The sequence below is a fragment of the Pleurodeles waltl genome, chromosome 8, assembly GCF_031143425.1.
Source record: "Pleurodeles waltl isolate 20211129_DDA chromosome 8, aPleWal1.hap1.20221129, whole genome shotgun sequence".
Classification (NCBI taxonomy): Eukaryota; Metazoa; Chordata; class Amphibia; order Caudata; family Salamandridae; genus Pleurodeles; species Pleurodeles waltl.
In genome coordinates this window covers 1,446,182,962-1,446,327,140 of record NC_090447.1, presented here as the reverse complement: position 1 = coordinate 1,446,327,140, position 144,179 = coordinate 1,446,182,962, and positions in this window count along the sequence as shown.

Here is a 144,179-nt window from a genome sequence, read left to right as displayed (position 1 = left end):
TTGAGGAATCCAAATTGCTGTCATTACTCGCACCTTAGACAGGAAACTGTGACCCTAAGTGGTTTGAAGGGGACAATTCGTGGAGTCTTGGATAATTGAAAAAGACTATCAAACAAGTCCCCAGGGACAGGAGCCTTGTTTTAGCTTGTAGAAAGGCATACAAGCAGGCTATAGCCACCCCAAAACCTTTTCTCCGGGAGATTGCGTGGTAGGAATTAGTCCAGGCATGCAAGAGTGGGAACAGTTCCCTCTTTTGGAGGGTCATTAATGGGCCATGTTTCGCTGAAGGATCTGGCCCTGTACTTTGTCATCATATATCTGACAAAACGGGTCAAACACTTTGAAGGGGTTTATAGTCAGGGCATAGAAGTGGAGGGCAGGCAGAGGGCAGAAGTCATATCAAAGAATGACCACATGGTTTTTGACTTGGCTGAAGTCAAGCACGGTATTTGTGTACTATCCCGTAACAAGGCCCCGGGTCTGGGTGGAATTCCGCCTGATCTTGTCAAAGCTGATCTTGATTTTTGAGGGTCCCCTCTTGACCCAGGTCATGAACGCAGCTGTTCAGTCTGGGGTGTTGCCCTCATTGTCGTTGGCCATGTTCATGCCCATGTTTAAGAATGGGGACAAAGACAATCCCCAATGTTACCACCTAATTTATTTGATAGAAGTGGAAGTAAAGGTTCTAGGGAGGGTAATCCTCAATAGGTTGTTGGCATGGTCTGATGCCAATTACATCTTGAGTGATGTTCAATATGGTTCTAGATCAGGCAGGTCATGTGACCAATGTTTGAACCTCTATCTCATAATTAACAAATTCACAGTTGCCCTGCAACAATCTCTCCACTTAGCTTTTAAGGACTTTGGCCCTCATTACAACATTGATGGTAAATGCCGCCTACCACTGTGCTGACAGCCGCCAACATACAGTAACCGTGGCAGTATACCGCTACGGGTATTATGACCCACACAGAGAAATCCTCCACTAAACAGACAAACACACAAGTCCGCCAGACCAAAGGTAAGTGATAAAATGGCGGTACCAAAACCCACACCGTTACGCCAACAGGAATACGCCCACAGTATCAGGACCCACGAATAACCGCGGCGGTCTTTCAACCGTGGTAAACCATTGGTGGTACACACTGCCGCGCTCAAAATACACACTCACTTACAGAACTACACCACATTGGACAATTCAAAATAGACACACATGATACACATACACTCACCACACCCACACACCCACACCACTATAAAACACACACCCACATTACCCACAACCCTTTCAATGAAAAAAAAGATTGCAAACAGAGAGAGAGACAAGCCAGGAGCACCCACTCAATCTGAACCACAGAACACAATCACCCATACACCATCCACACACCTCACAGCACACACCACAACACATCACCCCACACATCACCCCACATATCCTCACACATACCACTCACACCACATCCATGGCACCCCAAAGACACCCCAGGTTTTCAGAGGAGGAGCTAAGGGTCATGGTGGAGGAAATCATCTGGGTAGAACAACAGCTATTCGGATCACAGGTGCAGCAGACGTCCATTGCAAGGAAGATGGAGCTATGGCGGAGAGTCGTGGACAGTGTCAACGCCGTGGGACAGCACCCAAGAACAAGGGATGACATTAAGAAGAGGTGGAACGGCCTACAGGGGAAGGTGCGTCCCATGGTAACAAGACACCAGGCAGCTGTACAGAGGACTGGCGGTGGACCCCCACCTCCTCCCCCACAACTAACAACATGGGAGGAGCTAGTGCTGGCAATAATGCATCCTGAGGGCCTCGCAGGAGTTGCAGGAGGACTGTACTCTGGTAAGTCAAATCTTTACTACTATGCCCCCACACTACCTGCATGCCATCACAAACCCCGAGCCCTACCCTCACCTCCATCACTCCACCAACTCACAAATACCCCACTATCACAACCCACCCATCCCAATACCAAGCCCTGCATGCAACACTAATGCATGGACACCCGTCACAGACCTGTATGGACACCCATCACTAAAGCATGCCCATTAGAGAGAATGACCTAGCCCACAAAATCACCACGCACACAAGGCAAAGCTGACAGGGCAATCACGACCATACAGGGAAACACACTCATGCACAAGATGGCACATGCAGATACAATAACACTGCATTTTCATCCCCACAGGACTCCCACTCAACATCACCGGAGAGGAGGTGCCACCAATATCCAGTCCCCCCACAGAAGAGGCACACAGTGATGACAGAAGCTCTGCACGCTTGGATCACAATGACCAACCTGGCCCATCAGGGACCTCTGGACAGTCGGTTGCCCTGCCACAGTCCCATACCACCACAGAGCCTCCCCCCTCACGAAACACCACCACAGCACCCACCCAGCAGGCCCATACCACTGTCCCCAGGACACGTCAATCAGCAGTGTGTCCACCACTACAGGGACCCCAGGCAACCCCACAAACCCAAGAAAATCAGGTACCTGGGGTCAGTGGCAGTGTACTCACGGTTCAGTGAGTAGTTTGTTTAGGTGCAAGGCTTGTCAGTTTACATGTTTCCACCTGTTTGGGTCCAGATGCCCTGGGGTGCGTTGTTTTGGAATTTTTGAGGGGATTTCTTTTGAGGAATCCAAATTGCTGTCATTACTCGCACCTTAGACAGGAAACTGTGACCCTAAGTGGTTTGAAGGGGACAATTCGTGGAGTCTTGGATAATTGAAAAAGACTATCAAACAAGTCCCCAGGGACAGGAGCCTTGTTTTAGCTTGTAGAAAGGCATACAAGCAGGCTATAGCCACCCCAAAACCTTTTCTCCGGGAGATTGCGTGGTAGGAATTAGTCCAGGCATGCAAGAGTGGGAACAGTTCCCTCTTTTGGAGGGTCATTAATGGGCCATGTTTCGCTGAAGGATCTGGCCCTGTACTTTGTCATCATATATCTGACAAAACGGGTCAAACACTTTGAAGGGGTTTATAGTCAGGGCATAGAAGTGGAGGGCAGGCAGAGGGCAGAAGTCATATCAAAGAATGACCACATGGTTTTTGACTTGGCTGAAGTCAAGCACGGTATTTGTGTACTATCCCGTAACAAGGCCCCGGGTCTGGGTGGAATTCCGCCTGATCTTGTCAAAGCTGATCTTGATTTTTGAGGGTCCCCTCTTGACCCAGGTCATGAACGCAGCTGTTCAGTCTGGGGTGTTGCCCTCATTGTCGTTGGCCATGTTCATGCCCATGTTTAAGAATGGGGACAAAGACAATCCCCAATGTTACCACCTAATTTATTTGATAGAAGTGGAAGTAAAGGTTCTAGGGAGGGTAATCCTCAATAGGTTGTTGGCATGGTCTGATGCCAATTACATCTTGAGTGATGTTCAATATGGTTCTAGATCAGGCAGGTCATGTGACCAATGTTTGAAACTCTATCTCATAATTAACAAATTCACAGTTGCCCTGCAACAATCTCTCCACTTAGCTTTTAAGGACTTTGGCCCTCATTACAACATTGATGGTAAATGCTGCCTACCACTGTGCTGACAGCCGCCAACATACAGTAACCGTGGCAGTATACCGCTACGGGTATTATGACCCACACAGAGAAATCCTCCACTAAACAGACAAACACACAAGTCCGCCAGACCAAAGGTAAGTGATAAAATGGCGGTACCAAAACCCACACCGTTACGCCAACAGGAATACGCCCACAGTATCAGGACCCACGAATAACCGCGGCGGTCTTTCAACCGTGGTAAACCATTGGTGGTACACACTGCCGCGCTCAAAATACACACTCACTTACAGAACTACACCACATTGGACAATTCAAAATAGACACACATGATACACATACACTCACCACACCCACACACCCACACCACTATAAAACACACACCCACATTACCCACAACCCTTTCAATGAAAAAAAAGATTGCAAACAGAGAGAGAGACAAGCCAGGAGCACCCACTCAATCTGAACCACAGAACACAATCACCCATACACCATCCACGCACCTCACAGCACACACCACAACACATCACCCCACACATCACCCCACATATCCTCACACATACCACTCACACCACATCCATGGCACCCCAAAGACACCCCAGGTTTTCAGAGGAGGAGCTAAGGGTCATGGTGGAGGAAATCATCTGGGTAGAACAACAGCTATTCGGATCACAGGTGCAGCAGACGTCCATTGCAAGGAAGATGGAGCTATGGCGGAGAGTCGTGGACAGTGTCAACGCCGTGGGACAGCACCCAAGAACAAGGGATGACATTAAGAAGAGGTGGAACGGCCTACAGGGGAAGGTGCGTCCCATGGTAACAAGACACCAGGCAGCTGTACAGAGGACTGGCGGTGGACCCCCACCTCCTCCCCCACAACTAACAACATGGGAGGAGCTAGTGCTGGCAATAATGCATCCTGAGGGCCTCGCAGGAGTTGCAGGAGGACTGTACTCTGGTAAGTCAAATCTTTACTACTATGCCCCCACACTACCTGCATGCCATCACAAACCCCGAGCCCTACCCTCACCTCCATCACTCCACCAACTCACAAATACCCCACTATCACAACCCACCCATCCCAATACCAAGCCCTGCATGCAACACTAATGCATGGACACCCGTCACAGACCTGTATGGACACCCATCACTAAAGCATGCCCATTAGAGAGAATGACCTAGCCCACAAAATCACCACGCACACAAGGCAAAGCTGACAGGGCAATCACGACCATACAGGGAAACACACTCATGCACAAGATGGCACATGCAGATACAATAACACTGCATTTTCATCCCCACAGGACTCCCACTCAACATCACCGGAGAGGAGGTGCCACCAATATCCAGTCCCCCCACAGAAGAGGCACACAGTGATGACAGAAGCTCTGCACGCTTGGATCACAATGACCAACCTGGCCCATCAGGGACCTCTGGACAGTCGGTTGCCCTGCCACAGTCCCATACCACCACAGAGCCTCCCCCCTCACGAAACACCACCACAGCACCCACCCAGCAGGCCCATACCACTGTCCCCAGGACACGTCAATCAGCAGTGTGTCCACCACTACAGGGACCCCAGGCAACCCCACAAACCCAAGAAAATCAGGTACCTGGGGTCAGTGGCAGTGTACTCACGGTTCAGGGGACAGAGGCACAGGACAACAGGGAAGCTGGGAGAGCTGCTGTGAGACAGGGAGGGGACAGGCCCAGGGAACCGACTCTCCAGGAGGCACTTACCAACATCCTGGGAGCATACCACCTTTCCCAGGAGACCATGGTCCAGACACTGGCCAAGTTGCAGGAGACCCAGCGGCTGCAGGAGGGACAGTACCTGGGGATCAGGGAGGACCTCAAAGACATCCAGCCCATCCTGGTTACCATTGCAGGGGTGCTAGCTGACATGGCCAACCCCATGAGGGAGGCAGTGGCACAACAACAGGCCCCTGACACTAGCCACACCGATGAACAGCCCTCCACCTCCACCGGTGCTACAGGACAGGAGGTCCCGCCACTGGAACAACAGGCCACCAGCACCCCACCCCCTGCAGAAGGAGAACCACCCCGCAAACGGTCCCTGCAATCCAGGCAGAAGCCAGAGAACATTGCCAAGACCCCCGCCAGGAAATAAGACTCTCCTGATTGTCACCCTTCTGTCCCACTCTGTCACCCTGTCCACCTTGAACTGCCATTGCTCCCCTTCCTATGCCCCATTGGACAATGCAGCTGGGATACCAAGAGACTGGAATCTACCCTCGACTTTTCTCCACCATCACCCCAGACCATTGCACATCACCCTCCACTTATTAGCACTTAAATAAACACCCTTGGAACAAATACAAATCTGGAGTCTGTCAATTGATTGAAATATGTATTAATACAACATTCTGAAAATATTGCAAATCTTATGTACTGTAATTTATACATTGGTATGACCTGAAGTGGGCATCAATAAACATACCAGGAGCCAGAATGGGGTACAGAGAGCTGAAAATAGAGATGCCAAAGGGTACAGTAAGTGGCCATAGACATAGGGAAATCATGCTGCCATGTACAAGGTCCAACAGAAAACTGTAAAGAAAAGTGAAGTTACAGTGTCTTACCTGTGTGTCACTGGACGTACTGCTGGACGTACTGCTGTATGATATTACTTCTGTTGTCCACATCTTCTTCCTCTTTCTCCTCTTTCTCACTGTCCACATGCTCCACCGCTGCCACAAGACCATCTCCAGGCTCATCCTCCTGCAGAAAAGGCACCTGGCGTCTCAAGGCCAGGTTGTGCATCATGCAACATGCAACGATGATTTGGCACACCTTCTTGGGTGAGTAGTACAGGGATCCACCTATCAGGTGGAGGCACCGGAACCTGGCCTTTAGGAGGCCGAAGGTTCTCTCAATAATCCTCCTTGTTCGCCCATGTGCCTCATTGTAATGTTCCTCTACCTTGTCCTGGGATTCCTCACTGGATCCAGTAGCCATGAGAGTTGGGATAACCAGAGTCACCTGCAAACATCGAGGGACAACTGTTAGACACACACTAACCCTTAGGGACAACCCCATACCCAGACACCAACATATACTGGGTGGGGACCTTGGGCTCACCTATTAACCACACCCAGTGCCTCTGGAATTGAGCCATCACATATTGGATGCTGCTATTCCTCAAGATAAAGGCGTCATGCACAAAGTCAGGATACTTGGCATTCACATGGGAGATGTACTGGTCAGCCAAACACACCATCTGCACATTCATAGAGTGATAGCTTTTTCTATTCCTGAATACCGGTTCATTTCTCCGGACGGGGGGAGGGGGCAAATGCTACATGTGCACCATCAGTGGAACCAATGATGATGGGGGTATGTCCCAGGTTATAAAAGTCAGCTTTCACTGTGGCCAAATCCTCCACCTGGGGGAATACGATGTAGCTGCGCATGTGTTTCAGCAGGGCAGACAACACTCTAGTCAACACGTTGGAGAACATTGGCTGAGACATCCCTGATTCCATGGCCACTGTTGTTTGGAAGGAACCACTTACCAGGAAATGGAGCACTGACAGGACCTGCACTAGAGGAGGGATACCTGTGGGCTGGCGCATAGCTGACATCAGGTCTGGCTCCAATTGGACACACAGTTCTTGGATTGTGGCCCGATCAAGTCTGTAAGTTAGGATAATGTGTCTGTCCTTCATTTTCGCAATTTCCACAAGGGGTCTGTACACTGGAGGATGTCTCCATCTCATATTCATCCTCAACGGTTGAAGCCTAGGGAGGAAGACGATGAGCAGAGGCTCATATTCACACATCAATTGCAATAATGAAGCATCTCTTCATTTACAGAACCAGTATGTGAATCCGAGAGTCAGTTGATGTGCCAATGTCTGCTGTGACGCAGTTAGGTGCCATGCCTGTGCCCCCCTGAAATGGCGGCTGCCTGACCTGTGAGGAGAGACAAGTGGAAATTAGGTAATTCCGCTGGCGTTGTGCAGTGTTGTGGTAGGCGGTCGACAACTGCGGTACAACTTCGCATTGGTCATCATTGGGCCCTTTGCACCGCCACGGATGTGACCGACATTTTCTTTCTGTTCACGCACTTGCTACCTGACCTTCAACAGGAGAGGACCTACACTGCAGGTGCTGCTGTGACCTGTGTCTGGAAGCAACAATGGCTCATGTGTCTGGGGAAAGGGCCCCTGCCTTCACTGCGGAGGAATTGGAGAAACTGGTGGATGGGGTCATACCCCAATACCGTTTACTTTATGGTCCTCCAAACCAACAGGTAAATACACTGTGAGCATGATGCATTGGGCATGAATACATGAAGTGCTTTGTGTTTAAGCCTAGTGTAAGGGGGGGTGGCTAAGGGGTCCTGGGCAGAGTGCTGCATGTATGGTGGTCAATGGGTGTGCGTTAGTGGATGGGAGGGACATGGTGGGCCATGAGTGTGACGGTCTGCTGTATTTTTCCTGCAGGTCAGCGCCCATCAGAAAAAGGGTATTTGGTGGGCCATCGCCAAGAAGGTGGGGACCCTAGGGAGCACTCACTGCCGCAAATGGTGGGAGGACCTGCGCCGCTGGGCAAGGAAGACGGTGGAGGCCCAGCTGAGGATGGCCTTCCAACAAGGAAGGGGTGCCCGTCGTACCCTGACCCCCTTGATGTTCCGCATCCTGGCAGTGGCCTATCTGAAGTTGGATGGGCGTTTGAGGGCATCACAGCAGCCACAAGGGGGTGAGTACAAATTCATATTCATGAGTTGGCTCACGTTAAGGGGGATGTGCACTGTGGGTGCCACTAGGCCAGGGCGAACATGGCAGGGTAGGTCCCTTTTCGGGCAGGCTCTGAAGCACTCCAAACCCACTGGTGTTAGTGGGCATCTACTACTGGGCAGGGTCCTGTGGGTTTCATGTGTGAGCTGATGGCCTTATGCCATGTCCCCCATGGGCTAGTGACTAGCATTGTAACTGGTAGTGCATGGCCTAGTACATAGGGCAGCTACCTGTGTGTTATGTACGCCAACTGTGGTGTTGCTGGCACGGACCAAGTGTATCCTCTGTCTCTCCCCCCTTTTTGTTTTGTCACCCTGTCCTTGTGTGCATTAGCATCATCTGGCGGAGGAGCAGAAGCACCGGCGACGGAGGGAGCTGCAGCCCACATGGGCCTGGAGGCCGTATCCACTGAGGGTGAGGGTACCAGTGGGACAGAGGGCGAGGGGAGCACCACGATGGGGACAGGAGGGGACACTACAGGTTGCGACTACTCCTCCGTTGGAAGCTCCCTGGCGCTGGTGGACATCTGTGTGCCAACTCCAACAACAGGTACAGCCGCCAACCCCCTATTAGCACCGTCCTCCCAGCAGCCCCTCAGCGTGTTTCCCGTGTCCGCTCACCCAGGAGGGTGGGCATCTCCTTTGCCCCAAGCACCTCAGGCCCTGTCCCAGTCAGCCCTGCTGCCCTCAGCGAGGAGGCTATTGACCTCCTGAGATACCTCACTGTTGGGCAGTCAACCATTCTGAATGCCATCCAGGGTGTCGAGAGGCATTTGCAACAAACAAATGCATACCTCGAGGGCATTCACTCTGGTGTGGTGGCCCAACAGAGAGCATTTCAAGCTCAGGCCTCCGAACTGATGGCAGCCATTGTCCCTCTCTCTAGCCACCCCCCACCAGCTTCCACTACCCAGTCCCAATCCCCTCAACCCCAGCCTATCCCAAGCACACCTTCAGACCAGCAGTCATCCAAATCAACAAACAAAAGTGGCTCAGGCAAACACAAGCACCACACTTTATCTCACAGGCACTCACACAAGCACCATTCCCATGCAGAAACACCAACAGCCACTGCCTCCACTGTGTTCCCCTCCTCCTCGTTGTCCACCTCCCTCCCAGTAGCGTCTCTACTCACACCTGCTTGCACTACATCCTCATCCACTACCTCCATCACCAGCACGCCCATCACTACACACCTCTCACTGGCAGTCACCACCCCCACATCCATGCACACGTCCCCTGTGTCCTTTCCCACTGTGTCTGTGACCCCACCTCCCAAAGTACACAAACGCAAGCACACACAAACCCAACAGCCATCCACCTCACAACAGCATCCAGCTCATGCACCTGCACCCAAACACAGCAGACTGACACCTCCTACATCCTCCACTCCCAAACCTTAACCTTCTTCCCACCTCAATGTCCCTAAGAAGCTTTTCCTAGCCAACATTGACCTGTTCCCTATCCCCCCCATCCTTCCTCTCTGGCCAGGGTGGCCAAGACCCAGCCCAGCACCTCAGCCACCAAGTCCACGTCCGCTGTGATTCCTGCAGCTGTCAGAGGCTCAAAGGGGGCACCTGTCAGGCCAGCCAGTGTGCCTCCAACCCCTGCCAAGGCAAAAAACATTCCGCCACCTGGCAAGGTGAAGAAGGGGACAACATCCAGTAAGGGGAAGGAGCCACAACCTCCCAGCAAGGCCACCTCAAAGACTCCAGCTGCCAGACCCAAGGTGACACCCCCAACTGCAAAGGGCAGGAATCGGCACAAAACACCAGCCAAGGCACTTCAGCCGTCCGAGACTGCAGGTGAAGGCCTGATGGCTACCAGCACAGCTGCCAGCACCGCCACCTGCACCGCGGCCAGCACCGCCACCTGCACCGCCGTAAGCACCACTACTGTCAGCAGCAGCAGCCCCAGTGGCTGCAGGAGAAGGGCTGGAGCCTCCCCCCACCACTGGCAGCACCGGCACCTCCACCGCAGCCAGCACCGCCACCTGCACCACCGCAAGCACCGGCACCTGCACCGCTGAAAGTGGCACCACTGCCAGCAGCAGCCACAATGGGCAGCCGTCCGAGGCTGCAGGGGAAGGGCTGGAGCCTCCCCCCACCACTGGCAGCACCCCCACCAGCACTGCCACTACCACCACTGTGCAGCTGTAGCCGCCGGCGGATGGACTGTAGCCCTGCCTCCATGGACTATCATGCATCCTGACCACTGCAAATCTCGTGGGTCTGACACCCAGGTGAGGGACTGTGACCTGGCAACCCCCACGTGCTACATCACTGGGCACAAAGCCCCCTCCAGAACCAGTGGAGACATGCATCCACTCACCACATCCTTCCCAGGATGAAGCACACTGGGCACAAAGCCCCCTCCTGAACCAGTGGAGAAAGGCATCCCCTCACCGCATCCTTCCCAGGATGAAGCACACTGGGCACAAAGTCCCCTACGGAACCAGTGGAGAAAGGTATCCACTCACCGCATCCTTCCCAGGATGAAGCACACTGGGCACAAAGTCCCCTACGGAACCAGTGGAGAAAGGCATTCACTCACCGCATCCTTCCGAGGATGATGCACACTGGGCACAATGCCCCCTCTAGAACCAGTGGAGAAAGGCATCCACTCACCGCATCCTTCCCAGGATGAAGCACACTGGGCACAATGCCCCCTCCAGAACCAGTGGAGAAGCCACCCACTTGAGAGACTGTGGCCTTGCACTCCCCAGGACCAAGCAGTGGGCAAACCACCCACTTGAGAGACTGTGGCCTTGCACTCCCCGGGACCAAGCAGTGGGCAAACCACCCACTTGAGAGATTGTGGCCTTGCACTCTCCAGGACCAGGCAGTGGTCAAACCACCCACTTGAGAGACTGTGGCCTTGCACTCCCCAGGACCAAGCAGTGGGCAAACCACCCACTTGAGGGATTGTGGCCTTGCACTCCCCAGGACCAAGCAGTGGGCAAACAACCCACTTGAGAGACTGTGGCCTTGCACTCCCCAGGACCAAGCAGTGGGCACGTAGCCCCCTCCAGGAGCAGTGGCGTTGTACCATCTTCCGGCTGAGGTGGCCCCCCTTTCCCGTCCCCCTGAGGTGCCTGTGTTTTCGACCTGATGCCCCTGCAGTGTTCTCTAGGTTTTGAGGCAGGAGTCAAGTGTAGGCTTGGCCTATGTGTTATGCCCCAGTGAGCCACAGACTATTTTTGTGTGGACATTGTCCCTCATTTTGTATATATTGTATATATTGTACATACTGTTTATTTATTTATGAACATATTTCTCTAGAATTCTAATATTACACTAATTTGACTCAATTCCTTTTGTCCTTGCGTTATTCCAGAGGGTTATGGGGTATTTATGTAATGTTGTTGCATGTGTTTGTGTGTATGGTGTTGGGGGTGAGGGTGGGGATGTTGCGTGTTGCATGTGTGTGTCACTCTCTTTTTCCTCCCCCCTCCTAGGTGCTGTACTCACTGTGGTCGTCGTCGCCGCTGTTGGTTCTCCTGATATATGAGAAGATACACCAGCATGCGGAGAACGTGCAGCTCGGCCTCAATGGCGTCCTGGTTCTTTGTTGAGTGTCAAAAGATGAGTGGTTTCCCTTCCAAGTACTGTTTCCGCTATTCTTTTGATGTCGTTGGTACCGCCCCAGAAAAGCTGGCGCATGGGCTAGTTGTAATGGGGTGGGCGGTACACTGTCTTCTGCCTGTCTGTTGGCGGTGACCGCTGTGGTGTTTGTTGCTACCGCCGTGGCGGTCGGAGTGTTAAAGTGGCTGTATGTGTTGGCGGTTTCCGCCGGTCATGATCCCATTTTTATTACTGCCGGCCTGTTGGCGGTATTACCGCCGCTTTAACACCGACTGCAAGGGTTGAAATAAGGGCCTTTATGTCTGTATTTGACAGGATACATTTTTCCAAACATTGGGCTCTGTTGCTCTAGGTAGGGGTAAAATCAAGCATTGTGACTGACCTGCACTTGGATACCACTGCTTCTGTGCATTTTACACAGGGAGGTTCCCGTACATTGTTGTTCCCCACAAGATGTTGTGTCCGCCAAAGGTGCATTCTTGCACTTTTTCTGTCCACGTTATATGTAAATGGGCTTGAGCTTGTCCTCCTTTCTGTTCAGACTGATTGCCCATGGGTTGGGGCTAGATCACTCCCGGCATTTTTGTGCGCCAACGATGCGGTCTTCATGGCCCACACAGCCAGGACACTGCAGCAACTGCTGGACAAATTTGTTTCCTTTATGGGGAGCCGGGACGTCGGCCTCCCTCCATTCCGCTCTGAAGCCACCAAGATCATCTGCGGCATACCCCAGGGATCGTCACTCAGCCCGACCCTCTTTAACATCTACATGGATCCGCTCACAAAAATTGTCCGATCTCATAACCTCAACATCGTCTCATATGCCGATGACACCCATCTGATCCTCTCCCTCACCAAGGACCCCGCCACCTCCAAAACCAACCTCCACGAAGGAATGAAGGCCATCGCTGAATGGATGAAGAACAGCTGCCTGAAACTGAATTTGGACACAACTGAGGTCCTCATCCTCGGATCCAACCCCTCCACCTTGGACGACTCCTGGTGGCCTGCCACACTGGGAATCACACTCGCACCCACCAACCACGCACGCAACTTGGGATTCATTCTAGAGTCATCGCTATCAATGATCCAGCAAGTCAACGCCATCTCTTCCTCCTGCTTCAACTGGAACCAGAAGGTTGGTCACCCAAGCCCTCGTAAATAGCAGACTGGACTACAGCAATGCCCTCTATGCAGGAACCACGGGCAAGCTCCAGAAATCACTGCAACGCATACAGAATGCCTCCGCTCGCCTCATCCTGGAAATCCCCCGCCACAGCCACATCACAGCCCACCTGAGAGACCTGCACTGGTCCCTATCAACAAGAGAATCACTTTCAAACTCCTCACCCATACTCATAAGGCACTGCACAACACTGGACCAGGATAACTCAAAAGACGTCTCTCCTACACCCCGAACCAACAGCTGACCTTGCCCTCACCACCGTCCCACGCATCCACATAACGACAACCGCGAAGATGTGGAACACGCTTCCCATCCACCTGCGACAGACACAGGACCTACTTACCTTCAGGAGACACCCCAAGACTTGGCTGTTTGAGCAGTAGCAGCCCCCCCGCGCCTTGAGACCCTCACGGGTGAGTAGTGCACTTTAAAAAACTTTGATTGATTGATTTGTCTATGAATTTTACAGAGTCTTCTGTCATGGTTGTTGTCCCATGAGCTACGGGTTCCAAGACTTTTAAGATGGCAATCCACATTCTGGGGAAAGTTTCCACTTTTCCCTACTTAGGGGGTTTGTTTGATGTTTTTTGATGTTGTTTGTTTGGAATTCCCTTATTGAGGGTAAGAAATCAGAACTAATCAAAGCCATTGGGGCAGTAAATAGCTTTGTATCTAGATTAGTTTCGGGACCCCGCAAATGTTAGTTAAGGTATATCAGGCGAAGTGTGAGTCTTTAATGTGTTATGGAAGTGAAATGTGGGGGTCTACAAATATCAAAGTATATTGAAAATCAATTTATCTGGTGATTAGTGGGGGTTCTGCAATGTACCCCAGCTTTTTCAGTGGCGTCAGAGCTTGGAGTATGCTACTTAACTGATTTAGTAATACTCAGCCCCCTGTTGTGTTCTATCAATATCTGGATCAAGTCTGATATAAAACTTAGGAGCTTGTTTACAAGCCTCCATGGCACAAGGCAGTGCCGTCCTGCACCACCAGGAAATGTTAGAAATTAGCCTTATCTACAAGATACAGCACATTTCTGTCCTCTCTCCCTGCTCTGGCACTAAAATTAGCTGCCTAGTTCCAATGCAGGCTACCTTACACCATAGTGCAAGGGTGCCTGCATTCCAGGGAATGATTGTTTATGTGCAGAGAGGTATGAGTTCCTGCATATAAGCAATCAGTAATGGTAATTTGTTACTTCAATGTGTGCTGCAGAATGCAGAGTGGCAAATTGTCATTATTTAATGATTGTTTATGTACAGAAAGGGACACCTTCCTGAACAATCATTAATGGCATTTTTCTTTTTCTGTGTGTGCGGCAGAATGCAGCACGCACAGCAAAAGCAAAAACGAGGAGACTACGGGGGTCATTCTGACTTTGGCGGGCGCCAAAGTCCCGCCGTCAGAATACCGCTGCGCGGTCAAAAGACCGTCGCGGTAATTCTGAGTTTCCCGCTGGGCTGGAGGGCGACCGCCAGAAGGCCGCCAGCCAGCCCAGCGGGAAACCTCCTTCCATGAGGATGCCAGCTCCGAATGGAGCCGGCGGAGTGGAAGGGGTGCGACGTGTGCAGTTGCACCCGTTGCGATTTTCAGTGTCTGCTTGGCAGACACTGAAAATCTTGGTGGGGCCCTGTTAGGGGGCCCCTGCAGTGCCCATGCCATTGGCCCCACGACACCCGTTGCCGCCAGCCAGGTTCTGGCAGTCAAAACCGCCAGAACCAGGCTGGCGGTAAGGGGGTCGGAATCCCCATGGCGGCGCTGCCTGCAGCGCCGCCATGGAGGATTCCCTAGGGCAGCGGGGAAAGCGGCGGGACACCGCCGGTTTCCTGTTTCTGACCGCGGCTGTACCGCCGCGGTCAGAATGCCCATGGATGCACCGCCAGCCTATTGGCGGTGCATCCGCGGTCCCCGGGCCCTGGCGGTAGTCAACCGCCAGGGTCGGAATGACCCCCTATTTCTGGTAAATCTGGGGCAGTGTCAAAAACAATGGGTGTTGTGCAAAAACATCCACAGCAACACACATTGCACGCCCCTCCGCTGTAGAAAACTGCAGCCGGAGCACCAGATTTACAAGGCGGTGTAAGCCACGTAAAGTGGCTTTGCGCCCCCTAATAAATGTGAAATTGAGCACAGCGCCACCGGAGCGTCGCTGAAAGAGAAGTTGGTGAAACTATAATTTACCTAACTTTTACCTCTGCCCAATATCATACTACTTTTAATGTTGCCACGTATATTTTTTATACTGTTGCCTTTTTTTCAACTCCTGTATCCAATTTTTGTTTAATTCCTATTATACCTGCATTTTTATTTTTTCTGTCTTTCATTGACCATTTTATTCCACCCCTTCATTACGCTTCAATGATTCAGAGTCATCATCATCATAGGCTATAGCTCTGCTCCTCTATTACAAAATCTTTTGGTTGCCTTGACTACCTGGCTTTTCTAACATTGCAAAACAGCAGTGACATTTTTGCAGTGCTAATCAAACTGCAGTGATATATTGCAGTTGTACTTTTTGATTTAACAAAATAAGGGGAGGAGTACCTGGCATTTAAAAACTGTGTAGTGTTTTTTTCTAGGCACACTGACCACCAGTGGTGCCGGCTCAAGTGCGCCTGCAGGAGGATATGGAGCAGGGGGAGAAGCAATGGCAGGGACGAGCGGTGGTAAGTCACATTGCTTGCTTATTAACAGGTACTATTATATTCAGTAGCTACAAGGGTGCAGTTGTGATCATGAACCCCTCACATTAACATCTAAAACAGTGGTTGGGTTATGGCCTCTTCTATCTGCAAATCAGCAAAATCACGCATAATGTATGCTAAAAATGATGGCTTCATGGAAATAGGAAGGAATGGAAGGTTAAAAGGATGTGTGAGATGAGCGAAAGGAAAGGGTGTGTGGGTGTAAGGAAAAGGATATGTGGGTGAATATTGGGTAATGGCTGGATGGGTGAAAGGATGATTGAAAGAAAGGGTGGATAGTGGATACTGAATGAATGGATAATGGATTGTGAATTTTGAGAGAAAGTAAAACTTAATTCATGGTGGCTGTGGGTGAATAGAGTAGGAAGAATGAAATAATATTTGAATAATTGCTTGGATGAATAAACAAGGGAGATCTGCTGGAGAGGGGCATGTTGCTCACCTACTTCACATACTTAGTCTTATGGTTATCAAACTATAATTCTAAGTGGGGGCATTTTAATTTGTGTTCTAATTCTTTGACTCACTGTATTTGTCAAACGAGGCAGATATATATCCTGCCCATCATCATTCATCATCCCCCTCCCTGCTCATGGCATTTCATCACCCATGACCGAAGAAGTGCAGTACGGTTCAATTTGTGAGGGCAGTGTTGGCTGTGCAATGTGCATCTGCTTCAGTTAATGGGCATTTACAAAGTTTTCAATGCACTGCAAACTGAACACAGAAGGTGTGTTTCCCTTTACCCACTCAGTCACCTCTTAGTACTTCACTCCTTTATTCTTTCCCCAAGTTCTTTCCTCCCAGGGCACCAAACAAATTGAAAAATCAATTCTTGGCATGTGGCATATTTTATGGCCATGTGAGGTTTTTCCAAAATATATTTCATTGTTTCCTATTGGATATTTATTTCACTCCTGTTCAGATTTTCCCCTTTAGACTTTCATCTATAGAGTGACTGAATAAGCCAAAGCTTAGCCACATGATGAATCGATGATCAGTGTCACCCCTCTATTCTATAGCAAAAGCTCTACCTACCCAATTAGTCCCTCTGCCTTACCCTGCAGTAGAGTAATTCAAGTTTACTTTTCTTACTGCCCAGTGAATGAATCTGTTGGAAAGAATTTGTAGGGGTGGGTGAGGCCACTGAGTAAACGGGGACTAGCAAGTGCCCGATTCAATTTCAAGTTTGGTGTAAGGGATACTCTGCGGGGAACGTGTCAAATACAATCAATATGGCCCAACCTTTTCCCTGTTATGTAGTGCATTATTTTCACCACTGTCTACTTACGTCAGACAGGATAATATATCTGCATTTTACACATGACATGTGTGATGTATCTTAGTTTGTTATTCATCTGCCTCTTTGGAGTAAGGGTAGAAACTAAGTGAAAGGCATTTGGAGAAGAGCGGGCCATTGGAATTAAAGCTAGATAATTGTCAACGACAGCTGCCCCAGTTGCAGAAGTAGCAAAGTGCTTGGAGTTCTGGCTAGCATGTCTCCATTAACTTGGCACAATAACTTGTACTCCATAGTGCATAGTGCCTTACTCATAAGTGAGAAGTAATTCATTTTGATTTTTCCACTAAAAGTGTCTGTTTAGTTACTAGAAAAGCCTTCAAAAGGAAAAAAATGAAATTACAGTTTTTTAAAATCAGGTGGTATTCTGCCTTAATTCTTTTCGATCAGACAGTAAGTGCTTTTTATGTGAGACATGTGTAGGTAAACAAATAGAAGTTGCCTGTGACTCTCCTAATTATAATCACATCAAATATCAATGTCCCTAGGGTACCAGCAATGTACTGCTACTGTGCCACCCACTACCTACTTTTGAAGAAGTGTTTGCTCAAAGCATTGTTTACAATTGTTTTTTATATATTTTTCTTTTTCTCAATATAACTGCTCCTGCTGGTCGACCAGCACCACTCACCAGGCAAGAGATAGCAGCCAGTCTGCGGCAGCAGAGGCTGCAGAGTATACAGGCTGAATGCCGGTTGCTGGTGGATCCTGGAGGAGGAAGAGGGGGAAATAGCTGCTTCTGACCTAAGACCCAGTTCAGCAGCATGCAAGCCTCAGCCTCCACCCTCCCAGTCACTACATTGCCATCACCACTGCCAGCTGTCAGGGTCCCTTCCTGCACCTTCTGCTTCCTCCTCCTGCTCTCGCAGGGCTCCACTCTACTGTATCCTGCAGCGGATGGACCGTATGGAGAGACAGTTTGCCAGGCTCAAGCGGTGCCTTGGACCAGACCCAAAAAGGGAAGGCCCTCTTCTGAGCCCTTTTTAAAAATGTTTTGTTGTGGTGGGAGGAACTTGTGGGTGGAGAGGGAGGGGAGGGAGATGGGACCAGGTTTCACTTTGGACTTTCGTTGGACTTTTTGAGGGCGGTGCTATTTTTTTGCGGTGAAGGGTTGGCCTGTTGTAGGTGTAAAGGGTGAGTTTTCTACTTGTTAAAAATAAAAGGGGATAATTTATTTTACTTGATTTATGCCTCCAATGTTTATTTTGGTGTCTTAGTTTGCACTGTTATATTTTAGTTTAGCCTGTGTTTGAAATCTCCTATTAAAAAGTGCATGTCATTTACTTATTCCCTTACTCTACTGCTCTCTGAAACTATATTGATCAATAGGGGATGATTGCCATGGCCTATATTGCCTACAAACACCTAGATACACACAAACAACATCTTCTTCAGTAGAAGTTAATAACTAAATAAACAAGTTCACTTCAATTCATAGTTCTTCTCTTACCTGAATAGGTGAAGCCAGGGAGTTTTCTTACTATAGGGCTTTTCCCAAGGTGGCATCATAAGGGGGTGGTAGTAGTAGTAGCAGGCTAGAGCGCTAACAGGGAAGACAGAAGGTGCCACCCCCACCTATGTGAACTTCAACTGCAGGATTAATCAAAGGGTTATCCATCGCTGTCAACTAGATTGAAAGGAAACAGGGAGTTAATGGGTCATATTATATCATACCTTAAGGAAAACTGAGACCACACTACCACAATTACAATATTTGACACACAACAAAGAGGACCTCCTGTGCTAATAAAAAACAGCATTATCAACTTCTTCTGAGCAATGGTGGGGAGCTAGTACTTAAAAACTGAACTTAGGAAATGAAATCATGGAGTCAGGAGAAGTGGGCACAAAGTCAGGAGTGCTTGGACAAGGTTAAGTGTTTACGCAACACAAAACAAAAGGCCTTAATGATGATGTTGATGGGGCCAGTGTGGAGTATTGATCAGGTAACAGAAGGTTATGCTGTGAGATGGTGTTGCTTTCCCCTCATCCGTCCCAGCAATCCATTTATAGTATAAAATTAAGTCAAACCTCAATAAATCACTGTGAGAAAGCAGGGCTGATTGCAGAGGCCCCCTAACTTCTTGCCCCCATTTTCTACTTTTTGTTGGTGTTTTCCTGTCTCTGATTGTGCCCTGGGTACTGCTAACCAGTCCCAGGGCCTGTGCTCTGTGTAAAATGGATATGCAAATTAGGCTAATTATAATTGGCTAAGTTAACCTACCTATAAGTCCCTAGTATATGGTAGGGTATGTAGGTTTAGGGACCACAGCATAGGTAGTGCACCCATTGATGCACTGTTGAGGTGCCCAGTGTCATTTTAAAGGCAGGCCTGCCTTGCTGGCTGCTTTTAAATTAAAGTTATGTGCAAATTCGACTTTGGAATTAAAAGTAGTTCCAAAGTCTTAAACTACCTTATTTTTATATATAAGTCACTCCTAAGGTGTGCCCTATGTGCCCCTAGGGCTGGGTGCCATGTAACTATAAGCAGGGACTTTATGCAAATAGTTTTATAAGCCCTGGTGAGGTAAAAACAGCCAAATTCGTTTTTTCCCTCATTGTAGTAAATGGCCTTCGTAAGCTAGAATGGGGAGACTTTATTTTAATTTTTAAAGCCTCCTTAAATGGTGCATACCAAGAATTTGGTATCAAATTAATTGTTGTAATAAATCCCACAACTTCCAGTTGTTGGATTTAATATAACTTGTTCAGATAAATAGATTTAAACTTTACCTGAAAAGTTACCAATTTCAGCCCTGCATTGTTTTTGCTGCTGTGCTCTGATTGGCCAGCCTGTAGCAGCTTGGCCAAGCTGCCTTGATGAGATGTGAAGTGGCCTGGCTTCACACAAAGGAATGTGCCTGTGGGAGGGAATCTCCCCTCAGGAGATGGTGAGGCAGGAAGGGGGAGGGCTGCCAAACTGGTCTTCAAAGGCAGAGAAGGACATTTGGAGCAACCAGCAACACCCCCACATCTTGCAACCCCAGACAACTAGGTGCCCCCTTGATTAGATTAGGAGAGGGCAGGAGAAGGGTGTGTTTATGATTTTCAGCCACACCAGTGGGTGGGCTCAGCCAGATGTAACCTCCAAAAATCTGATTCAGCCATGATGGTTTTTTAGAGAATGTTGCCTCCTGGGGTTGATTTTTGCCACACTTCCCAGGAAGTGGTCATCACGGGGGGAAGGACCGTGCACCTGATTGGAGAACCAGGACCCCCTGCTTTTCACCCAGGAGCAAGGATAAAACTGGCAGACCTGCACCCACATCTCAGTTCCCTACCACATCCAAAAAGGAAGAACAACAGAAGAAGAAGGACTGCCCTGCTGGACCCCTTGCCTGCACCTGGAACCTGCACTCAGAAGGACTGCACCAGCTGCACACTTGGGCTTCACCACAAGAAGGACTTTGCCTGGCTTCAACTGGTTCAAGGAGGGACTCCCTGTTTGCTACAGGTGAAAAATTGCTAACCAGAGTCCCCTGCACCAACTCCTGAAGAAAGCGACCAGCTGACCACTGTCCAGTGGCCAAAAAGGAGTTTGCGCCAGGTGCATTCTGGGAGTTGTAGTCTGCACCCCCCAAGGACCATCTCAGAACTTCTAGACCCTTGGGGTGAGCTGTGGACCCCAAAAGAACCTTAAAAGGACATCTGGGAGAAGCCCCAGAAGTTTGGAGAAGTTTGGTCAACTTTTGTAAAAAAGCTCAATAGAGGGACCGACCCGCCGCCGCAACTCTAGCTGGCTTGCCTCAACCGCGACCCGGCCTGATTTGCTGGTTCGTCCCGGTAAAGAAAATCTCAGAAAAAAAGACTAAGGCCCTCATTATGACCCTGGCGGTGTTGCACCGCCAGGGCCAACGGGGGCGGGAGCACCGCCGACAGGCCGGCGGTGCTCCCTTGGGCATTCTGACCGCGGCGCTTTGGCCGCGGTCAGAAATGGAAAACCGGCGGTCTCCCGCCGGTTTTCCGTTGCCCATTTGAATCCCCCATGGCGGCGCAGCTCGCTGCGCCGCCATCGGGGATTCTGACATCCCCTACCGCCATCCTGTTCCTGGCGGTTCGCCTGCAAGGAACCGGATGGCGGTAGGGGGTGTCGCGGGGCCCCTGGGGGCCCCTGCAGTGCCCATGCCAATGGCATGGGCACTGCAGGGGCCCCCGTAAGAGGGCCCGCTAGTATTTCACTGTCTGCATAGCAGACAGTGAAATACGCGACGGGTGCAGTAGCACCCGTCGCACCTTCCCACTCCGCCGGCTCGATTACGAGCCGGCTTCATGGTGGGAAGGTCGTTTTCCCCTGGGCTGGCGGGCGGCCTTTCGGCGGCCGCCCGCCAGCCCAGGGGAAAAGTCAAAATACCCGCCGCGGTCTTGCGACCGCGGTACGGTATTTTGACGGCGGGACTTTGGCGGTCGGCCTCCGCCGCCCGCCAAGGTCCGAATGAGGGCCTAAGTCCGAAGGTAAAAAGTTGACTGGGACCTCCCAGCCAGTGTATCCGAGAAGGGCTCCATGGACGTCGGATCAAGATCCAGGTTTACCCCGGTCGAAGGATTTTCACCTCGAAAAAACGACTAAGTCCGAAGGTAAAAATCTCCACCGAGGATTCCAGCATCGCGTATCCGGAGAAGGGCTCCAGGAGGTCGGATTGGACTGGCAGGTTCGTCCCGCTGAAGAAAATCTTCGAAAAAAAAACTAAGTGTGAAGGTAACATTTTAACCGAGGCCTCCCATGGCCTGTAGCCGAGCAGGGCTCCATCACGGTCGGCCTGAAACTTCGACTTTGCCCCGGTCGAGGTGCAACCAGATGACCCGATTGGCGCTTTTTGTTTCTAGGCGCTAAAAAACAAAAAAAATCTTTTAAAATTCATATCTCCGGTTCCCCTTATCTGATTTTATTCGTTTTGGTGTCATTTTAAAGATAAAAATATAATCTATTTTCATAAATTGGTTTTGGAGTTTTAAACTGTTTCCTGTGTTTTATTTAATTACTGTTTTGTTATATTTGAATGCTTTACACTCTGTCTCCTAAGTTAAGCCTTGACGCTCGTTGCCAAGCTACCAAGGGTTGAGCTGGGTTTAATTTACTGAGACCTAACTGGACCTTAGTGGAGGTTAGTGGCCTATTGCTAAGTGTAGGTACCTACTTGCCCTTACCAATAACCCATTTTCCAACAATCACACAGCCCAGGGGAGGAGGGCTAGGGGCTCGATGAATGGATGGAAGAGGGAGGTTTTTTTTGGGAAAGGTGTGTCAGAGACAAACACTACTCAAATGAAACCACAACATTATTCATTGGGGCACTGAGTAGCACACCATCATCAATCCATTGTAGAAGGAAATGATGAAGGAATAACTATGACACAGTTCAGTTAAATACATTGCAATGAAAACAGTCCTTCTCCCTAGAGAGACCCAAGAACGTAGGGGCCTGATTACAACTTTTGCGGAGGGGGTTAATCCTTCCAAAATGTGACGGATATCCCGCCCACCGCATTATGAGTCCATTATATCCTATGGAACTCGTAATACGGTGGGCGGGATATCTGTCCCATTTTTGACGGATTAACCCCCTCCACCAAAGTTGTAATCAGGCCCTATATCTCTAAATGTTATGTCTTCCAGATTTGAAAAATACTAATTATGGAGGATTGAAGTTAACCCACCCAGTTCTACAAATTATGATTGTTCAATGGAAACTGATACTGTATTGCCAAATTGAGCAGTGCATTTCCATTCTTCTTGGAATGTCCTTCTCTCTTGTGTACCTGGCTGAACCAGTCTGGTAGGTAAGCTGAAGTGTTGAGTTTTTGCCAAGTTTTGTTTATGCAACAAAGTACTAGGAGAAGGTCTGTTTATTGAAAAAACAGTAACTGAATTATAGAGTAAAGAACAGGGATAAAAGGAAGCAACATAAGCTTCATGAGGAGTCAGAGTGTACCAAGAAAACTCAGAGGCTGAGCAAGAACATAGAGGAGTTTCATGTTTGAGCCACCAATGCAACAATCAATCAATTAATCAATCAGGAATTTGTAAAGCACACTACTCCCCTGTGAGGGTCTCAAGGTGCTGAGGGGGGGAATGGGTAGAAGGGTGGGGAGGAGGTGCTGCTACTGCTCGAACAGCCAAGTCTTGAGAAGTTTCCTGAAGGTAAGGAGGTCTTTGGTCTGGCTCAGGTGGGTGGGAAGAGTGTTCCACGTTTTGGCGGCGAGATGCGAGAATGATGTACCGCCGGTTGTAGTTCTGTGGAAATGTGGGACGGTTGCGAGGGTGAGGTCGGCAGAGCGGAGATACCGGGTCGGGGTGTAGAAGGAGAGTCCTCTGTTGAGGTATTCTGGTCCGGTGTTGTGCAGTGCTTTGTGAGCATAGGTGAGGAGTCTGTGATGTAGTAGTGGCATGGGATATCCAGGATGAGGCGTGCGGAGGCATTCTGGATGTGTTGCAGCCTCTTCTGGAGTTTGCCCGTGGTTCCTGCATACAGGGCATTGCCGTAGTCCAGCTTGCTGCTTACGAGGGCTTGGGTGACTGTTCTTCTGGTTTCAGCAAACACATACTCAGCAGCATTTCCCAAATCAATGCACCTCTCTCCAGTCTACAGACCTGAGTGAGTACTAGGCCTCAGAGTCTTCGCCATCATCATTGTTTCTCTTTGAAGTTGATGACTTCTCCTTCTAGCTGTTGATGTAGTGATCTTCTATCATCCTCCTCCTGATTCTGAGTAACTCCATCCCAGTCCCAAACCAAGTGAAGTAGACCTGTGTCCAATGCTGTTGAAGAACAAATAAAGAAACAGAACTGGAGTATTTCATGTAGATTTGTGTTTTGTAAGTACCTAAAGAGACTAGATTGGTCTGAGGAACCACAAAAAAGAGTGGAACCTGCAGGTAAATTTCACTTCACTAAGTATGAAAGGCCAATCACATTCAGAAAAAAAAAATTATCATCCATCACCCCCAAACATTACAAATCATCGGAAACAAGTTTACAAATGTGTTGAACTCCCCCTTCACTGTCAGCCACAACATGCATCGATAATCATCACTCACAAAACACTCAATATATCATCACTCATTGGTGCAATAGTTAGTAGTTACCTCTTCCAACAGTGGTTGAACAAAATATTATCTCCTTTTGGATGGTAGCAACACATTGGAATTTAGCATTGGTGCTGGCAGTCTTTTAATCAATGATCTTCTGGGGAAGCCGTGCTAGATTATGCAAAAAAAAAGATAGACAATGGAATGTGAGGGAGGCAGACATAGGGCTACATTATGACTCACAGCACCACCATGGAGACAGCAGACCACCATGTCTGTGACTGCTTTTTTAATAAAGCAGTTTTTTTTTTCTTTTTGCAGCCCGTTTTCCTTAAAGGAAAACGAGCTGAAAAAAGAAAAACTTCCGAAACCATTTGGTTTCGTTTTTTTCAGAGTAGGCATTGGTCCATAGGACCACTGCCTGCTCTGAAAAAATACTTTTTTGGGCATTCACAAAGGGGAAGGGGTCCCATGGGGACCCCTTCCCTTTTGCGAATGTGTTACCATCCACTTCAAGTGGATGGTAACTGCGAGTTGGTTTGCGACCGCATTTGCAGTCACAAACCAACTCAGCATGGTGATGCGGTCGCAAATAGGAAGGGAACACACCTTCCTATTTGCGAATTGCAGCCTCAAATTGCGAGTTGGTACCGACTCGCAATTTGAGGTTGTGCATCGCGTTAAGCCTTTTGCACGTCGCAAACTGCATTTTTTTTCGCAGTTTACGAAGCGCAAAAGGCTTCCTACATCTGGCCCTAAGTTCTCAACTAAGACATTTGCTTCTGTTTTTTTTTGTTCACATCTCGAATTGCGAACCTACAGACACCTTCTTTAGCTGCTCATGTAGCAGATGCAACAATGTGATAGCTGGGCCCATTGCACTATCCTGCTTGCTAACTTCCCGTGTGAAAACCTCAAAAGGGAAGAGCATCTGTGTCAGGCATTTGACTAGGGCACATTTGTCCTTATCTATTGTCAAAACGTTCCCAATTGCATCCCCTCTTGGAATGACATAGGCCCTCATTACAACTGTGGCGGGACATGCTGCCTACCGCCGTGCTGACGGCCGCCAACATACTGTGCCCGCGGCGGTATTCTGCTACGGGTATTATGACCTACACTGAGAATTCCGCCACAATACAGACGCCCACACAAGTCCGCAAGCCCAAAGGTCAGTGATAAACTGGTGATAGCCAAACCCACACTGTTACGCCAACAGGAATACACCCACAGTATCACAACCCACAAATCACCGCTGTGGTCTTTCAATCTCGGTAAACCATTGGCGGTACATACCTCTGCGCTCTGAATACACACACATTTACAAAACACCACCAGATTGGACAATTCAACCTACACACACCTGACACACATACACACACCACACCCACACACTCACACCACTATGAAACACATACCCATATTACCCACAACCCTTTCAATGAAAAAAAGATTGCCAACACAGAGAGACACAAGCCAGTAGCACTCACTCAATCAGAGCCACAGAACACCATCACCCATACACCATCCATGCACATCACAGCATACAACCCAGCACATCACCCCACACATCCTCACACATCACACACACCACATCAATGGCACCCCAAAGACACCTCAGGTTTTCTGAGGAGGAGCTAAGGGTCATGGTGGAGGAAATCATCCGGGTAGAGCCACAGCTATTCGGATCACAGGTGCAGCAGATGTCCATTGCAAGGAAGATGGAGCTCTGGTGGAGAATCGTGGACAGGGTCAACGCTGTGGGAACCAAGAACCAGGGATGACATCAGGAAGAGGTGGAACAACCTACGGGGGAAGGTGCATTCCGTGGTTGAAAGACACCAGGTGGCAGTACAGAGGACTGGCGGTGGACTCCCGCCTTCTCCCCCACAACTAACAACATGGGAGGAGCAAGTCTTGGCAATTATGCATCCTGAGGGCCTCGCAGGAGTAGCAGGAGGACTGGACTCTGGTAATTCAAATCTTTACTACTTCACCCCCCCACCCTACCTGCATGCCATCACAAACTCCTACCCCTCTCCTCACACCCATCGCTCCAACACCTCACATATACCCCACTATCACAACCCACCCATCCCAATACCAAGCCCTGCATGCAAGACCAAAGCATGGACCCCCAACACAGACCTGCATGGACACCCATCACCACAACATGCCCAGTAGAGAGACTCGCCCAGCCCACAAAATCACCACTCACACAAGGCCAAGCTGACAGGGAAATAACAACCATACAGTGAAACACACCCATGCGCAAGATGGCACACGCAGATACATGAACACTGCATTTGCATCTCCACAGTACCCATACTCAACGTCACCGGAGAGGAGGTGCCAGCTACATCCAGTCCCCCCCCTGAAGAGGCCCACAGTGATGACAGCAGCTCTACACGCCTGGATCAGGATGACCAACCTGGCCTATCAGGGACCTCTTGACAGTCGGGTACCCTGCCACAATTCCAACCCACCACACAGCCTCCCTCATCAGTAAACACCAGCACAGCACCCAGCCAGCGGGCCCATGCCACTGTCCCCAGGACACATCAATCAGCAGTGTGTCCACCACTACGGGGACCCCAGGCAACCCCACAAACACAGGACGATCAGGGACCTGGGGTCAGTGGCAGTGGGCACACGGTTCAGGGGACAGAGGCACAGGACAACAGGGAAGCTGGGAGGACTGCTCTGCAACAGGGGGAGGACAGGCCCAGGGAACCCACTGTCCAGGATACACTCGCCAACATCCTGGGAGCATACCACCATTGCCAGGAGACGATGGGCCAGATACTGGCCAAGTTGCAGGAGACCCAGCGACTGCAGGAGGGACAGTACCTGGGGACCAGGGATGACCTAAAAAACATCTACACCATCCTGGTCACCACTGCAGGGGTGCTGGCTGACACGGCCAAGACCATGAGGGGGGCTGTGGCACAACAACGGGAGCCTGACACTAGCCAAACCACTGATCTCCCTTCGACCTCCGCCTGCGCTAGTGGACAGGAGGCCCTGCCACAGGACCAACAGGCCACCAGCACCCCACCCCCTGCAGAAGGAGAACTACCCCGCAAACGGTCCCTGCGATCCAGGCAGAAGCCAGAGAACATTGTCAAGACCCCCGCCAGGAAATAAGACTCTCCTGATTGTCACCCTTGTGTCCCACTCTGTCATCCTGTCCACCTTGAACTGCCATTGCTCACCTTCCTATGCCCCCTTCGACAATGCACCTGTGACACCAATAGACTGGACTCTATCCTGGACTTTCCTCCACCATCAACCCAGCCCATTCCTTTACCCCCTCTACTTCTTAGCACTTAAATAAACACCATTTAAAAAATACAATATGGTGTCTGTCAAATGATTGAACAAAGTATTTGTTTAACAAGCTTTAAACACTGCAATACAACTCTACAGGAATAAATATAGGAATGACCTGTAGTTGGCTGCAGTCAACACACCAGGTGCCAGAGTGGGGCACAGATATCTGAAAATAGATATGCCAAAGGGTACAGTAAGTGGCCATAGAACTGGGAGAATCTGCCTGCCATGTACAATGTCAAATACAAAACTGTCAATGCAAAGTGAAGTTACAGTGTCTTACCTGTGTGTCACTGGAAGTACTGTCGTATAAAAGCTTTTCTGTTGTCCTCATCCTCATCCTGTGCCTCCTCATCTTCAATGTCCACATGGTCCACTACTGCCACACACCCATCTCCAGCCTCATCCTCCTGCAGAAAAGGCACCTGGCGTCTCAAGGTTATACAACATGCAGCATTCCACGATGATCTGGCACACCTTCTTGGGTGAGTAGTACAGGGATCCACCTGTTAGATGAAGGCAACGAAACTTGGCCTTCAGGAGGCTGAATGTCCTCTCTATTATTCTTCTTGTTCACCCATGTGCCTCATTGTAACGTTCCTCTGACCTTGTCCTGGGATTTCTCACAGGGGTCAGCAGCCACAAGAGTGGTTGGAGTAACCAGAGTCACCTGCAAATATCGAGGTATACCTGTTAGCCAAACACTAACCCTTATGGCTGACACCATACCCATATACCAACATATACTGGGTGGGTACCATGGGCTCACCTATTAGCCACACCGGGTGCCTCTGGAGTTGAGCCATCACATATGGAATGCTGCTATTCCTCAGGATATAGGCATCATGCACAGACCCAGGATACTTTGCATTGACATGGGAGATGTACTGGTCCACCAGGCACACTATCTGCACATTCATCAAGTGAAAGCTCTTTCGATTTCTGAATACCTTTTCATTTCTCCGGGGGGGACACATGCAATATGTGTACCATAAATAGCCCCAATAATGTTGGGGTTATGTGTCATTGCATAAAAGTCAGCTTACTTCACCTGGAGAAACCAATGTAGCTGCACATGTGTTTAATCAGGGCAGACAACACTCTGGTCAGTACTATTGAAAACATTGGCTGACACATTCCTGCTGTCAAGACCACTGTCACTTGGAAGGAGCCACTTGCCAAGAAATGGAGCACTGAGAGGACTTGCACCAGATGGGGGATCCCAGTGGGGTGACAGATAGCAGATATCAGGCCAGGCTTCAATTGGGCACACAGCTCTGTGATTTTAGCCCTGTCCTGTCTATAGGTGAGGATAATGTGCCTGTCCTCCATTGTTGCCAAGTCCACCAGAGGTCTGTACACGGGGATGTCTCCATCTCCTATTCATCCTCAGCGGTTGTAATCTAGGGGGGAAAACGGTGAGCAGCTGGTCGGTATTCCACATTTCCAAACACTACACTGCATTGCATGTTGTGACTGTAACAGTATGTTGTTGGATAGACCCAAATGGAACATATGTGTACTGTGACGCAGTTAGGTGCCAGGGTCTGCCCTCCCCCCCCCCCAAAATGGCATCCACCTGTCCTGTGTGGATGGACATGTGGAAATGAGGTAATGCCACTGACGTTGTGACCCGTTGCGGGAGGCTGTCAAGTACCGCCGTGCAACTCCTCATTGGTTGTCACTGGGTCCTATAGGTTACAGTGGCCAATGGTGATGTACGCCGGTAGTGACGGTACGCACTGCAGCAGATGTGACCGCCATTTTCTATCTGTTCACTCACTTGTGACCTGACCGTCAACAGGAGAAGACCGACACTGCAAGTGCGGCTGTGACCTGTGTCAGAACCGACCATGGGTTATGTCATTGGGGAAAGGGCCCCTGCCTTCACCGCTGCGGAGTTGGAGAGACTGGTGGATGGGGTCCTTCCCCAGTACCGAATGCTGTATGGGCCTCCAGACTAACAGGTGAGTACACTGTGAGCACGATGCATGGGGCATGAATGCATGGAGTGCTGTGTGTGAGGGCCTCGTGTAGGGGGGGTTGGTGCAAGAGTTCTGGGCAGCATGATACATGTATGGAGGGCAATGTCTGTGCGTAAAGGGATGTGAGGGCTATGGTGGGCCATGAGTGTAACAGGCCGGACGGAATGACTGATACCTTTTTCTGTGTTTCTTTTTCTGCAGGTCTTCGCCCATCGGAAAAAGGGTATATGGCGTGTCATCGCCAAGGACGTACGGACCCTGGGGGTCTACGGCAGGTGGAGCACCCACTTTCGCAAACGGTGGGAGGACCTGAGACGCTGGGCAAGGAAGATGGCGGAGGCCCAGCTGGGGATGGCCTCCCAACGAGGAAGGGGTGCCTGTCGAACCCTGACCCCACTGATGGCCTGCATACTGGCAGTGGCCTATCCGGAGCTAGATGGGCGCTTGAGGGCCTCACAGCAGCTACAAGGCAGTGAGTACAATTTCTCAATATACTACATGTGCGTGGTGGGGTGGTGAGCGGATGGGGTATGTGGGCCTGTGGGTGCCCCTAGGCCAGGCCAGACATTGCAGGGTAGGTCCCCTGTTGGGCAGGGTTCTGATGTAAAATACCTCCGGTCAAGCTAGGAGGCATCCACTACTGGGCAGGGGTCTGTGGGTCTCAGGTATGCTGCTATTGGCGTTAGGTATTCCTGTCCATGGGCTGGTGACTAGCATTGTGACTGTTAGTGCATTGCCTAGTGCGTAGGGCTGTTCCCTGTGTGTGTGTGTCGTGAATGCCAATGGTGGTATTGTTGCTGCCATTGACCAAGAGTATCCTTTGTCTCTTCTCCCCCTTTTTGTTTTGTCGCCTTGTCCTTATGTCCATTAGCATCAACTGGCGGAAGAGCAGAGGCACCGGCGACGGAGGGAGCTGCATCCCACAGGGCCCAGGAGGCCAAATCCACTGACGGTGGGGGCCCCAGTGGGACGGAGGGTGAAGGGAGCACCACGGCAGAGACAGGTGGGGACAGTTCTGACAGTGATACCTCATCCGATGGAATCTCCCTGGTGGTGGCGGACACCTCTGTGCCCACCCCAACTACAGGTACAGCCGCCACCCCTGTACCAGCTCTGCCCTCCCAGCAGCCCCTCAGCAAGTTTCTCGTGCCCACTCACCCAGGAGGGTGGGAATCTCCTTCACCCCAGGCAACTCAGGCCCTGCCCCAGTTGGCCCTGCTGCCCTGAGTGAGGAGGCTATTGACCTCCTGCGATCCATCTCTGTTGGGCAGTCAACCATAGTGAATGCCATCCAGGGGCTGGCAGGCCATTTGCAACAAACAATTAACTAACATGACAACAGAAAACCTTGCTATATGGCCTCACATTCCCATTAGTGTAGAGTGTAGTATTGGTGCTCAATACATTCTGAACATGCCTGTTGTCAAACATGTATTCTGGGACAAGAGAACTTGTACCAACAACTTATAGCTCAAATTAGGAATGGAGCACACCTAAACAAGTGAAAGGGATTACACTTTCTAGTTCAATACATGGAATCCATAATACTGTTGAGAAATTTGATAAATAGTCGTACTGTAATTTAAGAGAAAAAAATAGACCTACGCTGTAAGACAATGGTGTATGATGTATCCGAGACTGTACTGTTACAATACTTTTAATACCAAGCATATCTATAAAATGTGCATGTGTACAACAAAAGATTTGTGAAAGACCAACAAGAAATATATAATAAAGCCAAGTCAAATATAAGCAAGAACACCACACATTTGTCCCAAGACCTATGACTTAGTCACAGCCTCGTATTTTGTGTTTTGGCAATGTCCAAGCCTCATGCTGCAATAAGTTCATCAGTGGCCGAGTAATGTCCAATTCATTGGTTTGTTGCACTGAAAGTTCTTGTCATCCAATGTGGAAGATCAACATGTAATTTAATAATCCATTTCAGACCGATGTAGAAAATAAATTTGTAGATCAACAATCCAATTCAGCCATAATCCAATTCAGCCGACACGTGTTTCGTCCCAAGCGGGACTTTATCAAGGCTTATTTTTCTGTATTCTTTGTAAATAGAATGTCCTGTTTCAGATTGGGTGAATCAATTTAGATGCAGCAGCACTGGAGAGCTGTAGTTGTTTATACAATAAAATCCGAATGTGCAGTTCACAGGTATGGGTGATTTATACACTGCGTAACCTAGTTTGTAGTCCGTTCGGACTGTGTCGAAAGTCCTTCCGTGTATGTAACGCAGGAGACGGCCTGGAGCCTCCCCCCACCACTGGCATCCCCGACACCAGCACCACCACCAGCACTGCCACCAGCACCACTGCCAGTAGCAGCAGTCCCAGTGGGCAGTTGAACGAGGCTGCAGGGTAAGGGCTGGAGCATCCCCCCACCGCCACCAGACCCGCCACCAGCACCACTGCCAGCAGCAGCAGCCCCAGTGGGCAGCAGTCCAAGGCTGCAGGGGAAGGGCTGGAGCATTCCCCCACCACTGCCTGCACAACCACCAGCACCGCCACCAGCACCACTGCCAGCAGCAGCAGTCCCAGTGGGCAGAAGTCCGAGGCAGCAGGGCAAGGGCTGGAGCATCCCCCCACCGCCACCAGCACCACTGCCAGCAGCAGCAGCCCCAGTGGGCAGCCGTCTGAGGCTGCTGGGGAAGGGCTGGAGCCTCCCCCCACTGCCACCAGTACCGCCACCAGCACCACTGCCAGCAGCAGCAGCCCCAGTGGGCAGCCATCCGAAGCTGCAGGGGAAGGGCTGGAGCATCCCCCCACCACTGCCTGCACCACCAGCAGCACTGCTGCCAGCAGCAGCAGCCCCAGTGGGGAGCCGTCCAAGGCTGCTGGGGAAGGGCTGGAGCCTTCCCCCACCACTGGCATCCCCAACACCAGCACCACCACTGCCACTATTGAGCAGCCGTCACCGCCGGCGTGCAGTGTGTAGTCCTGCCTCCATGGGCTGTAGTGCATCCTGGACCATGCAAATCCTGTAGGTGTGACATCCAGGTGAGAGACTGTGACCTTGCACTCCCCAAGGGCTGCATCACAGGGCACAAGGCCCCCCCCAGAACCAGTGGAAGAAGCCATCCACTCACCGCATCCTTGCCAGGATGAATCACACTGGGCACAAGGCCCCCTCCAGAACCAGTGGAAGAAGCCATCCACTCACCGCATCGTTGCCAGGATGAGGCATACTGGGCAAAAGGCCCCCTCCAGAACCAGTGGAAGAGGCTGTCCACTTACCCTCCTCCTTGCCAGGATGAAGCACACTGGGCACAAGGCCCCCTCCAGAACCAGTGGAAGAAGCCATCCACTCACCCCGTCCTTGCCAGGATGAAGCACACTGGGCACAAGGCCCCCTCCAGAACCAGTGGATGAAGCCATCCATTCACCCCCTCCTTGCCAGGATAAATCACATTGGGCACAAGGCCCCTTCCAGAACCAGTGGAAGAAGCCATCCACTCACCGCATCCTTGCCGGGATGAAGCACACTGGGCACAAGGCCCCCTCCAGAACCAGTGGAAGAAGCCATCCACTCACTGTATCCTTCCCGGGATGAGGCACACTGGGCACAAGGCCCCCTCCAGAACCAGTGAAGAAGCCATCCACTCACCCCCTCCTTGCCGGAATGAAGCATGCTGGGCACAAGGCCCCCTCCAGAACCAGTGGAAGAAGCCATCCACTCACCTCCTCCTTGCTGGGATGAATCAGACTGGGCAAAAGGCTCCCTCCAGAACCAGTGGAAGGAGCCATCCATTCACCCCCTCCTTGCCGGGATAAATCACACTGGGCACAAGGCCCCCTCCAGAACCAGTGGAAGAAGCCATCCACTCACCGCATCCTTGCCAGGATGAGGCATACTGGGCAAAAGGCCCCCTCCAGAACCAGTAGAAGAGGCTGTCCACTTACCCCCCTCCTTGCCAGGATGAAGCACACTGGGCACAAGGCCCCCTCCAGAACCAGTGGAAGAAGCCATCCACTCACCCCGTCCTTGCCAGGATGAAGCACACTGGGCACAAGGCCCCCTCCAGAACCAGTGGATGAAGCCATCCATTCACCCCCTCCTTGCCAGGATAAATCATATTGGGCACAAGGCCCCTTCCAGAACCAGTGGAAGAAGCCATCCACTCACCGCATCCTTGCCGGGATGAAGCACACTGGGCACAAGGCCCCCTCCAGGACCAGTGGAAGAAGCCATCCACTCACCGCATCCTTCCCGGGATGAGGCACACTGGGCACAAGGCCCCCTCCAGAACCAGTGAAGAAGCCATCCACTCACCCCCTCCTTGCCGGAATGAAGCATGCTGGGCACAAGGCCCCCTCCAGAACCAGTGGAAGAAGCCATCCACTCACTGCATCCTTGCCGGGATGAAGCACACTGGGCACAAGGCCCCCTCCAGAACCAGTGGAAAAGCCATCCACTCACCGCATCCTTCCCGGGATGAGGTACACTGGGCACAAGGCCCCCTCCAGAACCAGTGAAGAAGCCATCCACTCACCGCATCGTTGCCAGGATGAGGCATACTGGGCAAAAGGCCCCCTCCAGAACCAGTGGAAGAGGCTGTCCACTTACCCTCCTCCTTGCCAGGATGAAGCACACTGGGCACAAGGCCCCCTCCAGAACCAGTGAAAGAAGCCATCCACTCACCCCCTCCTTGCTGGGATGAATCAGACTGGGCAAAAGGCTCCCTCCAGAACCAGTGGAAGGAGCCATCCACTCACTGCATCCTTGTCGGGATGAGGCAAACTGGGCACAAGGCCCCCTCCAGAACCAGTGGAAGAAGCCATCCAATCACCCCCTTCTTGCCGGGATGAAGCACACTGGGCACAAGGCCCCCTCCAGAACCAGTGGGCAAACCACCCACTTGAGAGACTGTGGCTTTGCATTCCCCAGGACCAAGCAGAGGACAAACCACCCACTTGAGAGACTGCAGCTTTGCACTCCCCAGGACCAAGCAGAGGGCAAACCACCCATTTGAGAGACTGTGGATTTGCACTCCCCAGGTCCAAGCAGTAGGCAACCCACCCACTTGAGAGACTGTGGCCTTGCACTCCCCAGGACATTGCACAGGGGATGTTGCCACCTCCAGGACCAGTAGTGTTGTACCATCTTCTGGCTGAGGTGCCCCTGTTTCCCGTCCCCCAGAGGTGCCTGTGTATTTTCGACCTGATGCTCCTGCATTGTTTTCTCCATGTTGTTGCAGGATTCAAGTGGGGCCTTGGCCTATGTGATGTGGGCCCCTGTGGCCCACGGGCATTGAAGACTGGGCAGTCTCCCTCCATTTGTATATATGTATATACTGTTTTGATTTTGAAGCATGGATTTCTACTATTTTATCTTATTACACTCACTTTCATCTATTCCTTTTGTCCTTGCATTATTCCTGATGGGTACGGGGTAGATATGTGATGCTATTGCATCTGTTTGTGTGTACGGTGTTGGGGGTGAGGGTGGGGGTATTGCGTGTGTGTGTCACTCTCTTTTTCCTCTCCCTTCCTTGTGTGCTAGGCGGCAGTACTCACCGTAGTTGTCTTCGCCGGCGTTGCTGTTCGTAATGCATGAAAAGGTATACAGTCATGGGGAAGATGTGAAACTCGGGCTCCATGGTGTTGTGGTTGTTCCCTGAGTCTCCAGAGGTGAGTCCTTTGCCTTCTGTGTACTGTTTCTGCCGTGCTTTTAATGTAATTGGTACCGCCCCGGAAAAGGTGGCAGATAGGCCTGTTGTAATAGTGTGGGCGGTACATTGTCTTCCGCCTAGCTGTTGGCGGTTATCGTTGCGGTGCTTGTTGCTACCGCCATGGCGGTCAGTGTGTTAAAGTGGCTGTCTCTGTGGGTGGTCTCCGCTGTGGTCATAATTCCATTTTTTTTACAGCCGGCCTGTTGGCGGTATTACTGCCGCTTTATCACTGACCGCCAGGGTTGTAATGAGGGACTATGGCCCTCATTACAACCCTGGCGGTTTGCGGAGAAGCAGCGGTCTTACCGGCAACAGGCTGGCGGTAAAAAAAATGTAATCATGACCATGGCTGTTACCGTCATGGTCATCCGCCACTTCTCCGAACCGACCGCCAGGGCGGAGACCACCGCTGGGCTGGAGACTTGGGTCTCCAGCCCGGCGACCGTCACAAGACCGCCGGAGGTATCATGACCCGGCTGACCGCCATGGATTTCATGGGGTTGGGAACCGCCATGAAATCCATGGCGGTAAGCACTATCAGTGCCAGGGAATTCCTCCCCTGGCACTGATAGGGGTCTCCACCACCCCCCACCCTTACCCCCGAGTCCTTCCTCGACACCCCCCATCCCCCTGCCACCCCCCAAAGGTGGCAGGACCCCCTCCTCACCCCCCAACATCACTATACAGACAGCACCCTGTCAACAGAACACCGCCACGACGAATCACATAACGTGATTCAGTGGGCAGTGTTCTGTTGGCGGGGCGGTGGAGGTGGAGCAACCTCCACTTCCCCACTGACCGCCAGTATGGCTGCTGGTGGCTCTCAGTCCAGAAGAGGACGGAGCGCTGCCAGCAGTCATAATTCGCCGAACAGAAAACCGCCAGCACTGGCGGTCTTCAGCATGGCGGTCCCTTGGCAGTCTTGTGAAAACACCGCCGAGGTTGAAATGACCACCTATGGTTTTTTTTCAGAAAGCCTTGCACAGCGAGATTGATTCAGCGCACCAAACCCAGGACCCTGAAATAACCAATGTCTGCCATGGCCCTGAATATGTTACTGCCATTGTCCATGGCAAAAAATCAAATTTGGAGACCTCTGGGTCGCAGCCAATCAGACACCTTGCCATTGAATTGCTCCAAGATGTTTGCAGTTGTATGCAATTTCTCCTGTCGACATGGCTACTGTTGCATGCCTCTGAATGCTCTTAAAAATTTCTTCAGGGACAAGACCTGTAGAGAGCTTTTGCTTTATCCCCACAAAGGAGATCCAGTGTGCAATGATGCACATGTAAACCGTAGCCTGACAACTGGTCCACATGTCTGTCGTCAGGTGAATAGTGTGGACAAAATTTTGCTGCAAATCTTGTCCAGCCAATTGCATACATCATAGTGCAGCTCTGGAACAGCAACTCATACAAAATAGGTCTGACTTGGAACCTTTCTTTTTGGGCAGATGGCAGCCACAAACTCTAGGAATTACACTCCTTCCACAAAAGAGAAAAGGAGGTGGTCCAACGCTAACATTTTACCCAGCTTCCGTTGTACAAACATGCAATTGGGTGGTTCCGGTCATAGGGCCTCTCCTGCCAAAACATGTCTGTAATAGTAGCCTGGATTTTCTTTTTTTTTGGGACCACTCATGCAGGTGACTTTTTACGATGTAGGTGGTGGTAGACTCATTGTTCGTTTTGGTGCAGTCACCATATGCCGTGGTGTAGCCATCTTACTCAGAGTCTTCCTGTGCCATTGTGACATCGCTGAAGCAGGTGATTCTGGTGCACTGTTGGTGACAGGGCTGCTTTGTGTGAGGATGCCCTCCTCTCCTTCCTCACCTTCCAATGTGATTTGACTAGTTTTAGTTGATGTTTCCCAGCTCTTCTCACCTTCACCACCACACCCACGTTCAGCCATTTTTTAAGGTGCTCCTCCCACCAAATTGTGTGATGTTTTTTCATATGGGTAATTTACCTCCAGTGCCATAATGTGAACCACGATTACCTCAATGAAAACTCGCATGTGAATGGAGAATATCGGACTCTGCTGGGGTCCACTTCATGTCCCTATCATCATCATCAGAAGTGGTGCTTGGAGAAGATGGTGGAGTAGTACCCTTCATTTTTCTTGCTGGAGATCTGGTAACCATTAATTCTAAAATAGGAGATTCTTGACTGGCAGGAAGCTTAAACTCTTTTTCTGCTACACCTTTGGGAAGATCTGCTATTGCTGGCTGCTGTCCACTTTGCTCTGTTTCCTGAAATGATGGGGTGCTACTTTGTGAAAGGGACAAATCCAATTCAACATAATTGCTTGTCAGCATCACCATGATTGCAGTGGCTGCCTCATGGACAGATATGGTCTTGAGCTTATGTAGGGTTGGACTGCAGATGCAGGAGTACTGCTCCCATAATAATTCAATCTCCTCCTGGACACCCTGGTCGCGGTGCAATTTAGACAAATCAGCAGCATAATTCATTTTTTTAGTTATTATTCCATTTCCCCTGCACCACCTTGCTGTAAAAGTTTTTTTTCAGGATTATTCCATTTACTAGTCTTACTGACTACCACAGGTGTCTCCTTTAAATCGGATGGAGATGAAGCAATGAGTAATATCTGCATACTGTGCTGCCTGATTTGAAACTAAATGTTATGGTATGGTAGTATGGTTTGATTTTACAATGTTTCATTAAATTGGTATTTATTACATAAGTCACCAACCGCACTAAGATTGCATTGGACTATACTGTTTCAACCTGGAAACAATGCCGGGTTTCACTAGCTATATGTGATCTTTTGCTTGGCAGCTTTTAGATGCAAAAGAGAAGAGATGTCACATCACCTGCAGACTGCCAAAGGGAAGGCCTGTACAGTTAAATCCTTAAATCTCTACCACCTGTGCAGCTTACCAGAACAGGAAGTTGGAATCTCTGGAGCAGATCTCTGGGGCACTTCCTTCCGGTTTTATAAAAAAGGCTTCTCAATCTAAAAAACAACTTGAATGGTCCATGGAGAAGAAAGTCCACTCAAAACCACTTAAGACTTTAGATGTATCTCAAGTAGAACATCTACTCCAGGTGCATTTGCGCTCATAAGCGGGACTGTTTTGGCCACTACCATGACTAGACGCAGCGTGGGTAAACATGCAGTCTCACGCATGCGTGCAGCCGGAACAGCGTGAATGAATGCAAAGTCTTGCACGTGTTTGCTAGCGGCCCTAGAATATTGTGACACTGGCAAGAGAGCACCAATACCCAAGCTCGTGCACACGAAATACTGTTCTCCGTGCCATATTGTGGAATTTTGGACACCGTGCTACACTGCGTAGTGCCAAGTGTCCAAAATCCACAAACTCCACCGGTGGGGCGGACTTCTATTCCTGGGCCTAATCAGTGTGTGCCTGCTTGTCTCAGTGTATGCATCATTGTGTGCCTGTATGTTTTAGTGAATGTATTAGTGTGTGCCTGGGTGTGTCAGTGTATGCATCTTTGTGTACTTCGGTATGCTAGTGTATGTATGAGTGTGTGCCAGGGTTTGTCAGTGTATGCATCAATGCTTGCCTAGGTGTGTCACTGTATGCATCAATGCATTTCTCAATGTTTTAGTGTATGCATCAGTGTGTGCCTGGGTGTGTCAGTGTGTGCCTGGGTGCGCCAGTCTATGCATCAGTGTCTGCCTGGATGTGTCAGTGTATGTGTCAGTATATACCTTAGTTTCTCAGTGTATGACATCAGTGTCTGCCTGGATGTGTCAGTGTATGTATGAGTGTCTGCCTGGGTGTGTCAGTGTATGTAAATGTGTGTGCCTGGTTGTTTTAGTGTATACATCAGTGTCTGTCTGCGTGTGTCAGCGTATGCATCATTGTATGTGGGGTGTTTTACTGTATGCATCAGTGTGCGCCTGGGTATGTCAGCATAGCATCAGGGCATGCCTGGGTGTTTTAGTGTATGTATCAGTGTGTGACTGGGTGTGTTAGAGTATGCATCAGTGTGTGCCTGGGCGTTTTAGTGTATTTATCACTGTGTGCCTGGGTGTGTAAGTGTATACATGAGTGCATGTCTGGGAGTTTTAGTGTATACATCAGTGTGTGTGCCTGGATGTGTCAGCGTGTACATCAGTGTGTGCCTAGGTGTGTCAGTGTATGCATCAGTGTCTGCCTGGGTGTGTCAGTGTATGTAGGAAAGTACCATCTTGTCTGGCATGTTACCTCCATTTTTACATATATGTCAGTTTGTTTTTGCCTGTCTCACTGGGATCCTGCTAGCCAGGACCCCAGTGCTCATAGTTTGTGGCCTGAATGTGAGTATCTGTGTAGTGACTAACTGTGTCACTGACGCTGTGCTAACGAGAACCTCAGTGCTTATGTCCTCTCTGCCTTTAAAGTTGTCACTACAGTCTAGTGACCATTTTCACCAATTCTAATTGGCACACTGGAACACCCTTATAATTCCCTGGTATTGGGGTTCCAGGAGATCCCTATGGGCTGCAGCATTTACTTTGCCACCCATAGGGAGCTCAGACAAATCTTACACAGGACTGCCACTGCAGCCTGAGTGAAATAACGCACACGTTATTTCACAGCCATTTTATACTGAACTTAAGTAACTTATAAGTCACCTATATGTCTAACCCTCACTTAATGAAGATTAGGTTACTAAGTGTGAGGGCACCCTTGCACTAGCAAAGATGCCCCCACATATTTCAGGGCAGTTTCTCTGGACTTTGTGAGTGCGGGGAAACCATTACACGCGTGCACTACATATAGGTCAACACCTATATGTAGCTTCACAATGGTAACTCTGAATATTGCCATGTAACACATCTAAGATCATGGAATTTCCCCCCATGACAAATCTGGTATTGAGGTGCCAATCCCATGCATCCAAGGGGCTCCACTATGGACCCCAGGTACTGCCAAAGCAGCTCTCTGAGGTTTTCTCTGCAGCTACCGCTGCTGCCACCCCACAGACAGGGTTCTGCCCTCCTGGGGTCTGGGCAGCCCAGTCCCATGAATGCAGAACAAAGGATTTCCTCTGAGAGAGGGTGTTACACCCTCTCCCTTTGGAAATAGGTGTTAAAGGCTGGGGAGGGGTAGCCTCTCGCAGCCTCTGGAAATGCTTTGAAGGGCACAGATGTTGCCCTCCTTGCATAAGCCAGTCTACACCGATTTAGGGAACCCCCACTCCCTGCTCTGGTGCGAAACTGGACAAAGGAAAGGGGAGTGACCACTCCCCTGTCCATCACTACCCCAGGGGGGTGCCCAGAGCTCCTCCAGTGTGTCCCACACCTCTGCCATCTTGAATCCAGAGGTGTGACGGCACAATGGAGGCCTCTGAGTGGCCAGTGCCAGCAGGTGAAGTCAGAGACCCCTCCTGATAGGTGCTTACCTGACTAGGTGGCCAATCCTCCTCTGAGGGCTATTTAGTGTCTCTCCAGTGGGCTTTTCCTCAGATAATGACTTGCAAGAATTCATCAGAGTTCCTCTGCACCTCTCTCTTCGACTTCTGCCAAGGATCGACGGCTGACTGCTCCAGGACGCTTGCAAAACTGCAACAACGTAGCAAGAAGACTACCAGCGACATTGTAGCACCTAATCCTGCCGTCTTTCTTGACTTTTTCCTGGTGGTGCATGCTCTGAGGGCTGTCTGCCTTCACCCTGCACTGGAAGCCACGAAGAAATCTCCAGTGGGTTGATGGAATCTTCCTCCTGCTCCAGCAGGCACCAAACTTCAGGGTCACTGTTACTCTGGGACCCCTCTCATCCTGACGAGCATGGCCCCTGGAACACAGGTGGTGGACCCAAGTGACCCAGACTGTCCAGAGGTCCAACTGTTCAAATTTGGAGGAGGTAAGTCCTTACCTCCCCTCTCTAGACAGTATCCTGTGCACAGCATGAACTGCAGCTGCTAGGGCTTCTGTGCGCTTTTGCAAGGAATCCTTCATGCACAGCCAAGCCCAGGTTCCCAGCACTCCGTCCTGCATTGCTCAACTCGCTGAGTTGACCACCGGCTTCGTGGGACCCTCTTTTGTAGTGTTGAGATGATCGCCATGCTCAGTCTTCTTGAACCCGTGTTCAAGGACTTCTACGGGTGCTGCCTTCTTGTGCATGGGCTCTCTGTGTTGCTAAGGGCCCCCTATGTCTCCTCTCCCAAGTGGCAATATTCTGGTCCTTCCTGAACCGGGGCAGCACCCTTTTTCTTTAACTTCGACCATTGCAGCTAGCAAGGATTGTTTGCTGTCTTTCTCCAAAGAAACAACTCTGCATCCTGCAGCACTCCGTGGGACATCTTCTGCACAAAGGAGAAGTTCCTAGCACCTTTCGTTGTTGCAGAATCTTCAGCTTCTTCCATCCGGAGGCAGCCATTTTGCACCTTCATCCGGGGTTAAGTATGCTCCTGTCCCCCGGACACTTTCACGACTCTTGGACTTGGTCCCCTTCCTTTGCAGGTCCTCAGGTCCAGGAATCCGTCTTCAGTGCTTTGCAGTCTGTTGTGGTCTTTGCAGAATCCTCTATCACGGGTTTAGTGTGTTTCTGGGAAAATAGTAGAACTTTACTCTTACTTTTCAGGGGGGGTATCTTGGACACCCTTAGGGTTTTCTTACACTCCCAGCAACCCTCTACACACTACACTAGCCTAGGGGTCCATTCGTGGTTTGCATTCCACTTTCTTAGTATATGGTTTGTGTTGCCCCTAGGCCTATTGCATTCTATTGTATTCTACAGTGTTTGCACTATTTTCTGACTGTTTTACTTACCTGATTGTGGTTTGTGTGTATATTTTGTGTATTTTACTTACCACCTAAGGGAGTATATCCTCTGAGATATTTTGGCACATTGTCACTAAAATAAAGTACCTTTATTTTTAGTTACCCTGAGTATTGTGTTTCTTATGATATAGTGCCTATATGATATAAGTGGTATAGTAGGAGCTTTCCATGTCTCCTAGTTCAGCCTAAGCTGCTCTGCTATAGCTACCTCTATCAGCCTAACCTGCTAGAACACTACCAATCTACCAATAAGGGATAACTGAACCTGGCACAAGGTGTAAGAACCATCAGGTACCCACTATAAGCCAGGCCAGCCTCCTACAGTTTATGCAGGTGTGTGTCTCTGGGTGTTTTAGTGTATACATCAGTGTGTACCTTGGTGTGTCAGCGTATGCATCAATGTATGCCTGGGTATTTTAGTGTATGGATCATTTTGTGCCTGGGTGTGTCAGCTTCTGCATCAGTTTGTTCCCGGGTATGTAAGTGTGTGCACCAGTGTGTGTGCGTGGGTGTGTCAGTGTATACATGAGTGTATTCCTGGGTGTTTTAGTGTATGCATCAGAATGTGCTTGGGTGTGTCAGCGTATTCAGCAGCGTGTGCCTAGGTTTGACAGTGCATGAATGAGTTTGTACTTAAGTGTGTTAATGTTTGGACGAGTTTGTGCCTCGGTGTGACAGTGTATGCATCAGTGTGTACCTCGGTGTGTCAGCGTGTCCATCAATGACTGCCTAGATGTGTCAGTGAATGCATCAGTGTGTGCCTGGGTGTGATCCCTAAGGTCTTCCCTAAGTGGCCCCAGGGTTGGATGCAGTGTAAATATAAGCAGAGACATTATAAAGATCTTTTATAAGCCCTGGTGGAAGAGAAACCACCACATTTGTTTTTCCTCATTGTAGTACATTAGCTCCATAGGCTAACATTGGGAGGCTTTTTAAAAAAATAATAAAGTTTCATTGCCGCTAGAAAGGAGCTACATATGTCATGTTTGATACCAAGTCACTAGTCAGAATAAATCCAACAATCTGCCAATGTTAGATTTATTATAACGAGTACAGGGAAAGGGTTTTAGAACTTTTTCTGAAAGTTACCAAATCAGACCTGTAGTGCCCTTTCCTGATTAGTCAGCCTCTGGCAGCCTGGGCCAGGTTACCTTAATGAGGTGTGAAGTATCCTGGGATGAACCAAAAAAAGCTTCTGGTGTGAGGAGAACTGATGAAGTAGTTGAATTATACAAGAAAAGGGGATTTTAATGTGAGGATGGGCGCTCACTACCAAAATCGATCTTAAAATATCCAATGAACGGTGCTACCCAAGGTTGTTCCCCTAAACACCTTTGAATTGGAAAGCCAAAATGCCATCCTAAATCACATACATCAATGGAAGCACTCAAGTCCCTGTAATAGTATTATTAAAAACCAAATCCAAAGTCCATAATTCCATTTGAAATGTTCATCATCTTCTTTATTAATTCTTTTCAACAACTACAGCCAAGCCAACACGTGTTTTGTCTGGGTAAGTATCTCCCCACAGACTTCATCAGGGCTTCTCTCAACTGTTGACAACATATAGGGGGTCATTCTGACCTCGGCGGTAAAAGGCGCTTACCTCCGGTCAGAAGGCCGCCACAACACCGCCGCGGTAAACGGCCACAGTCATTCTGACCCTCAAGAGGCAAACCGCCAAAAACCCGACATCCACAAAAGTCCGCCACACCAACGGCCAGCGTTAAACTGGCGAAGACCAAACCTCCACCGTCACGCCAACAGAAATACGCCCATGCCATTACGACCCACGAATCCACGCGGCGGTCTCTCAACCGCGGTATTCCATTGGCGGTACACACCGCCGCGCTCAAAATACACATACAGCTCCAAAACACAGCCACATTGGACAATTTGAAATACACACACCTGAGACACATACACACAACACTCCCACACACCCAATTAACTATAAAACACACACCCACATCACCCACAAACCCCTACGACCACAAATCAGAGACGAAGCCCAGAGAGAGAGAGACAGCACAGAATAGAGAACACCATCACACAGAGGCACACTACACCATCACACCACACACCACTACACTCACCACACTCATCACCGCAAACACCACCCCACACCTCATCCACACCACCCCCTGGCACCCCAAAGACACCCCAGGTTCTCAGACGCAGAACTCAGGGTCATGGTGGAGGAAATAGTTCGGGTAGAGCCCCAGCTCTTCGGGACACAGGTGCAGCACACCACCATTGCCAGGAAGATGGAGCTATGGCAAAGAATAGTGGACAGGGTCAACGCTGTGGGACAGCATCCACGAAATCGGGACGACATCAGGAAGCGGTGGAACGACCTACGGGGGAAGGTGCGTTCCATGGTATCCAGGCACAACATCGCAGTGCAGCGGACTGGCGGCGGACCCCCACCTCCTCCCCCAGAATTTACAACATGGGAGGAGCAGGTCTTGAACATCCTGCATCCTGATTGCCTCGCAGGAGTAGGGGGAGGAATGGACTCTGGTAAGTCTCATCTTCACTACTTCATCCACCCACCCCACCAGCATGCCAACTCATACCCCCACCCTCCCCCCCACCACCATCACACATCCTCATTGCTAATGTCTCACCATCACAACCCACCATCCCAACACCAAACCCTGCATGCCACCACAAACCATCGACAGCCATCACCTAAGCATGCCCACTGCACATACCCATCTCCCCCACAAACCGCCGTCACAACAGCCCCCACAAAGGAATGCCAGCACTGGGGTACACGGGCACCCACCCATTGCACGCTATGGCACACACAGAAGCAATAACCATACTCTTATACCCCTGCAGGACCCGAACGCCACCACACCGCCCAGGAGGGTCCAGAAATGTCCATCCCACCCCCAGAAGAGGCCCCCAGTGATGACAGCAGCTCTGTCTCCCTGGACCCAGATGACCAGCCCGGCCCATCGGGGACCTCGGGACAGTTGGTTCCCCTCACACAGCCACAGGCTACAGCAGACCTACCCCCTCTGGGAGCACCAGCACAGCACCCACCCAGCGGGCCCATGCCTCTGTCTCCAGGACACGTGAATCAGTGGTGTGTCCACCACTACAGGGCACCCAGGTTAACCCACCACCCCAACAACAACAGGGACCTGGGGGCAGTGGTAGTGGGCACACGGTCCAGGGGACAGAGGCCCAGGGAAACAGGGGAACTGGGAGGGCTGCTGTGCGACAGGGGGGGACAGGCCCAGGGAACCCACTCTCCACGAGGCCCTCACCTCCATCATGGGAGCATAACACCACTCCCAGGAGACGATGGCGACGGTCCTGGCCAGGTTCCAGGAGATCCAGGTACTGCAGGAGGAACAGTTTATGGGGTTCAGGGAAGAACTGAGAAACATTAGTTCCGCAATGGGCACCATCGTTGTGGCTCTCAACCAGATTGTCACCACATTGCGGGACCATGTGGCACCACAAAGGGCCCCTGTCACTAGCATGGACCAGGAACAGGCTACCACCTCCGCCGGCGCTAGTGGACAGGAGGCCCCGACACAGGAACAACCGGCCACCAGAACCCCACCTCTTGCAGAAGAAGAACCACCCCGCAAGCGGGGCCTGAGATCTAGGAATAAGACAGAGTAGGATGCCAAGACCCCCGCCAGGAAAGGATAACCCCTGATGTCATCCCACTGTCCCACATTGTCACTCTGTCCAACCTTAAACTGCCCCTGCTCCACCTTCCACAGGCATATGGACAATGCACCTGTGAGACTGAGAATCTGGACTCTGCCATGGACATTCCTCCACCATCACCGATTTTCAACCATGTCCCAAAATTGAGCACTTTAATAAACACACTTATTGCACACAAATAATCTGGAGTCTGCCTGTATTTTTGAAAATATGTATTAGACATAAACGTGCAAAAATGACCAGTTACATTGTGATGACAACATACCACTGTCACACAGCTGTAGTCCATGGGAAAACAAAGCAGAGGTCACGCAGTGGGGCCCACATCTCTGAAATTGGAAGGGAAAGTCACAACTCTGTTAGCATACACTGGGTGAAAAGGACAGACAGTAGAGAGGCAGGAGACTGTAAGTAAATGTAAAATGCCGGTGTTGATTCTTACCTGTGTGTTATTGAAAATACTGCTGTATCACTGTGTCCCTGTTGTCTGTGTCGTCCTCTTCGTCTTACTCCGCTTCACTCTCTGCAGGCTCCACAGCTGCTACAACACCACCATCTGGACCATCCTCCTGCAGAAAAGACACCTGGCGTCGCAAAGCCAGGTTGTGAAGCATACAGCAGGCCACGATGATCTGGCACACCTTCTTTGGTGAGTACATTAGGGATCCACCTGTCATATGCAGGCACCTAAACCTGGCCTTCAGGAGGCCGAAGGTTCTTTCTATAATCCTCCTAGTTCGCCCATGGGCCTCATTGTAGCGTTCCTCTGCCCTTGTCCTGGGATTCCTCACTGGGGTCAGTAACCACGACAGGTTGGGGTAACCTGAGTCACCAATTAGCCACACAGGTGTCTCCGTAGTTGTTCCATCACATAAGGGATGCTGCTATTTCGCATGATGTACGCGTCATGCACTGACCCAGGGAACTTGGCATTTACATGGGCGATGTACTTGTCAGCCAAACAGACCACCTGGACATTCATGGAATGTTAACTTTTTCTGTTCCTGTACACCTGTTCACTTTCACTGGGGGGTACCAAAGCCACATGTGCCCCATCAATGGCACCAATGATGTTGGGAATATGTCCAAGGGCATAGAAATCACCCTTCACTGTAGGCAAATCCCCCACCTCAGGGAAAACGATGTATCTCCGCATGTGTTTGAGCAGGGCAGACAACACTCTGGACAACACCTTGGAAAACATAGGCTGAGACATCCCTGATGAAATGGCCACTGTTGTTTGAAATGACCCACTTGCCAAAAAATGGAGTACTGACAGCACCTGCACTAGAGGGGGGATCCCTGTGGGTTGGCGGATGGGTGACATCAGGTCTGCCTCCAGCTGGGCACACAGTTCCTGTATAGTGGCTCGGTCAAGCCTGAATGTCAGAATGACATGTCATTCCTCCATTGTCGACAGGTCCACCAGCGGTCTGTACACGGGAACATTCCTCCATCTCCTCGCAAGTCCCAGCGGACGGTGCCTAGTAAGGACAACAGCGAGCACAGAGTCAATCAACCCACAGGTACGTAACCACAGCTTGCACAGTACACGATTCTCTATGCATTGAATGGCTTGTATGAGTGTCGATGCAAGGCCTAGGCATGTGTGACGCCATAGAAATTAAGCCATGTGGGCCCTTGAAATGGCGGCTGCCTGACCTGTGAAGTGCGACAATGGGATGTGAGGTCAATGCGCTGGCGTGGCACACTGTGGCGGTAGGCGGTCGAAGACCGCGGCGCAAAGACTCATTGGTTAACAGTGAACCCTAATCCGTTTCAGGAGCCAATGACGAAGTGCGCCGGCGGTCGCGGGACGCACCGCCGCGGACGTGACCGCCATTTTCTATCTGCTTAATCACTCGAGACCTGATCATCCACAGGAGAGGACCTATACTGCAAGTGCTGCTGTGACCTCGGTCTGGAAGATACAATGGCTGCTGCGACTGGGGAAAGGGCCCCTGCCTTCACTTCTGAAGAATTGGAGAAACTCGTGGATGGGGTCCTCCCCCACTATGCGCTACTCTACGGTCCTCCAGACCAACAGGTAAGTACACTGGGAGCATGCTTTGGGGGCAATGCCTGTGTTGAGTCGGGTGGATGAAAGATGGTGGGGAGGGGAGCGATTGAGGCATGCATCAAACGACGGATGAGAGCATGTGCCACATGGCAAGGGTGGGGATGGGGGGCCACTCACATCGAGCATGCAGAAAATTTTAATAATGTTATTTCTCCCCCTGTACATGTCACATAGGTCAGCGCCCATCAGAAAATCGACATTTGGCGTGCCATCGCCAAGGACGTCCGGACCCTGGGGGTCCACAACAGACGGGGCACCCACTGCCGCAAGAGGTGGGAGGACATCCGCCGCGGGAGCAGGAAGACCGCGGAGGCTCTGCTCGAGATGGCCTCCCAACGTAGGAGGGGTGCCACTCGTCAATTGACCCCCCTGATGTCTCGGATCCTGGCGGTGGCCTACCCAGATTTGGATGGGCGCGTGAGGACATCACAGCAGACACAAGGGGGTGAGTACCAGCACATTCTGCTATCTTAGCGCGCAGTGGAGGTGTCTGGGTGGGGGAGGAGGGCTGTGGGTATCCCTAGGCCAGGGCGATTTCTGTAGGCTAGGCCCCTCCGTAAGGCATGGCCCTGTGCCCCCACCCCCCGACTCTGTAGGATGCAAAGTACAGCTATCCATGGCCGTTTGTCACCTATGTGTGCAGTTGTCGTCCATAGGCTTGTAGGCCAAGTCCCAATGATTGAGTAGTGTACCCCAAGTGCGTAGTCCAGGGGGCTTCTGTGTCTGTCCTCTCCGCCAACTGTGTTGCCAATGCATGCACTCAACATGTCTTTATTTCCCCCCCCCCTTTTTTGCTGCTCTTCCTGTTCATGTGTGCATTAGCATCATCAGGCGGAGGAGAAGTGGCATCGGAGCATGAGGGAGCTGCATCTCACATGGCCCTGGAGGGCCATGCAACCGACTCGGAGTTCACCAGTGAGACGGAGGCGAGGGGAGCTCCACAACGGGGACACGTGGAGACATCAGCGACACAGACACGTCCTCGGAAGGGAGCTCCCTTGTGGTGGCGGCAACATCCGTGCCCACCGCAACAACAGGTACAGCCGCCACCCAGCGCACCAGCTCCGCCCTCCAAGCAGCCCCTCAGCGTTCGCCCCGTGCCCGCTCGCACACGAAGGCGGGCATCTCCTTCACCCCAGGCACCTCAGGCCCTGCCCCAGTTACCCCTGCTGCCCTCAGTGGGGAGGTCATTGACCCCCTCAGGACGCTCATTGTTGGGCAGTCTACCCTTTTGAATGCCATCCAGGGGGTAGAAAGGGAGGTACCGGAGCAATGCATACTTGGAGGGCATTCATTCGGGTCAGGCTGCCCATCAGCGATCGTTCAACGCTCTGGCCTCAGCACTGACGGCAGCCATTGTCCCTGTCTCCTGCCTCCCTCCTCCAACTTCCTCTACCCAGTCCCACTCCCCTGTTCCTCTGCCTATCCCAGACACACCTACAGACCAGCCTGCACACACCTCAACACCCAAGGGCAGCTCATCCAGACATAAGCACCACACATCACACAAGCATTCACACAAGCAATAGCCACATGCAGACATACCAACAGCCACTGCCTCCTCTGTGTCCCCCTCCTCCTCATCTCCCTCCTCCCTCCCTTGACGTCTCCACTCACACTTGCATGCACAACATTATCAGCCAGTATGTCCATCACCAGCACACCCACCAGAACACTCCGCACACGTGCAGTCACCACCCCCACTGCCATTTACACGTCCCCTGTGTCCTCTCCCAGTGTGTCTGTCACCCCCTCTTCCAAACCACACAAACGCAGGCAGCCACCCACCCAACAGCCATCCACCTCACGACAGCCTCCGTCACAAGCACCTGCACCCAAAGACACCACACTCGACTCTCCTACATCCACATCCTCTTCCTCCACTCCCATACCCACTGCACCTACCCTTCCCACTGCTCCTAAAAAGTTTTTCCTGTCCAAAATTAACCTCTTTCCATCACCTGACCCACCCCCTCCATCTCGTAGGAGTCCAATCAGCACCTCAGCCACCACAACCCCTGGACCTACAAGGACCATAGTACAAGGATATTGGAGTCCACCACCTTCAAGGGCAGCTACATCGGCCAGCAGTAAAGGGACAGCCAGCACACCCCCTGGGAAGAAAACCAAGAAAGGCAAGGCCCGGCGTGAGAGGGCAGAGACGGCAGCCTCCGAAGGCACTACCCTGGCACTGTCAGGAAGTGGGGTGCCACCTGGCACATCTACAAAGGGAGGCAAGGGCCACAGAGAATCACGGAAGGATGGCAAGGGCAGCACGGCCGACAAGTCCGGCAGCAGGCGAGCTGCCCAGGAGGGCCCCACCAGCCCCATTCCGGGTGTGAAGGAGGACACCCACGGGCCCGGGACTCCAGCACAGGAGGGCCCCGCAAGCGAGAAGTCGGATGGCGAGTGAACTCCATATATTGCCCGGATATGGTGCCCTGGAGACACATGTCAAGAACCGCTGAACAAGGCCCTTCAAGACAAGCACCGCTGAACAGGGCCCTTCAAGACAAGCACCGCTGAACAGGGCACCGCCGTCTCAAGAACCGCTGAACAGGGCCCTTCAAGACAGGCACCACTGAACAGGGCCCTTCAAGACAAGCACCGCTGAACAGGGCCCTTCAAGACAAGCACCGCTGAACAGGGCACCGCCGTCTCAAGAACCGCTGAACAGGGCCCTTCAAGACAGGCACCACTGAACAGGGCACCGCCGTCTCAAGAACCGCTGAACAGGGCCCTTCAAGACAAGCACCGCTGAACAGGGCACCGCCGTCTCAAGAACCGCTGAACAGGGCCCTTCAAGACAAGCACCGCTGAACAGGGCACCGCCGTCTCAAGAACCGCTGAACAGGGCCCTGCAAGACAAGCACCGCTGAACAGGGCCCTTCAAGACAAGCACCGCTAAACAGGGCACCGCCGTCTCAAGAACTGCTGAACAGGGCCCTTCAAGACAGGCACAGCTGAACAGGGCCCTTCAAGACAAGCACCGCTGAACAGGGCAACGCCGTCTCAAGAACTGCTGAACAGGGCCCTTCAAGACAGGCACCGCTGAACAGGGCACCGCCGTCTCAAGAACCGCTGAACAGGGCCCTTCAAGACAAGCACCGCTGAACAGGGCACCGCCGTCTCAAGAACCGCTGAACAGGGCCCTTCAAGACAAGCACCGCTTCGCTGGGCCCTTCATCTCAAGCACCGCTCCGCTGGGCCCTTCATCTCTGCACCGCTCCGCTGGGCCCTTCATCTCAAGCACCGCTCCGCTGGGCCCTTCATCTCAAGCACCGCTCCGCTGGGCCCTTCATCTCAAGCACCACTCCGCTGGGCCCTTCATCTCAAGCACCACTCCGCTGGGCACCGCCGTCTCTGCACCGCTCCGCTGGGCCCTTCATCTCAAGCACCGCTCCGCTGGCCACCGCCGTCTCTGCACCGCTCCGCTGGGCCCTTCAACTCAAGCACCGCTCCGCTGGGCATCGCCGTCTCTGCACCGCTCCGCTGGGCCCTTCAACTCAAGCACCACTCCGCTGGGCACCGCGGTCTCTGCACCGCTCCGCTGGGCCCTTCAACTCAAGCACCGCTCCACTGGGCACCGCCGTCTCTGCACCGCTCCGCTGGGCCCTTCATCTCAAGCACCGCTCCGCTGGGCACCGCCGCCATCTCTGCACCGCTCCGCTGGGCCCTTCAACTCAAGCACCGCTCTGCTGGGCACCGCCGTCTCAAGCACCGCTGGCCCATTGGCAGAAGGGGCAGGCCCGCATCTGTGTCGGGCAGGGCTGCACGAAGCACTCTAGGCACCATGCCTCCTCCAGAACCAGTGGAGTCTGTAATCCACTTGTGAGACTGTGGCTTTGCACTCCCCAGGATGTAACAGTGGGCAAGCCACCCACTGTAGAGGCTTGTGAGACTGTGGCTTTGCACTCCCCAGGATGGCACAGTGGGCAAGCCACCCACTGTAGAGACTTGTGAGACTGTGGCTGTGCACTCCCCAGGATGGCACAGTGGGCAAGCCACCCACTGTAGAGACTTGTGAGACTGTGGCTTTGCACTCCCCAGGATGGGACAGTGGGCATGGAGGCCCCTCGTGGATCTGGCGTCGTGGACTCATGTGGCTGAGGTGCCTCCCCTTCCCTTCCCCCTGAGGTGCCTGTAGGTTTTCTATCTGATGCCCCTGCAGTGTTCTCTCCAATGGATTCGGGTCTCCTGTGTGGGCTTTGCCCATGTGTTGAGGCCCATTGGCCCACGTTCAATGACTGGAATCCAATTTGGACAGGACAATTTACATATGTGTATATAGTTATAGATGTTGTAATTTTTTTTTTACTTAGCCTTACAGTATATTTGAATTTCATGATCATTTTATTTTGTCTTTGCATTCTTCCGGGGGGTTTGGGGGTGTCACTCTGAGTTGTTGCTCTGCATTGATGTGTAGGCAGTTGTGGGTGAGGGTGGGTGTGTCGCGTATGTATGTGCCCGTAATCTTTTCTCTTCCCCCCTCCCCTGTGTCATAGGTGCAGTACTCACCGTTGTCTTCTGCGCCGGCATTCGTGCTCCTGGTAGAGGAGCAGGTAGACAATAGCTGGTAGGATGTGTAGTTCTGGTTCCATGCTGTCCAGATTCCTCGTGGAGTGTGTAGAGGTGAGCGTTTTCCCGTTCGTAGTCTGTTTCCGCCGTGTTTTTATCGGCGGGGCTCCCGCCCCGGAAAAGGTGGCCGATTGGTGAGTTCTGATAGGGTGGGCGGTACATTGTCTCCCGCCTATCTGTTGGCGGTGACCGCCGCGCTGTTTGTTTGTCCCGCTGTGGCGGTCGGAGTGTTAAAGTGGCGGTCTGTGTTGGCGGTTTCCGCCAGGGTCAGAATTCCATTTTTTTGACCGCCTGCTTGTTGGCGGGTTGGCCGCCGCTTTAACACCGACCGCCAGGGTTGGAATGACCCCCATAGTATCCAATTAGTTTTATTTAAAATTTCACTTCCAAGTTCCAATTTCAAATATATCCCCAATATTATTCTAAATCCCCTCTCTGTGAAACATCCAGTGACTTACATTTATCTATTATTATGTAGTGAGGATCTTATTACATTCATTAATAATTCATTATAGTAACTAGTCCCCTCTATTAATTAGTATTTAGTCCCAGTCAAATACTGGTGATTATTTAAGTAAACCAACTCACGTTCTGGCGCGAAACTGGACAAAGGAAAGGGGAGTGGCCACTCCCCTGACCAGTACCTCCCAGGGGAGTGCCCAGAGCTCCTCCAGTGTGTCCCAGACCTCTGCCATCTTGGAAACAGAGGTGTTGGGGGCACACTGGACTGCGCTGAGTGGCCAGTGCCAGCAGGTGACGTCAGAGGCTCCTTCTAATAGGCTCTTACCTCTCTTGGTAGCCAATCCTCCTTCCTTAGTAGCCAAACCTCGTTTTCTGCCTATTTAGGGTTTCTGCTTTGGGGAATTCTTCAGATAACGAATGCAAGAGCTCACCAGAGTTCCTCTGCATCTCCCTCTTTACCTTTTACCAAGGATCAACCGCTGACTGCTCCAGGACGCCTGCAAAACAGCAACAAACTAGCAAGACGACTACCAGCAACATTGTAGCACCTAATCCTGCCGGCTTTCTCGACTGTTTCCAGGTGGTGCATGCTCTGGAGGTAGCCTGCCTTCACCCTGCACCAGAAGCTCAGAAGAAATCTCCAGTGTGTCGACAAAATCTTCCCCCTGCTAACGCAGGCACCAAAAGACTGCATCACCGGTCCTCTGGGTCTATAGTGCCTAAATGATATAAGTGGTATAGTAGAAGCTTTGCATGTCTCCTAGTTCAGCCTAAGCTGCTCTGCTATAGCTACCTCTATCAGTCTAAGCTGCTAGAAACAACTCTTCTACACTAATAAGGGATAACTGGACCTGGCACAAGGTGTAAGTACCTCTGGTACCCACTACAAGCCAGGCCAGCCTCCTACATTGGTTGTGCAGCGGTGGGATAAGTACTTATACTTGTAACTACTTACCACTTTGTCATTGTGTACTTTTCATAAGAGAATCATATACCAAACAGTTCAGTGTATGTACACTTTCTCTGTTCTTTAAAAAGTTCTGAAACTTTTTCTCTCTTCTCACTATCTCTAAGCCTTTTGCTATCATGTCTGTGGTAGATTCTGCTCCCAAAACTGTCAATGCTACTTATGACATTCTGAATTACAAGAGCTTAAGGAGTCTCTGCCTACATAGAGGTTTAGTTATAGGAAAGAACCCTACAAAAGAGTTTCTGTATAACATGCTTATGGTGAATGACCAGACCAGTCTGATCCATCCAATAAGTGGTTAATAGAAGCTTCCCAGTCTGATACATAGGAACCCCCTGAGGAAGCTGGGGAGGGTTCTGAACAGGGTCTGCCCCCTAGCAGGACACCCAGTAATGTTGGTAGTAATGGAGGTTCCCATCACAGTACGGCATCTTTTATTCCTAGAGGCCAAGTTACCAGGGTCCAGACAGTTAGGGACAGGTCCCTCTCTGAAGTTTCCAATTTGTCATCTGTGCCAAAGCATTCCCAACCCACCCATCCTGAGGATAACTTGTTAGAAAGGGAACTCAAAAAGTTGAGGGTTGAAGAGACCAGACTGAAGCTTAAACAGCAACAGCTGGCCTTAGATAGGGAATCACTAGACATTGAGAAGGAAAGACAGAGGTTGGGGTTAGGACCCCATGGTGGCAGCATCAGTATTCCTGATAGTAATCCTGTTAGAGAGCATGATTCAAGGAATCTGCACAAGATAGTCCCCCCTTACAAGGAGGGGGATGACATCAACAAGTGGTTTGCTGCACTTGAGCGGGTCTGTATGGTACAGGGTGTCCCTCAAAGGCAGTGGGCTGCTATTTTGTGGCTATCTTTCACTGGAAGGGGTAGGGATAGGCTTCTTACTGTTAGAGAAAGTGAAGCTAACAATTAAACAGTATTGAAGGATGCACTCTTGGATGGATTTGGCTTAACCACTGAACAATACAGGATTAAGTTCAGAGACACCAGAAAAGAGTCCTCTCAAGACTGGACAGATTTTGTGGACTTTTCAGTGAAGGCCTTGGAAGGGTGGTTAAATGGAAGTAAGGTATCTGGCTATGAAAGACTGTATAATCTGATTCTGAGAGAGCATATTCTGAACAACTGTGTGTCTGACTTGTTGCACCAAAACCTAGTGGACTCGGATCTGACCTCTCCCCAAGAATTGGGAAAGAAAGCAGACAAGTGGGTCAGAACAAGGGTGAATGGAAAAGTTCATACAGGGGGTGACAAGGATGGCAAGAAGAAGGATGGTAAGTCTTCTGACAAGGGTGGGGACAAAAGTAAGCATACTGAGTCTTAATCAGGCCCACAAAAATCCTCTGGTGGGGTGGTGGGTCCAAATCCTCTTCCAATAATCAACCTAAAAAGCCTTGGTGTTATTTATTTAAAGTCAAAGGCCATTGGGCAACTGATTCCAGTTGTCCAAAGAAAAATATCAAACCTCCCACCACCACAACCCCTGCCGCAAATTCTAATGCCCCTAGTAATAGCAGTGGTGGTGGGAAATCTACTAATAGCCAATCCAAGGGAGTAGCTGGGCTCACTTTTGGTAATTTAGTTGGGGTTGGTCTTGTTAGGCAGACCTCAGAGGCTGTTTTAGTCTCTGAAGGTGCCATTGATTTGGCCACCTTAGTTGCTTGTCCCCTTAATATGGATAAGTACAAGCAACTTCCTCTAATAAATGGTGTTGAGGTTCAGGCCTACAGGGACACAGGAGCCAGTGTTACTATGGTGATAGAGAAACTGGTCCAACCTGAACAACACCTACTTGGTCAGCAGTACCAAGTGACAGATGCTCATAACAACACTCTTAGCCACCCCATGGCTGTTGTGAATCTCAACTGGGGGGGGGGGGAGTTACTGGTCCAAAGAAAGTTGTGGTTGCCTCAGATTTACCTGTAGACTGTCTACTAGGGAATGATTTAGAGACATCAGCTTGGGCACAAGTGGAGGTGGAAGCTCATGCAGCAATGCTGGGCATTCCTGGGCATATTTTTGCTTTAACCAGGGCTCAGGCCGAAAAACAAAAAGGCCAGGGTGACTTGGAACCTGGAAGAATGGGCCAAGTGCTCCCTAAAGTTAGGGGTAGCAAAGGTAAATCCCTACCCACTATCCCTCCATCTACAGATGATTCTCCTTCTGAGGAAGAAGAATTTCCTCCCTGTGCAGAACCTTCACCAGATGAGCTGGCAGCAGACACTGCTGAACTTTTGGGTGGAGGGGGGCCTGCCAGAGAAGAGCTGAGTGTGGCACAGCAAACCTGTCCCACATTAGAGGGTCTCAGACAGCGAGCTGTCAAACAGCAAAATGGGGATGTCAGTGACAGCCATAGAGTCTACTGGGAGGACAACCTCTTGTACACAGAGGCAAGGGAACCAAAACCTGGAGCAGCCAAGAGATTGGTCATTCCCCTGCAGTACAGAGAGTTCCTCCTAACTCTTGCATATGACATTCCTTTGGCTGGGCATTTGGGCCAGATCAAATCATGGGAAAGACTTGTCCCCTGGTTTCACTGGCCTAGGATGTCAGAGGACACTAAAGATTTTTTCAAGTCTTGTGTGACCTGCCAAGCCAGTGGCAAGACTGGTGGCACTCCAAAGGCTACCCTTATTCCACTACCTGTGGTTGGGGTGCCCTTTGAAAGGGTAGGGGTTGACATAGTTGGCCCCCTTGATCCCCCTACTGCTTCAATCAATAGGTTTATCTTAGTGGTTGTGGACCATGCCACAAGATATCCTGAAGCAATTCCTCTAAGGACCACTACAGCCCCTGCAGTGGCAAAGGCTCTCCTAGGAATCTTTTCCAGGGTGGGTTTCCCTAAAGAGGTAGTATCAGACAGAGGTAGCAACTTCATGTCTGCATACTTGAAAGCAATGTGGAAGGAGTGCGGTGTTACCTACAAGTTCACCACTCCTTACCATACACAGACTAATGGACTGGTAGAGAGGTTTAATAAAACTCTCAAAGGTATGATAATGGGACTCCCTGAAAAACTAAGGAGGAGATGGGATGTCCTGTTACCTTGCCTCCTTTTTGCTTACAGGGAGGTACCCCAGAAAGGAGTGGGCTTCAGCCCCTTTGAACTCCTCTTTGGGCACCCTGTAAGAGGTCCACTCACTCTTCTGAAGGAGGGTTGGGAACAACCTTTAAAAGCTCCTAAACAGGAAATAGTGGATTATGTACTTGGCCTAAGACCCAGAATGGCCGAGTACATGAAAAAGGCCAGCAAAAACCTTCAAGCCAGCCAGGAGCTGCAAAAGCAATGGCATGACCAGAAGGCTGTTCTGATCCAGTACCAACCAGGACAGAAGGTGTGGGGATTGGAGCCAGTGGCCCCAAAAGCACTCCAGGACAAATGGAGTGGACCCCATCAGATTGTTGAGAAAAAGGGTGAGGTTACCTATTTGGTAGACCTGGGCACTGCCATGAGTCCCCTTAGGGTGATTCATGTCAACCGCCTGAAACCCTACTATGACAGGGCTGATCTCACCCTGCTCATGGCAACAGATGAGGGACAGGAAGAAGAGAGTGACCCTCTCCCTGATCTCTTCTCCACCACTGAAGCAGATGCCTTAGTGGAGGGAGTAGTTTTGGCAGATTGTCTGACTGCAGAACAGAATGACAACTGCATCAATCTCCTTGGACAATTTTCAGAGCTCTTTTCAATTGTGCCAGGTACAACATCCTGATGTGAACACATAAATGATACTGGAGACAGCCTGCCTGTCAAAGGTAAGATTTTCAGGCAGCCGGACCATGTCAGAGACTGCATGAAACAAGAGGTGCAGAAAATGTTGAATCTGGGAGTGATTGAGCCTTCTGAAAGCCCATGGGCTAGCCCTGTGGTGCTTGTACCAAAGCCTCACACAAAAGATGGAAAAAGGGAGATGAGGTTTTATGTAGACTACAGAGGTCTCAATCAGGTAACAAAAACTGATGCTCTATGGTACTGAAAATTCTGGACCCGTGTTATAAACATCGTCGTATCACAACGATTTTGGTATCAGCAGACCGAGAATGATTAGAATAGTATGCACAAGCATTGTATTCATATTCGGGTGACGAAATCACCCGAATATCAGAGTTTCCGTCCTGAACCCTCGGGTTCCATTTAAACGACAGCCATTTTGTGATTGCCCTCACATAGGCCAATGACTAATGCCGAAAACGAGTCTGAAGGACACGTACATCTTTGCTGACTCCTCTGTGACCTGGGCAAGCTGACTCAACTGCCTGAAGCCAAACCTGTTCGGCCAGTTTCTTTCCCAGTGGCCGAATGAGATTAGTATCAAGGCACAACACATCATAAAACCTTTCATCACACACAAACCATGCCTAATCTTACACGCACCTGTCCCTGTTTCTTTCTTTATGACTTGCTTTACAAGGAGGAGGTGCCTGTTTATATTGGGGGTCCGTCGATATCTGATAAAAGTACTGAGCCTTGCCGGGTAATTGATTGAGGGCTGGACAAACTGAAATATGGGCTTGTCATCATAACCCTGCTATTTCTTTGTAGTGAAAATATGTGAATGGTCAACTGTAAAATAAGGAATGTTTGCCTAAAGCATAATATTTTGTATAAAAGAGAAGGTTAGCTTTGCAAGGGCAGCAGTCTCCTGAGAATATACACTGTGTTGTACTTCTAGGATACCTGTTACTGGCTGCAGCCAATAAACAAGATCTTTGACTTCACCAAGAAGACTCTGTGTTTCTGTAGTCTGAAACAGGAAGGACTCGAAGTCTTAGGGTGTGTTCCCTGGCACCACTGGGTTCTGAAAAACCCAGTACTTCAGCTCACCCTATACCCAGGGCAGATGAGCTCATTGATACACTGGCATCTGCCAAGTATCTTAGCACTTTTGATTTGACTGCAGGGTATTGGCAGATCAAATTGGCAGAAGATGCTAAACCCAAGACTACATTTTCAACTATAGGAGGGCACTACCAATTTACAGTGATGCCCTTTGGTTTGAAAAATGCACCTGCCACTTTTCAGAGGTTGGTGAACACAGTCCTGCAAGGGTTGGAAGCTTTCAGTGCAGCATATCTTGATGATATTGCTGTCTTTAGCTCCACCTGGGATGAGCACCTGGTCCACCTTTGGAAAGTTTTGGAGACCCTGCAAAAGGCAGGCCTCACTATCAAGGCCTCAAAGTGCCAGATAGGAAAGGGTAAGGTGGTTCATCTGGGACACCGGGTAGGTGGAGTGCAGATTGCACCACTTCAGGGGAAAATCCAGACAATCATGGATTGGGTTCCCCCTACAACTCAGACCCAGGTGAGAGCCTTCTTAGGCCTCAGAGGGTATTACAGGAGATTCATTAAAACAATGGCTCCATAGCAGCCACTCTTAATGATCTCACAAGTAAAAAAATGCCTAAGAAAGTGTTATGGACAGCTAGCTGTCAGAAAGCTTTTGGGGAGCTCAAACAGGCCTTGTGCTCTGCACCTGTCCTAAAATGCCCATGTTACTCCAAGAAATTAATTGTTCAAACTGATGCATCTGAATTAGGGGTAGGGGCAGTCTTATCACAACTGAATTCTGAGGGCCAGGATCAACCAGTTGCTTTTATCAGCAGAAGGTTGACCCCTAGAGAAAAGCGTTGGTCTGCCATAGAGAGGGAGGCCTTTGCTGTAGTCTGGGCACTGAAAAAGTTGAGGCCATGCCTGTTTGGCACTCACTTCATTGTTCAGACAGACCACAAACCTCTGCTTTGGCTAAAACAAATGAAAGGTGACAACCCTAAATTGTTGAGGTGGTCCATATCTCTACAGGGAATGGACTATACAGTGGAACATAGACCTGGGAGTACCCACTCCAATGCAGATGGACTCTCCAGATATTTCCACTTAGACAACGAAGACTCATCAGGTCATGGCTAGTCTTAGTGTCCTTCGTTTGGGGGGGGTTGTGTAGGAAAGTACCATCTTGCCTGGCATGTTACCCCCATATTTCATTGTATATATGTTGTTTTAGTCTATGTGTTACTGGGACCCTGCCAGGCAGGGCCCCAGTACTCATAAGTGTGTGCCCTGTATGTGTTCCCTGTGTGATGCCTAACTGTCTCACTGAGGCTCTGATAACCAGAACCTCAGTGGTTATGCTTTATCTGCTTTCCAAATTTGTCACTAACAGGCTAGTGACTAAATTTACCAATTCACATTGGCATACTGGTACACCCATATAATTCCCTAGTATATGGTACTAAGGTGCCCAGGGTATTGGGGTTACAGGAGATCCCTATGGGCTGCAGCATTTCTTTTGCCACCCATAGGGAGCTCTGACAATTCTTACACAGGCCTGCCACTGCAGCCTGCGTGAAATAATGTCCACGTTATTTCACAGCCATTTACCACTGCACATAAGTAACTTATAAGTCACCTATATGTCTAACCTTCACCTGGTGAAGGTTGGGTGCAAAGTTACTTAGTATGTGGGCACCCTGGCACTAGCCAAGGTGCCCCCACATTGTTCAGGGCAAATTCCCCGGACTTTGTGAGTGCGGGGACACCATTACACGCGTGCACTATACATAGGTCACTACCTATGTATAGTGTCACAATGGTAACTCCAAACATGGCCATGTAATATATGTAAGATCATGGAATTGTCACCCCAATACCATTCTGGTATTGGGGTGACAATTCCATGATCCCCCGGGTCTCTAGCACAGAACCCGGGTACTGCCAAACTGCCTTTCCGGGGTCTTCACTGCAGCTGCTGCTGCTGCCAACCCCTCAGACAGGTTTCTGCCCTCCTGGGGTCCAGGCAGCCATGGCCCAGGAAGGCAGAACAAAGGATTTCAAGTCAAGTCAAAGGCACTTTATTTCAGCTACAAGAGCCATAAAAGCGCATAGCAGCAATAAATACAAATAAATACACGAAGTAATAAATGTAACAATACATATAATGATAAAATAGAATAAAAATAAAATACACTCACATAGTGTGAAGGGACAGTCTTGTTGGAACCATTAAGCAGATAAAAGTGTCCCTCTAGCGATCCAGCTCGCTCCGAGGAACTTGGCAACAGCAATCACTAGCGTTGGCCTAGTGTCTGATCTGAGGATTCGCAGGGCTATTTCAGAGCTGCAGACTCCCAGCAGGCTGCATGCCAGGGCCAGCCATTTCCTGCGTGAGGCGGTGTACGTGGGGCAGGCAAAAAGGACGTGAGGGAGGTTCTCAACGGGGGCTTTACAGGCTGGACAAGCGTCTGATTCTTTGTGTGACCAGCGGCTGGTGAAAAGTCTTAGTGGTAGCGTTCCAATGCAGAACTGAAAGTACAGTTTCCTTTCCCTTGGGACCGTGATTATGTCCCAAAAAGCCTCATACTTGCATGTCTCGTTTAAGTTAACAAAGTCACAAGATAATGTAGTGTGAAGTGCGGCCCCTAGATCTTAGTGATCTACTGTTTGCCAATATAGTTTCTTTAGTTCGCTTTTCGAGGGAAAGACGGAGGAGGTTGGTGAATTCCAGAGTTCACTGAGCCCAAGTGAGTAAAGTGACCCCTTGATGTATCGTAGCCAGGGGATGCTGTGAAGGTGATCAGCTTTTAAAATAACCTGCAGGGCTTCAATAAAGGTTTCAAGCTCAGGGGTAGTCCAGCGACGCCGCCAGTACAGGAGAGGGCGTAGGCGGGCTTTATGAACGATGCGTTTTATGCCAAGATCCTTCAAAAGGGGGAACAGTGGAGTGCTTGGTGGGAGGGACACAAGGTTTCTTAGGAAGTTGTTTTCAGTGATGGTTATGTCTTGGATTTTAGCGTAAACCCAATAGTTCAGCCCTGTAAAGTGCTGAGGTCACAGCCTGGGCTTCGTATATCTTTAATGCTGGACAAATTGGTTTTGTATACGAGAGGTGAAAGTTTTTTAATGGTACCCCTGTTGTTTGCTTTAGTTTTGAGGCTTGTTTTCCTATGTGTGATTTCCAAGACATGTTGTCAGTCAATGCTATACACAGGTAGCTGAAAATGCCCACCTTCTGAAGTGTGGTGCCCTCTAGTGTAAACTTCCCTCTAAAAGATCTATGGGGATTGAGGGTCATTAGTTTTGTTTTAGAGGCATTGATTTCAAGTCCCTGCGTTGAACAGAATTTCTCAAAGCATGTGAGGAGTTTCCTTAGTCCACTAGGGGCCTTAGATATCAGGAGAGTATCATCTGCAAAGAGCATGACAGGGATTTTTTGTGTGCCAAGTGATGGTGCGTCAGCCTCCACTCTAAGCAGGTAGGGGACGATTTAATTGATATACAGAGAGAAGAGGGTCGGGGCAAGGACACACCCTTGCTGCACACCCCTTGATACATGGATTCTATCAGTTAGTTGCCCCTTATTGTCCCACCTGACTCGTGCGTAGTTGTCCTTGTGGAGCCGTATCAATAGTGCTGGAATGTGCTCCGGGATTCCCATTCGGGAAAGAGTGTCTCATAGTTTGTTGTGAGGTACTAGGTCACAAGCAGACTTTAGATCCACAAAAGCTACATAAAGGCTCCCTTTACCAATGAGCACTGTTTTCCAGTATAAAAATAGGAACCTGAGGGCTTGGTCAGTGGTAGATATTTTTTTCCGGAAACCGGCTTGGAGGGGACTAAGGATATCATGTTCAGTCATCCAGTCTTCGATCTTTCCCAAGAAGCAGTGGCAGAAGACTTTTTGCACACAGTCAATTAGACTAATTGGTCTGTAGTTGCAGGGAAGTGATCTGTCACCCTTTTTTTAAAGATCGGGACAACAATAGCCCCTTTCCAGGACTCAGGGATAGGCGACCCAGATGCTATTGCATTCGCTATGATGGTGAGGTATCTTGACCAGGATGCAATGTCGGTTGAGAACAGGTCTGCTGGAACACCATCCGAGCCGGAGGCCCTGTCGCGTTTTATGGTGCCTAAGGAATATGTTATGTCACTTTGAGAGAACAGCTGGGGCACTTCAGTGGTGGGTGCTAAAGAAGTGTTTAGGCAGGGGTCCATTATGAACAGGAGTGGGGCTATCATGGTCATGGGAGTACAGCCTGCTAAAATGGTCTACCCAGTCTTTTGGGGCAATGTCGTTTGTAATGTTCAGTCCACTGCTTTCTGGGCCTCGCGCTGCCAGGGACCAGAACTGACTACATTTCCTCTTGCGCACAGCGTCGCTAAGTGCTGTTCACCACTTATCATCTTGGTCATGCTTGGCTTTGCGTATGGCTGACTTGTAGGACTTTTTAGCTAGGCGGATGGCGGTGGCATCTCTGGATTTGATAGCTTTGATTAAGTGCTTATTTAAGAACCGGCACATTTTATTGAACCAGCGGTGCCCACCTTTGGGTCTCTTGCCATCATGGGCTATGGATACTGAGAAGTGGGCTGCGATATCCCTGAAGCATGAGGTGTGAAATAAACGTATTTCCTTATAGGTGATTGCGGGACTCACCTTTAGGTTCATTAATGTAGTCTTTAGGGTGTTATTAGCTGCGTTGATGAGTGTGGGCCGAGCCGCCACCTTGTCCCACTTTAGGTGTCGTTTGTCGTTAACCAGGCTAATACCCTCTGGTGCTGCTACTGAGGAGTTAATCGTGGGCGAGTGGTTGCCCAAAGCTAACGTGTGGACAGAGAGAGGATTATGATCACTTTCAGCTCTTTCAATGATCGTCATGTCGATGACTAGGGGCCATAATCTTCTGTCGAATAGACAGTAGTCGATTCTGCTGGTGTGGTTGGTTTTGTTGAATGTGCAATGGCCTTTGGCGTCTGATTTAGTTCTGCCATTTAATGCCCTGAGCCCAAATTCCATGGTCAGTGACTTAACTTGGGCAGCGACCTGCGTCCATCTCTTGATGGGTGGAATGGACAGGGCGGGGATAGACTAAACTCGATCCTCCTTGTCTGTGGACCTGAGATCATCCCAGTCTAGAGGTTCTAATGTGACATTAGGATCACCTGCAACAATGGTTTTATGATGTTGGGGGCACTTTTGCAAGAGGGCTGCCAGGACACAAAGGGTTTTGGAGACTTGACCCCCCCTGACCCCTCGAGTGTAGATATTGAAGATGTTCATAACAGTGTCAGGCCCGAATGATAGACGAAGACCTAACAGGTCGGGAGAATCAGTGGGTAGCTGTAATATACGACAGTTAAGTGATGTTCTGATCCAGATGGTCAAGCCCCCAGAAGGCCTGCCTCTAGTACTGGGCACGGCAGGGATGTGGAAGTTTGAGTAACCCGTTCGAAAAAGTGGCCACGTCTCTTGGAGAAGACATATATCATGTTCTTCAATAAAAGAGGTAAAAGATGGAAGAGGGAGAATAGATTTCAAACCTGCCACGTTCCATGAGACAAGTCGTACCCCAGTGAGTGGAGGAGCTATCCTGTCTAATTGCCTGGTATTTACATAATTAGCTGCCAGAGGTTGGTTTGGCAGGTGAGGTTGAGTAGGAAGAAGTGGATCAACAACAATGTTGGTCAGTGAGATTTGGGGTGAGTGGTGATGTTCCTCTAATGGAGCTGACCTGGCCCTGGTGAGGGAAGTGCTTGCAGGCTTAGCTATCGGTTATTGATTTGATGGGCAATATTCCTGCAAGATGAGAGATGCAGTATTGTCATATTTGCACAGCAAGCCGTCAGAGGTCTGGGGGAATATGTCATGAGAGGGAGAATGAGTACTTGCACTGGCAGTGTTAGGGATTGCAGCAGGCCTGGAGGTGATTGATATATGTTGGTTGCGTGGTTTTTCAGCATAGATTTTAGATGAAGCTTTAAGTCAATCGTTCTCACCAAGGGTAGATAAATTGTTTGCTGGGCAGTAGCTCGGGCAATCCCCGTAGTGCACGGGTGGCCTATGGTATTTGAACTGAATGCGCGAGTGTGCTGGTGGGCTTGTTCTTCAATCTAGGGCCACCAACTTGTCCACCATGGTCCCATCCTTGAGTGTAAGTTTTAAAATGTCAAAATGTGTTCCCGGGTCGGGCCATCTTGCTACATTAATTATGTCCTCGCGTATTACAAAGCGACAGCCTCTTACATGGAGAATCCAGTGAATTGCCTTGTTTTTAATAGAGTCTGCCCCTTCCTTTTGTGTCGATGTATTTAACTTTGGAACGTTGACCATTAGAACTACATTTCCTGATTGAGACCAATCAGTGGCAGGCTGTACAGAGTATTTTGGGGCAGTATTGCTCATGAGTTTGGGGATTTTGTGATGGTCATCTAGTGTATTTCCTGCGCCTGAGCTATTATGCAAAGGAGGCTGGTTGAAGTTCTGGATCTTAACACCGGCTGGGAGGAGGCCATCACAACTGGGTGCAAAGGATTTCCTCTGAGAGAGGGTGTTACACCCTCTCCCTTTGGACATAGGTGTGAAGGGCTGGGGAGGAGTAGCTTCCCCCAGTCTCTGGAAATGCTTTGATGGGACAGAGGGTGCCCATCTCTGCATAAGCCAGTCTACACCGGTTCAGGGATCCCTCAGCCCTGCTCTGGCGCAAAACTGGACAAAGGAAAGGGGAGTGACCACTCCCCTGACCAGTACCGCCCAGGGGAAATGCCCAGAGCTCCTCCAGTGTGTCCCAGACCTCTGCCATCTTGGAAACAGAGGTGTTGAGGGCACACTGGACTGCTCTGAGTGGCCAGTGCCAGCAGGTGACGTCAGAGGCTCCTTTTGATAGGCTCTTACCTCTCTTGGTAGCCAATCCTCCTTCCTTAGTAGCCAAACCTCCTTTTCTGGCTATTTAGGGTCTCTGCTTTGGGAAATTCTTCAGATAACGAATGCAAGAGCTCACCAGAGTTCCTCTGCATCTCCCTCTTCACCTTCTACCAAGGATCGACCTCTGACTGCTCTGACGCCTGCAAAACCACAACAAAGTAGCAAGACGACTACCAGCAACAACGTAGTGCCTAATCCTGTCGGCTTTCTCGACTGTTTCCTGGTGGTGCATGCTCTGGGGGTAGCCTGCCTTCACTCTGCACCAGAAGCTCCGAAGAAATCTCCCGTGGGTTGACAGAATCTTCCCCCTGCTAACGCAGGCACCAAAAGACTGCATCACCGGTCCTCTGGGTCCCCTCTCATCCTGACGAGCTTGGTCCCTGGAACACAGTAACTCTGTCCAAGTGGCTCCCACAATCCTTGCCTCCCCACGCCAGACTGCAAAGCTGTGAACTGCATGATTTGCAGCTGCTCTGGCTCCTGTGCACTCTTCCAGGATTTCTTTCATGCACAGCCTAGCCTGGGTCCCCAGCACTCCGTCCTGCAGTGCAAAACCTTCTGAGTTGTGCTACTGCGTCGTGGGACTCCCTTTTGTAACTTTGCATGGACTCCAGTTCACTCTTCTTCTAAGTGCCTTTTAGGCTACTTCTGCGGGTGCTGCCTGCTTCCGTGAGGGCTCTCTGAGTTGCTGAGTGCCCCCTCTGTCTCCTCCTCCAAAAGGTGACATCCTGGTCTTTCCTGGTCCTCAGCAGCACCCAAAAACCTCTACAGTGACCCTTGCAGCTAGCAAGGCTTGTTTGCTGTCTTTCTGCGTGGGATCACCTCTGCAAGCTTCACCGCAACGTGGGACATCTATCTTCCAAAGGAAAAGTTCCTAGTAATCTTCTTTCTTGCAGAACTCCAAGCTTCTTCCAACTGGTGGCAGCTTCCTTGCACCTTTAGCTGGGGTTTCCTGGGTTCCTGCCCCCCCCTGGACACTGTTGCGACTATTGGACTTGGTCTCCTTGTCTTACAGGTACTCAGGTCTGGAAATCCGTTGTCAGTGCACTGCTGGTGTTTGTTCTTCCTGCAGAATCCCCCTTTCACAACTTCTGTGCTCTCTGGGGGTAGGTGTACTTTACTCCTACTTTTCAGGGTCTTGGGGTGGGGTATTTTTTTAACCCTCACTGTTTTCTTACAGTCCCAGCGACCCTCTACAAGCTCACATAGGTCTGGGGTCCATTTGTGGTTTGCATTCCACTTTTGGAGTATATGGTTTGTGTTGCCCCTTTCCCTATGTGCTCCTATTGCAACCTATTGTAATTCTACACTGTTTGCATTACTTTTCTTGCTCTCACTTACCTAATTTTGGTTTGTGTACCTATAACTTGTGTATAGTACTTACCTTCTTACTGAGGGTACCCACTGAGATACTTTTGGCATATTGTCATAAAAATAAAGTACCTTTATTTTTAGTAACTCTGTGTATTGTGTTTTCTTCTGATATTGTGCATATGATATAAGTGGTCTAGTAGGAGCTTTGCATGTCTCCTAGTTCAGCCTAAGCTGCTTTGCCATAGCTACCTTCTATCAGTCTAAGCTGCAAGAAACACCTCTTCTACACTAATAAGGGATAACTGGACTTGGCACAAGGTGTAAGTATCTCTGGTACCCACTACAAGCCAGACCAGCCTCCTACACATATGGTAGAGAAACTGGGTATTGCTTCCTCTGAACATACATGACTTTCACAAGCAAGAAATGTGCAATGGACCTTCCAATCTGTTTTACACCATCAAATTGATAAGAGTGTATCGCTAGATATTCAACCTCATTCCTCTCAGGAAACAAAATTAAATCAATTAATTTACCCATAGCATCAGTAACTAATCCTTCCTCAATATTTAAATTTCGACGCAGAATTACTCTCATTGTAAACATGTAAACACTTTTCCAATCCTGCAGTTCTGGAAAAAGATTTCTCCAATGAATCCACTTTTGCTTGTAGTTTTTCACTTAGTAGTACTGTCTCACTGTGGTGTTCCAGTTTGTCAATTGCTGTAAGTTCCAAAATTTCTTTTTTCTCCAGTTTTAGTAATTGTTTGTTTAAACAGGAGCTCTACTGAAGTGTGGGCATTTGGCAGACAATGGATTTTCTTTCTTGAATGAAATTGAACTTTAGCTGTGCTGCTGTATTGTTTGTAGGAAACAGTTTCTTTACAAGTCAACTTTCTATGCAATGCTTCCACTCTTTTGTGAGAACTCCTACTCTATTATCCTTCAGAATATTTCCATATGCCACGTCAGATACTGGCGGCATATTTCTCAGTAGATCTTTTTACTGGAAGTTTCATCAATTGTTTATCTTACCAATACTTCCCAAGGAATTCAAAGTTTCAGTGTCTTGAACATAAGTTGCACTTTCACTTGAGAAAGTTTTAGTAGATCTTCGAACACAATCAAGTGCTTCCCACCAAATAGCATATCACATTTTGTCCTTAGAATCTGTTGCATTTTTAAGTGTACAAAGGCAAGCATTAAATTTGAGACTATGCTCACCTCATCGATTATTAAAAGTTTCAATTTCTTCAGCACTCTTGAGACTTCATGGCAAACTTCACCGGATAACTTTTCGTACTCCAGTTTGGTGTCATGTTCTACAGATAGCATAAGTAGTCAATCTAAAATAATTCCTTTAATGTTGTGTACAGCTAATCCAGTTGGTGCTGTTACTACACATAACAAATTAGAGTCTGTAGTCCTCTTTAGGTAAGCAGTGAGAATTTCAATTAAAAATCTTTTCCCAGTGCCAGTTTGATGGCTGACATATAATAGTATTGGCTTAAATGATATGCATTTACACTCCTTTTTCTCATGCAGGAATACATACTCTATTTACTCTTTTAACTCATGTTGGAAATGGCCCCTCTGACAGTGTTACCCCAAACTTTTTGCCTTCCTCCTCCTCTTTTTCTGACCTTCTTTTTGTTGGTTTTATGACTCTGGGCACTTTACCACTGCTAACCAGTGGTCAAGTGCATGTGCTCTCTACTCTAAACATGGTAACATTTGTTTGTACATGTTTGGCAGACTTAATTTACTTGTAAGTCCTTTGTAAAGTACTATGCCATATACCAAGGCCGTGTAGATTAAATAGTGGGCCTGCAACAATGATTGTGTCACCCACTTCAGAAGCCCTTAAACATGTCTGAGGCTTGACATTGCAGAGCCAGTGTGTGCAGTTTCACTGCCACTTCAACTTGGCATTTAAAACCTAATGTCAAGCCTTACACTACCCTTTCATTAGATACCAGTCACCGCTAAGGTAGGCCCTACCTTGCCCATAGGGCAAAGTGCTCTGTACGCAAAAAGGCAGTACATGTACTTTTAAGTTTTACATGTCCTGGTAGTGACAAACAGCCTATTTTGTTTTTCACTACTGTGAGGCCTGCTCCTCTCATGGACTGGAATTGGGAATTCCTTAATGTGTGTTTAAGTTGTAATTCCTGATCAGAAAGGAGTAGCTGATTCATGTTTTATATCATTGGAATGGTAATGATTAATCCGTTTACTGTGAAGTTGGATTTATTATTACTGTTTTGGAAATGACACTTTTAGAAAGTTGGCGTTTCTCTGCTCTTACTGCTCTGTGTGTCTGATAGGCTGTCTCCAATACATGCCTGGGCTAGGTGACAGCTACGCGCATTCTCTCCATACAGCTACAACACAGGACACTCAACTGCATCTGCATTCATCTGCATACTGATGGTCTTGCCTAGACAGGAAGGATGGGATGGGCTCAGATTTTTACTTCAATGGATAGTGGCCTGACCCCACACAAAGGACTGATTACCTGGCAGACAGAGTTGAAAGTGATCCTTGTGCACTTCAGAGAATCTCTTTAAAGTCATCCCCTACATCAAGGGCACTTTTGGGTACTGGGTCTCTGACCCCCTAAAATCAGATCACTACTGAACTTGGGAAGAACTCTGGTTGAGTAAAGACTGTTGTCCGGTAAGGATTGGCACTCTGCCTTGAATGACTGTTCCATTTTGCTGTCCTGCCCAGCTGCCTGTTGATCTCTGCCCTGCTGAGAACAAGGACTGGGACCATCCTGCTGACCAGAAGTGACTCCAAGGGCTTGTTGGCTTTCCCCCTGTAGCCCTGCAGTCTCAGGGACATCAAAGGCTTCCTGCAGCTCTCCTGGTGCTGCTGAACTCTGCCATCTGTGAGCCCTACTCTTCCGTGAGGTGTCGCTGTCCAGGCCTGGGCCTCAGAAGTGAGTTTCCCAGCTGAGTCCTGAAAAAACTGATGCATTGCCAAGAGTGAGTGTAACATTTTATTGCATTGCCCTCTGATGCCAATACAGAGGCTACTCGATGACATTGGATCATCACTCTGCGTGGCTCGACAACACTCAGTGGATTCTCAACGTTGATGAAAGCTCCATCCAAAGTATTTTGATCAACGGGAACTGTCTGGGTCCTGTAGCCGGACTACCCTCATTTGCAGTTGGCCTGTGAAGGAGGCTGGCCTGGTTTGTAGTGGGTACCAAGGGTACGTACACCTTATACCCGGTCCAGTTATCCCTTATTGGTGAAATGTAGTCAGTGCCTAGCAGCCTGGCTGTCTAGTGGTAGTTGTAGCTGAGCAGCCAAGGCTGATCTAGGAGACATGCAAAGCTCTTGCAATACCACTGTAGTTACACAGTATTCACGCACATGAAAGAAAATACTCAGACCATCATTACAACTCTGGCGGTCGTTGTTAAAGCAGTGGTAATACCGCCAACAGGCTGGCAGAAAAAAAAATTGAATCACAACATAGACAGCCACTTTAACACTTCGACCGCCGCAAAAGTAGAAACAAACACCTCGGCGGTCACCGCCAACAGACAGACGGAACACAAGGTTCCGCCCACTGTATTACAAGATGCCTATCCGCCACCTTTTCTGGGGAACTACCAACGCCATCAAAAGCACAGCAGAAACAGGACTTGGAACAGAAACCACTCACCTTTTGACACTTTACGAAGAACCAGGACACTATGGAGCCCGAGTTACAGGTCCTGCCGATGCTGGTCTACCTCCTCTTGTATCAGGAGCAGCAAAGATGCCGGCGACGACCACGATGAGTACTGCACCTAGCACACAGGGGAGGGGGTAGGGAAAAGAGACTGACACACACACGCAGCACGTAACACCCCCACCCTCACCCACAACCCCGTACACACAAATACATGCAGCAACATTACATATACACCCTGTCAGCCCCTGGAAGAACGCAAGGACAAAATGAAATGATTGTAACAAGTGTAATCAATAAAAATTAGATAGGCCAAATTCAAAAATCAGTATGTACACATATGTACACTGACACAAGTCTGGATGTCAATTACATCATTGTCCGTGGATCAGTGTCCCAAAATGCATGGGCGAAGCCCACACAAGATACCTGACTCAAAACGGTGAGAACACTGCAGGGGCATCAGATGGAAAATAAACAGGTACCTCAGGAGGGGGGGGGGGCACCTCAGCTGGATGAACGGACAACGCCACTGCTCAACGAGGGGGATCCATGCCCACTGCTTGATCCTGGGGAGTGCAAAGCCACAGTCTCTCAAGTCTCTCCAGTGGGTGGTTTGTCCACTGTTTGATCCTGGGGAGTGCAAAGCCACAGTCTCACAAGTCTCTCCAGTGGGTGGTTTGCCCACTGCTTCATCCTGGGGAGTGCAAAGCCACAGTCTCTCAAGTGGAGAACAGTTTCCACTGGTTCTGGAGGGGGCTTGGTGCCCAGAGTGCCTCATCCTGCCAGGACTGAGGTAGTGGATGTGAATCTCCACTGCTTCTGGAGGGGGCTTGGTGCCCAGAGTGCTTCATCCTGCCAAGGACTGAGGTAGTGGATATGAATCTCCACTGCTTCTGGAGGGGGCTTTGTGCCCAGAGTGCTTCACATGCAGTGGGCAGGTCCCATTCCCTCACCTGGATGTGTGTGCCACGAGTCTGCCTGGGAACAGGTAGCATGATACTCCATGGAGGCAGAGACCCATTCCACCCTGCTGCGACTTCGCCTGCCACCTACTGGTACAAACAGAGCTGGGAGTCATGCCTCATGTACGCTGGGCAGGGTCCAGGACGTCTCCTGCAGCCTTGGATGGCTGGCCACTGGGGATGATTGCCATGTCAGCTGTGGTGGCACTGTCTGAGCACGTCACGGGGCTGGTGGCGGTGGTTGCGGCGGTGTCTGTGGCGGAGGTGCTGGCGGTGGTGCATGTGTCTGAACCTGTTGAGGGACACAGCAGGACGTCTCCTGCAGCCTTGGATGGCTGCCCACTGGGAATGATGCTGGGGACTGTTGGTGAGGCAGCAGATGTGCAGGTGGCGGTGCTTGTGGCAGTGCTGGTGGCGGTGCAGGTGGCGGTGTCCACCGCCGTACTGGTTGATGTTGTGGTTGACTGAAGGGGTGACTCTGGTCCCTCAGCCGGAGCATCCGTGCCCTGTCCTGATCTGCTCTTCGGCTTGTGTCCCTTCCCCACCTTTGATGTCGCTGCTGGTGCCTAGCCACTATCCCCTTCTGGCTTGGAGGAGCCCTTGCTTGCTGGTAGGTGCGGCTTCTCCCTCCGGCATGTGGGCACCTTCTTCACCTTGGCAGGTGGCGGAATGGCCTGCTCTTTAGCCTCGCTAGGTGGCACACTGGCAGCCCTGATGGGTGGCGCCCACGATCTGACCGGACTTGCTAAGACCACTGTGCTGGAGGATTTGGTGGCTGAGGTGCTTGGATGGGACCTGGACAGCCTGGCCTTAGGGAAAGGACAGGGGGAGGTGTATGGAAGAGGTCAAAGTTTGCGAGGAAGAGTTTCTTAGACACACTGGGACGGGAAGATGGAGGGAGTTTGGGAGTGGAGGAAGAGGTAGTGTTTGTTGGAGGTGTACGTTTGCTGAATTTGGGTGAAGGTGCATGGGCCGGAGGCTGCTGTGAGGTGGATGGCTGTTGGGTGGGTGTGTGCCTGTATTTGTGTACTTTGGGAGGAGGGATCACAGACACACTGGGAGAGGACACAGGGGATGTGTGCATGGTAGTGGAGGTGGTGAGTGCACGTGAGCGGTGTGTGGTGATGGGTATGCTGGTGATGGAGGTAGTGGATGAAGATGTAGTGCATGCAGGTGTGAGTGTAGAAGAGACTGAGAGGGAGGAGGAGGATGTTGAGGAGGGGGACATAGTGGAGGCAGTGGATGTTGGTGTGTCTGCATGGGGATGGTGCTTGTGTGAGTGCCGGTGGGATGTGTGGTGCTTATGTTTGCCATGTCCACTCTTGTGTGTTGATGATTGTGCATGCTGTTCTGATGGTGTGCTTCGGATAGGCTGAGGTACAGGGGATTGGGTCTGGGTGGAGGAAGTTGGAGGCGGGAGGCTGGACATAGGGACAATGGCTGCCATCAGTGCTGAGGCCAGAGCTTGAAATGCTCTCTGTTGGGCGGCCTGCCCAGAATGAATGCTCTCCAGGTATGCATTTGTTTGCTGCAAATGCCTCTCAACACCCTCAACATTCAAAATGGTAGATTGTCCAACAGTGAGGGATCTCAGGAGGTCAATAGCCTCCTCACTGAGGGCAACAGGGCTGACTGGGGCAGGGGCTGGGGTGCCTGGGGTAAAGGAGATGCCGAACCTCCTGGTTGAGTGGGCACGGGAAACTCGATGAGGGGCTGCTGGGAGGGCGGTGCTGGTAAGGGAATGGTGGTGGCTGTACCTGTTCATGCGGTGGTCACAGAGGTGCCCACCACCACAAGCTCCCATCAGAGGAGGAGTCGCTGTCGCTGGTGTCTGCTCCTGTCCCCGTCGTGGAGCTCCCCTCACCCTCCGTCCCATTGGTGCCTTCGGACTCCGTTACTTCACCCTCCAGGGCCATGTGGGATGCAGCTCCCTCCTGCTCCGGTGCCACTGCTCCTCCGCCATATGATGCTAATGTACACAAGGACAGGGTGACAATACAAAAAGGGGGAAAGACAGAGGAGACACATGGTCAATGCATGCAACGCCACTACCGTTGGTGGACACAACACACAGGGAGCAGCCCTATCCACTAAGCCATGCACTGACAGGGCTGGGGGAAAGCACATGCCCATAGCGGACTCTGTCAAGAACCATATTATGCACAGCTGGAACCCATGGGAGCCTGAATAGGTGTAGAGGGCAAATACCACCTTTGGGTTTGGAGTGGGAATGAGGCTGCAAATCAATGGATATACCTTTGCGCGTCTACCCTAGCCTAGGGGAACCCACAGCCCACCTCCCCCACCCAGACACCTCGTAATGCACGCAGAGTCGGCTGAATGAGAGTACACTCACCCCCTTGTGGGTGCTGTGATGCCCTCAAGCACCCATCCAACTCCGGATATGCCACCGCCAGGATCCGGTACATCAGGGGGGTCATGGTGTGACGGGTACCCCTTCCGCGTTGAAGGCCATCCCCAGCTGGGCCTCCGCTGTCTTCTTGCTCCAGCGGCGCAGGTCCTCCCATCTTTTCCGGCAGTGGGTGCTTCGTCTATGGTAGACCCCCAGGGTCCGCACTACATTGGCGATGGCACGTCAAATCCCCTTTTTCTGGTGGGCGCTGACCTAGAGGAAAAGTGAAATTGTAATGGATGTTACTCTCCCTTACAGTTCTTCTCACACATTGCCCACAATTCTCCCACCCTGGCCCAGACATACATACAAACACCATACTCACATGCTGGCCTGTCCCCCCTGTCTCTTCCATCCATGACACTCCATACAATCATGTGCCATCCACCATGCACACAGTTGACTCACCTGTTTGTCTGGGGGACCGTACAGTTGCGTGTACTATGGGAGGACCCTATTCACCAGTTTCTCCAACTCCTCCGCAGTGAAGGAGGGGGCCCTTTCCCCAGACACTGTAGCCATTGTCGCTTCCAGACACAGGTCACAGCAGAACTTGCAGTGTAGGTCCTCTCCTGTTGATGGTCAGGTATCAAGTGAGGGAACTGATAGAAAATGGCGGTCACGTCCACGGCAGTACGCACCGTCACTGCCGGCGTACATTGTCATTGGCTTCTGGAACCCATAGGGCCCAATGATAACCAATGCTGAATTGCACCGCGGTCTTCGCCCGCCTACCGCGACGGTGTACAACGCCAGAGCAATTACCTCATTTCCCCTTGTCCCACCTTACAGGTCAGACAGCCGCCATTTCAGGGGGCCACATGGCAGGCCAAATAACTGCGTCACACCTATTTAGGCAATGAATACAGACAGAAAAAGGCACATAGAGAAAAATTAACGTTTGTGCTAAACAGTCTTGTGAAACCTATGTGTTGTATGACCCTCTGCTCACCGTTCTCCTCCATAGGGCACGTCCGCTTGGGCAGGTGATGAGATGGTGGCATCCTCCGGTGTACAGACCCCTGGTGGACCTGTTGACAATGGAAGACAGACACATAATTATCACTTACAGACTTGATCGTGCAACAATCCAGGAACTGTGTGCCCAGTTGGGGCCTGACCTGATGTCAGCTATCCGCCATCCCATAGGAATACCCCCTCTAGTGCAGGTCCTGTCAGTACTCCATTTCCTGGGCGTGGGTCTTTTCAAACAACAGTAGCCATGGCATCAGGGATGTCCCAGCCAATGTTCTCTAACGTGTTGTCCAGAGTGTTATCTGCCCTGCTGAAACACATGTGCAGTAACATCATTTTCCCTCAGGTGGAGAATTTGCCCACAGTGAAAGGTGACTTCTATGCCTTGGGACATATCCCCAACATCATTGGTGCCATTGATGGTACACATGAGGCATTTGTCCCCCCCGCAGGAATGAACAGGTGTACAGAAACCAGAAAAGCTACCGGTCGATGAATGTGCAGATGGTGTGTTTGGCAGACCAGTACATCTCCCATGTGAATGCCAAGTATCCTGGCTCAGTGCATGACGCTTACATTTTGAGGAATAGCAGCATCCCTTATGTGATGGGCCAACTCCAGAGGCACAGTGTGTGGCTAATAGGTGAGCCTAAAGTCCCCATACAGTTTAATTTGCTGTCTGGGTATGGGAGATTCCCTAATGTTTGGAGGATGTCTAACAGTTGTCCCTCAATATTTGCAGGTGACTCTGGTTACCCCAACCTGTCATGGCTACTGAACCTAGTGAGCAATCCTAGGACAAGGGCAGAGGAATGCTACAATGAGGCACATGGGTGAACTAGGAGGATAATAGAGCGCACCATCGGCCTCCTGAAGGCCAGATTCCGGTGCCTCCATCTGACAGGTGGATCCCTATACTACTCACCGAAGGTGTGCCAGATCATCGTGGCCTGCTGTATGTTGCACAACCTGGCTTTGTAACGTCAGGTGCCTTTTCTGCAGGAGCATGGGCCTGATGCTGGTCTTGTGGTAGCTGTGGAGCCTCTGGACAGTGAAGAGGAGGAAGCAGAAGAAGATGTAGACAACCAAAACAACATCATCATACAATACTTCCAGTAAGACACAGGTAAGAGGATGGAACTGCTTCCCACATCTCATACTATTGTAGGAACTAGCATAAGTCTGCCTTTTTACCTCTGTGTATGGACCCTGACTTGTCACTTTGGCTTTCCATTTCACAGATCTGGGTCCCAATTTGTGCCCTCTGCTATGTTTACTGCTGGCCTACAGCTGTGTAACATTGGTATGTGAACAAGAACATTGACATTGCTATATGTCAGAGATGTTGCAATTACACATTTGTGAAAGCACAGACTGACTCCAGATTGTTTTGGATTCAAGGGTGTTTATTTCTGTGCTAATAAGTGGAGGGGGTATGAAATGGGCTGGGGTGATGGTGGAGGAATGTCCATGGCAGAGTCCAGTCACTTGGTCTCACAGGTGCGTTGTCCAACGGGGCATAGGAAGGGGAGTAATGGCAGTTCAAGGTGGACAGGGCGACAAAGTGGGACAGAAGGGTGACATTCAGGAGGGTCTTATTTCCTGGCAGGGGTCTTGGCAATGTTCTCTGTCTTGTTCCTGGATCTCAGGGACCATTTGCAGGGTGGTTCTCCTTCTGCAGGGGGTGGGGTGCTGGTGGCCTGTTGGTCCTGTGGTGGGGCCTCCTGTCCACTAGCGCCGGCAAAGGTGGAGGGTTGTTCTTTGGTGTGGCTAGTGTCAGGGGCCTGTTGTTGTGCCACTGCCTCCCTCATGGTGTTGCCCATGTCAGCCAGCACCCCTGCAATGGTGACCAGGATGGGGTAGATGTTTTTGAGGTCCTCTCTGATACACCAGGTACTGTCCCTCCTGCAGCCGCTGAGTCTCCTGAAACTTGTACAGTATCTGGCCCATGATCTCCTGAGAATGGTGGTATGCTCCCAGGATGTTGGTGAGTGCCTCCTGGAGAGTCGGCTCCCTGAGCCTGTCCTCCCCCTGTTGCACAGCAGTCCTCCCAGTTTCCCAGTTGTCCTGTGCCACTGTCCCCTGAACCGTGAGCCCACTGCCACTGACCCCAAATCCCTGATTGTCCTGTGTTTGTGGGGTTGCTTGGGGTCCCTGTAGTGGTGGACACACTGCTGATAGACGTGTCCTGGGACAGTGGCATGGGCCCACTGGGTGGGTGCTGTACTGGTGTTTCCTGAGGGAGGAGGGTCTGTGGTGGGTTGGGACTGTGTCAGGGTAACCAACTGTCCAGAGGTCCCTGATAGGCCAGGTTGGTCATTGTGATCAACCTGCTCCGAATAGCTGTGGCTCTACCCGGACGATTTCCTCCATCATGACCCTGAGCTCCTCCTCAGAGAACCTGGGATGTCGTTGAGGTGCCATGATGTGGTGTGGGTGATGTGTGAGATAGTGTGTGTTGTGATGTGTGAGGGGACGTGTTGTTGTGTGTTGTTTGAGGTGCGTGGATGTTGTGTAAGTAATGGTGTTTTGTGTCTGTGGATGCTGGTGTTGTTTAAGGTAGTGTCTCTCTCTGTACTGCTTAAAATGTTCTGGTTGTAAGGGTTTTTGGGTAAAGTGGGTGTGTGTTTTATATTGGATTGGGTGTGTGGGTGTGGTGTGTGTATGTGTATCAGGTGTGTGTATTCCGAATTGTCCAATGTGGTGGTGTTTTGTACATGTGTGTGTATTTTGAGTGCGGCGGTGTGCACAGCCAATGGTTTACCGCAGTTGAAAGACCGGCGTGTTGATTCGTGGGTCGTGATAGTGTGGGCGTATTCTTGTTGGCGTGACGGTGTCGGTTTTGTTATCACCAGTTTATCACTGACCTTTGGTGTGGCGGACTTGTGTGGGTGTCAGTATTGTGGCGGATTCTGAGCTATGGGTCGTAATACCTGTAGCGGAATTCTGCGGCTGCAGCGGTATGTTGGTGGTCTTCTGCATGGCAGTAAGCGTGATTTACCGCCAGGGTTGTAATGAGGGCCTCCATCTCTTCAAGAACCGAACCGGAATGATGCAGCCCGCCTTTCCGAATGAAGATCGACGCATCGCCTGGGTTGTGATTGGAAATTCAACCCAAAGCCCTACCGGATCGACACACAGCTGAGCCGGAATGATGCAGACCGACTTCCTGAGTGAAGATCTGACACAGCGCCTGCTGTGCGACCAGAAAATATGATGCAGGGCCTGCTAAATCGGCACACAGCCTATGACTTCGCCCCACATGCCCAAGATTTCCACGCATTGTCTCTGGGCATCATAAGAACCCTGCATGGCAGTGAAGACCCAAGACTGCGTGCCGGAAATTGACGCAAAGCATCGTCTGTGCCACATTGGAATATCTGATGCACACCTTATTTTTCCAGACATCTCCTCTTCTGTGATCTACATGCATGTAATTTTGACGCAAACCAGGTACTTTGTGCACACAAGAGACAGTGTTGATTTTTTATATCTAAAACTCTTTTTAATCTTGCAAAAGTGATATTTCAACTTGTGCTTATTGAATCTTTTTCATTTTGACCTTAATATAACTAGGGAAATATCATATATTTTTCTAAACTGTGTGGTGTATTTTTGTGGTGTTGTCACTGTGTTATTGCATGATTTATTGCACATTGCCTTCTAAGTGAAGCCTGACTGCTCAGTGCCAGGCTACCAGAGGGTGGGCATAGGATAATTTGGATTGTGTTGTTACTTACCCTGACTAGGATTGTGGTCCCTAAGTGGGCAAGGGTATATACCTCTGGGTGGGAAAGTACCCTCTTTTTGCCATGGTTACCCCCATTTTCTGCTTGATGTCAGTGTGCTTGACTGCGTTCACTGGGATCCTGCTAACCGGGTGTTACACTCCCTTTGGAAATAGGTGTTACAGACTTGGGAAAGATAGCCTCCCCAAGCCACTGGAAATGCTTTGAGGGGCACATGTGGTACCCTCCTTGCATAATCCAGTCTACACCGGTTCAAGGACCTGCTGCATGGATCGTCTCTCCTGTTCAGCTGTGTGGATCCTACATCATGGGTGATAGACTGAAGTGGTTCCGATGGTCCAGATGCCCTACTGTCCACCTTTGGTGGAGGTATGAGCTTGCCTCCCCACGCAAGACAGTACCCTGTGCACTGCATTTTCTGCAGTTGCCAAGTCTTATTGGCATCCTTCAACAAAGTTCTTCATGCATCTTGCAGCTCCCACCCCCATCACTCCTTCCTGTGACACACAGCTTTCTGTGTGGTTCTCCAGAGGCGTGGGAGCTTTTGTCGTCGTGCTGCATGGGCTTCTTTTTCACCTTCTTTGTCCCCGTGCCATGGGACTCCTGTGCACGCTGCCTGGTCTTCTGTGGGCTCTCTGAGTTGCTGAGAGCCCCCTTCGACTCCCCCTCAGGGGGAGAGTCCACCTGGTCTTTCCTGGTCACAGGCATCGCATTTTTCATTAACCGCGAGCTTTGCATTTACCAAGGCCTGTCGGTGGATTTCAGCAACGCAAACCAGACTGCAATCGTCCAAGCGGCATGGGACATCACTTGCAACAACCAGGAACCCGACTGTCTTCTTGGGTGCAGTACTGGCTGTCCTTCTTCACCAGTGGTTCTTCTTTTGCACCTTCATCCGGGTTAGCAGGGGCTCCTGTTCTTCCTGGACTCTTCTGTGCTTCTTGGACTTGGTCCCCTTCTTCCGCAGGTCCTCAGATCAAGGAATCCACTGTTGGTGTCTTGCAGTCTCTTCTGGTTCTTGCACAATCCTTCTTTGCGTGTCTGTGTGAATCTTGGAGACGTTTCTGTGATCTACTCTTACTTTCCTTGCCTACTTTCGCATTCCACTTTCTTAGTATATGGTTTGTGGGTGTCCCAAGCCCATTTCTAACAGTTGTGATTATCAATAATTGCACTGTTTTCTATCAGTTTTTATGCCTATTTCTGCATACTAGCATTTATAATTTGTGTATTACTTACCTCCTAAGGGAGTACAGTCGCTAGGGTATCTTTGGTTTTTGTGTCACCAAAATAAAGAACCTTTATTTTTGTAACACTGAGTATTTTCTTTAATGTGTGTGAGTACTGTGTGACTATAGTGGTATTGCATGAGCTTTGCATGTCTCCTAGCTAAGCCTTGGCTGCTCATCCACAGTTACCTCTAGAGAGCCTGGCTTCTAGACACTGCCTGCATTTTACTAATAAGGGATAACTGGACCTGGTATAAGATGTAAGTACCATAGGTACCCACTACAAACCAGGCCAGCCTTCTACATTGGTAGTGCAATGGTGGGATAAGTACTTTCAATTGCCTTATCACTCTGTCACCTGGTGCTTTCTATAGGAAGGACTACTCTATACCTAGTACAAGGGTCTAGTGTCTTACCTTTCCATTCTGAGAGACTAGAGGTTAGGTAGGTTAGATAACCCTACACCACCCTAACACACTCATCATGTCTGCAGCTGGACATAGTTCTGAGGTCATGGGTACTCTCTATGAAGGCATGACCTTCAGGGTATTGTGGGAGCTTTGTCTAGATAGTGTAGGAAGGTAGCCTCTTTCTAGCCTTGTTACCCCCACTTTTGTCCTGTTTGTGAGTATATGTCAGGGTGTTTTTACTGTCTCACTGGGATCCTGCTAGTCAGGGGCCCAGTGCTCATAGTGGAAACCCTATTTTGTCAGTGTGTTTGATATGTGTCACTGGGATCCTGCTAGCCAGGACCCCAGTGCTCATAAGAGTGTGCCTTGGATGTCTTCCCTGTGTGGTGCAAACTGTGTCACTGAGGCTCTGCTAACCAGAACCTCAGTGTTTATGCTCTCTCTGCTTTTAAAATTGTCACTGCAGGCTAGTGACTAATCTTACCAATTCTGATTGGAACACCCCTATAATTCCCTAGTATATGGTACCTGGATATTCAGGGTATTGGGGTTCCAGGAGATCCCTATGGGCTGCAGCATTTCTTTTGCCATGCATAGGGAGCTCAGACAATTCTTACACAGGACTGCCACTGCAGCCTGAGTGAAATAATGTCCATGTTATTTCACAGCCATTTTACACTGCACTTAAGTAACTTATAAGTGACCTATATGTCTAACCCTCACTTAGTGAAGGTTAGGTGGAAAGTTACTTAGTGTGAGGGCACTCTGGCACTAGCCAAGGTGCCCCCACATTGTTCAGGGCAATTTCCCCGGACTTTGTGAGTGCGGGGACACCATTACACGTGTGCACTACATATAGGCCAATACCTATATGTAGCATCACTATGGTAACTCCGAACATGACCATGTAACATGTCTAGGATCATGGAATTGTCCCCCCAATACCATGCTGGTATTGGGGGGACAATTCCATGCATACCCGGGGCTCCAGCATAGAGCCTGGGTACTGCCAAACTAACTCTCTGGGGTTTTCTCTGTAGCTACCACTGCTGCCAACCCTCAGACAGGTTTCTGCCCCCCTGGGGCCTGGGCAGCTCAGTCCCAGGAAGGCAGAACAAAGGATTTCCTCTGAGAGAGGGTGTTACACCCACTTCCTTTAGAAATAGCTGTGAAGGGCCTGAGAGGAGTAGCCTCTCCTGGCCTCTGGAAATGCTTTGAGGGGCACAAATGGTGCCCTCCTTGCATAAGCCAGTCTTCACCGGTTCAGGGATCCCCCCAGCCCTGCTCTGGCGCAAAACTGGACAAAGGAAAGGGGAGTGACCACTCCCCTGACCAGCACCTCCCAAGGGGAGGTGCCCAGAGCTCCTCCAGTGTGTCACAGACCTCGGCCATCTTGAATGCAGAGGTGTGATGGCGCAATGGACACCTCTGAGTGGTCAGTGCCAGCAGGTGACGTCATAGACCCCTCCTGATAGGTGCTTACCTTTCTCTGTCGCCAATCCTCCTCTGAGGGATATTTAGGGTCTCTCCTGTGGGTTTCTTATCAGATAACAAATGCAAGAGCTCACCAGAGTTCCTCTGCATTTCTCTCTACAACTTCTGCCAAGGATCGACCGCTGATTGCTCCAGGATGCCTGCAAAACCGTAACAAAGTAGCAAGAAGACTACCAGCAATATTGTAGCGCCTCATCCTGCTGGCTTTCTCAACTGTTTCCTGGTGGTGCATGCTCTGAGGGCTGTCTGTCTTCACCCTGCACTGGAAGCCAAGAAGAAATCTCCTGTGGGTCGACAGAATCTTTTCCCTGCCAACGCAGGCACCAAACTTCTGCATCACCAGTCCTCTGAGTCCCCTCTCATCTTGATGAGCGTGGTCCCTGGAACACAGGAGCTGGATCCAAGTGTCCCTGACAGTCCAGTGGCCTTTCTGTCCAAATGTGGTGGAGGTAAGTCTTTGCCTCCCCACGCCACACAGTAATCCTGTGTACTGAGTGAACTGCAGCTCCTAGAGCTTCTGTGAACTTTTGCAAGACTTCGTTCATGCACAGCATAGCCCAGGTCCCCAGCACTCTGTCCTGCATTGCCCAACTTGCTGAGTTGGGCCCCGACTTCGTGGGACCCTCTTTTGTTGTGCTGAGTCGACCATTGTGCTCAGATTATCTGAATGCCTGTTCAGGTGCTTCTGCGGGCGCTGCCTGCTTCTGCATGGGCTCTCTGTGTTGTTAAGTGCCCCCTCTGTCTCCTCCTCCAAGGGGTGACCTCCTGGTCCTTCCTGGGTCCTTGCAGCACCCAAAACCTTCAACCATGACTCTTGCAGCTAGCAAGGTTTGTTTGCAGTATTTCTGCGTGGCAACAACTCTGCATCCTCCAGCACACCGTGGGACATCTTCTGACCAAAGGAGAAGTCCTGGCACCTTCCGTTGTTGCAGAATCTTTGGTTTCTTCCATCTGGAGGCAGCCCTTTTGCACTTTCATCCAGGGTTTAGTGGGCTCCTGCCCCCCCGGACACTTGCGTGACTCTTGGACTTGGTCCCCTTCCTTTACAGGTCCTCAGATCCAGGAATCTCTCTACAGTGCTTTGCAGTCAGTTGTTGTCTTTGCAGAATCCCCTATCTCGACTTAACTGTCTTTCTGGGGTGGTAGGGTAACTTTACTCCTACTTTTCAGGGTCTTGGGGGGGGGATGTCTTGGACACCCTTATTGTTTTCTTACACTCCCGGTGACTCTCTACACACTACACTAGGCCTGGGGTCCATTTGTGGTTCGCATTCCACTTTTGGAGTATATGGTTTGTGTTGCACCTAGGCCTGTTGTCTCCTATTGCATTCTATTGTGTCCTACAGTGTTTGCACTACTTTTATAAGGGCCATATGTACGACCACTTTTTCCCATAGACACAGAATGGGTAAAAACCTTTGCTTCATCTGGCCCCAAGTGTTTTACTTACCTGATTTTGGTTTCTGTGTATATTTTGTGTATATTACTTATCTCCTAAGGGAGAATATCCTCTGAGATAGTTTTGGCATATTGTCACTAAAATAAAGTACCTTTATGTTTAGTTACTCTGAGTATTATGTTTTCTTATGATATAGTGCTAAGTGATATAAGTGGTATAGTAGGAGCTTTGCACGTCTCCTAGTTCAGCCTAAGCTGCTCTGCTATAGCTACCTCTATCAGCCTTAGCTGCTAGAACACTTCTAATCCACTAATAAGGGATAACTGGACCTGGCACAAGGTGTAAGTACCACTAGGTACCCACTATAAGCCAGGCCAGCCTCCTACAGAGCTGAAACTGGACATGGGTAAGAATCCAAATAAGAATTTCCCTTTGAATCTCCTTTTCCAGGATGAACTAAAACAGGCTGGTAGCCAGGAGGGGGAGGAAGAAATAGATTCTCATCCTAATGAATTAGAGGAAAATCTTCCAGGTTCAGGGGAGGGTTCTTCCAAGGATCTGGTACCTAGTATACCCACGATTGTAGCTGGTAGTGAGAGGAGAAGCCACACAGGTAGAGTTCCCTTTACACCCAGAAGACAGGTAGCTAGGGTCATCAAGACTAGGGAAAGATCCACCTCTGCCCATTCCTATATCACCTGAGTGCCTGAGGGATCACAGAGCACAACTACAGGAGATTACTCCATATATAGGGAACTCAGAAAGCTGAGACTGGAGGAGGCCAGGCCGAGGCTGCAGCAGCAACAGCTAGACCTAGATAGGGAGGTCTTGGCAGTGGAAAGGGAAAGGTAGGGGTTGGTAATGGTAGCAGAAGAAGCAGTTTCAGGGATTATAGAGTCAGGGAGGGCTCCATAGATTCCAGCAACCTGCACAAAATATTCCCCTCATACAAGGTTGGGCATGACATATATAAGTGGTTGCTGCACTTGGGAGGGTCTGTAAAGTTCAGAGGGTCCCTCAAAGGCAGTGGACTGCTCTTCTCTGGTTGTTCTTCTCTGACAAGGTGAGGGATAGACTTCTCACTGTCTGAGAAAAGGATGCAGACAACTACAGTATTCTGAAATCAGCTCTTTTGGAAGGTTTTGGTCTCACCATTGAACAGTGTGGATCAAGCTCATGGGAGCCAATAAAAGAGGCCTCACAGGACTGGGTTGACTTTATGGACTGTTCTGTTAAAGCTTTAGACGGCTGGTTACATGGCTGTAAAGTGTCCGGCTATGAGGACTTGTACAATCTGTTGTTGAGAGAGCATATTTTGAATAACTGTGTGTCTGATGTGTTGCACCAATACTTGGTAGACTCAGTTGCGACCTCTCCCCAAGAATTGGGAAAGAAGGCAAACAAATAGGTCAGAACAAGGGTGAGCAGAAAAGCTTATACAGGGGGTGACCAAGACAAGACAAAGGATGGAAAGTCACATGACAAAGGTGGGGACAAGGATAAAAACAAAGAGTACTCATCAGGCCCTACAAAACTCTTCTGGGGTGGGTCTAAATCCTCTTCTAACAACCATCAGAATAAAAGGCCTTGGTGCTATATCTGTAGCAATAAAGGCCACCACAACCCCCACTGCTTCAACTAGTGTCCCCAACAATAGAAGTGTTGGTGGGAAAATTAACACTATAAATAGTCAAGCCAAGGGTGTAGCAGGGCTCACTCTGGGAAATCTAGTGGGGGTTGGTTTAGTTAGGGAAACCACAGAGGCTGTTTTAGTCTCTGATGGTGACATTGACCTTGCCACCCTTGTTGCTTGCCCCCTTAATATGGACAAGTACAAGCAACAACCCCTAATAAATGGTGTTCAGGTTGAGGCCTATAGGGCCACAGGTGCCAGTGTCACAATGGTGACTGAAAAACTGGTGCCCCTGAGCAACACCTACTTGGTCATCAGTACCAAGTGACTGATGCCCATAACAACACTGTAAGCCACCTAATGGCAGATGTTGATCTCAGCTGGCGGGGTGGTTACTGGCCCTAAAAAAGTTGTGGTGTCCACAGATCTACTTGTAGATTGTTTACTAGGGAACGCCTTGGAGACTCCAGCTTGCATTGAAGTGGAGTTGGAGGCCTATGCAGCCATGCTGGGCATATCTTTGCTTTGACTAGGGCTCACGGCAAGACGCAAAGAGGACAGGGAAAATTGGATCCTGAAAATATGGACCACAAGCTTCCCAAAAGCAGGGGTAGAAAGGGTAAAAAGTTATCCACTATCCCTCCCTCTACTGATGATTCCCCCTTTGAGGAGGAGTCAACTCCCTGGACAGAACCTACACCTGAAACACTTCAGGCTGATACAGCTTAACTCTTAGGGGAGGGGGGCTGCCAGGGAGAGGAGTTAAGTGTGGCTCAAAAGACTTGTCCCACACTTGATGGTTTGAGGCAGCACGCTGTCAAAGAAGAGGCAGGGGATATCAGTGGCACCCATTTTGCCTACAGGGAGGTACCCCAAAAAGGAGTGGGCTATAGCCCCTTTGAAATTCTCTTTGTCACCCTGTTAGGGATCCATTAGCTCCTGTAAAGGAGGGTTGGGAGCAACCACTGAAGTCCCCTAAACAAGATATAATGGATTATGTGCTTGGCCTAAGATCCAGAATGGCTGAGTACATGAAGAAGGCCACTAACAACCTTCAGGCAAGCCAAGAATTGCAGAAGCAATGCCATAACTGGAAGGCTGTCCTGACAGTGTACCAACCAGGGCAGAAAGTGTGGGTCCTGGAGCATGTGGCACCAAGGGCACTGTAAGACAAATGGTGTGGACCACACACCATCCTGGAAAATAAGGGTGAAGTCACTTATTTAGCTGACCTTGGCCCTCCTAGAAATCCTCTCAGAGTACTTCATGTGAACCAACTAAAGTCCAACTATGACAGGGCTGACTTAACCCTGCTCATAGACACTGATGAGGGACAGGAGGAAGAGAGTGACCCTCTCCCTGATCTCTTCTTCAACACTGGAGCTGATGGCTCAGTGAATGGAGTAGTTCTTGCAGATTGTCTTTCTGAAGAGCAGAAGGAGGATTGCAGGAACTTCCTGGGCCAATTCTCTGAATTGGCAGGCATCCTTACTGAATCTCAGAAGAACTGCAGGAACCTCCCAGGATAGTTCTCCGAACTGTTTTTCTCTGACACCTGGTCACACTACATGGTGTAAACACACCATTGACACAGGAGACAGGTTGCCTATTAAAAGTAAATTTATAGGCAACCTGATCATGTTAGAGATTGCATCAAGGCTAAAGTCTAGAAGATGCTTGACCTAGGAGTGATTGAGAACTTGGACAGCCCCTGGCCTAGCCCAAAACCTCACTCCCAAAATGGGAAAAGAAAGATTAGGTTTTGTGTAGATTATAGAGGTCTAAACACATTCACAAAGACTGATGCTCACTCTATACCCGAGAAGATGAACTAATAGATACACTGGCATCTGCCAAGTATCTAAGCACTTTTGACTTGACTGCAGGGTATTGGCAGATCATATTGTCACAAGATGCAAAACCCAAAACTGCTTTCTCAACCATTGGAGGGCAGTATCGGTTTACAGTTATGCCCTTTGGTTTAAATAATGAACCTGCCACTTTTCATAGGTTGGTGAATACAGCCCTCCAAGGCCTGGAAGCCTCTAGTGTAACACACCTAGATGATATTGCTGTCTTAAGCTCCAGCTGGGAGGATCACCTCGTCCACCTATGGAAAGTCTTAGAGGCTCTGCAAAAGGCAGGCCTTACTATCAAGGCTTCAGAGTGCCAGATAGGGCAGGGGAAGGTGGTTTACCTGGGACACCTGATAGGTGGGTAACAGATTCAACCACTGCAGGGAAAGATTCAGACTATTTAGACTAGACTCCCCCTACAACACAGACCCAGGTCAGTGCCTTTCTTGGTCTCACTGGGTATTACAGGAGGTTCATCAAGAATTATTGCTCCATTGTTGCCCCTCTTAATGACCTCACCTCAAAGAAGATGCCTAAAAGGGTATTACGGACAGCCAGCTGTCAAGAAGCTTTTGAGGAGCTAAAACAGGACATATGCTCTGCACTTGTTCTAAAAAAGCCCAAACTACTCTAAGAATTTCATAGTGCTTCAGAGGTAGGTGTGGAGTAGTTCTTTCACAACTTAATACAGAGGGCAAGGAACAATCAGCAGGAGGTTGACACCCAGAGAAAAGCGCTGATCAGCTATAGAGAGGGAGGCCTTTGCTGTGGTCTGGCCCTTGAAGAAGTTGAGACAATACCTCTACTCACTTCATTGTTCAGACAGGCCACAAACCTCTCTTATGGCTTAAGCAGATGAAAGGAGAAAACCCCAAACCATTTCCCTACAGGGGATGGATTTTACAGTGGAACATAGACCTGGGAGTAACCACTCCAATGCAGATAGACTCTCCAGATATTTCCACTTAGACAATAAAGACTCATCTTGGCAAGGTTAGCCATATTGCCCTTCATTTGGGAGGTGACGTAGGAAAGTAGCCTCTTTCTAGCTTGGTTACTCCCCTTTTGGCCTGTTTGTCAGCGTGTTTGACTGTGTCTACTGGGATCCTGCTAATCAGGACCCCAGTAGTTATGCTCGCTCCCTTCAATTATGGTTGTTGCATACTGTTAACTCAGTATTTCACCCACAATTTGCATACTGGTGCCCCCTTGTACGTCCATAGTATATGGTACTTAGGTACCCAGGGCATTGGGGTTCCAGGAGATCCCTATGGGCTGCAGCATTACTTTTTCCACCTATAGGGAGCCCATGGAAAGGCTTCTGCAGGACTGCCATTGCAGCCAGCATGAAAGGGTCACCGCACCAGGTCACTTATAAGTCACACCTATAGCCGGCCCTCCAGCTCAGGGGGGAGGGTGCAGAGTACCTGTGTGTGAGGGCACCCCTAGCAGAGGTGCCCCTACAACCTCAAGAACCATTTTCCCAGATTTTGTGAGTGCAGGGATTCCATTTTGCCCATGTACTGGACATAGGTCACTACCTATGTCCAGCTACATAATGGTAACTCCGAGCATAGGCATGTTTGGTATGAAACATTCAGGAATCATACCTCCATGCTTTTGCAAGCATTGATTTTATGATCTATTGCACTCTGGAGGCTCCTTAGAGGACCCCCAGTACTGCTTGTGTAGATTTGTGAGGTTTACTAGGAAGCCCCAGCTGCTGCCACCTCACAAACAGGTTTCTGCCCTACTGTTGCTTGAGAAGCTCAAGCCCAGGAAGGCAGAACAAAAGATTCTCTTTGGGAGAGGGGTGTTACACCCCCTCCATTTGGAAATATATATTACAGGCATGGGAGTGGTAGCCTCCCCAGGCTACTGGAAATGCTTTGAAGGGCACATTTGGTGCTCTCCTTGCATATTCCAGTCTGCACTGGTTCAGGGACCCCCAGTCCCTGCTCTGGCGGGAAACTAGACAAAGGAAAGGGGAGTGACCACTCCCTGTCCATCACCATCCCGGGGGTGGTGCTCAAAGCTCCTCCAGCGGGTCTCTGGGTTTTGCCATCTTGATAGTCTCCCACTCTGAGCAGTAAGAGAGGTACCAGGATCCCACAGTTGTCCCCAAAGCAGCACAACCATATGTCAGTGGAGAGCTTAGGGTATGGTTCTGAATTTTGATAGCTGTTGGTAGCCTCTTCTCAGTGCTGGACTTCATGAAACCACTGCCCTTGGCATGGAAGACAGACCACATGGCCAAAAGCAAAGAAGGCCAGTTGACTCTGTTGGTCATGGTGGGGTTACTCAAGTGCTGGGTAAATACTGTGGATAAGCTAGCTTTTGCCCTAGCAAAGTTAGGGATAGAGGAGGTGGATATTTCACTATAGAAACTAGCAGAGGGAGAGGGCAAATACACCCCTAGACGGAGGTTTTAAATTAAAATGGGTCCAGTTACTGTTGGGATGGGTCAACTGCCCGGAGACAGTGACCCTGACAAGAAGATGTAAGGGAGAGTAGGCCCTGCAGTAGTGCAGCCAGTTTTCCTCACTGTCTTCCTCGCCTGACAAGCCAGGAAAACTCTCACAAGAATGGGCTGAGTCTCCTGGGTGTGTTGGCTGGAGGAGGGGTTTTGTGAGAAAACTGGACTGATTGCATGAGGCCCCCTCACTTTTTGCCCCCTTTTTAACCTGATACTAGTATTTTCTGACCTTGATTGTGCCCTAGGCACTGATAACCAGTCAAAGGGGCAGCGCTCTGTTTAAAATGGTATAAGCAAATTAGGCATAATTATAAATGGCTCTGAGACCCTACCTATAAGTCCCTAGTAGATGATAAAGCATGTAGGTTTAGGGACCCCAGTGTAGTCGGGCACCCACGGGTGCAATGATGTAGTTTCTGGTGTCATTGTAAAAGCAGGCCTGCCTTGCAGGCATCTTTTAAATTAAAGTTAACCCCAAATTAGACTTTGAACTACCTTATTTTTACATATTTCACCCCTAAGGTCTGCCCTAGGTGCCCCAAGGTTTGGGTTTGGTATAACAATAAGCAGGGACTTCATAAAATATGTTTTATAAGCCCTGGTGAGAGAAAAGCAGCCTTATTCATTCTCTCCATTGTAGTACATCATCTCCATAGGCTAACATTGGGAGGTTTTATTTAAAAATAATAAAGTCTCACTTCCACTAGAAAAGAGATAAATGTGTTTGATATTTAAATTAAAAGTTAGAATACATCTAACAGTTTTCCAAGGGTGGATTTATTATAACTAGTAAGTAAAAAGAGTTTTAGAACTCGACATTACCAAAATCACCCCTATAGTACCCTTTCCTGCTTGGTCAGTTTCTGGCAGATTGTGTCAAGCTACCTTAATGAGGTTTGAAGTGCCCTGGGCTGAAAAATAGGAAGCATCTGGAGGAAGGAGATTGCTGCAGCAGATGGCAGAGCATGATGGGGTAGAATGGCCAAACTGGTTTTCAAAGGAGGGAAAGCCACCTGGGACAGGAGCTGGAATTCCTTAATTTCCTGCTCCCCCAGCCAAATGGGAGCCCCAGTAGTTAGATTAGGAGAGGGGCTGGAAGGGGTGTGTTTGGAAAACATAGTCTTACTAGTGGGTGTGATCAGCCAGATGTAACTTCCAAGGAGATATTTTCTCCATGTTGGTTTTTGCGTAATGTTTATTTCTGGTATTGATTTTCTTGCCACACTTCACAGTGAAGTGGCCACCCCAGAGGGTGGCACCCTGCACCCTATTAGTCAGGGATGCCCACTTGCATACCAACCCAGAAGAAAGGATAAATATTGCAGAGCTGCCGGAAGAAGATACTGGTGAAGAAGGACTGCCCTGCTGAACTCATGGTCTGCACCTGAAGGACTGCACCCAAAGCTGCACGCTTTGGACTTCACCAAGAAAAGGACTTTGCTTGCTTCTGCAACTCCAGACGTGGACTCCCTGTAAGCTACAGGTACAAAGGAACTGACCAGAGAGAGTCCACTGCATCAAATCGTGTAAGAAGAGCTCAGCCGACTTGCGTCCAATGGCCATTTGAGGATTCTGACCAGGTGCATTCTAGGAACTGTAGTCCCAAATTCCAAGGAGCAACTCAGAGCTTCTGGAACCTTGGATCAAGTTTGTGGATACTTCAAAGACCCGAAAATGACTTCTGGAAGAAGATCCAGAAGTTTGGGGAACTTTTGTAGCAACTTTGTGAAGGCTCTATAAGGTGACCGACCCATAGACGAGAGTTAAGCTAGGTTAGTCCCCCTGAAGCTTCGGAGCTTTTCCCCAATGACAAGACTTCCAGGTGTTGCCCGGGACCTGGTGCTGAGCCAAGCCAACGGTCTTGCATTGCTAGCCGGCCTGCAGAGGAGCCTCGATCGGCGACGACAGAAAAAGCTCCAAAAAAGAGACTAAGGGGGTCATTAAGAGTTGGCGGACATACACATCAGTCTGCCAATCTCCTGACGAGGAGACCACTGCAGTGCTGGTGGTTTTCCCACCTGTCCCATCACAACTTTCCCACTGGGCTGACTGGCGAAACAAAGGTTTCCGGCGGTCAGCCCAGTGGGAATGGTGTTGCAGCATTGTTCCTGGCTCATAATTGAGACGGCTGCAATGCAGCAGCTTGCAGGGGGCACCAGCACCCTTGAAATGCGCACTGTCTGCACAGAAGACAGTGCATATTTGAAGGATACTGGGCAGGGGGACACCTGCACTGCCCATCCCACTGTGGCCCCCTGCACTTCTTCTCCGCCAGCCTTTCCATGGTGGTGAAACCGCATGAAAAGGCTGCAGGAGAACAAGGTTGTAATCAGCAGGGAGGCACTGAACTCAGCACAACCCTGACTGATTACAACCAGGACCGCCATCAGCTCACTGGGATCTTGGCTCCTGATGGGGACAGCCACCATCCTCACAATGTGGCGGTTGAACCTCCACAGCCACGGCGGTCCGACTGCCACAGCGATTCTGGTGGTCTACCTCAATGTTTGACTTTGCTCCGCTCAAGCGCAATCAGATGTCACCGGTTGGAGACAGGTGTGTAAAGCACTTATTATCAACAAAACAGTAAATAAGTGAAACACAACATACTATAAAAATCCAAAACCAATTTACAAAAATTTTAAATATTTGTATTTTTGAAATGACACCAAAATGACAAAAAATCAATGTAGGGAACCAGAGATATGAATGTCGAAAGATTAAAAGTAAAACTAGCGCTTAGAAGCAAACGGTGCTCAAAGGGTTAAATAAAAAAGTCACACTGGACTTCAGAGGAGCCTCGATCGTCGATGACAGAAAAAGCTCTAAAAAAGAGACTAAGGGTGTCATTAAGAGTTTGGCAGACATACACATCCGTCTGCCAATCACCTGACGAGGAGACCACCGCAGTGCAGGTGGTTTTCCCAAGTCCAGAGTTCAGGCCACCCATGATGAAACACTGTTACACTTACTTTCAGAAATTGTTCTTGATTCAGGAAAGTGGTCCACAGCACCAGCCATGGGTTCAGAGGCTCTGGCTTACCTCAAAGGGTCTGGGACTACAACTCCCACACGGCACCTCTTCAACTTAAGGATCTTTTTATAGCAGTTGCTCCAAATGTCTCCAAATTTCTGGATCATTTTCCAGAGGTCCAACCCGGGTCTTTGAAGCATCCACCAACTTGATGCAAGGTACCAGAAGCTCTGGGTTGCTCCTTGGGTGTTGAGATCACAATTACCAGAATTCACCTTGTCAGAATCCTCAAATCTTCACTGGATGCTGATCAGCTGGACATTTCTTGCGGGACTTGATGCAGGAGATTCTGGTCAGCTCTTTTGTACCTGTAGCATACAGGGTGTCAACTCCTGGAGTTGCAGAAGCAAGGAAAAGTCCTTTTCTTGGTGAAGCCCAAAGCATGCACCTGCTGCAGTCCTTCTGAGCGCAGTTCTCCAGGTGCAGACCAGGAGTTCAGCGGGGCAGTACATCTTCTCCAGTACCTTCTTCCAGGAGGGATTTGAATTTCTGGGCAGCTCTGCCATATTTATCCTTGCTCCTGGGATGGCTAGCAAAGGGGCACCCCTGATCAATAGGGTACAGGGAGCAACCCTTTGAGGTGACCACTTCCTACGATGCGCAGCAGAAATCAATCCCTGAAAGCAACATTATTTAATAATCCAACGTGGAGGAAATCTCTCAGTGGAGGTTACATCTGTCTGAGCCCACCCACTGGAATGACTTCATTTTCCTAGCACACCCTTTCCAGCCCCTCTCCTAATCCAATTTCTGGAGCTCCCATTTGGCTGAGGGAACAGGGAATAGAGAAGGCCTAGTTTCTGTCCTAAGTGATTTTACCTCTTTTGTAGACCAGTTTGGCTATTCTTCTCCCATCCTGCTCTGCTATTTGCTGCATCAGTTCTCCTCCCACCAGATACTTCCTTTGTCTCAGCCCAGGCCACTTCACACCTCATTAAGACAGTTTGGATCAGGCTGTCAGAGGCTGACCAATCAGGAAAGGGCACTATAAGGATGAATTGGGTAACTTTCAGAAATAGTTCTAAAACTCTTTCTCTGTGCTAGTTTTAATATATTAAACCTAGGCAAGCTGTTGTATGCATTATAACATTTAATTTTATACTAAATTCAATATATTTAGCTCCTCTCTGTCAGAAAAAAGACTTCGGCCCTCATTACAACCCTGGCGGTAAATCCTGCTATCCGTGTGCTGAAGGTAGCCAACATACTGTTGCGGCAGCGGAAATCCGCTACAGGTATTACAACCCACATCTCGTAATCCGCCACAATACAGACACCCATACAGGTCCGCCACACCAAAGGTCAGTGATAAACTGGCAATACCAAAACCTACACTGTCACTCCAACAAGAATACGCCCACACTATCACGACCCACAAATCAACGCAGTGGTCTTACGACCGTGGTAATCCATTGGCGGTACAGACCGCCGCGCTCAAAATACACACACATTTACAAAACACAACCAAATTGGACAATTCCAAATACACACACCGTATACACATATACACACCACTCCCACACACTCACACCACTATAAAACACACACCCAAAAACCCTTACAACACATTTTTTTTGAAAAAGCTGAGAGAGAGAGAATAGCAAACACAACACCAACATCCACAGGCACACAATATCATCGCACATACAACATCCATGCACCTCAAACAACACACACCAACACAACACATCACACAGCACAATAAACAGCACCTCACACATCACCCACACAACATCATGGCACCTCAAAGACACCCCCGGTTTTCTGACGAGGAGCTCAGGGTCATGGTGGAGCAAATCATCCGGGTAGAGCCACAGCTTTTCGGATCACAGGTGCAGCAGACCTCCATTGCTAGGAAGATGGAGCTATGGCGAAGAATCGTCGACAGGGTCAACGCAGTGGGACAGCATCCAAGAACACAGGATGACATCAGGAAGAGGTGGAACGACCTACGGGGGAAGGTGCGTTCAGTGGTATCCCGACACCAGATTGCTGTACAGAGGCCTGGCGGTGGACCCCCACCTCCTCCCCTACAACTAACAACATGGGAGGAGCAGGTCTTGGCAATACTGCATCCTGAGGGCGTCGCAGGAGTAGCAGGAGGACTGGATTCTGGTAAGTCATTTCTTGTTTACCAAATACCCAATGCACAAGATGGCACACACAGATACTAAAACTATGCATTTACACCCCAACAGGACCCATACCCAACGTCACCAGATAGGAGGTGCCAGACATATCCAGTCTCCCCACAGAAGAGGCCCACAGTGATGACAGCAGATCTGCACGCCTGGATCAAGATGATCAGCCCAGCCCATCAGGGACCTCTGGACAGTCGGTTCCCCCGCCACTGTCACAAGCCACCACAGACCCTCCCCCCTCAGGAAACACCACCACAGCACCCACCCAGAGGACCCATGCCACTGTCCCCAGGACACGTCAATCAGCAGTGTGTCCACCACTACAGGGACCCCAGGCAAACCCACCAACCCAAGACAATCAGGGACCTGGGGTCAGTGGCATTGGACACACTGTTCAGGGGACAGAGGCACAGGACAACAGGGAAGCTAGAAGGACTGCTGTGTGACAGGGGGAGGACTAGCCCAGGGAACCGACACTCCACAAGGCACTCTCCAACATCATGGGAGCACAGCACCATTCCCAGGAGACCATGGCCACGGTACTGGCCAAGTTTCAGGAGACCCAGCGGCTGCAGGAGGAACACTACCTTTTTGACGTCCATAAACACAACCCTGGTCACCATTGCAGGGGTGCTGGCAGACCTTGTCAACATCATGAGGGACACAGTGGCACACAAACGGGCCCCTGACACTAGCCTGGATGATGAACAGACCTCCACCTCCGCCGGCGCTAGTGGACAGGAGGGCACCGCCACAGGAATAACAGGCCACCAGCACCCCACCCCCTGCAGAAGGAGAACCACCCCGCAAACAGTCCCTGAGATCCAGGAACAGGACAGCCAACATTGCCAAGACCCCAGCAAGGAAATAAGACCCTCCTGAATGTCACCCTTCTGTCCCACTTTGTCACCCTGTCCACCTTAAACTGCCATTGCTCCCCTTCCTATGCCCCATTGGACAATGCACCTGTGAGACCAAGAGACTGGACTCTACCATGGACATTCACCCACCATCACCCCAGCCCATTGCACACCCCTCCACTTTTTAGCACGGAAATAAACACCCTTGAATCACAAATTAATCTGGAGTCAGTCTGTGCTTTCACAAATGTGTAATTGCAACCTCTCTAAAATATAGCAATGACAATGTACTTGTTCACATACCAATGTTACACAGTTGTTGGCCAGCAGTAAACATAGCAGACGGCACAAAGTGGGACCCAGATCTGTGAAATGGAAAGCCAGAGTGACAAGTCAGGGTCCATACACAGAGGTAAAAAGGCAGATATATGCTAGGTCCTACAATAGTATTAGATGTGGGAAGCAGTGCCATCCTCTTACCTGTGTCTCACTGGAAGTATTGCATGATGATGTTGTTACGGTTGTCTAAATCTTCTTCTTCTGCCTCCTCTTCTTCTCTGTCCACACGCTCCAAAGCTGCCACAAGACCACCATCAGGCCCATCCTCCTGCAGAAAAGGCACCTGGCGTCACAAAGCCAGGTTGTGCAACGTACAGCAGGCCATTATGATCTGGCACACCTTCTTCAGTGAGTAGTACAGGGAGTCATCTGTCAGATTGAGGCACCAGAATCTGGCCTTCAGGAGGTCGAAGGTGTGCTCTATTATCCTCTTAGTTCGCCCATGTGCCTCATTGTAGCATTGCTCTGCCCTTGTCCTGGGATTCCTCACTGGGGTCAGTAGCCATGACAGGTTGGGGTAGCCAGAGTAACCTGCAAATATCGAGGGACAACTGTTAGACATTCACCAAACACTGGGGAATCTCCAAAACCCAGACAGCAATTGAAACTGTGTGGGGACCTTGGGCTAACCTATTAGCCACACACGGTGCCTCTGGAGTTGCCTCATCACATAAGGGATGCTGCTATTCCTCAAAATGTAAGCGTCATGCACAGAGCCTGGATACATGGCATTCACATGGGAGATGTACTGGTCTGCCAAACACACCATCTGCACATTCATTGAATGGTACCTTTTCCGGTTTCTGTACACCTGTTCATTCCTGCGAAGGGGGGGGGGGCAAATGCCACATGTGTACCATCAATGGCACCAATTATGTTGGGGATATGTCTCAAGGCATAAAAGTCACGTTTCACTGTGGGCAGATCCACCACCTGAGGGAAAACGATGTAGTTGCGCATGTGTTTAAGCATGGCAGATAACACTCTGGACAACACGATAGAGAGCATTGGCTGTGACGTCCCTGATGCCATGGCTACTGTTGTTTGAAAGGATCCACTGGCCAGGAAATGGAGCACTGACAGGACCTGCACTAGAGGGGGGATTCCTGTGGGATGGCAGATAGCTGACATCAGGTCTGGCTCCAAGTGGGCACACAGTTCCTGGATTGTGGCACGATCAAGTCTGTAAGTGATAATGATGTGTCTGTCTTCCATTGTCGACAGGTCCACCAGGGGTCTGTACACCAGAGGATGCCACCATCTCATCACCTGCCTCAGCGGACGTGCCCTATGGAGAAGAAGGGTGAGCAGAGAGTCATTCGCCACGCAGGTTTCACAAGGCTTTTTAGCAAAAACTTAAGTTTTTCTCTATGTGCCTTTGTCTGTCCGTATTCATTGCCTAAATAGGTGTGACACACTCAGTTGGCCTGCCATGTGGCCCCCTGAAATGGCGATTGCCTGACCTGTGAGGTGGGACATGGGGAAATTACGTAACTGCTCTGGCGTTGTGCAGTGTCGCGGTAGGCGGACGAAGACCACTGCGTAATTCAGCATTGGTTATCGTTGGGCCCTATGGGTACCAGGAGCCAATGACAATGTACGCCGGCGGTGACGGTACGCACTGCTGCGGACGTGAATGCCATTTTCTATTTGTTCACTCACTTGATACCTGACCTTCAAAAGGAGAGGACCTACATTGCAAGTGCTGCTGTGACCTGCGTCTGGAAGCGACAATGGCTACAGTGTCTGGGGAAAGGGCTCCTGCCTTCACAGCAGAGCAGTTGGAGAAACTGGTGGATGGGTCCTCCCCAGTACACGCAACTCTACGGTCCTCCAGATAAACAGGTGAGTAAACTGTGTGCATGGTGGATGGCACATGATTGTGTGGAGTGTCATGGATGGAAGAGACGGGGGTGGCAGGCCAGCATGTGAGGGTGGTGTGTGTATGTTTTTCTGGGCCAGGGTCGGAGGTTTGTGGCCATTGTGTGAGAAGAAATGTATGGGGGAGTAACATCCAGTTTTACTTCACTATTCCTCTAGATCAGCGCCCACCAGAAGGGTATTTGGCGTGCCAACGCGAAGGAAGTGCGGACCCTGGGGGTCTACCATAGACGGAGCACCCACTGCCGGAAAAGATGGGAGGGCCTGAGCCATTGGAGCAAGAAGACGGCGGATGCCCAGCTGGGGATGGCTTCCCAACGAGGAAGGGGTGCCCGTTGCACCATGAACCCCCTGATGTACCAGATCCTGGCGGTGGCATATCCTGAGTTGGATGGGCACTTGAGGGCATCACAGCAGCCACAAGTGGGTGAGTACAGTCTCATTCAGCTGACTCTGAGCACTTGACGAGGTGTCTGGTGGGGAGGTGGGCTGTGGGTTCCCCTAGGCCAGGGCAGACGCGCAAAGGTCGATCCATTGATTTGCAGCCTCATTCCCAGTCCAAACCCACAGGTGGTATTTGCCCTGTACACCTAGTCAGGCTCCTATGGGTTCCAGCTGTGCACGAAATGGGTCTAGACAGAGTCCTCCAGGGGCATGTGCTTTTCCCCTATGCTGTTAGTGCATGGCTTAGTGCATAGGGCTGCTCCCTGTGTGTTGTGTCCGCCAACGGTGGTGGTGTTGCAGGCATTGACCATGTGTCTCCTCTGTCTTTTCCCCCCTTTTTGTTTTGTCACCTTGTTCTTGTGTGCATTAGCATCATCTGGCGGAGGAGCAGTGGCACCAGAGCAGGAGGGACCTGCATCCCACATGGCCCTGGAGGGTGAAGTAACGGAGTCCGAAGGCACCAGTGGGGCGGAAGGCGAGGGGAGCTCCACGACGAGGACAGGAGGAAACACCAGCGACAGCAACTCCTCCTATGATGGGAGCTCCCTTGCGGTGGCAGGCACCTCTGTGCCCACCGCATCAACAGGTACAGCCGCCACCCCCCCACCAGCACCACCCTCCTAGCTGCCCCTCAGCGTGTTTCCCGTGCCCGCCCACCCAGGAGGGTGGGCATCTCCTTCGCCCCCAGTCAGCCCTGCTGCCCTCAGTGAGGAGGCTATTGACCTCCTGAGATCCCTCACTGTTGGGCAATCAACCATTTTGAATGCCATCCAGGGTGTTGAGAGGCATTTGCAGCAAATAAATGCATACCTGGAGGGCATTCAATCTGGCGTGGTGGCCCAACAGAGAGCATTTCAGGCTCTGGCCTCAGCACTGATGGCAGCCATTGTCACTGTGTACAGCCTCCCCCTCCAACATCCTCCACCCAGACCTAATCCCCTGTACCTCAGCCTATCCCAAGCACACCATCAGACCAGCATGCACTCTCATCAACACACAAGAGTGGACATGGCAAACATAAGCACCACACATTCCACCGGCACTCACACAAGCACCATCCCCATGCAGACACACCAACATCCACTGCCTCCACTGTGTCCCCTTCCTCCACGCCCTCCTCCTCCCTACCTGTCTCATCTCCACTCACACCTGCATGCACTACATCTTCATCCACTACCTCCATCACCACCACGCCCATCACCGCTCACGTGCACACCACTCACGTGCAATCACCACCTCCACTACCATGCATACATCTCCTGTGTCCTCTCTCATGGTGTCTGTGAGCCCTCCTCCCACAGTACACAAACGCAGGCACACACCCACCCAACAGCCATCCACCTCACAACAGCCTCCGGCCTATGCATCTTCACCCAAATTCAACAGACGTACACCTCCTACAACCACTACCTCTTCCTCCACTCCCAAACCCCCTCCATCTTTCCATCCCAGTGTGTCTAAGAAACTCTTCCTAGCTATCATTGACCTCTTCCCTACACCTCTTCCCTCCCGTCCTTCACCTAGGGACAGGCTGTCCAGGTCCCAGCCCAGCACCTCAGCCACCAAATCACCCAGCACAGTGGTCTCAGCAAGTCCAGTCACATCGCAGGCGGCACCCATCAGGGCTGCCAGTGTGCCACCTAGCGAGGCCAAGGAGCAGGCCATTCCGCCACCTGCCAAGGTGAAGACGGTGCCCACATGCCGGAGGGAGAAGCCGCAGCAACCACCAAGCAACGGCTCCTCCAAGTCAAAAGGGGACAGTGCCAAGGGACCAGCAGCGACATCAAATGTGGGGAAGGGACACAAGGCGAAGAGCAGGTCAGGACAGGGCACCAAGTCTCTGGTTGTTACCCCTTCTGTCAACCAGAACATCAACCTGTATGGCGGTGGACACCGCCACCTGCACTGCCACCAGCACCGCCACCTGCACGTCTGCTGCCTCAGCAACAGTCGCCAGCATCATCCCCAGTGGGCAGCCATCCGAGGCTGCAGGAGACGTCCTGCTGTGTCCCTCAACAGGTGCAGACACATGCACCATCGCCCGCACCTCCGCCACAGACACCGCCCCCAGCCCTGTGACGTGCTCAGACAGTGCCACCACAGCTGACATGGCTATCATCCCCAGTGGCCAGCCGTCCGAGGCTGCAGGAGACATCCTGGACCCTGCACAGCGTACATGAGACACAGCACCCAGCACTGTTTGTACCTTCATGTGGCAGGCGAAGTCGCAGCAGGGTGGACTGTGTCTCTGCCTCCATGGAGTATCATGATACCTGTTTCCAGGCAACCTCGTGGCACACACACACCCAGGTGAGGGAATGGGACCTGCCACACTGCATGTGAAGCACTCTGGGCACAAAGCCCCCTCCAGAACCAGTGGAGAATCACATCCACTACCTCAGTCCTTGGCATGATGAAGCACTCTGGGCACAATGCCCCCTCCAGAACCAGTGGAGACTGACATCCACTTGAGAGACTGTGGCTTTGCACTCCCCAGGATACAGCAGTGGGCAAATCACCCACTGGAGAGACTTGAGAGACAGTGGCTTTGCACTCCCCAGGATACAGCAGTAGTCAAACCACACACTGGAGAGACTTGAGAGACTGTGGCTTTGCACTCCCCAGGATATAGCAGTGGGTAAACCACCCACTGTAGAGACTTGAGAGACTGTGGCTTTGCACTCCCCAGAAGCAATCAGTGGGCATGGAGCCCCCTTGTGGAGCAGTGGCGTTGCCCGTTCATCTGGCTGAGGTGCCCCCTTCCCACCCCCCCTGAGGTGCCTGTTTATTTTCCATCTGATGCCCCTGCAGTGTTCTCTCCGTTTCGAGTCAGGTATCTTGTGTGGCCTTCGCCCATCCATTTTGGGACACTGATCCACGGACAGTGATTTCATTCATATCCGGACTTGTGTAGTTGGTGTACATATTTGTATATACTGATATTTCAATGTGGCCTATCTGAATTTTCAATGATTACACTTGTTACAATCATTTCATTTAGTCCTTGCGTTCTTCCGGGGGTGACGGGGTGTATATGTAATGTTGCTGCATGTATTTGTGTGTATGGTGTTGTGGGTGAGGGTGGGGGTGGGGGTGTTGCGTGTTACGTGTCTGTGTCACTCTCTTTAGCCTCCCCCCTCCCATGTGTGCTAGGTGCAGTACTCACTGTGGTCATCGCTGGCGTCTTTGCTGCTCCTGATACAAGAGGAGGTAAACCAACATGGGCAGGGCCTGTAACTCGGGGTCCATGGTGTCCTGGTTCTTCCTTGAGTGTCGAGAGGTGAGTGGTTTCCCTTCAGAACACTGTTTCCGCTGTGCTTTTGATGTCGTTGGTACCGCCCCGGAAAAGGTGGCGGATAGACCTCTTGTAATACAGTGGGTGGAACCTTGTCTTCTGCCTGTCTGTTGGCGGTTACCGTCACAGTGTTTGTTTATACCACTGTGGCGGTCGGAGTGTTAAAGTGGCTGTCTATGTTGGCGGTTTCCACCATGGTCGTGATTCCATTTTTTTAACCGCCTGTTGGCAGTATTACCGCAGCTTTCACACCGACCGCCAGGGTTGTAATGAGGGCCTTAATTATTTAAAAAGAAAGTCTCCCAATGTTATCCTATGGAGCCCATTGATAGAATGGGGAAAATGTATTTGGCTGATTGCCCCTTGCCAGGGCTTATAAAACATCTTTTATAAAGTCCCTTCTTACATTTACAATGCACCCAACCCTTGGGGCACCTAGGGCAGACCGTAGGGGTGACATGTGCAACAATAAGGTCGTTTGAGACTTTGAAAGTACTTTTAGTTCTAAAGTCGAATTTAGGGTTACATTTAACTTAAAAGCAGACAGCAAGGTAGACCTGCCTTTACAATGACACTGGACACTACAGCAGTGCACCTATGGGTGCACTAACTATACTGGGTCCCTAAATCTACATGCCCTACCATGTACTAGGACTTATAGGTAGGTTGTCACAGACAAATATAATTCGGCCTAATTTGCATATGCCATTTTATACAGAACACTGGCCCTGGGAATGGTTAGCAATGCCCAGGGCACAGTCAGAGTCAGAAAACACCAGTATCAACTAAAAGTGAGAGTGAAAAGTAAGGGGTATCTGCAATCAGTCCAGTTTTCCCACACCTGTAGAGACATTCACCCAAACATCTAATTGTTTTAAAAGTATTATAATGTGCAACGAGTCACTACATGGCCTCCTGAGTTCTCCATATGCCCCTCAGCTGCATATTTTGTGTCTTTCCTATGGTGCAGCCTTGCATCATACTAATTTCCCCATCAGCCCAATCTCAAAAAGAAAGACTGCTTGAGGCAAGAGGTTGTGTGAAATAGGAAAACTTCTCCTGATCACTTGAAACTAAAGTCACATTCTGATGAAGGAAGCAATGAAAGAGAAGATAGATGAAAATATTACGTATGTAAGCAAGACTAGGATTAAAGCACCATAACTGACCACAATGAGTGAGCACTAAATCAACCAACTACCCAATGGCGTACCTCTGTGGAAAGGAGTTAGGGCCTCCAAAGGAATCACAAAATGCAAAGCATTCAAACAGGAACCACCCACAGAACTGTTTCTGGAATAGAAAGGTCTAAGCTCTGAATAAAAAATAATCATCATGTAGTAAGAAACAAATCCGAGGGCTGCACATAAAAAGGGTCTAATAGTATGAAAACATCTCTTAAACTACAGTCCATAGAATAGCAAGCCAACTCTGTGTAGTGTAATACCCGAAAACACTCAAACAACGCCTCTCAAAAAGAGATCGGCTGTGCGTAACTTGATGCATATTGTCTCCAGAAAAAAAGCTGCATTGCTACTCTTTGGATAGAGCAGGAACTGTATATTAACACCAATCGGGCAACAGCAAAATTGATCCTCCAGGGAAATTGAAGAGAACTGGAGAGTTAAGCTCCTCAATGAGAGGGTCAACCACACCTCTAAAAGAAGACGGACTGTACTAGAAATGGCAGTAGAGTGAAAATCCAAACAAACTGTAAAAAGAGAAACCTAACACCTGCCAAACAGCGGCAATTGCCCAATGATATATGTAAGGAGGTGAAAAAACAGAAAAGATAAGAATGAAAAAATGAATTGACAAAAAACATGAGAAAAACAGACCACCTTCATAACAGAGTCAGACAGAGAATAGCTAAGTCACTGACACGAAGCACACATTTCCAGGAAATAACCATCATGAACTTTAATTTTGTGTTGTCCCAATGAAAATTCGTAATCATGCCTATAATACTATTAAATTACTCAACAAAAAGAACTTAACCTAGTTAAATATTTGGGATAGCGAGGGACTTTGCAAATCCGGACTGTACGAAACGAGCCATAAAACCATCACAAGACCTGTGTGATATGCTGTCTTAGTTTTTTGCTAAAGAATAGAGTTCTTTCTGCAAGATATAGACACAGACCCAGTGAAGCATGATTCGCCCATTGAGAAGGAAGGATTAGCGAGAATCGTACGAAAAGGGGATCAATCAAACTAGGAGAGATTGAAGAGATGGAGGAGGAGGAATTCAGATAACTGGCCCTGACCTTTTCTACAGGTTCCTTACTAGACTCGATACCACCAGCCATATGGAAGGAATGGACTGAGGAACTATTTCCCTGCCTATTAAGCATTTGTAACCAATAACTGAGAAGAGGGATAGTATCTCGTCGGGAAAAATGTCCTTGGCTCTCCATTATTGAAAAAAACATCTTCAGACATAAATGAGCCCAGTAATTACTCCTCAGTTTCACAGCTCCCCTACTCAGTAAAAATATTGCAAAGAAACAGCAGAAGATCTAGCTAGTTATCTAGAAAACAACAACATTTTGAAGGCTGGGCAAATGGGATTCTGGCAAGCGCATGGCATGGCACCAACACTAATCCTGGCACTGGACAAACTGAGGATGGCAGAGGACATTGGTCAATGATCAAACAGTAGATATGATATCACTTGATTTGTCAGCTGTGTTTGACACTGAACCACCACATAATGACTCTGAGATTTAAGGATATGGCAGTAAGAGGTACTCTTAGATTGAATTGAATCTTACCTGACTGAAATGTTGTAGGAAAGTACAATTTTGCCTGGCATGTTGCCCCCATTTTTACATGTATGTTAATTTGTTTTTGCCTGTCTCACTGGGATCCTGCTAGCCAGGACCCCAGTGCTCATAGTTTGTGGCCTGAATGTGTATACCTGTGTAGTGACTAACTGTGTCACTGAGGCTCTGCTAATCAGAACCTCAATGCTCATGCTCTCTCTACCTTTAAAGTTGTCACTATACGCTAGTGACCACTTTTACCAATTTGAATTGGCATACTGGATCACCCTTATAATTCCCTAGTATATGGTACCTAGGTACCCAGGGTATTGGGGTTCCAAGAGATTCCTATGGGCTGCAGCATTTCTTTTGCCACCCATAGGGAGCTGAGACAAACCTTTACACAGGACTGCCACTGTAGCCTGAGTGAAATAACGCACACGTTATTTCACAGCCATTTTCACTGCACTTAAGTAACTTATACGTCACCTCTATGTCCAACCTTCACTGGCTGAAGGTTAGGTGCAAAGTTACTAAGTGTGAGGGCACCCATGCACTAGCAAAGGTGCCCCCACATAGTTCAGGGCCATTTCCCCAGACTTTGTGAGTGTGGGGACACTATTACACGCGTGCACTACATATAGATCAATACCTATATGTAGCTTCACAATGGTAACTCCAAATTTGGCCATGTAACATGTCTAAAATCATGGAATTGTCCCCCCGTGCCAAATCTGGTATTGGGGAGCCAATTCCATGCATCCCCGGGGTTTTCTCTGCAGCTGCCACTGCTGCCACCCAACAGACAGGGTTCTGCCCTCCCGTGATCTGGGCGGCCCAGTCCCAAGAAGGCAGAACAAAGGCATTTCTCTGAGAGCGGGTGTTACACCCTCTCCCTTTGGATATAGATGTTAAAGGCTGGGGAGGGCTAGCCTCTCTCAGCCTCTGGAAATGCTTTGAAAGGCACAGATGGTGGCCGCTTTGCATAAGCCAGTCTACACTGTAGGAAAGTACCATCTTGCCTGGCATGTTACCCCCATTTTTCACTGTATATATGTTGTTTTAGTTGTATGTGTCACTGGGACCCTGCCAGCCAGGGCCCCAGTGCTCATAAGTGTGCCCTGAATGTGTTACCTGTGTTATGACTAACTGTCTCACTGAGGCTCTGCTATCCAGAACCTCAGTGGTTATGCTCTCTCATTTCTTTCAAATTGTCACTAACAGGCTAGTGACCAATTTCACCAATTTACATTGGCATACTGGAACACCCTTATAATTCCCTAGTATATGGTACTGAGGTACCCAGGGTATTGGGGTTCCAGGAGATTCCTATGGGCTGCAGCATTTCTTTTGCCACCCATAGGGAGCTCTGACAATTCTTACACAGGCCTGCCACTGCAGCCTGAGTGAAATAACATCCACATTATTTCACAGCCATTTACCACTGCACTTAAGTAACTTATAAGTCACCTATATGTCTAACCTTTACCTGGTAAAGGTTAGGTGCAAAGTTACTTAGTGTGTGGGCACCCTGGCACTAGCCAAGGTGCCCCCACATTGTTCAGGGCAAATTCCCCGGACTTTGTGAGTGCGGGGACACCATTACACGCGTGCACCTCACATAGGTCAATACCTATGTGTAGCTTCACAATGGTAACTCCAAATATGGCCATGTAACATGTCTATGATCATGGAATTGCCCCCTCTATGCCATCCTGGCATTGTTGGCACAATCCCATGATCCCACAGGTCTGTAGCTCAGACTTGGGTACTGCCAAACTACCTTTCCCGGGGTTTCACTGCAGCTGCTGCTGCTGCCAACCCCTCAGACAGGTTTCTGCCCTCCTGGGGTCCAGCCAGGCTTGGCCCAGGATGGCAGAACAAAGGAATTCCTCAGAGAGAGGGTGTTACACCCTCTCCCTTTGGAAAAAGGTGTCAGGGCTGGGGAGGAGTAGCCTCCCCCAGCCTCTGGAAATGCTTTCATGGGGCACAGATGGTGCCCATTTCTGCATAAGCCAGTCTAAACTGGTTCAGGGACCCCTCAGCCCTGCTTTGGCGCGAAACTGGACAAAGGAAAGGGGAGTGACCACTCCCCTGACCTGCACCTCCCCTGGGAGGTGCCCAGAGCTCCTCCAGTGTGCTCCAGACCTCTGCCATCTTGGAAACAGAGGTGCTGCTGGCACACTGGACGGCTCTGAGTGGCCAGGGCCAGCAGGTGACGTCAGAGACTCCTTCTGATAGGCTCCTTCAAGTGTTGCTAGCCTATCTCTCCTAAGTAGCCAAACCCTCTTTTCTGGCTATTTAGGGTCTCTGCTTTGGGGATTTCCTTAGATAACGAATGCAAGAGCTCATCCGAGTTCCTCTGCATCTCTCTCTTCACCTCCTGCCAAGGAATCGACTGCTGACCGCGCTGGAAGCCTGCAAAACTGCAACAAAGTAGCGAAGACGACTACTGCAACTCTGTAACGCTGATCCTGCCACCTTCTCAACTGTTTTCCTGGTGGTGCATGCTGTGGGAGTAGTCTGCCTCCTCTCTGCACTAGAAGCTCCGAAGAAATCTCCCGTGGGTTGACGGAATCTTCCCCCTGCTACCGCAGGCACCAAAGAACTGCATCACCGGTACCCTGGGTCTCCTCTCAGCACGACAAGCGAGGTCCCTTGAATCCAGCAACTCTGTCCAAGTGACCCACACAGTCCAGTGACTCTTCAGTCCAAGTTTGGTGGAGGTAAGTCCTTGCCTCCCCACTCCAGACTGCATTGCTAGGAACTGCAACTTTTGCAGCTACTCCGGCCTCTGTGCACTTCCAGTGGAAATCCTTTGTGCACAGCCAAGCCTGGGTCCACGGCACTCTAACCTGCATTGCACGACTTTCTAAGTTGTCCTCCGGCGACGTGGGACTCCTTTGTGCGACTTTGGGTGAGCACCGTTTCACTCCTCTTTGTAGTGCCTGTTCCAGCACTTCTGCGGGTTCTGCCTGCTTCTGAGAGGGCTCCTTCTCTTGCTGGGCGCCCCCTCTGTCCCCTGACGCAATTGGCGACATCCTGGTCCCTCCTGGGCCACAGCAGCATCCAAAAACGCTAACCGCACGACTTGCAGCTAGCAAGGCTTGTTGGTGGTCTTTCTTCCGGAAAATACTTCTGCACAACTCTCCACTGCGTGGAGGATCCATCCTCCAAAGGAGAAGTCTCTAGCCCTTGTCGTTCCTGCAGAATCCTCAGCTTCTACTGTCCAGTAGCAGCTTCTTTGCACCCACAGCTGGCATTTCCTGGGCATCTGCCCATCTCCGACTTACTTGTGACTTTTGGACTTGGTCCCCTTGTTCCACAGGTACCCTCGACTGGAAATCCATCATTGTTGCATTGCTGGTTTGTGTCTTTCCTGCAGAATTCCCCTATCACGACTTCTATGTCCTTTGGGGAACTTTAGTGCACTTTGCACTCACTTTTCAGGGTCTTGGGGTGGGCTATTTTTCTAACCCTAACTGTTTTCTTACAGTCCCAGCGACCCTCTACAACGTCACATAGGTTTGGGGTCCATTCGTGGTTCGCATTCCACTTTTGGAGTATATGGTTTGTGTTGCCCCTATCCCTATGTGTCCCCATTGCATCCTATCGTAACTATACATTGTTTGCACTGTTTTCTAATACTATACTGCATATTTCTGGTATTGTGTACATATATCTTGTGTATATTTGCTATCCTCATACTGAGGGTACTCACTGAGATACTTTTGGCATATTGTCATAAAAATAAACTACCTTTATTTTTAGTATATCTGTGTCTTGTGTTTTCTTATGATATTGTGCATATGACACTAGTGGTACTGTAGGAGCTTCACTCGTCTCCTAGTTCAGCCTAAGCTGCTCTGCTAAGCTACCATTATCTATCAGCCTAAGCTGCTAGACACCCTATACACTAATAAGGGATACCTGGGCCTGGTGCAAGGTGTAAGTACCCCTTGGTACTCACTACAAGCCAGTCCAGCCTCCTACATTGGTTGTGCAGTGGTGGGATAAGTGCTCTGTAACTACTTACCACTTTTGTCATTGTACTTTTCATAAGAGAAAAATATACAAAACAAGTTCAGTGTATGTACACCTAACCAAAATGTTTTGCATTTCTTCTCTCACTTCTTTTCTAAGTGCTGAAAAGTACCTCTAAACTTTCTAAAAGTTCATTAAAAGTTTTTAAAGTTTTTTTTCCTGTTCTTTAAAAAGTTCTAAAAACTTTTTCTCACTTTTTCTGTCACTTAAACACTTTCTAAAAATGTCTGGCACAGGCCAAACTGTTGATCTGTCCAAAATTGCTTATGATCACCTTAGCTGGAAAGGAGCAAGGAGTCTCTGCATAGAAAGAGGTTTAAGTGTAGGGAAGAATCCCCCAGAGAACTGTTGGTTAACATGCTTGTAAAACAGGATAAGGCCAGAGGTGCCCCTTCTGTTGAAAAAGTAGCTAATGGTTCACAATCTGACCCTGGGACACCCCTAGAAAAAGATTCAGGAAAGAAACTTCCTAGCCTGCCCATTACCAGACAACCTAGCATAGCTGGTACTGATGTAGAGTCACATCATACTGATAGTGTTGTCTCACATCATAGCAAGAGTATTCCTTCACATCATAGTAGAAGTGATGTTTCTGTTAACCAAGCTGTTAGGATGCCTTCTGTTAGGGACAGGTCCCCTTCTGTTCATTCTCACCATACTTCTGTTTCAAGGAATGTCCCACCCACCCACCCTGATGACAGGGTGTTAGAAAGGGAGCTCAATAGATTGAGAGTGGAACAAACCAGACTGAAGCTCAAGAAGCAACAGCTGGATTTGGATAGGCAGTCCTTAGAAGTGGAAAGAGAAAGACAGAAATTGGGTTTAGAAACCCATGGTGGCAGCAGCAGTATTCCCCATAGTCATCCTGCAAAAGAGCATGATTCTAGGAATCTGCACAAGATAGTTCCCCCTTATAAGGAGGAGGATGACATTAACAAGTGGTTTGCTGCACTTGAGAGGGCCTGTGTTGTACAGGATGTCCCTCAAAGGCAGTGGCCTGCTATCCTATGGCTATCATTTAGTGGAAAGGGTAGGGATAGGCTCCTTACTGTGAAAGAAAGTGATGCCAATAATTTTACAGTTCTTAAGAATGCACTCCTGGATGGTTATGGCTTAACCACTGAACAGTACAGGATGAAGTTCAGAGAGACCAAAAAGGAGTCTTCACAAGACTGGGTTGATTTTGTTGACCATTCAGTGAAGGCATTGGAGGGGTGGTTACATGGCAGTAAAGTTACTGATTATGAAAGCCTGTATAACTTGATCCTGAGAGAGCATATTCTTAATAATTGTGTGTCTGATTTGTTGCACCAGTACTTGGTGTACTCTGATCTGACCTCTCCCCAAGAATTGGGAAAGAAGGCAGACAAATGGGTCAGAACAAGGGTGAACAGAAAAGTTCTTACAGGGGGTGACAAAGATGGCAATAAGAAGAAGGATGGTAAGTCTTCTGACAAGGGTGGGGACAAATCTAAAAATGAGTCTTCATCAGGCCCACAAAAACGCTCTGGTGGGGGTGGTGGGTCCAAATCCTCTTCAAATCAAAACAAAGAAAAGAAACCATGGTGCTATTTATGTAAAATAAAAGGCCATTGGACAACAGATCCAAGTTGTCCAAAGAAAAGCACCAAGCCTCCTACCACTACAACCCCTACTGCTACACCTAGTGTCCCTACTAATAGCAGTGGTGGTGGGAGCAAACCTACTAATAGCCTATCCAAGGGAGTAGCTGGGCTCACGTTTGGTAACTTAGTTGGGGTTGGTCTAATTAGGGAGACCACAGAGGCTGTGTTAGTCTCTGAGGGGGCTATTGATTTAGCCACCTTGGTTGCTTGTCCTCTTAACATGGATAAGTACAAGCAGCTACCCCTAATAAATGGTGTTGAGTTTCAGGCCTACAGGGACACAGGTGCCAGTGTTACAATGGTAATAGAGAAACTGGTCCACCCTGAACAACACCTACTTGGTCACCAGTACCAAGTAACCGATGCTCATAACAACACCCTTAGCCACCCCATGGCTGTTGTGAATCTCAACTGGGGGGGGTTACTGGCCCAAAGAAAGTTGTGGTTGCCTCAGATTTACCTGTAGACTGTCTATTAGGGAATGATTTAGAGACATCAGCTTGGGCAGAAGTGGAGTTGGAGGCTCATGCAGCAATGCTGGGCATTCCAGGGCATATTTTTGCTTTGACCAGGGCTCAGGCCAAAAAGCAAAAAGGACAGGGTGACTTGGATCCTGGAAGAATGGACCAAGTGCTCCTTAAAGCTAGGGCTAGTAGAAGTAAAGCACTACCTACTATCCCTCCCTCTACAGTGGATTCTACTTCTGAGGAAGAAGAATTTCCACCCTGTGCAGAACCTACACCAGAGGAACTGGAAGCAGACACTGCTGAGCTTTTGGGTGAAGGGGGGCCTGCCAGGGAGGAGCTGAGTGTGGCACAGCATACCTGTCCCACACTAGAGGGTCTAAGACAGCAAGCTGTCAAACAAGCAAATGGGGATGTCAGTGACTCTCACAGAGTTTACTGGGAGGACAATCTTCTGTACACTGAAGCAAGGGAGCCAAAACCTGGAGCTGCCAGGAGATTGGTGATTCCTCAGGAGTACAGAAAGTTCCTCCTAACTCTATCCCACGACATTCCCTTAGCTGGACATTTGGGGCAAATGAAAACTTGGGACAGGCTTGTTCCCTTGTTTCATTGGCCTAGAATGTCTGAGGACACAAAATAATTTTGTAAGTCCTGTGAAACCTGTCAAGCCAGTGGCAAGACAGGTGGCACTCCAAAGGCACCCCTTATTCCACTGCCTGTGGTTGGGGCTCCCTTTGAAAGGGTAGGGGTTGACATAGTTGCCCCCCTTGACCCTCCTACTGCTTCAGGCAATAGGTTTATCTTGGTGGTAGTGGACCATGCCACCAGATATCCTGAAGCAATTCCTCTAAGGACCACTACAGCTCCTGCAGTGGCAAAGGCCCTCCTGGGAATCTTTTCCAGGGTGGGCTTCCCAAAAGAGGTGGTATCAGACAGGGGAAGCAATTTCATGTCTGCTTACTTAAAGGCCATGTGGAAGGAGTGTGGTGTGACATGCAAGTTCACTACACCCTATCATCCACAAACAAATGGACTGGTGGAGAGATTTAACAAAACTCTCAAAGGCATGATTATGGGACTCCCTGAAAAACTCCACAGGAGATGGGATATCCTTTTACCATGCCTCCTTTTTGCTTACAGGGAGGTACCCCAGAAAGGAGTGGGCTTCAGCCCCTTTGAACTCCTCTTTGGACACACTGTGAGAGGTCCTCTAACACTTGTTAAGGAGGGTTGGGAACAACCTTTAAAAGCTCCTAAGCAAGACATAGTGGACTATGTACTTGGCCTCAGATCAAGGATGGCTGAGTACATGAAAAAGGCCAGTAAAAACCTTCAGGCCAGCCAAGAGCTCCAAAAGCAGTGGCATGACCAGAAGGCTGTTTTGGTTCAGTACCAACCAGGGCAGAAAGTGTGGGTTTTGGAGCCTGTGGCACCAAGAGCACTCCAAGATAAATGGAGTGGACCCCACATAATTGTTGAGAAAAAGGGTGAAGTCACCTACTTAGTTGACTTAGGCACTGCCAGGAGTCCCCTTAGGGTGCTCCATGTCAATCGCATGAAACCCTACTATGACAGGGCTGATCTCACCCTGCTCATGGCAACTGATGAGGGACAGGAAGAAGAGCATGACCCTCTCCCTGATCTCGTCTCTTCCACACAACAAGATGCTCTAGTGGAAGGGGTTGTACTGGCAGATTGTCTTACTGCTGAGCAGAAAGACCACAGCATAAACCTCCTGGGTCAGTTTTCTGAAGTCTTCTCTTCTGTGCCAGGTACCACTTCTTGGTGTGAGCAAACTATAGATACTGGAGACAGCTTGCCTGTCAAAAGTAAGATCTATAGGCAGCCTGACCATGTCAGAGAATGCATAAAGCAAGAGGTGCAGAAAATGCTAGAACTGGGAGTGGTTGAGCACTCTGAAAGTCCATGGGCCTCTCCTGTGGTACTTGTACCAAAACCTCATTCCAAGGATGGAAAGAAGGAAATGCAGTTTTGTGTTGACTACAGAGGTCTCAACCAGGTAACCAAAACTGATGCTCACCCTATACCCAGGGCAGATGAGCTCATAGATACACTGGCATCTGCCAAGTACCTAAGCACTTTTGACTTGACTGCAGGGTATTGGCAGATCAAATTATCAGAAGATGCAAAAGCAAAAACTGCATTTTCAACCATTGGAGGCCATTACCAATTCACAGTAATGCCTTTTGGATTGAAAAATGCACCTGCCACTTTTCAGAGGTTGGTGAACACAGTCCTGCAAGGGCTGGAAGCTTTTAGTGCAGCATATTTGGACGATATAGCTGTCTTTAGCTCAAGCTGGGATGATCAACTGGTCCACCTATGGAAAGTTTTGGAGGCCCTGCAAAAGGCAGGCCTCACTATCAAGGCTTCAAAGTGCCAGATAGGGCAGGGGAAGGTGGTTTATCTGGGACGCCTTGTTGGTGGGGAACAGATTGCACCACTTCAGGGGAAAATCCAAACTATTATAGATTGTGTTCCCCCTACTACTCAGACTCAGGTGAGAGCCTTTTTAGGCCTCACTGGGTACTATAGGAGGTTCATAAAGAACTATGGCTCCATTGCAGCCCATCTTAATGACCTCACTTCAAAGGAAATGCCTAAGAAGGTATTATGGACAGCAAACTGTCAGAAAGCTTTTGAGAAGCTGAAGCAGGCCAAGTGCTCTGCACCTGTCCTGAAAAGCCCTTGTTACTCTAAAAAATTCTATGTCCAAACTGATGCATCTGAATTAGGAGTACGGGCAGTCCTATCACAACTCAATTCTGAGGGCCAGGATCAACCTGTTGCTTTTATTAGTAGGAGGTTGACCCCTAGAGAAAAGCATTGGTCTGCCATAGAGAGGGAGGCCTTTGCTGTGGTCTGGGCACTGAAGAAGTTGAGGCCATACCTGTTTGGCACTCACTTCATTGTTCAGACCACAAACCTCTACTTTGGCTAAAACAAATGAAAGGTGAAAATCCTAAATTGTTGAGGTGGTCCATATCCCTACAGGGAATGGACTATACAGTGGAACATAGACCTGGGAGTAGCCACTCCAATGCAGATGGACTCTCCAGATATTTCCACTTAGACAATGAAGACCCATCAGGTAATGACTAGTCTTATTGTCCTTCGTTTGGGGGGGGGGTTGTGTAGGAAAGTACCATCTTGCCTGGCATGTTACCCCCATTTTTCACTGTATATATGTTGTTTTAGTTGTATGTGTCACTGGGACCCTGCTAGCCAGGGCCCCAGTGCTCATAAGTGTGCCCTGAATGTGTTACCTGTGTTATGACTAACTGTCTCACTGAGGCTCTGCTATCCAGAACCTCAGTGGTTATGCTCTCTCATTTCTTTCAAATTGTCACTAACAGGCTAGTGACCAATTTCACCAATTTACATTGGCATACTGGAACACCCTTATAATTCCCTAGTATATGGTACTGAGGTACCCAGGGTATTGGGGTTCCAGGAGATCCCTATGGGCTGCAGCATTTCTTTTGCCACCCATAGGGAGCTCTGACAATTCTTACACAGGCCTGCCACTGCAGCCTGAGTGAAATAACGTCCACGTTATTTCACAGCCATTTACCACTGCACTTAAGTAACTTATAAGTCACCTATATGTCTAACCTTTACCTGGTAAAGGTTAGGTGCAAAGTTACTTAGTGTGTGGGCACCCTGGCACTAGCCAAGGTGCCCCCACATTCTTCAGGGCAAATTCCCCGGACTTTGTGAGTGTGGGGACACCATTACACGCGTGCACTACACATAGGTCAATACCTATGTGTAGCTTCACAATGGTAACTCCGAATATGGCCATGTAACATGTCTATGATCATGGAATTGCCCCCTCTATTCCATCCTGGCATTGTTGGCACAATCCCATGATCCCACAGGTCCGTAGCTCAGACCTGGGTACTGCCAAACTACCTTTCCCGGGGTTTCACTGCAGCTGCTGCTGCTGCCAACCCCTCAGACAGGTTTCTGCCCTCCTGGGGTCCAGCCAGGCTTGGCCCAGGATGGCAGAACAAAGGAATTCCTCAGAGAGAGGGTGTTACACCCTCTCCCTTTGGAAAAAGGTGTCAGGGCTGGGGAGGAGTAGCCTCCCCCAGCCTCTGGAAATGCTTTCATGGGCACAGATGGTGCCCATTTCTGCATAAGCCAGTCTACACCGGTTCAGGGACCCCTCAGCCCTGCTCTGGCGTGAAACTGGACAAAGGAAAGGGGAGTGACCACTCCCCTGACCTGCACCTCCCCTGGGAGGTGCCCAGAGCTCCTCCAGTGTGCTCCAGACTTCTGCAATCTTTGAAACAGAGGTGCTGCTGGCACACTGGACGGCTCTGAGTGGCCAGGGCCAGCAGGTGACGTCAGAGACTCCTTCTGATAGGCTCCTTCAGGTGTTGCTAGCCTATCTTCTCTCCTAAGTAGCCAATCCCTCTTTTCTGGCTATTTAGGGTCTCTGCTTTGGGGATTTCCTTAGATAACGAATGCAAGAGCTCATCCGAGTTCCTCTGCATCTCTCTCTTCTGCCAAGGAATCGACTGCTGACCGTGCTGGAAGCCTGCAAAACTGCAACAAAGTAGCGAAGACGACTACTGCAACTCTGTAACGCTGATCCTGCCGCCTTCTCTACTGTTTTCCTGGTGGTGCATGCTGTGGGGGTAGTCTGCCTCCTCTCTGCACTAGAAGCTCCGAAGAAATCTCCTGTGGGTCGACGGAATCTTCCCCCTGCTACCGCAGGCACCAAAGAACTGCATCACCGGTACCCTGGGTCTCCTCTCAGCACGACGAGCGAGGTCCCTTTAATCCAGCAACTCTGTCCAAGTGACCCACACAGTCCAGTGACTCTTCAGTCCAAGTTTGGTGGAGGTAAGTCCTTGCCTCCCCACGCCAGACTGCATTGCTGGGAACCGCGACTTTTGCAGCTACTCTGGCCTCTGTGCACTTCCGGCGGAAATCCTTTGTGCACAGCCAAGCCTTGGTCCACGGCACTCTAACCTGCATTGCACGACTTTCTAAGTTGTCCTCCTGCGACGTGGGACTCCTTTGTGCGACTTCGGGTGAGCACCGTTTCACTCCTCTTCGTAGTGCCTGTTACGGCACTTCTGCGGGTGCTGCCTGCTTCTGAGAGGGCTCCTTGTCTTGCTGGGCGCCCCCCCTGTCCCCTGACGCAATTGGCAACATCCTGGTTCCTCCTGGGCCACAGCAGCATCCAAAAACGCTAACCACATGACTTGCAGCTAGCAAGGCTTGTTGGCAATCTTTCTTCCGGAAAATACTTCTGCACGACTCTCCGTGGCGTGCAGGATCCATCCTCCAAAGGGGAAGTCTCTAGCCCTTGTCGTTCCTGCAGAATCCTCAGCTTCTACTGTCCAGTAGCAGCTTCTTTGCACCCACAGCTGGCATTTCCTGGGCATCTGCCCATCTCCGACTTGCTTGTGACTTTTGGACTTGGTCCCCTTGTTCCACAGGTACCCTCGACTGGAAATCCATCATTGTTGCATTGCTGGTTTGTGTCTTTCCTGCAGAATTCCCCTATCACGACTTCTATGTCCTTTGGGGAACTTTAGTGCACTTTGCACTCACTTTTCAGGGTCTTGGGCTGGGCTAGCTATTTTTCTAACCCTAACTGTTTTCTTACAGTCCCAGTGACCCTCTACAAGGTCACATAGGTTTGGGGTCCATTCGTGGTTCGCATTCCACTTTTGGAGTATATGGTTTGTGTTGCCCCTATCCCTATGTGTCCCCATTGCATCCTATTGTAACTATACATTGTTTGCACTGTTTTCTAATACTATACTGCATATTTCTGGTATTGTGTACATATATCTTGTGTATATTTGCTATCCTCATACTGAGGGTACTCACTGAGATACTTTTGGCATATTGTCATAAAAATAAAGTACCTTTATTTTTAGTATATCTGTGTATTGCTTTATCTTATGATATTGTGCATATGACACTAGTGGTACTGTAGGAGCTTCACTCGTCTCCTAGTTCAGCCTAAGCTGCTCTGCTAAGCTACCATTATCTATCAGCCTAAGCTGCTAGACACCCTATACACTAATAAGGGATACCTGGGCCTGGTGCAAGGTGTAAGTACCCCTTGGTACTCACTACAAGCCAGTCCAGCCTCCTACATACACCGGTTTAGGGAACCCCCAGTCCCTGCTCTGGCATGAAACTGGACAAAGGAAAGGGGAGTGACCACTCCCCTGTCCATCACCACCCCAGGGGTGGTGCCCAGAGCTCCTCCAGTGTGTCCCAGACCTCTGCCATCTTGTTTCCAGAGGTGTGAGGGCACTCTGGAGGCCTCTGAGTGGCCAGTGACGTCAGAGACCCCTCCTGACAGGTGATTTCATGACTAGGTGGCCAATCCTCCAGTTGGCTGATCCTCAGATAACGACTTGCAACAATTTACCAGAGTTCCTCTGCACCTCACTCTTCGACTTCTGCCAAGGATTGACCACTGACTGCTCCAGGACGCCTGCAAAACTGCAGCAAAGTATCCAGAAGACTACCAGCGACATTTTAGCGCCTAATCCTGCCAGCTTTCTCAACTGTTTCCTGGTGGTGCATGCTTTGGGGCTGCCTGCCTTCACCCTGCACTGGAAGCCACGAGGAGATCTCTCGTGGGTCGACGGAATCTTCCCCCTGCTTCAGCAGGCACCAAACTTCTGCTTCACCTCTACTCTGGGACCCCTCTCATCCTGACGAGCGTGGCACCTGGAACACAGGTGGTAGACCCAAGTGACCCAGACTGTCCAGTGGTCCAACTGTCCAAATTTGGAGTAGGTAAGTCCTTGTGTCCCCTCTCCAGACAGTAATCATGTGCACCGCGGGAACTGCAGCTACAAGGGCTTCTTGGCACATTTCCCCAAACTCCTGCATGCAGAGCTGAGCCTAGGTCCCCAGCACTCTGTCCTGCGATGCTCAGCTCCTTGAGTTGATCTCCGGTGTCGTGGGACCTCCTTTTGCAGTGTTGAGACGACTGCTGTGTTTAGACTTCTTGAACCTGTGTTCAAGGATCTCTGCAGATGCTTCCTGCTTGTACATGGACTCTCCCAAGTGGCGACATCCTGGTCCTTCGTGGGCCCGAGCAGCACCCTTTTTCTCTAAACGCGACTCTTGCAGCTAGCAAGGCTTGTTTGCGATATTTTGCCAAGGAAATAACCCTGCGTCCTCCAGCGCACCGTGGGACATCTTTTGAACAAAGAAGAAGTTCCTAGCACCTTTTGTTGTTGCAGAATTTTCAGCTTCTTCCATCCGGAGGCAGCCATTTTGCCCCTTCATCTGGGGTTTAGTGGGCTCCTGCCCCCTCTGGACACTTTTGCGACTCTTGGACTTGGGCCCCTTCCTTTACAGATCCTCAGGTCCAGGAATCCGTCTTCAGTGCTTTGCAGTCTGTTGTGGTCTTTGCAAAATCCCTTATCACGACTTTAGTGTGTTTCTGGTGAAATAGTAGTACTCTACTCCTACTTTTCAGAGTCTTGGGTTGGGGTATCTTGGACACCCTTAGTGTTTTCTTTCTCTCCCAGCGACCCTCTACACACTACTCTAGCCTAGGGGTCCATTCATGGTTTGCATTCCACTTTCTTAGTATATGGTTTGTGTTGCCCCTAGGCCTATTGCATCCTATTGTATTCTACAGTGTTTGCACTACTTTCTGACTGTTTTACTTATCTGATTTGGTTTTTGTGTGTATTTTGTGTATTTTACTTACCTCCTAAGGGAGTATATCCTCTGAGATATTTTTGGCACATTGCCACTAAAATAAAGCACCTTTATTTTTAGTAACACTGAGTATTGTCTTTCATATGATATAGTACCTATATGATATAAGTGGTATTCCATGAGGTTTGCATGTCTCCTAGTTCAGCCTTGGCTGCTCTGCTATAGCTACCTCTATCAGCCTAAGCTGCTAGAACACTACTACTCTACTAATAAGGGATAACTGGACCTGGCACAAGGTGTAAGTACCATTGGTACCCACTATAAACCAGGCCAGCCTCCTACAAATGTCCCAAGCAATTTCCCTCTCACCTTTCCGCTTGGAATAAAAGAAGACAAATCAGGGTGTACCACAGGGCTCAGCACTGAGCCCTATGCTTTTTAATATATAACCATGACTCCTGCTAAACCTCATGAGATCACACGAGATGTTGTTTTCGAATTACGCAGATGACACATAGCTAATCCTGGTTTTGAATAAGAAGAATCATACCACATTAGAAGGACTGCATAGATATTTAAAGAAGGTGATAAGTTGGTTGACTGGGAACTCCATAAAAAATTCAATGAAGGAAACATTGAATATCTCCATTCTACGTCACCTAAAGAACCGTTCTGTCTACCCAAGAACGTCTGGCCATGGATTAGATCAGATGATCTTAAATCAGCTCAGGTAGTTTGGAATTTATGAGTTTACCTGGATGACAAACTACCTATGGAAGTACATATTAATGAAATGTCAGCCACCTGCTTTGGCTTGAGTATGATCCTGATCAGAATCGATTACTGTAATGCACTTCTGCTGGGAGCCCCTAAATACCTAAGAAAAAGACTTTCACTGTGTACAATCAATAGCAGCAAAACTGGCCTCGCATAAATCTTGGCATGACTCCTCATCTGGCAGCCCTGAAAGAAATAGACTGGCTGCCAGTCAAAGAAAGGGTAGTGTTTGAATCTATGGTTTTAGTCTCTAAGGCCCTGAACTCAACGGGTCAACTAGCATTGCAAAGGCAGTTTAGACCTCAGAGGACCCTGTGTTCGGCTTCAGCCAATCTAGTCTGTGCCCCACAATTCAGGAGAGTGAGGGCAGGGGGGAATCATTCCAGGTAAAGGCAGCCCAATCATGCACTCCCAGCTCCCTTAAGGGCCAGCACGAATCTCTCTGGTTTTAAGAAGGATCTGAAGGTCTGGCTCTTTCTGAAATAGCAGTAAAAATGCAAGTAGATTTAGTGGAGTAGATGGAGTTTAATTAGAAGAATAATGGATTAGCACTGGATAGAATTGGTATGATTTTATAACACCAAGATACCTGTTAGGTGAATGTTTGCACTTTATAAATGTCTGTTGCTTACTTACTATTACTCACTTACATTCATGTTAATGTTCAAATAAGACATGCAGAAATGAAACAGAAGTTACAGGACATGGCACACAGATATTTACCCTTCAGTCAGGGAGTCCGCAAAGACAACCATGCATGGTTATTAAGCATGTTTCATAAATGTTGTATTTGATCATAAAAATGCATTGTTTTTTTAGTATTCATAACGTTTTAGATGCTTTTGTGGGCTGGGCTCTTGAAAGGCCTTGTGTTAGTTTTAGGCTTCTGTTTCAGGGGAGTTATGCTTGCTTAGTTTTTCGGACCTGGCAACACAGCAGCAGTCATGAAGTAGCAGCAACCAAAGCAGAATGCAGACAGTTGTTATTTGGGCACCAGAGAGAGCGACACGTACAGTAAGTAATTGGTGTTTGGGAGCACAGATCTTTGGGGCATTTGCAGGAGATAAATTGGGTGAAAGACTGCAATGGGTCTATGGAAAGGGGAAGTGAAAACAGGAGAAAGGCATCTGGATAACTCACAAGAAGAGGTCAGTCTGTTGCCTGTGAATAAACACACTTTTTCATACTATTTACCCAGCAGAGTAGGTTTAGGCAATGTTGTTTGTTGGTCCTATGTAATGGCTGGCCCCCCTTCAGCCACACTGACAATTTAGTCATCTTTACAATACATCTGGCAAATGGTATTCTTGATTTTGTTGTGGGTACACTAGCACATCTAAGAGCATGATTATAGTAAGATGTTGTTGCTTGCAACATTCAGAGATTCATTACATCCTTGGTTATCAAGTTTGCAATACTCAATGCTTGTTAAATGTCTCATTTATCATAACCAATGCTTGTTGAATATGCACATTGCATTCCACCTGCTCCAACTGTAACTGCCAAAACATGTGCTCTTCACATTGTGATCTGTATTGAACATGTGCCACAATCAGGAGGATAATTGCTCATTTCCTCAACAAGCAAAAAACCGCCTTTCTACCTGCTCCAACTGTAACTGTCAAAACATATGCTCTTTATAATGTGATCTGCATTGAACATGTGCCACAATAAGGAGGTTAATTGCTGATTTCCTTAACAAGCAAACAACTGCCAAAAGGTACATGTGCACATTTGATTATTTTCTGAGGCCTTGCTTGGCTTTGTACCCATCGCTCTGCTCACCTGTTTCCAGTCAAGTCAAGTTTCTTGTCCTCTAGCCTGCTTCCAGTTGAGTTACAGTGCAAGTCAAGTTTTTTGATCTCCAGCCTGCCTCCAGAAAATTATAAAGGGGAAAAAAAACAGTTTGGGCTCTTCTGAAATTTTCAAGCAAGTAACTTCATTTCGAGGTAAAGAAAGGTTAATCACTTAAATGAAACAAAACAGAGCTCTGTCTTTTAAATAATTTATAATAATAAGGAATAGCGTGATTTTTCATTTGGATGGGAATCGAAGATACCACCAAACAGATATTAAGGAAAGACGTATTTCCTGTAACAAGCACTCCACTGAGAATCAGGAGGTTGAAAATAGAGCAAGTTTATAAAAACTATTATTGGCAAGAGATTTCGTCAGAACATAAAGAAGTCCTTTAGTCAAGTTGATTGTTTTCGAGTTTGGACATTGCTTCAGAGACTCTGAAAGTATTGTAAAAAGAGGAAGAGACTTGTTTAGCCTTGAAGAAATGTATGCAGAATGTGTCAACAATAACTGACATTATGAATGTGCAATAGATTATGCAAGTTCAATGTATTAATGAAGTAATTATTTTCCAGCCCAGAATCCTAAAAACCAAGAACCCAGTATTTGGAGAAATCAGAAGTCCTTACGCCTAACATGACATGCAGTCCAATTCTGCACTCCATGGTGAAGAAGATGGTATTTTCTCTTGTTCTCTCCCCAATACCCCCTTCTCTTTGAGGACTTGCGAGAGGGCAATGTACTCTTCATCGCGGTCATGTTAGTCCTCACCGGGATTGGGGAATTGTCATCACCCAATCAGAACACTTGGAATCCAGGTGAGTGGCTCGCACAGATCAGATTTATAACATGTTAAGCAGTGTAAGGTCCTGTGTCTACTGGGACCTCATTTCTGTACTTGACAGTGCTGTCTCCACAAAAGAAATCTAAAAGCTAAAAAAATGATCTGAGGACCAGGGTTACCAGTGCCAGAGGGGACCAGAATAAAAGACACAACGTGGAACAGGACAATTAATATTTGTACAAGGGGTACCAGGGTCAGGTTTAGAAAGGATCGGGAGGGCCAGGAGGATGTGGAACAGGGAGATATGGACCCAGTGGACAAGTGCCTAAAATAAAGAAGGATCAGAGATAGAAGGGCCAAAATGCCCTGGACCATAACGACAAAAAGGGCTATGAGCGCCTGTGTGCACCAACCAGGACGAGAGGGACAAGAACAACAAGGGCCAGGACTAGAAGCTCAGATTAAACAGACCAAAGAGGACCAGTACCTGGAAACCAATGGAGAGAAAGACTAGAGCCAGGAGGGCCAAGACCACAGACATCAGCTCAAGTGAGGACCAAGGGGCCAGAAGCAAAAGGACTAGGATCAGGAAGACCACAACCAGAACTACCAGGGATAGCAGGACCTGAACACTCCAAAGTAGAAAGACCAGGTGGTTATAAAGGACAAGGAAGTATAGGTCCAACGGGACCAGGATCAGAAGGTCCAGGAGTGTCAGACTCAGGGAGATTGTAAACCAGGTTGACAACAGCTACATGAACCAGGGTGCCTCACGACAGAGGACCAAGGAGGACCAGTGCCACTGGGATAAGAAAGACTAGACCCAATAGGTCCATTATTATAAGCACCATGATAGAGGGGCCCATGGTCAGATGGACAAAGTACAACGTAGAATGGGCAAACCAGGAGACCAGGAGGGCTAGTAGGAGTAGGATGGAGTAGGAAGATCTGGGGCTGGGAGGGCTGGAGAATCCAAGGTCAGAGGAACTAGCACCAGAATTCATGAGGGCAAGACAAAGGAGTACCATAACAAAGACCAGGACTACATGGATCAAGGTGACCAGGATTAGAAGGGTTTGTTTCTTTGTTACAAGATGCCTCCATTGGCAGTTTGTGAGTCATCTGTCACTATGATATAAGGACTGTTAGGGTCAGAATGTGCCAATGTTGGGGCCATAGTAAATTTTGTCTTAACTTGTTGGAAGGCCTACTCTGCTTCTGAATCCCAATGGACGTTCACTGGTAAAAATTGGTGAATCCCAGAAAACTTTGAACCTGTTTAACTGAGGATGGGAAGGCCAATTCACAATTTAGTCAACTTTTTTATTTTCCATGCTAATCCCTCTGGACTGAGAACATAGCACAGCAATTCCACTTTCGTGGTATGAAAAGTACTCATTTCTAGTTTTACCTACGGCTGATACTCCATACGTTTAAGGAGAATGGTGGTAACCTGCTGGATGTGTTCTGAAGTGAAGTGTGAATATATGAGTATGTCATCGATATAGACCACATAGCATACCACAATGAATTTATGAAGGACTTTGTCGATGTAGAACTGGAAGGAGGTGGGGGCATTACATAGTCTGAAGGGCATCACCTGATATTCACAAACGCCAAACCAGGCTTTAAATGCCATTTACCATTCATCGCACTCTGACTATATAGTATGCCCTCCACAAATCCAGTTTTGTAAATATTACTGCATCCTTTACTTGGTACAATAAACTTTGTATTGGGGTAAAGGCTAATGATTGTTGACTGTGACATCATTCAGGGCACAGTAATCTATACGGATGTGAAGCTCCTCCCCTTTTTTGAGGAGAAAAAAGAGGGGTGAAGAGACCAGGGACTTGGAGCGATGGATGAAGCCGTTCTCAAAGTACTCATCCAAGTAGGCCCATAAGTGTTCATTGTCTTTCTCAGTTAGGGTCCAGATTCTGCTACAAAGCAACCTAGCTCCTGGAATTAGATCTATTCAACAGTTGCAACTGCAATGGAGTGGCAGGGTATTAGCTCTCTTTTTAACCAATATGTTGACTATATCAGTATAGACATTTGGTAAAATTCCCCCTGTGGAGCCACTGTTCACATGTAATGGTGCATCTTAGGCTAGAATTGTTTAGTTTCTTTTTGCTGGTTCATCTAGGTAACAATGAGTTTGGCAATACTCTGACTTCAGATTTTTTTCCATGTGACCTAATCAATGTGCAGATTGTGAGCAATTAACCAGGATCTGTGACATCAAAAGCTATGTGTTGTCACACATGCATTTCTAAGGTTTCAGTGTGGTATTGGATTAAAACGCAGGCCATTTATTTTCCGTCAACTGCCCTTACTATCTCAGGTCGCTCCTTTTTTTGGGTGGAAATTCCCAAGATGGTCAAAAAGCTTGTGTCATTGAAGTTCCTTGTGCCCCAGAATTGATCAATGCCACGACCTTCCAAGAGTGAGCTGAAGTGGATGTGAGAACTATGGCTATGCTGGTGTGTTTGATGACTGCAAAAAGCTAGAACCTTGGAGGTCCAGCTGGATGACAAAATGGATAGGTCGACCTCAGCACCTATTGAGTGGATTTGTTCTGCTGGTTCTGCACTAGTCACTTGTATGGAAGTGGGTCCTGCTTTGAAGGGTTTTTGTCTCTGCAAAGACTTGGTTGGCAATTCTTTAATGAAGTTTCCCACCTTGCTGCAATAAATACATTATGGCCCTAATTACAACTCTGGTGGTCGGTGATAAAGCAGCGGTAATACCGCCAACAAGGTGGCGGTAATTTTTGTTTAATTATGACCACATCGGAAACCGCCAACACAGACAGCCACTTTAACACACCGACCGCCACAGCAGTAGCAACAAGCAAAGCGGCGGTAACCGCCATCAGCCAGGCGGAAGACAATGTACCGCCCACTCTATTATGACCGGCCTATCCACTAACTTTTCCGGGGCGGTACCAATGTCAACAAAAGCACATGGAAACAGTACACAGAAGGCAAAGGTCTCACCTCTGGAGACTCAAGGAAGAACCACGACGCCATGGAGCCCGAACTGCAGATCTTCCCCATGCTGGTCTACCTCCTCCTACACCAGGAATACCAACGCAAGCAACGCTGACCACAGTGACTACTGCCGCCTAGCACACAAGGGAGGGGGGAGGAAAAAGAGAGAGACACACACACGCAACACGCAACAACCCCACCCCCAACATCATACACACAAACAGATGCAACAACATTACACATCCACCCCGTACCCCTCAGGAATAATGCAAGGACAAAAGGAAGTGATTAAAGTGAGTGTAATAAGATAAAAATCCAAAAAAAGTCCTCAAAATTCAAAACAGTATTTACAGACATATAAATGGAGGGACACTGCCCGGTCCATAATGTCTATGGGCCACAGGGCCACACCACATAGGCCAAGTCCCCACTTGACTTCTGCATCAACACGGAGAGAACATTGCTGGGGCATCAGGTCAAAAATGCACAGGCACCTCAGGGGGACAAGGAATGGGGGGGCTCCTCAGCCGGAAGATGGTACAACACCACTGGTCCTGGAAGGGGGTACATGCCCTGTGCAATGTCCTGGGGAGTGCAAGGCCACAGTCTCTCTAGTGGGTGGTTTGCCCACTGCTTGGTCCTGGGAAGTGCAAGGCCACAGTCTCTCTAGTGGGAGGTGTTCCCACTGCTTGGTCCTGGGGAGTGCAAACCCATAGTCTCTCTAGTGGGTGGTTTGCCCACTGCTTGGTCCTGGGGAGTGCAAGGCCACGGTCTCTCTAGTGGGTGGTGTGACCACTGCTTGGTCCTGGGTAGTGCAAAGCCACAGTCTCTCTAGTGGGTGGATTGCCCACTGCTTGGTCCTCGGGAGTGCAAAGCCAAAGTCTCTCTAGTGAGTGGCTTGCCCACTGCCTGGTCCTGAGGAGTGCAAAGCCACAGTCTCTCTAGTTGGTGGCTTCTCCACTGGTTCTGGAGGGGGCCTTGTGCCCAGTGTGCTTCATCTTGGCAAGGGGGGGGTGAGTGGATGCCTTCTTCCCCTGGTTCTGGAGGGGGCCTTGTGCCCTGTGATGCAGATCTTTGTCACAGTATCTCACCTGGGTTTCAGACCCACAAGATGTGCAGTAGGCAGGATGAATAGCACTCCATGGAGGCAGCACTACAGTCCATCCTCTGACGGCGATGGCTGCACAGTGGTGGCAATGCCGGTGCTGGTGGTGGTGTTCCCAGTGGTGGGGGGAGGGTCCAGCCCTTTCCCTGGAGCCTTGGACAGCTGCCCACTGGGGCTGCTGCCAGTGGTGCTGGTGGCGATGCATGTGGCGGTGCTGATGGCGTTGCAGGTGGCAGTGCTGCCAGTGGTGGGAGGAGGCTCAAGTCCTTCCCCTGCAGCCTCGGACGGCTGCCCACTGGGGCTGCTGCTGCTACCAGTGGTGCTGGTGGCGGTGCATGTGGTGGTGCTGATGGCGGTGCAGGTGGCAGTGCTTCCAGTGCTTCCAACGCTTCCCCAGCAGCCTCAGATGGCTGAAGCACCATGGTTGGTGGTGGGGGCTCAGATTCTGTCACAGCACCAGGCCTCCTGCCCCTCCTGCCTGCAGGGGCAGGCTCTTTTCCCTTGCCCTTGGCAGCTGGTTGTGCCTCCTTGCCCTTGCCGTGTGGTGGTGCCCACTTGCCCTTGCTGTGTGGTGGTACCTCCTTGCCCTTGGCAGCTGTGGTACATCCTTGCCCTTCCACTTGACAGCTGGTGCAGGCACACTGCCAGTGCTGATGGGTGTCTCCTTGGAGCCTCTCACACCTGCAGTAGCTGCTGAAACTACAGTGGCCATGGACTGGGTGGCTGAGGTGCTGGCCTGGGTTCTGCCCACCGTGGCCTGATGTGAAGGACGTGGGGGTGGGGTAGGGAAGAGTTCAAGGGTGGAGAGGAAAAGCTTTTTAGGGACACTGGGGTGGCAAGAGGGAGAAGGTTTAGGAGTGGAGGAAGAGGGAGTGGTTGTAAGAGGTGTCTGTCTGCTGTGTTTGGGTGCAGGTGCATGGGCTGGATGCACCCAAAGGTGGATGGCTGTTGGATGTCTGAGTGCTTCCGTTTGTGTACTTTGGGAGGAGGGGGTACAGACACAGTGGGAAAGGACACAGGGGACGTGTGCATGGATGTGGGGGTGGTGATTGCCAGTGAGGGGAGTGTACTGATAGGAGTGATGGTGATGGAGGCAGTGGGTGTGGATGTAGTGCATTTGGGTGTGAGTGTAGACGCTGCTGGGAGGGAGGTGGACGACGAGGAAGAGGTTGAAACAGTGGAGGCAGTAGATGTGGGTATTTCTGCCTCTGGATGGTGTTTGTGTGAGTGCCTGTGGGATGATGTGTGGTGCTTGTGTTTGCCTGAGCCACTCCTGTGTGTTGTCTTGGGTGCATGCTGGTCTGAATGTGTGCTTGGGATAGGATGGGGTTCAGGGGAATGAGACTGAGTAGAGGAAGTTGGAGGGGGAGGCTAGAGACAGGGATAATGGCTGCCATCAGGGAGGAGGCCAGAGCCTGGAATAATCTCTGTTGGGCCGCCACGCCAGAATGAATGCCCTCCAGGAATGAATTTGTATGTTGCAAATGCCCTGCCAGGCCCTGGATGGCATTGACAATGGTTGACTGCCCAACAGAGATGGATCGCAGGAGGTCAATAGCCTCCTCACTCAGGGCAGCAGAGCTAACTGGGGCAGGGCTGAGGTGCCTGGGGTGAAGGAGATGAGCAGGCATGGGAAACACGCTGAGGGGCTGCTGGGAGGACGGTGCTGGTATGGGGGAGGCAGCTGTACCTATAGTTGGGATGGCCACAGAGGTGTCCGCCACCACCAGGGAGCTTCCAACGGAGGAGGTATCACTTTCAAAATTGTGCCCCTCCTGTCTTCGCCGTGGTGCTCCCCTCACCCTCCGACCCACTGGTGCACTCACCGTCTGTGGATTCGGCCTCCTGGGCCCTGTGGAATGCAGCTCCCTCCGTCGCCGGTGCCTCTGCTCCTCTGCCAGATGATGCTAATGCACAGAAGGATGGGATGACAAAACAAAAAGGGGGGGAAGAGTCAGAGGATAGACTTGGTCAATGCCAGCAACAACACCACCGTTGGCGTACACAACACACAGGGGACAGCCCTACACACTAGGCGATGCACTACCAGTCACAATGCTAGTCGCCAGGCCATGGACATTAATACCTAACGCCAGTTCCAGCATACCTGAGACCCACAGAGCCCTGCCCAGTAGTGGATGCACATTAGCTTGTTTGGGGGTGTAGTTCATCAGCCCCTGCCAACATGGAACCTACCCTGCAATGTCGGGCCTGGCCTATGGGCACAAACAGGCGCACATCCCCCACCCAGAGACCACCCCACTACGGGCAAGTAGTATATTGGGAACTGTACTCACCCCCTTGTGGCTTCTGTTATGCCCTCAAGCGGCCATCCAGCTCCGGATAGGCCACCGCCAGTATGCAGAACATCAGGGGGGTCAGGGTTGGACGGGCACACCTTCCTCGTTGGGAGGCCATCCCCAGCTGGGTCTCTTCCGTCTTCCTTGCCAAGCGTCTCAGGTCCTACCACCGTTTGCGACAGTGGGTGCCCCGTCTGCCGTAGACCCCCAGGGTCTGCACTTCCTTGGCGATGGCACGCCATATACCCTTTTTCTGATGGGCGCTGACCTGCAGAGAAATTAAAATAGAAAATGATATCAGTCATACCGTCCGGCCTGTTACTCTCATGTCCCACCATAACCCTCCCATCCCCTTACGCACATACATTGCCCACCATACATGCAGTGCGCTGCCCAGGACCCCTCAACCACTCCCCCTTACATGAAGCCTTCACACACAGCACTCCATGCATTCATGCCCCATGCATCGTGCTCACAGTGTACTCACCTGTTTGTCTGGAGGCCCATACAGCATTCGGTAGTGGGATAAGACCCCATCCACTAGTCTCTCCATCTCCGCAGCGGTGAACGCAGGGGCCCTTTCCCCAGTGACTCGAGCCATGGTTGGTTCCAGACACAGGTCACAGCAGCACTTGCAGTGTAGGTCCTCTCCTGTTGAAGGTCAGGTAGCAAGTGAGTGAACAGATAGAAAATGGTGGTCACGTCAGTGGTAGTGTGTACCGTCAATGCCGGCGTACATCACCATTGGCTACTGTAACCCATAGGGCCCAATGTTAACCAATGAGGAGTTCAACAGCGGTACTCGACCACCTCCTGCAACAGCCCACGACGTCAGCGACATTACCTCATTTCCACCTGTCCATCCACACAGGACAGGCGTCTGCCATTTCAGGGGGGGCATGGCACCTAACTGTGTCACAGCAGACATAAGCACATTTTGGGGCTAAACATCAACATACTGTTTCTGTCACAACATGCAATGTATTGTAGATTGAGGAAGTGTCGGAAACTGACCAGATGCTCATCGTTTTGCCCCCTATATTACAACCGCTGAGGATGAATAGGGGATGGAGACATCCCCCGGTGTACCGGCCCATGGTAGACTTGGGAACAAGAGGGGACTGGCACATTATCCTCACTTACAGACTTGATAGGGCCACAATCCAAGAGCTGTGTGCCCAATTGGAGCCAGACCAGATCTCAGCTATCCCTCAGCCGATTGGGATCCCACCTCTTGTGTAAGTCCTATCTATGCTCCATTTCATGGCAACTGGCTCCTTCCAAGCGACAGTGGCCTTGGCAGCAGGAATGTCACAGCCAATGTTCTCAAACGCGCTGACCAGAGTGTTGTGTGCCCTGATGAAACACATGCCCTGCTACATCTTTTTCCCCCAAGGGGAGGATTTGGCCACAGTGAAAGCTGATTTCCATGCAATGGGACATCTCCCCAACATTATTCGGCCAATAGATGGTACACATATTGCCTTTGTCCCTCCCCCTGGAGAAAAGAACTGGTGTTCAGAAATCAAAAGGGCTTTCACTCTATGAATGTGCAGATAGTGTGCCTGTCGGAGCAGTACATCTCCCATGTGAATGCAAAGGATCCTGGGTCTGTGCATGATGCCTTTATCCTGAGGAACAGCAGCATCCCAAATGTGATGGCCCAAGTCCAGAGGCACCGGGTGTGGCTAATAGGTGAGCCCATGGTCCCCACATAGTGTATGTTGGTATATGGGTGTGGGGGTGGCACTAATGGTTAGTGTCTGGCTAACATGTATCCCTCGATATTTGCAGGTGACTCTGGTTACCCCAACCTCTCATGGCTACTGACCCCAGTGAGGAGTCCCAGGACAAGGGCAGAGGAACGTTACAATGAAGCACATGGGCGAAAAAGAAGAATTATAGAATGAACCTTTGGCCTCCTGAAGGCCAGGTTTTGGTGCCTCCATCTTACAGGTGGCTCCCTGTGCTACTCACCCAAGAAGGTGTGCCAGATCATCATGGCATGGTGCATGTTGCACAATCTTGCCTTACGTCACCAGGTGCCTTTTCTGCAGGAGGATGAGGCTGGAGATGGGCGTGTGGCAGCGGTGGAGCCTGTACACAGTGACGAAGAGGAGGCAGAGGATGAGGATGTGGACAACAGAACATCAATCATTCGACAGTACTTCCAGTGACACACAGGTAGGACACTGTAACTTCGCCTTCCATTGCAGTTTTGTGTTGTAAATTTTCACTGGCAGGCTGCTGTTCCCACTACTATGGCTACTTACTGTACCCTTTGACATGTCTATTCACAGATATCTGTGCCCTACTCTGGTTCCCGGTGAATTGACTGCAGCAAAATACAGGCCATACCTATGTATACATTACTGTACAGTCTAATTGCAATGTCTACAGATTGTTAAACGAATACATACATAAATCATTTGACATACTACATACTTGTATTTTTTCAAAGGGTGTTTATTTCATTGCTGATCCCCAGGTATTGTCCCTCCTTCAGCCACGGGGTCTCCTGCAACTTAGCCAGTATCTGGCCCATCATCTCCTGGGAATGGTGGTATGCTCCGATGATGTTGGTGAGTGCCTCGTGGAGAGTCGGTTCCCTGGGCCTGTCATCCCCCTCTCACACAGCAGTCCTCCCAGTTTCCCTGTTGTCCTGAGTCTCTGTCCCCTGAACCGTGTGCCCACTGCCACTGACCCCAGGTCCCTGATCGTCCTGTGTTTGTGTGGTACCCTGGGGTCCCTGTAATGGTGGGCACACTGGTGATTGATGTTTCTTGGGGACAGAGGTATGGGCCTGCTGGGTGGGTGCTGTGCTGGTGTTTCCTGAGGGGGGAGGCTCTGTGGTGGTATGGAACTGTGCCTGGGTAACCGACTGTCCGGAGGTCCCTGATGGGCCAGGTTGGTCATCCAGATCCAGGCGAGCAGAGCTGCTGTCATCACTGTGGGCCTCTTCTGGAGGGGGACTGGTTGTTGCTGGCACCTCGTCTCCGGTGACGTTGGGTGTGGGACCTGTGGGGATGTAAAAGCAGTGTTATTGTTTCTGCGTGTGACATTTTGTGCATGGGTGTGTAGGCCTCTATGGTTGTGAGTGCCCTGTCAGCTTTGCTTTGTGTGAGTAGTTAGTTTGTGGGCTAGGTGATTCTCTCTAGTGTGTATGCTGTGGTGATGGGTGTTCATGCAGGGCTGTGAGTGGTGTCCATGCATTATTGTTGCATGCAGTGCTGGGTATTGGGATGGGTGGGTTGTGATGGTGGGGTGTGTGAGAGGTGGTGGAGTGATGGGAGTGAGGGTGAGGGTGACTGTGGGGGTATGTGATGGCATTCAGGTAGGTGGGTGATAGAAATAGTGAGTTGACTTATCAGAGTCCAGTCCTCCTGCTACTCCTGCCAGGCCCTAAGGATGCAGTTTTGCCAAGACTTGCTCCTCCCATGTTGTTAGTTGTGAGGGAGGAGGTGGGGATCCACCACCAGGCATCTGTACAGCTATCTGGTGTCTTGCAACCACGGAATGCACATTCCACTGTAGGTCGTTCCACCTCTTTCTGATGTCATCCCTTGTTCTGGGGTGCTGTCCAACGGCGTTGACCCTATCCACGATTCTCTGCCATAGTTCCATCTTCCTTGCAATGGGTGTCTGCTGCACCTGTGCTCCAAATATCTGTGGCTCTACCCAGATGATTTCCTCCACCATGACCCTTAGCTCCTCTTCTGAGAACCTGGGGTGTCATTGTGGTGCCATGGGTGTAGTGTGAGTGGTGTATGTGAGGGTGTGTGGGGTGATGTGTTGGGGTGTATGCTGTGAGGTTCGCAGATTGTGTATGGGTGATGGTGTTCTGTTGCTCTGGTTGTGTGGGTGCTCTTGCTGTATCTCTCTCTAGTTGCAAATTGTGTTAGTTGTAAAGGGATGTGGGTAGTCTGGGTGTGTGTTTTATAGTGGTGCAGGTGTGTGGGTGTGGTGTGTGCATGTGTGTCAGGTGTGTGTAGTTTGAACTGTCCGATGTGGTGTTGTTTTGTATGTGTGTGTGTATTTTGAGCGCCTCGGTATGTACCGCCAATGGTTTACCGCGTTTGAATGTCCGCCGCGGTGATTCGTGGGGCATAATGTTGTGGGCGTAGTTCTGTTGCCGTAACGGTGTGGGTTTTGCTATAGCCATTTTATCACTGACATTTGGGCTGGCGGACTTGTGTGTGTGTGTCTGTATAGTGGTGGATTGCTATGTGTGGGTCATAATATGGGTAGTGGTATACCGCCATGGTCGCGGTATGTTGCCGGCAGTTGGCATGGCGGTAAGCGGGACTTACCACCAATGTCATAATGAGGGCCTAAGTCAGTTTTCTGCGTTTGTCTTTTTCATTTTTCATTAACTGTACGAAATTCCTTTTTTGTGTTTGCTAAATAGAAAATCCTAAGAAATCGCTGTTTATGAAATGCAAAATGGAATGTACAAAAACGGAGATTTTCTAATAGCGATTCTTACAGACTAGGAATCGCTATTAGATAATTGCTATTTAAGAAATGCTACACCATTAGTTCCGATGGGCCTAATGGCCCACAGGTACAAATGGTTTTGCATTTCAAAATGTGCAGTTTCCTAATAGGAAATCACAAATTGGGAAATGCAAAAACAAGGGTCCTCCCCTTGATGCACCCCCCAAAAAAGTGGTACACAGTTCAAGTGCACAAATGCCCTAAAGGCCTTCGCACGCTACATGGCACTTTAAAAAATGCATTTTTAATGCATTTATAAACTTGCACATGGTTACTATCGACTTGGAATCAATGGTAATAGTATTTCCTAAATGCTCAATTCATATTTAGGAAATGCTTTGTACATGTGCTAAGGAAATTGCAAATAGGAAATCCCTATTTGCAATTTCCTATTTGGGAATCGCAAAATGCTATTTATACAGGATAGAAACTGCATTTTGCCATTGCCCTATGTGCATCTGAAAAAGCAATTTAGCATTTTTTAACGGACCAAAATTGTGATTCGATCTGTTAAGAAATGCTAAATCCTCTCGTACATCTCACCTAAATCTATAAAATCGTTAATGGTTTCTGGGGGCTATTCAATTTGGGAGACAAAGTCATTTAGCTCATTACGTAAACTGTGGTAGAATATAGAAATCCTTTTTTCTTTAAGTCATTCGGCCTCTAACCCCAGATGGTTAAAAGAGGTTATGTATTGCAAGAGATCTGAGGAGCCTTGCTTAAGAGTAAGGAGTTCATTATCACTCCCTGAATGAACAAGTTTTAAGCAAAGAGTCTCTGCATAGTGTCTTTGAAGGCTGCATAATTGCACAACAGCAAATTGTCTTGATCTACTAACTTGGATGGGCCATTGGGTGGCATCTCTGCCAAGATAGGATAAGATAAAACCCACCTTGAAGGCATCATCTGTCAATGCCGTAAGACTGGACATAAAATGGATGTGGCATTAGTTTAAAAATATTCAAGAATTACGATTATCTCCATGAAAACATTAAGGTGGGGCCAAAGGTATTGGTTAGGGTGTAAGTACCTGAATCTGACTTGGAGCTGCAGCAGCAGCATTGGGCGATATGCAGCTCTTCCTGAATCCTGAAAACTCTCTGGTTTAATAACAGGTTTCTTTTTGGGTTGCACTGTGGGTCGAAGAACAGAGGGTCTCTCCTGTTCCTGGATGCATGGCTAACTGAGTTTGCAATGTGGTGACATTAAGTTAAGTCAAGCTAAGTTAAGGAAAGTTAAGTTAAGTTAAGTCACATGCTCATATAGCGCAAACAGCTACTCACTCTGGGTTTCCTGGCACTTTTTGCAATAGGTAGGTATATCTGACTCAGGTGATTCAAAACAGCTACGTCTTTAGTTGTCTGTTTAAAGTTGGTAACAAGGTGCAAGATCTCAGGTTTCCTGGCAGGGAGTTCCAAAGCCTGGGGCCTATGAATGAAAAATAATGACCTACCATGCAAGTGGGTTTTACCTTAGGGATAGTGCTCAGGGAGAAGTTGCTGGAGCGTAGATCGCGAATAGAATAGGTTGATATGGTTTTGTTGTGTAGCCATTTTAGTTATAGCTGCATGCACGTTATTTTAACATACTAGGCCTGCCGATGTGCACTTTAACCTAGATATATTTTATTAGGCTTTGCTTTATTATTGTTACAGTAGCCACTTTTACGGTCTTGTTTTATTTTCTCTCTATCCGACTGTTTTTGCCTAGGCCAGCACTCTGTTCTCAAACAAGACATTCTTGCTCACTCTGTGCTTCTTCCAAGGTTACAGTAAGATAGGTTGCCGGTGAACGTGGTATAACTTTAGTCTCTGATATTCATAGAAAATACACATCCTTATGTAGGGACATTTTCTCAGAACATCAGCTGTTTTATTAAAAAAACACTTCCCGTCCTTACACGTTAGAGGGAGATTCCAGCCAAAGAACCACGACTGTATGCTGATTGCCGAATGCGTCGCTACAGCTGTTTTGCAGACTTCAGGCCTTTGCTCAGGTATGGGGGATGATGTCTTCCCAGGGGAACCTGAAAGGCAGAATTAGAGCTTAGCATGCTGTGCTCTATCATAGCCTAGGTAGGAATTAGTCTGTTGACTCTAGTGACAATAGGGTAGCATTATTTTTATGTTTTACTCTCCTTGTCACAATCTTAATCTTGTCATGCTATATCGTCCTGGTTATTGCAGTCCACACTTTGCTATCTAAGATGCAGTTGCTTTATTAAAGCATTATTGAAATACATACTGCATCTGTTTTTCATTGTGTATGTGAGACTAATGTAATTGAGAGAAACGGATGAGACCTGAGTGACCACGGCTTCCCTGAGATGTCATGCACTCGGCTGCCCAATCATCCCTGCCTTGGTGTAGCGATGAGGCACTGCTAGTTAGCTGGAGCAGAACCCGGATTGGAGCAACATGTGTCACCTGTAGTGGGTTAGACTCAGGGGGTGATTCTAACCCTGGCGGTCGGTGATAAAGCGGCGGCCAACACGCCAACAGGCCGGCGGTCAAAAAAATGCAATTTTGACCCTGGCGGGAACCGCCAACACAGCCCGCCGCATTAACACTCCGACCGCCACGGCGGAACAAACAAACAGCGCGGCGGTCACCGCCAACAGCCAGGCGGCAGACAATGTACCGCCCACCCTATCACGACCCACCAATCCGCCACCTTTTCCGGGGCGGGAGCCCCGCCGATAAAAACACGGCGGAAACAGACATTTTCAATGGAAAACGCTAACCTCGAGACACTCCACGCGGAATCCGGACAGCATGGAACCCGAATTGAACATCATACCTGCTCTCGTCTACCTGCTCATCTACCACGAGTACGAACTCCGGCGCAGAGGTCAATGGTGAGTACTGCACCTACGACACACGGGAGGGGGGAGGACGAAAGGTTACGGGCATACACATATGCGACCCCCACACCCCCCCAATATGTACACACCAATGCAGAGCAGGAAGTCACAGTGACACCACACATACACCCTTTAAAAATACAATGACACAACCAAATTTGGAATAAATATTTATGTACAAAAAAAGCACCTGGAAATAATTGAGCAACCGTGAAAAATATTTACAAAAACCAAAAATATATACACATCAGTGTATCACTGAAGTAACAAGTCCTGCACATCCTACGAATCTAACATGTCCGTGGGCCAATGTTCTGCGAAACAAGGGCAAAGCCCACACACGAGACCTGAGTCCTTTGGAGAGAACACTGCAGGGGCATCTGATGTTAAAACTACAGGCACCTCAGGGGGAAGGGAAGGGGGGGCCACCACAGCCACATGAGTCCACGACGCCAGATCCATGAGGAGCCACCATGCCCACTGCACCATCCTGGGGAGTGCAAAGCCACAGTCTCTCAATGTCTCTACAGTGGGTGGGCTGCCCACTGCACCATCCTGGGGAGTGCAAAGCCACAGTCTCTCAATGTCTCTACAGTGGGTGGGCTGCCCACTGCACCATCCTGGGGAGTGCAAAGCCACAGTCTCTCAATGTCTCTACAGTGGGTGGGCTGCCCACTGCACCATCCTGGGGAGTGCAAAGCCACAGTCTCTCAATGTCTCTACATTGGTTGGACTGCCCACTGCACCATCCTGGGGAGTGCAAAGCCACAGTCTCTCAATGTCTCTACAGTGGGTGGGCTGCCCACTGCACCATCCTGGGGAGTGCAAAGCCACAGTCTCTCAATGTCTCTACATTGGTTGGGCTGCCCACTGCACCATCCTGGGGAGTGCAAAGCCACAGTCTCTCAATGTCTCTACAGTGGGTGGGCTGCCCACTGCACCATCCTGGGGAGTGCAAAGCCACAATCTCTCAATGTCTCTACATTGGTTGGGCTGCCCACTGCACCATCCTGGGGAGTGCAAAGCCACAGTCTCTCAATGTCTCTACAGTGGGTGGGCTGCCCACTGCACCATCCTGGGGAGTGCAAAGCCACAGTCCATCCGGTGGATGACAGTCTCCACTGGTCAAGGAGGAGGCATGGTGGGCACAGTGAACCATAAACAGTGCCTGAGACGGCGGGACCCAGCGCAGCGGTGCATGACATGGCGATGTCCAGCGGAGCGGTACCTGAGAGGAAGGGCCCAGCGGAGCGGTGCTTGAGATGAAGGGCCCAGCGGAGCGGTGCTTGACAGGAAGGGCCCAGCGGAGCGGTGCCTGAGAGGAAGGGCCCAGCGGAGCGGTGCTTGAGATGAAGGGCCCAGCGGAGCGGTGCTTGAGATGAAGGGCCCAGCGGAGCGGTGCTTGAGATGAAGGGCCCAGCGGAGCGGTGCTTGCGAGGAAGGGCCCAGCGGAGCGGTGCTTGACAGGAAGGGCCCAGCGGAGCGGTGCTTGAGATGAAGGGCCCAGCGGAGCGGTGCTTGAGATGAAGGGCCCAGCGGAGCGGTGCTTGAGAGGAAGGGCCCAGCGGAGCGGTGCTTGAGATGAAGGGCCCAGCGGAGCGGTGCTTGAGAGGAAGGGCCCAGCGGAGCGGTGCTTGACAGGAAGGGCCCAGCGGAGCGGTGCTTGAGATGAAGGGCCCAGCGGAGCGGTGCTTGAGAGGAAGGGCCCAGCGGAGCGGTGCTTGAGACGGCGGGGCCCTGTTCAGCGGTACCTGTCTTCACGGAAGGGCCCTGTTCAGCGGTGCTCTTCTGCACGGCGGGGCCCTGTTCAGTGGTACCTGTCTTCACGGCGGGGCCCTGTTCAGCGGTGCTCTTCTGCACGGCGGGGCCCTGTTCAGCAGTACCTGTCTTCACGGCGGGGCCCTGTTCAGCGGTGCTCTTCTGCACGGCGGGGCCCTCTTCAGCGGTACCTGTCTTCACGGCGGGGCCCTGTTCAGCGGTGCTCTTCTGCACGGCGGGGCCCTCTTCAGCGGTACCTGTCTTCACTCCGGGGCCCTGTTCAGCGGTACCTGTCTTCACGGCGGGGCCATGTTCAGCGGTGCTCTTCTGCACGGCGGGGCCCTCTTCAGCGGTACCTGTCTTCACGGCGGGGCCCTGTTCAGCGGTACCTGTCTTCACGGCGGGGCCCTCTTCAGCGGTACCTGTCTTCACGGCGGGGCCATGTTCAGCGGTACCTGTCTTCACGGCGGGGCCCTGTTCAGCGGTGCTCTTCTGCACGGCGGGGCCCTCTTCAGCGGTACCTGTCTTCACGGCGGGGCCCTGTTCAGCGGTGCTCTTCTGCACGGCGGGGCCCTCTTCAGCGGTACCTGTCTTCACGGCGGGGCCCTGTTCAGCGGTGCTCTTCTGCACGGCGGGGCCCTCTTCAGCGGTACCTGTCTTCACGGCGGGCCCTGTTCAGCGGTGCTCTTCTGCACGGCGGGGCCCTCTTCAGCGGTACCTGTCTTCACGGCGGGGGCCTGTTCAGCGGTACCTGTCTTCACGGCGGGGCCCTGTTCAGCGGTGCTCTTCTGCACGGCGGGGCCCTCTTCAGCGGTACCTGTCTTCACGGCGGGGCCCTGTTCAGCGGTACCTGTCTTCACGGCGGGGCCCTCTTCAGCGGTACCTGTCTTCACGGCGGGGCCCTGTTCAGCGGTACCTGTCTTCACGGCGGGGCCCTGTTCAGCGGTACCTGTCTTCACGGCGGGGCCCTGTTCAGCGGTGCTCTTCTGCACGGCGGGGCCCTCTTCAGCGGTACCTGTCTTCACGGCGGGGCCCTGTTCAGCGGTGCTCTTCTGCACGGCGGGGCCCTCTTCAGCGGTACCTGTCTTCACGGCGGGGCCCTGTTCAGCGGTGCTCTTCTGCACGGCGGGGCCCTCTTCAGCGGTACCTGTCTTCACGGCGGGGCCCTGTTCAGCGGTGCTCTTCTGCACGGCGGGGCCCTCTTCAGCGGTACCTGTCTTCACGGCGGGGCCCTGTTCAGCGGTACCTGTCTTCATGGCGGGGCCCTGTTCAGCGGTGCTCTTGCAGTATGTCAAGGGAGTCAGACCTGGCCTGGACAGCCTGCTCACTCGCCCTCTGACCGTGCTGTGTCAGGCCCCTTCGGGGAGTGAGTCCTGGGCCCTTTGGTGTCGTCCCTTGCAGCCGGGATGGGGCTTGTGGGGCCCTCCTGCTCCGCGCTCCTGGTGGTTGTCCTCTCCGCCCTGCTGTCCTTCCGCTCCTTAGATGGGGCTCTCGGCCCCTTGCCTCCCCTGGCTGCTGTGGCCGGTGAAGTGGCCGGAGTCACCTCCTTGGGGGCAGCCGTCTCTGTCCGCTCACGGCGGCCCTTCAATTTCCGGGTCCTCTTGCCTGGGGGGGGCTGGCTGTCCCCTTGCTGCTCACCGAAGTGTTACTGCCGCCAAAGGGTGGACTCCACATGCCATGCACCACTTGCACTGTAGAAGTTGGGCTGGTGGTGGCTGAGGTGCCCTTGGGAGTTTTCCCAGTTGGAGGGGGTGGGTCGGGGGAGGGAAAGAGGTCAAAATTGGAGATGTAATATTTCTTGGGACCAAGGTAAGGGGTAGGAGTAGTGGTGAGAGAAGTGGAGGAAGAGGATGTGGTTGTATGAGAGCCAGGTGTGCTGTCCTTGGGTGCAGGTGACTGGGACGTAGGCTGTGGTGAGGTGGTTGGCTGTTGTTTGGGTGTCTGCCTGCGTTTATGTGTCTTGGAAGAGGGGGTGACAGACACAGTGGGAGAGGACACAGGGGACGTGTAAATGCCAGTGGGGGTGGTGACTGCAGGTGTGCGGACTGTAGTGGAGGGTTTGCTGGTGGTGGAAGAACTGGCTGATGTTGGGGTGCATGCAGGTGTGAGTGTAGACGTCACAGGGAGGGAGGAGGGAGACGAGGAGGACGGGGACACAGAGGTGGTAGTGACTGTTGATATGTCTGCATCTGTGTGTTGCTTGGGTGAATGCTTGTGTTTTCTGTGGTGCTTATGTTTGGATGAGCTGGCCTTGGGTGTTGAGGTGTGTGCAGGCTGGTCTGATGGTGTGGATGGGATAGGTTGAGGTACAGGAGACAGAGAAAGGGTGGAGGCAGATAGAAGAGGGAGACTGGAGACAGGGACAATGGCTGCCGTCAGTGCTGAGGCCAGAGCAGTGAACGCTCGTTGATGGGCAGCCTGACCCGAATGAATGCCCTCCAGGTAGGCATTGCTCCGATGCACCTCCCTTTCCACCCCCTGGATGGCATTCAGAAGGGTAGTCTGCCCAACAATGACCGTCCTCACCAGGTCAATGAGCTCCGCACTGAGGGCAGCAGGGGTAACAGAGGCAGGGGCTGAGGTGCCTGGGGCGAAGGAGACGCGCGCCTTCCTGGCCGAGCGGCCACGGAGTGAAGACTGAGGGGCTGCTGGGAGGGCGGTGCTGGTGCGCTGGGTGGCGGCTGTACCTGTTGTTGCGGGGGGCAAAGATGGTGCCGCCACCGCTAGGGAGCTCCCAAACGAGGACGTGTCTGTGTCGCTGGTGTCTCCACCGGCCCCCGTTGTGGTGCTCCCCTCGCCCTCCGGATCACTGGTGCCCTCGGTGTCTGTGTCAGTGCCCACCGGGGCCTGGTGACCTGCAGCTCCCTCCTGCTCCGACGCCAAATCTCCTCCGCCTGATGATGCTAAAACACAAGAAGACAAAGATTTAGGGTGGGGGGAGAAATTAAACAAAGTTGAGTGCATGCCTTAGCAATACCCTTTGCGGAGAGGACAGACACAGGTGGCTCGTGCACTAAGTCGCGAACTTGGGGTACACTACTCAGTACTTCTGACTAGGCAAACAGGTCTAGGGACAACAGACGCGCACATGTGTGATGCTGGAGCATGGGTAGCTGCACTTGACACCCTACAGAGGTGGGGGGCGGGGGCACAGGGCCTTGCCTAAGGGAGAGGACTACACTACAGAGAGCGCCCTGGCCTAATGTCACCCACAGCCCTCCTCCCCCACCCAGACGCCTCCACTGCGCATACAGATAGGAGAATGTGCAGATACTCACCCCCTTGTGTCTGCTGTGCTGTCCTCAAGCGCCCATCCAAATTAGGGTAGGCCACCGCCAGGATCCGGGACATCAGGGGGGTCATGGTGCGACTGGCACCCCTCCTAGGGTCGGGAGGCCATCCCCAGCAGTGTTTCTGCGGCCTTCCTCGTTCCGCGGCAGATGTCCTCCCACCTCTTGCGGCAGTGGGTGCCCCGTCTGTTGTAGACCCCCAAGTTCCGGACTTCCTTGGCGATGGCACGCCAAATATCGATTTTCTGATGGGCGCTCACCTGTTTGACATGTACAGGGTGGGAAAGAGAAACCGTCACATATCTGCATGTTTGGAGTACATGCCCCCCCCTCCCCAACCTTGCCATGGTTCCCATTCTCTCATCTGTCGTGCGTTGAACTCCTCATTCCCTCCACACCCCACCAACTTACATCCCCCCCACTCCACACAGGCATAACCCATTCAATGTGCACTGAGTGTACTCACCTGTTGGTCTGGAGGACCGTAGAGTAGCGCATACTGGGGGACGACCCCGTCCACGAGCTTCTCCAACTCTTCTGAACTGAAGGCGGGGGCCCTTTCACCAGTAGCAGCAGCCATTGTCACTTCCAGACCGAGTTCACAGCAGCACTTGCAGTATAGGTCCTCTCCTGTGGATGATCAGGTCTCGAATGATTGAGCAGATAGAAAATGGCGGTCACGCCCGCGGCGGTGCGTACCGCGACCGCCGGCGCACATCGTCATTGGCTCCTGAAACCCATAGGCTTCAATGTTAACCAATGCGTCTTCGCACAGCGGTCTTCGACCGCCTACCGCCACGGTGTGCCCCGCCAGCGCAGTGACCTCACATCCCATTGTCCCACTTCACAGGTCAGGCATCGGCCATTTCAAGGGCCCACATGGCTTAATTTCTAATGCGTCACACAGGCCTAGGCCTTGCAATGGCACACATACAAACATATCAAACCATACATTTACCTGTACTGTGCAAGCTGTGTTGTACGTACCTGTGAGTGGATTGACTCTGTACTCCATATTCTCCTTCCTAGGCACCGTCCGCTGGGACTAGCGATGAGAAGGAGGAATCCTCGCGTGTACCGGCCGCTGGTGGACCTGTCGACAATGGAAGAACGCCATATAATACTACGATACCGACTTGACCGAGCCTCCATCCATGAACTGTGTGCCCAGCTGGAGCTAGCCCTGATGTCCCCCATCCGTCAACCCACAGGAATTCCCCCTCTAGTGCAGGTTCTGTCTGTCCTCCATTTCTTTGCAACTGGCTCATTCCAGACAACAGTGGCCATGTCATCTGGGATGTCTCAGCCTATGTTTTCCAAGATCTTATCCAGAGTGTTGTCTGCCCTGATGAAACTCATGCGGAGCTACATCATTTTCCCAGAGGAGGGTGATTTGCCTACAGTGAAAGCTGATTTCTATGCCCTTGGACACATCCCCAACATCATTGGTGCAATTGATGGGACCCATGTGGCTTTAGTCCCCCCAAATGACGATGAACAGGTGTACAGGAACAGGAAGAATTACCATTCAATGAATATCCAGGTGGTCTGTTTGGCTGACCAGTACATCTCCCATGTAAATGCCAAGTTCCCAAGGTCAGTGCATGACGCGTATGTTATGCGAAATAGCAGCATTCCCTATGTGATGGACCAGCTACAGAGACAGCGTGTGTGGCTAATAGGTGACTCTGGTTACCCCAACCTGCCGTGGCTATTGACCCCAGTGAGGAATCCCAGGACCAGGGCAGAGGAACGGTACAATGAGGCCCATGGGCGTACTAGGAGGGTGATTGAGCGAACCTTTGGGCTCCTGAAGGCCAGATTTAGGTGCCTGCATATGACAGGTGGATCCCTAATGTACTCACCAAAGAAGGTGTGCCATATCATCGTGGCGTGCTGTATGCTTCACAACCTGGCTTTGCGACGCCAGGTGCCTTTCCTGCAGGAGGATGGTCCAGATGGTAGTGTTGTAGAAGCCGTGGAGCCTGTGGAGAGTGAAGAGGAGGAAGACTCTGAGGACGACACAGACAATAGGGACAGAGTGATACAACAGTATTTCCAGTAACACACAGGTAAGAATCACCCACGCCATTTCACAATTGCTTATAGCCTCCTGCATCTCTACTTTCTGTAGTTCCCCACAGATGTTTTTCATTAATTTTTGCCTTTCCCTTCCCTTCTCAGTGCTGTCTGACTCAGTACCTGACTTCTGCTTGGTTCGCCCATGAAATACAGCGTATTGACATTGGTATGTTGTCATGACTAATTGACAGAACAGAAATTGAACAGTAATATGTAATACATTTGTTAATAATACAGCATGACTCAAAACAGATTTGTGTGCAAAATGTGATTTATTTACAGTGCTAGATATCGGTACATGTGATTCTAAGGGTGATGGGTGGGGGTGGAGGAATATCCATGGCAGAGTCCAGTTCTCAGTCTCACAGGTGCATTGTCCTTTTGCCTGTGGAAGGATGGAGCATAGGCAGTTCATGGTTGGACAGGGTGGCAATGTGGGACAGTGGGAAGACTTGAGGGGGTATGTCCTGCTGGCGGGGGTCTTGACATCCTACTCTGTCTTTTTTTTTGGTCTCAGGCTCCTCTTACGGGGTGGTTGTTCTTCAGCAGGAGGTGGGGTTCTGGGGGGCTGTCGAGGTGTTGGGACCTCCTGTCCACTAGCGCCGGCGGAGGTGGTAGGCTGTTCCTGGTCCGGGCTAGTGACAGGGGCCCTGTGTGGTGCACCATGGTCCCCCAACGCGTCCTCTATCCTGTTGAGGGCCAGGACGATGGTCCCCATTGCGGTCCCGATGATTCTCAGCTCCTCCCTGAACCCCATGTAGCGTTCCTCCTGCTGTGCCTGGATCTCAGTGAACCTGGCCAGTACCGTCGCCATCGTTTCTTGGGAGTGGTGGTAGGCCCCCATGAGGGTGGTGAGGGCCTCTTGGAGAGTGGGTTCCCTGGGCCTCTCCTCCCCCCCCTGTCGCACAGCAGCCCTCTGAGCTGCCCGGTTTCCCCCGGCCTCTGTCCCCTGGACGGTGTGCCCGCTACCACTGCCCCCAGGTCCCTGTTGTTGTTGGGGTGTTGGGTTAGCCTGGGTGCCCTGTAGTGGCAGACACACCGCTGATTGAGCTGTCCTAGATACAGAGGCATGGGCCCGCTGGGTGGGAGCTGTGCTGGTGTTGGCAGAGGGGGTCGGGTCTGGTGTGGCCTGTGGCTGCCTGAGGGGAACCGACTGCCCAGTGGTCCCCGATGGTCCGGGCTGGTCATCAGATTCACTGTCGACAGAGCTGCTATCCTCAGTGTGGGCCTGTTCCGGTGGTGGGATGGACACTTCTGGACCCTCCTGGCTGGTGTGTTGTCGTTCGGGTCCTGCATGGGGTAAGAGAGTTTGGTTATTGTTTCTGTGTGTGCAATAGCGTGCGTGTTATGGGTGCCCTTGTCCCCCAGTGCAGGCATTCCCTTGAGGGAGGTGTTGTGAGGGTAGTTAGTGGGGGGGGGGGGGTTAGTGCAGTGGTCATGCTTAGGTGATGGGTGCCCATGATTTGTGTTGGCATGCAGGAGTTGGTGTTGGGATGGGTGGGTTGTGCTGGTGAGACATTGTCAGGGAGGATGTGTGCTGGGGGGTTGGGGGTGAGGGTGGGGGTGTGGGTTGGCATGCTGGTGGGGTGGGGGGGATATAGTAGTTGAGATTGGACTTACCAGAGTCCATTCCTCCGGCTACTCCAGCGAGGCCCTGAGGATGCAGGATGTTCAAGACGTCTTGCTCCCACGATGTAAATTCGGGAGGGGTGGGTGGGGGTCCGCCGCCAGTCTTCTGGACCGCGATGTTGTGCCTGGAGACCATCGATCGGACCTTCCCCCGTAGGTCGTTCCATCTTTTGCGGATGTCCTCCCTATTCCTGGGATGCTGTCCCACCGCGTTGACCCTGTCCACGATCCGCTGCCATAGCTCCGCCTTCCTGGCTATACTGGTGTGCTGCACCTGCGAGCCGAAGAGCTGGGGTTCCACTCTTAGGATTTCCTCCACCATGACCCGGAGTTCTTGGTCCGAAAAGCGTGGGTGCCTTTGGGGTGCCATGGGGTGGTGTGGGTGAGGTGTGGGGTGGTGTATGTGATGAGGAGTATGTTGGTGAGTGGTGCTTTGTGCTACTATGTGGTGTGTGTGATGGTGTAGTGTGCCTCAGTGTGTCTTGCTATGGATTGTCTGCTGTGTCTCTCTCTCCTTCTCTCAGTAATTATGGTCGCAGGGGTTTGTGGGTGATGTGGGTGTGTGTTTTATAGTTGGTTGATTGTGTGGGAGTGGTGTGTGTATGTGTATCAGGTGTGTGTATCTCAAATTGTCCAATGTGGCTGTGTTTTGGTGATGTGTGTGTATTCTGACCGCGGCGGTGTGTAGCGCCAATGGAATACCGCGTTTGAATGACCGCTGTGTGGATTCGTGGGTCGTAATGGCATGGGCGTATTTCTGTTGGCGTGACG